This window comes from Silene latifolia, chromosome 9 (assembly GCF_048544455.1).
Source record: "Silene latifolia isolate original U9 population chromosome 9, ASM4854445v1, whole genome shotgun sequence".
Lineage (NCBI taxonomy): Eukaryota > Viridiplantae > Streptophyta > Magnoliopsida > Caryophyllales > Caryophyllaceae > Silene > Silene latifolia.
In genome coordinates, this window is record NC_133534.1 from 14,951,892 (window position 1) to 15,054,866 (window position 102,975).

The window sequence follows — 102,975 nt, forward strand, 5'->3', positions numbered from 1 at the left end:
GTGGCGCCCTTTTTCATTTTCCTATGTTTTATGTGTGACGGTTTTTAGACCTGACAAAACGGGTCAACGGGTCGGGTTCGGGTCGGGCCAATTCGGGTCGGGTCAATTCGGGGTTCTCGTTGAGTTCGGGTTAATTCGGGTCGGGACGGGTCTTTTCGGGTTTCGGGTCTATTTCGGGTTTGTTGTCGGGTCCATTTTGGTCAAGCGGGTCGGGTCATTTTGGGTCGGGTCATTTTCGGGTCAATGAATAATAGAGAAATAGTCATTTCAAGTCTTTTCGGTTCAATTAGAGTTATATTTTGTCGGGTCATTTTCGGGTTTAGTGGTTCTGGATCGGGTCATTTTCGGGTCGGGCCAGTACGGGTCAAGGAAGTTCGGGTCATGTCCGGGTCGGGTCGGGTCAATTCGGGTTTTCGGGTCACATTCGGGTGATGTAGTTCGGGTCACTTCGGGTCTCGGGTCAGCTTTTTCGGGTCGGGTCAATCGGGTCGGGTTGCTTTTGCCAGGTCTAACGGTTTTACACTTAAGACGGTACATTTCTGTAAAAATTACTCTATTTTTGATAGCAATACATGAATAGATTTTTATAGAAAAGGACTGACTCCCTTATCCTAAAATTTTTGATAATGAAAAATTGGCTTACGGGGTTCAGGGGTGTTTGGTAAACAGCAGATTTGTAAATTTTCAGCAAATTTAAGGCTTTTAGCATATTTGATTTATCAATCTACTAATTTGAGTCTTTGATAAATGATATATTGAAACAGTGGATTGTAGCTCAATCTACTATTTTCTAATATGCTACCCCCAACATATTCACATTGCTAGACTGTGAATAATGAATCCGTCAACCATTTACATATAGATACAACAATCTATTCACTCAAACCCGCTAATTACCAAAAACTTCTATTAAATCTGTTAATTGAAATATACTAGTCAAACCTATTAGTCCAATTTGTCATTTATAATCTGCTTGAACAATCTATTTTGCTAATATTAATCTGCAGAGTACCAAACAGGCAAATAAGGCCTCAGTCATTTATTTACCTTTAACTACAAAAGGTAAACAAATAGTTGGGACGAAGAGAGTGACTTTATTTGAAATTTTTGATTGTTTATTATTAGTAGTTTGCTTTAGCTAGATTTTACGGCCTTTAAGTAAAATTTTGGTTTTGCCACTTCTTCTAGTGATTTAAATGATATTATTCTCTATAAGAGGTATGTTTGATCGATACATTATTTATTTAAATTACTTATTTACCTTTATTCTTTGTAAAATATATATTATTTTGAGACTAGTCATATTTTTTTTTTTGCGAGGAAAACCCCCGTAGGGGTTATATCATATCATTAACATCATTGAAAATAGCATCGACAATGTGTTGAGGGGCCTCTTCAGACCAGAACCGCCTCCCCACAATCCACGGATTCGAATGAGCTACCAAGTGAGCCACACAGTTCGATTCTCGTCTAACAAAAGAAAAAGCAACATAAGGAAAAGATATACGAAGTACGTTAGAAGATGCGGATACACCACAGAAAAAAGATGAGGTGGTAAAAGGTGGCAATCGGGTCGTTTAGGTTGAGTTTGGGTCTGGTCGGAACGGGTCGGGTCATGTAGGATTCTGGCCAGGTCATATCGGGTCAAAACTCACACCTACGTTCGGATCGCTTACGAATCGGGTTAGTTGGGTCAATTCTTAGCTCGGGTTTGGGTCGGAATCAAGTCATTGTCGGGTCGGGTGATTTAGATAGAACTGTCGCGTCGAGTCGGATTTGGGTCAGGTTTTGCTTTAGTCATTATCAAACTCATTTCTGGGTCGGGTCATTATCAGGTCGGGTCATTATGATTATTTGTGGTTTGGGTTGGGTTTGCTTGGGTCAGGTTTTGTTTTGTGTACCTCATCAATTTATTACCCGGACGATTTTTCCCGATTATTTTACAAGTTTGAGATGAGTTAAGGTAATTTTTTAGCGAAATATTAGGTTTAGTTAGTTTAAAGACTTTATAAAAATCGTTTATAATGTTGGCTTATTCTAGTTTTTATCGCCTGGACTTGTCGTTTATGTCGGGGTTATAATTCGAATTAATGTTGGGTTATCTTTTAGATTGGGTCACCTTTCGGGTTCTCTCTCGGTTTGGGTCAGTTGTCGGGTTGGATGGTGACGAGCAGTTTTAGGTCGTCCTGAACGGAAAACTCATTCTACTAAAAAAAGATCTTTATTGATTCGCATGAATATGAATAACGAACATATAGTAGGGCCGGGCAAGTTTAGGCCCAGACCAAAAAAATGAATCGGGTAGGATCATTTAGTCTTTATCGAACCAGATTCATTTAGATCTGGTCATTAGTCAACACTTATTGAAGTTTTGGTTTTACCAAAAAAAATTTGTCCAAGATCGGTTAATTTCAAAGTTCGGACCGAATGGACTAAAATATAGGTGTTTTATGACTATTTGTCTTACTTTATAAAGTAATTAGATATTTTATCTTCAAAACAATATCTATAAAATATAATTAAAAGGCTACCCTAAAATGACAAATAAACGCCGTCTAGACAAAGCCACGTAGGATCCAAAAAGTCACCTAGATTAAAATTTAATGTGACGTGGCATATTTACATGTGATGTTGCATATTTTTAATATGATATGGCGAATTAATGTGACATGGATTATCAATTTATTATTACATGACATTAATTTAAATCATTTATCCATAAATTAATTTAATTCACCTATATCAATAATATGAAAGGATATTATCGTTATTCTTAAATTATTTTTGTATATTAAATATATTGTCTTCCAAAATTTATATAACTCTTACAAATTTACATCACATTTCATAATTTATAATTAATATTGACATTTTAATTGAAATTTTTGTAATAAAACAAGTTAATAAATTTCATAATTTATAATTAAAATTGAAATTTTTGTAATAAAATATGTTAAGGAATTAATTAAACCTCTTCATATTACTAAACACTCACCATTATTAACATTTTCCTATATTTCATAATTTGTAATTAATATTGACATTTTAATTGGAATGTTTGTAATAAAACATGTTAATAAATTTCATAATTTATAATTAAAATTGAAATTTTATTTGAAATTTTTGTAATAAAACATGTTATGGAATTAATTAAACCTCTTCATATTACTAAACGCTCACCATTATTAACATTTTCTATTTAATTCATTATTTTTAAATTTTTTTTAATAAAACCTGTTAATAAATTAATTAAACCTCTTCATATTACTGTATATCCACCATTATTAACATTTTCCTATTTAATTTTTTTAATTAAACATGGTAATAAATTGATTAAAACTCTTCATAATACTTAACACACACCAAATTAATTAAAAAAATTTCCTATTTAATTAATTTTTGTAATATAATATGTTAATAATTTTATTAAAACTCCTTATATTGCTCAACACCCATTATTTTCATTAACATTTTGTCCTATTTAATTCATCTCTTGAGGTCTTTGGCACTCAATTATCTAATTTAATAATACCACAAAATAAATTAAAAATTAAATTAAAATATGGGAATTTATGGTTGTGTAATGACTATAAAATCTACAATACCTATAATAGTTTCTATTTACTTTATTGTTTAAAATATGCCCATGTGGATTGTATTTTATGGTTTAATTTATTTATTTGATTATATTGACTATATTGAGTATTATTGTCGAGTATTATTGTTGTCTAATAAAGTATATTTTAATTTGTTATGTTGGTTTTATGAATCGTTTGCTTTATATTTGAATTCATGTTTTCCAGTTGGTTTAATTTAAGTGACTTACATGTGACAATGTTTTGATTCGTTTGTAAAGTTTTTGCCAGGTTGATGTTTTATCTTTTGGTCAACGTATTTTTTATATAACTTTAAAGCACCATGAAACGTATGTGAATGCAGATAAGACAAACTATCACGTGAGTAATCTGAAGAGTAAAGAAAAACAAAAGGCACGAAACTGAGATAAAATTAAGGTAAAAAAACATAAGGTAGAAACTGATAAGTAATGGTCTAATGGATGATTGTTGATCTCAAAATAGAAGTCTTATAATATTTCTTTTAATTTGTTATTTCTTTTGATCAACCTATTTGAATTTGTATCTTTGTATTTGTTGTACGGAAGCGTGAATACCTCGTGTTGGGCCTCTCCTGCATCTGTGTCCACAACCCATAATAGTACGATATTGTCCGTTTTGGGCCAAGCCCTCACAGATTTACTCTTGGGCTCCTTCCCAAAAGGCCTCGTACTATTATATTTTGTAGACACTTATAAAGATGATCTTCCATCTTTATTCTACCGATGTGGGACATGAGTTTGCACCCTAACAATCCTCCCCTAAAACCAACGATCATCATCTTGACTCAGACCTTGACCTACACGGAAAACCCCACACCATACAGCCCCAACTTTTTAGGCACTCGCATCACCAAGTCTTGATAACCTCCCCTTAAACAACACACCATATGTATCTCACAGGGCTTGTGCTACACTTGCGTACCAAACTCCTCTGCATCCAATATACCCTGGACTGGTCCGAATCCACTGCCTCAGCGCGTCACACTGGACCGCCTTTGGACTTATCATGGACCGCTTTTGTTGCCTCCATTAAGCCTCAGCCTACCTCGCCGGGTCGCTGACGATCTTCTCTTGGACGGCCTGCCGTCTCATCACCATGAGACAAGCGTCGCTTTCTCGCGAACATATTAGCTCTCCCTCGAGCTATAGGAGTTCCACGCCTTATAGTGTACGGCCATCTCAAGTCTTGGCCATATGAATCTCTGTGTCTAGCCCAAGTCGAACCTTGGGCTTTGATACCACTTGTTGTGCGGAAGCGTGAATATCCCGTGTTGGGTCTCTGCTGCATCTGTGTCCACAGCCCATAATAGTACGATATTGTCCGCTTTGGGTCAAACCCTCACGGATTTACTCTTGGGCTCCTTCCAAAAAGGCCTCGTACTATTATATTTTGTAGACACTTATAAAGATGATTGTTTAGGTAATTTTACCCAAATCGATTAATTAGGGTCAATGTAGTCTATATTCGTTGGTTGGATGTATGTATGTTCGTACGTTGTTAAGTAAATAGGAAAATAAAGTGCGTAATGTAAATTGACACGTAAGATTTTGGTGATGCGGAAAACCCAATGTGGGAACAACCGCGGGAGGGACGGTACCCTGCCAAGTATTGCACTATATGAATAGGAGGATGATTACAATTGTAACGTTTGTGCTAATCTTGCTGGCTTTAGGCGTCAGGCCTGCAAGATCTCAGATGAACGTGTATTTCAAGATAATATTCCGTGAGATTTATGTCTTGAATATGGTGTTCTATGAATGTGCGGATGAGTGAATGCCGTTCTTGATTTCCTTTCTTTGCTATTTATAGGGTAAGAACCCTAGATGTATTCTACCTCAAATATGGAAAGAGAATATTATTTCCATAAAGACTTCTTTCCAAACCCGGACTCTTTTGCCAATTCTCCCCGATCTCCCTAACTTCTCCCTAACTTCTCCCTAACACTTCTTTCCTTAACACGGGCACCTTCTATGATGGGCTCTTAATCCTTCTCAAGCCCATTCCCCCTCCTCCTGACCGCGGACTCCCTTCCTCCTCACCTCTTCTTTATAATCTTTATTTCACCAAGTGGGCTTTCTTTATTGTGCTATTTTTAGCCCAAACAGTTTGCCCCAAATTTCTTGTGTAGTACGCTTTCAAGTATCGAACAAGGAATTTACGTACCCAAATGCTCAAAAACCCTACGCCGCCTTTTACTTCTTCCCATGCAAGCCGCCTTTCTCCTCTATTCTCGCACCCAACTCCCTCTCTCCTCTTTATAACCCCAACGTCCCTTTTCACTTCTCATTAATCACCTCAAATCAAATCATTTCAAAAACTCACCTCTCTTAAACCCTCAATCTTCCTCCCCTTCACTCTTCGCCGGTCTTCACTGTTCCCCTTCCCGTCTTCATCATCAGGTAACCCGTCTTCTTTCTTTCTTTCTTTTAATCTTCATTCTCTTTCTCCACCATGGGCAAAACTCGACAATCCTCGGCAACCCCAACGCCCTTCGACCGTAATCTTGACCCCATTTTCCCTTCTCGGGGACTTTTCAAACACCCACACGATTGTGACTCTGCCCTAACTCCGGCTGACATTCCTAGGATCAAGAGTCTGCTTGGTCTTGGTGACGGGGTGGAGATCGCATCCGAATCCGGGCAGGACAGAAAGCTGACGCCCTTCGTCCGGGGTGGGTTTGCTTCTATCTGTACCCATTTAAGTATGGCCTTCGTTTTCCTTTCCCTAAACTCGTCCAAGATTTCATTTTTACCAACAATTTCGCCATGGAACAAATCTTTGCTGCCATTTGGAGAGTTCTTCTTTATTCTCTGGCCGCTGGTCAGAGTACTGGCAAATCTGTCACTCTGGGCGATCTAGCCCATATGTATAGCATCAGATCCCTGGGCAGGGGTCAGTTCTCATTCCGGGGCCAAGGAGATGCTCCCTTCAAACACGCGTCAAAGTCCCGTGATGAGAAATGGTTTGAGGACTTCTTCTACGTGAGAAAGGACTCCATCCAGCCTCCTGCTGATTACATTTTCGAGAAGTGGGTTCAGACTTCGAGTAAGTAGCCTCCCTGTCGCCTGAATTATTTCATCTCGCTGCTTACTAGCTTACTTCATCGTCTTCGTGCAGGCCCCTGTGACATTACCCGTATTGGTGCCAAGATCCCTGCCTGCAGCAAGCTGTTCTGCATTCCTGAATCCGAGAGAAAGTTCCCAGACCTGCTTCCTGGTTTTTCACCTGCTTCCTCCTCCAATCCTCCTCAATCAGCCCACAGCATGTCTTCTGGTAAGGTTTCTGTAACCGCTTTCGTTTTGTGTCAGATATCTTCGCTTGATGTTTTGAGCATTCGTCGTCCTCAAAGCGTGTATGCTTGCAGGTTCAAAAGTTGATCCATTGGAACTCATCCTCCAAAGTGCTAAAAGAAAGAGACCTTCTGCCAGCCCTGACGTGGCCTCTGCCTCTAAGAGGAGTGCTCCTGCTGCCTCTTTTCAGACTCCTGCTGTTTCTAGCTCCGCTGCTCGCGTGCCCCTGGAAGTCAGTCCACTGTCCCGTCATCCGCTACTCCTCCTGCTAGTCCTCGCGCTTCATCCAGCGGAGGCATCACCGCTCACTTCCCCGAAGGCTTCGGGAATGTGGACAAGGTGCCATACTGGCCAGAGATTGACCAGTTGCTCTTTCCTCCTGTTAAGGAGACGTTTTCGGAATTCTCCCCAGAGGAGATGGCTGAGAACGACGTGCACAATGCCTTCATGGTAAATATTCTCCATTTTCTACCTGTCTGTCTGTCTGTTTCTTGCTTAAATTCTGCTTCCCAACTCTTTTGCTGACTTACGATTATTTATGCCCCAGACTCTTCAGTCTGCACTCTACAACAGGAAGATGATCAACATAGTGCAGACTACCAGTCATGCTACCAGCGCCAAGAACCAGGAGCTGAAGGAAACTGTCGCAGATCTGGCTCAGCAGCGGGTTGATCTGAAAGAGTGTGTGGTGGAGCTGAAGACTGAGCTTGCTGTCACCAAGAAGAAGTTGAAGGAGGGGGCTAATCAGCTGGCTCGAACCCAGGCGGTGTGCAACACCTTTTATGACTCTCTGAAGCAGTCTGAGGAGAAGATCACTGAGCTGATCTCCCTGGCCACCAATGTTGTTGCATATGCCACCTGGCGGGAAAAGATCAGTGGGATGCGTGCTGCACTCGATGAGGCTCCCACCCAGCAGGCCATAGAGGAAGAGGAGAAGCAGCTGGAGATGCTCTACCCCGCTCAACCTGATCTGAGTATGCTGATGCCCGAGGTTGGTGAGGTGAACTCTCTGCGCTAGCCGAGGGGCGGGGGTGATCTTTGGAATGTCCCAGGATGCTGCTGACGGAGCTCAGGGAGCTATGGCGGCTGAGGATATGCAGGCTGGTGCAGTACCTGAAATGAGTGGTCAGCAAGCAGAGGAGGTGCCAGAGGTGGAGGTCATTAATGTGACCGACAATTAAGTTTTTATGTTTTGATAAACTTTTTGGCAGTCTGGCCCAGAGGTGGCAGACTTTGTAAGTTTTTAAGACTTGTTCTTGTGTTTGCTCCGCCAGGGTGGCGGTTAAACTTGGGGCCGTTTTTTGGCCATATTTTGAATGCCCCTTGTCATATTTTGGCAAGGTTTTTATATATCGTGTGCTTGTTTGTTTATTCTTCCTGTTTTAGGAAGTCTGTGCCGTGTCAGTCTGCTTGACTGATTTAGGCGAGTCTTGTCACCCTGAAAAGGCTGACGTTCTGACTCAGCTAGCTGCCGTGTCAGCCTGATGGCTGATTTAGGCGTATGCCGCAAATATAAGAAGGAGTAGCCGTGTCAACCCAGGGGGCTGATTTAGACCAACCTGGTCAGCCTGAAAAGACTGATCCAGACCAAGCTAGCTGCCGTGTCAGGCAGATGGCTGATTTAGGCGTATGCCGCAGTTTGTGGACTACTTAACCTTGTTCATGACGCAAGGTGTGTTCGTCTGCCAGCAGGTGGCGTCATTGAGGCAAGTTTATCGTCATTCTAGGACCAAATGAAGACGCTGCAGGATTCTGGTAGCGCAGATATCCCTACGTTCCATGTTCGTTTTTGTATGCATGCTGGGGCCCTGATTAAGTGCGATTAGTGCGAGCTACGTCCAAGGGGTGGTATCGGGGTAGTTTGGATAAGCGTATTCATTGTCGGCCAGGGCTCCCTCTCGTATGTTCCACAGTCCGCCTGGTGAGCGTGCTCCTTGTGGAGAAAATAGGTTAGGCATGTTGGAGTGCCATGTGCCTTGTCACCCCGCGTTGGCAGTTGACAGTCCTGCTAGACATCCTTTCAAAGTACACTACTACAGATACAGCCTATAACAACGGGTAAAAACCGTTGTAAAATAAAAAAGCGGACGTTGTTAAAGCGGCCGTTGTACAAGGTATTTACAACGGTTTGCTTATTTAGTGAAACCGTTGTCTAAAGTATTCACCACGGTTAAAAGCCGTTGTTGTTGGGTGTTCTCCGTTGTGGAAAGTGTCTCAAAATTTTGGAGGGAATAATATAACAACGGTTGTCGTATGTATAACCGTTGTTGTAACTTTACCTCCAAAATTATGAAGTATTTTGACAACGGGTTTATGTTACATACCCGTTATTGAAACTGTTAGTAACAACGGTTCTTTGTTTAATACCCGTTGTTGTAATTTTACCTCCAAAATTGTGAATACTTTTAACAACGGTTCTTCGATTAAAACCTGTTGTTGAATATTATGCGCGGGTATTTGTGAATGTCATTCACAACGGTGTTATTTTTATTAACCGTTGTTAAAGGTATTCACAACGGTTTTTTTTTAGTAACCGTTTTTATTACAAACGCCTAATGTTTTGAAAAAATAAATTGGTTTCATGCTATTCAAAAAACTCCGCATATGTCAAAGAAAGACCATATACCAAAGACCAAAGATAAATCACAAATTTGGGTTCATCGAACTCAATAGATTCAATTCAACCACAACAAAGAATTTGCATCATATATATATATACTTACAAGGAGTTGAATTTACATGAACTAATCATTCCCTAACTTCAACAAAAAATTTACTAATAAGTTGATCTAAACTATGAGTATCATGCATTTCTATATTCTAAGACGTAGTTGCCCCACATGTCTCTTACCTCGTCTATATCTATATTTGAGTCCGCTCAACTGCATTCGACGGGTTGATTGCATACTGCGGAAAAAACAAAGAGATGACATTATGGTATATATAGCAGCAAGCAAGACAACATAGCAACATCATGGCATATATAGCGACAAGCAACACAACATTAGCTCTAATTTAAAAAAGTAATAAACACATTATTAAATTACTAACCTTTGGAGGAATAATGATATATCTTCGCCTAATAATCTCCAACATGAACCGACAAGCGTAGTATCCACATTGTATGCTATCCGGCTGGCGAGGGACCTATTATTACATAAAAACAAAAAGAGAGAGAAGGCTTACATCGAATCTTGAACTTTAGGTATTGTATTAGTATTAAACATGATTTTGCACTTAATGTTATTGTATTTGAGCACGTACCCCGGTTATCGTAATAAATTCGGGGCCAACATCGAATCTTTCGTGGGTTGATCCCGCTTTCGTTTGCTCTTTTCTTCTCAAAGGCCCTTTTTTTAAAAAATAAAAAAGGAGGCAGAAACTCATTTTTTTAGGGGCAAAAATGAGCTTTTTTCTATAAATAAAAATTGAAACTTAATGTTATTATAAATAAATCAGTATTATAAACTTACATATTAATCAAGCGCTTAAAAGTCTCGCTTGGTTGGTGATGTATAGAGTCCAACCAGAAAACTTTTTTCTTTGTCGGCATGATGGCTGCTAGCACCCAATGAGTCCTACATCAAGAGACATCATCATTATTAACAAGTACATATATTAGTTATGAAAATGCAATTGTAGGGGGAAACGTAATATTAATTTGTTTATTACCCTTTTTCATTATAAGCGCCAAAAATCAGCTTCTTGGTTGTCGTCAATTGCTGAGCAATATAATCTACCCGTTCTTTGAACGAGAAATCCGGAATAGATAAAGATAAAACATAGGGGCACAGGAATCCGTATTGATCAGATGGAATATTCTTCTCGGGGATCACTCTCAATTGCAATATCCTACATTATTACGGTATTTAAAACACTATCTACCTAGTAGTCAGAATATTAGACTATGAAATTATTTATTAAGAAACTTACTTCATCCAAACAAATATGTGTGCTATATCAATCTGGTCTAGTCCAGCCCATACGGCTAGCAGATCCCATGATATAAGCGCTTGGCGCTCAGCCCCTAGAATATCCTCCTCGAGCGGAATAATTATATCGTTGCTCGGAGGCTATGCGATGGCCAGACCTCCTCATACAGTGTCATCATCGTCCCCGTTCTTACTTTTTCCATGTAATCCTTCCCTTTATATTTTGTGGAGTTTATACTCCTAACTTTCACTACGGAAAGAATGAGTCTTTGATGTGGTGCTACTACCACCACCAGCCTACACATGTAGTATAGATAATTAAAATAATAAAAAATCCAAAGGTAACATATCCTAGTTGGAGTAATAAAAATAAAAGCGTACTTAATTAAATACCTCGTCAACCTGCTCTTTCAATGATGAGGTAGTAGTAGCAGGTAAGACTAGGGACTTAGGCTTATCAGTCTTTTTTGTCCCCTACATACACAAAATTACTATGCTTTTTATAAATACAGACAAAATATAAATAAAGGGGCGAGGTTAATTTTTAAAAAAATGGAGAAGTTAATTAAATACATACCTCATCAAGTTGTTGTGAAGTCGAGGTCGTTGGCATGTCTGTGGACTTAGGCTTATCCGCCAAAGCCGCCTTTTTTGTTCCCTACAAAAAAAAAATAACATATAAATTTAACATATAAAAACATTCAACAATTAAAAATGTAACACATATATATATATATATATAAAGGTATTTCTTCTAACCCCAACTGCTTTCCGCTGCTCAGGCGGAGGCGGCGGAGATACCTTCGCCAAGTAGATGTGAGTATCAGGCCATTGGATGAAACTTCCAAGCGCATCTCCCAGAATGGTAATGTCGTCACGAACTGGGACAGGCAATGGAAATTTTTCATGGCCTGGATTGACTGTAGTTATCTCTACTATTCTATGATTCGGCAAAAGTTTTTCGCCATGAACTACGATTTCGCTGCTGATTTGTTTTCTACGAGACCCGCCAACACGCACGGGTGGCTTTTCGATTCTATTAGGGTCAAGCAAGAATAACGGCCTCTTGTTTACGGCCTGAAGAATATACACATACATACATTATTATTATATCTTTGCAAAAACGCTTCAACATTCAAAAGATTTTGCAACAACTTTCTGTCTCGGGCCGATTTTTGCACAAACTTCAAAGCATTCATATAAATTTAACTAATTAAACACTTCATGCATACCTTACGAAAACAGGAACCGACTTGAAGGGGATGTATCTTTGTTTTCCATCACCGTCTTCTCATCAAGTTGCATCTCCTTTTCGGACCCATTATTTACCTAATAAAATTAACCAATTCAATGGCACCATGTCGAAGTTGGCGGTGAACACACCCCCGATCTTACCCAAAAAAAAAAAAACAAAAGAAAAATAAGGAAGTATTAGGTACCTGATCGGCTTTAGTTGTTACAACTTGGAAGCATTATTAGGTACCGATCTTTCGAATCTCGTTGACCGATACTTCCTTCTCATGTATTGCCAAGGTAGTAGCGGCCTCTTCACCAATCTGTTGTACCTTATTATTACCCCTTTAGAAATGACATCCTCCATCATCTTCACTTCTTCTTCGGAAAGCTTACCTCCAAAGATTCAGCTTTAGTACTACGGATGCCATTAATCAAGTCGCTTGCCAAGAATGTAATGTGTCAGCAATTTTTATCCCAACAATAACATGTGAATTGAACTTAAATGAAAATAATAGAATAAATGTTACCATGTCGGCGTTCTCGGACTTAGTCTTCCTTTTCTTCTTTATCGGGCAGTTTTCCCATAATATTTCGTTACTCCAACCTGTAACGGGACGCCCCTCAAACGACCTGGATGTTCGGGTCGGCCGATCGCTCTAGCAAGAACGTCATTACGACCACCGGGAGTGAATTTCCCTTCTTCTACCTCTTTCAATACGTTATCCTATAATATATTAAATAAACTTCAAATTATATTTGTGACTAAAATAATAAAGTTAGTAATGAACTCGTCTTAATAAAATAATGCTTACTATGTTGGCCAAAACTTCCACATCGTATTTGTCATGCGACGACCGGGATCCTTTAGGCGTGTGCCCATGTTTATAAGTTACATGCCGATCCACCTCTTTCACTCCCTTTGCCACCTACACATTAACATGGTAACATTTATACACGTAAATGTGTATCAATGCAAGTCCAAGTGTGATTAAAAAAATAAAGTCTCACAGGGCAATAATGCATGCTACTTACGAGGTCCTCTTCTATCTTTCTCAGAATCGCCCCGAGAACCATAGAATTTCCCCTTCTTGCATGAAATGTTAGCACGATTTCTTTTGCTAACGGCCTTCAAATAATTATATAAAAGCGCAAGTAGATGAGATAATAAAAACATTATATAAAGGACTCATTAATTAAAAAATGATAGGTAAATCGTTAAAAGGCGAGGATATTTAACCGAAACTTCTCAGTAGTTCTCATCTTTTTGAAAAGATCCCATTCTTCCTGCTTGATGGTGGGACACTTGTTTTCCGGTGGGCTCTTACGCATCTCCCCCGTTGCCTTGTCCACATACAACCAATCCCTAGCAACGCCACACTTCCACTGCCTATGGACCTCGGTTTGCCTTATGCATTAAATACTCATCATGACTTTCATCGGGTATAATAAAGCCTTCCTTTATACGAGCCAAGTATAACTCCGCCAATTTTGGATTCAAACTTTTAACATCCTCTAAATGGATAGGCACAAACTGTCTTGTGCAAGCACCAATCCAATTGGAGAAAAGACCCGCATTTGGACCAAAAGAGGGAAACCCTTCTCACTCCATGTTATTTCGAACTACTGTTTAGCGGCTATAGCCGCAAGGACTTTCTTGCACTTCGTAGCACCCCTCTCACCAGGCTTATTATCACCAGGCTCATTATTCTTTTGACTTCTTTTACGTTTTTCACCCATGATAATCCTAAAAACCAAATATGAATGATATAGTTGGATATGAACAACTTAACAACGTACATGCAGAGTATTATCTAAAACCCTAAACCCTAATAGGAATGAAAACTTAAAACAACAGATTGAGCTTCTAAAATCCTAAACCCCGATAAGAGGAGTAAAGTAGATGATGCGGGATGATAAAGATAACAAAGAAGACGAAAAACAAACAAATGCATGAAAAAAGAAACAAGATGATCGTCTTAAAACCCTAATGACGAAACACAAAATTAAAGTGAACATACCTGTTGATGATGATGATAAAGAGAACGAGCAGGATGATAAGGAAGCAAACGGAATGGGCGTCGGAATCGGGGCGGCGGCGCGCGACGAGAATGTAAAAAGCGAGGAAGAGAGAAGGATTAACACAGGATACCAACGGTTGGAGTAATAATGTTGTGTGTGTTAGTTTGTGTATGGCATGCTGGATGGGTTTCTATATTAGTTTTTTATTAAGACAAACTATTAACAACGGGTGCTCAAAGAAGAACCGTTGTTATATGTTAATAACAACGGGTCAATAAAAGTCAACCGTTGTCAAAAGTTTATTACAACGGGTAACATATACCCGTTGTAATATATTTTCACCAAATTTGCGCCAAAATGAAATACGTCAAAAAAATAATTGACAACGGGTAGAGGTACTACACCCGTTGTTGAAAGTATTAACAACGGGTAATTTAAATATAACCGTTGTTATTGTTGAACCTCTTTTTTTTTAAAAATTATCGTAATTCCATTACGGTCCAAACTCTGTAACAATACATTATTCAACAATTTCAACACCAAAGATCCACATCTAATAATAAGATCAAGAAAATAAGACAACTTACACCAACATGCATGCATATATCGTATGTGTCCGATGAACTATCTCAGGATCGGGACGTTTCTTGGATGTCATAGTTTCTTCGTTAACCCAAATACCTTCACCATGGTCATCACGCATATAGATGCTTTCGGTGTCCTCATGATCAGTGTCAACATCGTCGAAATAAGATACGGTGGTAGACTGATCCATTCCCTCAAAAACGACATCCCGATCATCATCATCATTATCGGATGGACTACTCCTTCTTTTCCTTATAGACAGTACAACAGACCACTTCTTATCCATAGGATCGGTGACATAGAACACTTGTTTAGCTTGGGATGCCATTATGAAAGGATCATCCTTATTATTGCCAACCTTACCCAGATTGACCAACGTAAATCCCATCTTATCCTTTCGGACACAATGGATGTTGTTATCAACCCGGTTACATCGAAACAAAGGCAGTGTGAAATCAATGTAATCTAGTACCAATATTTCTTGAATAACACCATAATAAAGGCATTTTCCCCAAATAGGCTTTTTATCTTTTGAAGTAGCAAAGTGCATTGCCTCAAATTCAGAACTCACACCACTATTTTGCATTGTGCTCACCTCATCTTGCTCGCGGGTGTAAAAAGTATATCCATTAATGGCAAAACTGTTGTAAAAGGTGACCATGGCATTTGGACCTAAACCAAGACGTAGTAACCTAGGAGAGATGTCATCACCGGTTTGATCGATAATCGTAAGACAATATTCCTAAACCACTGGAAACGTCTTCGTATGCTCGTTCGCAATCCACTTCTCGGTCTTGTTTTGGTGATCGTATTTGAGCTCATCTTTGTGTTGTTGAATATAAGGTTGCACCTCATCTTCGTTGTTTAGCACATACATGTGTGCTAAATGCAACATTTCACGTGTCACAATTTTTTCAACCCGGCCCCTAATACCTTTTCCGGTCATCCAGTCACTATGACGATTCTTAGAAACGCCAATCAACTCCTCAGGGAGAGATGAGCGTAACAATATGAAAGAGCTTCGTCTAAAATAGCGCGTTCAGCAATACAACCTTCCGGACGATACCGATTAGATGTATAGTCCTTGTAGACTTTCATCAATCTTTCGAAAGGATACTGGTATCTCAAGTACACGGGCCCAAGGTACAAAATCTCCCTAACCAAGTGAATGGTCAGATGAATCATGATAGTGAAGAAAGAGGGTGGAAAATACATTTCCAATTGACAAAGAGAGGTTACAACGAGGTCCTGCAATGAATCCGCGTCATCGGGATCGATGACTTTCTCGCATATGGACTGGAAGAAGAGACAGAATCTAGTTATAGCATATCTTACCTTTTCAGGTAAAATGGAACGAATAGCCACAGGTAGTAATTGTTGCATCAAAGTGTGACAATCATGTGACTTTAACCCGGTGAGTTTTAGGTCTTGCATCGACACTAGGCTTTTGATGTTCGACGAATAACCATGTGGCACTTTAATTCCATTCAAGCATGCACAGAACTCTTTTCTCTCATTCCGTGAAAGGGTAAAAGCTGCTGGCGGTAAAAATGTACGATTACCTCTCTTCTGTGGTGCCAACTCTAGCCTAATACCCATCATTTTCATATCTTCCCTAGCTGCGGCGTTATCCTTTGTTTTACCAGGAACATTCAGAAGGGTATTGATAATATTATCACAGACATTTTTCTCAATGTGCATGAAATCGAGGCAATGCTCGACCTCCGTGTCAGGCCAATATGGAAGTTTATCAAAAAAAATGGATCTTTTCTTATACCCACGAGTAGACAATTTAGAGCCGCTCTTCTTCCCATAATCTATCTCAATATGCTTTACTTTCTGATAAACTTCATGCCCACTCAAAATTCTAGGAGGTTGACGAAGTTCTTGTCTTCCATTGAATGCTTTCAGCATCTTGCGATAACAATGGTCATGAGACAAGAACCTCCTATTTCCCATATACACGTACTTACGAGAAGACTTCAAGTATTCAGACTCGATATCCTCCCCACACAATGGACAAGCCTCTTTCCCATGAACTGTGTGCCCAGAAAGGTCGCCATAAGCCGGATAGTCAGTTATTGTACACAATAACATCGCTCTCAAATTGAAAGTTTCGTTCTTATATGCATCAAATACTTCTATCCCACTATCCCACAACAATCGCAAATCATCTAGAAGAGGTTCCAAATATACATCTATATCATTTCCAGGTTGTTTAGGGCCGGAAATTAACAACGACAACATCAAATACTTTCTTTTCATGCACACATATGGAGGTAAGTTATAAATAGCCAACACTACTGGCCAAGTACTATGTTGGCTACTCATGTTTCCGTGTGGGTTCATTCCATCATGGACAGCGCTAGACGTAAGTTTCTAGGTTCATTGCCGAACTCGGGATACTTAGCGTCGAACGATTTCCATTGCTTACCATCTGCCGGGTGTCTTAGCTTTCCATCATTTATTCTTCCTGTTTCATGCCAAGTTAACATTTTTGCATCACCGGGATTCGCATAAATCCTTATGACTCTTGGTATCAATGGAAAATACCACAACACCTTAGCCGGATCCCTTCCTTATCCTTATAACGCCACTCCAAACATTTAGGGCAATTGGTTAAGTTTTGATATAATTTCCGATACAATATGCAATCATTTGGACATGCATGTATTTTCTCATATTTCATACCCACTCCTCTTATTAGTTTTTTCGCCTCATATGTCTTAACAGGTAGAACATTACCATCAGGAAGCAACTCCTTTATTAAGGCTAAAAAACTAGTGAAACACGTGTCACTCACCCCATTTGCCCCCTTGATATTATACAACTTCACCCCAGCCGACATTTTTGTGAACTTACAACCAGGATAAAGAGGTGCTTGGACTCACACAACTTCTCATACATGTTGTTAAGGTCATCCCAATTACTAGTGTCATCACCTACATCTTCAAAAGCAATGGACTCATCATCATTCTCTTTATTATCTATAGACCCAACATTCAACTTCTCTACTTCCAACTCTTCCAACTCTTCCAACTCAAAAAACTCGGCAAACTCAGGATCATCATCAGTTAGCCTTTCGTGTACCTCAACATCATCTTCTTCAGAGTTATTCTCTTCCTCTAATGATTCCCCATGAAAAATCCAAAGTGTATAGGATCGACTAAATCTCCACTTTTCTAGGTGTATTTTAACGTCAGGAAAAGCCATATAGCTAATATTACCACATCTTTCACAAGGACATGCAATACTAGAAGAACCTTTCAAATTGTTCAAAACGAATTCATAAAATTCAGCTAAACCATCCTTGTAGGTGCGGTCACTCATATTTGCATCAATCATCCAAGTTCGAGTCATTATTCTACATTCGTAATAATAGGCAACTAATTCAGAAAATACAATAATAGGCAAACAAATAAACGAAATTCGGAAAGCAATTAAGCTAAATTATCAACAAATTAGATAATAACCCAAAAAATCCTATATCTAGTTATAATAAGCGTTGCTAAGAAACATATATATACCTGATTGATAAACACGCGCGATGAGGGAGAGAAGACGTGACAACAGTGACGGAGATGAAGACAGAGAGACGATCAGGGAGGAATGGAGGATGATATATATAGTAGCAAAGATTAGCTTGTGTTTGTGTTTGTAGCGTATAGCGAGAATAAAGCAATATGTTGTTCTTAAGATTTTCATATTATTAATAACAACGGTTATTGAGATTACAACCGTTGTTAAAAAGTATTAAAAACGGGTTCTAATATAACCGTTGTGATTACTTTTCACTAATTTGGCGCCAAACCATTAACAACGGTTAAAATTTAACCGTTGTTATTAGTTTTTTCATTAACAACGGTTGTTTAAGTATGACCCGTTGTTAAAACAAATAACAACGGCTAACAACACATAACCGTTGTAATTAAGTTTGGTAAAATTCGCGGAATAAATTCTACAACGTGTTTTGATGATTTTCGTGAATAAGCGTTGTTAAAGGGCCGTTGTGGTTGCCTGTATTTGTAGTAGTGGTACCATAGATACCAGAATTCAAAGTGATGTACTTAGAGAAGCCTGAAAATAAGAAATCTATCAGAATGATGTGAAGTACCTGTCGCCATCTCATGGGGTACCAGAGTAATTGTGGTCCCAGGACGCTGCCAGACCACACCATCCAATAGTAGTTTAAAGTTTAAAAACAACTAAAGACACCAGAAATAAGAGTGAAACTGGCAGTATGCCTACTACCGGATTTTATTTAATCTTTAAAAATGATTTGGCTTCTCATAGTACATTATTCTGAAAGCTAGAGTCTACTTATTATCAAAAGTAATATCTCTTCAGGTGAAGTATGTTCCATGGGCGTTGTATGATTTGACCGTCCATAGTCATCAGTCTGTACGCACCATGGCCAACAACTCCTTCTACCTGGTATGGTCCTTCCCATTTGTAGGCGAATTTGCCTCCTTTTCGATTCTTGGTGTTGGAACACCTCTCGGAGAACAGGTCTCCTACCTCCAGGAGCCTGATTTTTACGTTCTTGTTATAACTCCTGGCTACTGACTGTTTGTAGGCAGCTAGACGGATTTTTGCGCTTGCTCGCAGCTCGTCAATTGTGTCCAGGCTTTTGGTTATCTCTGCATTGTTCAGTTCCCTCGTCATATTTTCATACATGTGAGTGGGAACTAGAACTTCTGATGGAATGACTGCTTCTGCGCCAAACACCAGGTTGAAGGGTGTTTGACCTGTTGCTATCTTTGGCGTCGTTCTGTCTGACCATAACACTAGTGGCAATTCATTTGCCCACTTTCCTCCTAACTCCTGTAGCCTCCTTCTTAGATTGTCCATAATGATTTTATTGCTGGATTCAGCTTGCCCATTGGACTTTGGAGTCCTAGGTGCTGACTTTTTTAAGGTGATATTCCACCTGGCACAGTATCCTTCGGTATAATTTGAGATGAATTGTGATCCATTGTCACATATGATTTCTGATGGGATACCAAATCTGCAGACGATGTTTCGTTTTATGAATGAGATGACCTGTTTGTCCTTTACTTCCGTGAATGCTTCTGCCTCTATCCACTTGGAGAAGTAATCTGTCATTGCTAGCATCCAGGTACTATGTCCATGCCCCATGCCATGAATGGCCAAGGAGAGATAATAGGGTGCAGAGGCTCTGTTGGCTGATGGATCATAGGCGCCGAGCGTTGGCAGGCGTCACATTTTCGTGCATACTCTGCTGCATCTGCTTTCATCGAAGGCCAATAATATCCCTGTCTGAGTGCTTTATTTGCCAGACTCCTGCCCCCTGCATGGTTTCCACATTCGCCACTGTGGAGGGCATGCAACACAGTCTGTGCTTCTTCCTTGTCCAGGCACCGTAGGTAGGGGCCTGCTAGCGATTTTCTGAATAGTGTATCATCAATGAGTATGAATCTGGAAGCCTTTATTCTAAAAGCTCTCACTTCCTTCTTGTCGTCTGGTTGCTTATTGTGGCGCAGCGAGTCTAGGTAAGGTGTGCGCCAGTCGTCTGTTGGATCGGCTTCCTAGTCAGGCGTCTGCCTGTGTGACCGAGAACTCTCACCTTCCTCTGTAACTGCTTGGATTTCCTTTTCGCTTTGCAGATCTTCCAGTTCACCCCTGTCTATTTCGTCTGCCTTCTGAATAGAAGGTTCTAGCATATGCGCTATTGGTATGCTGGATAGCTCTGTTGGTTTGAATGTTGCCCCCAGGGTTGCTAGGGCGTCTGCCTCCGCGTTCTGATCTCTGGTGACCTGTTTAAGCTTGCAAGTTTCGAATTTTTGTTTCAATTCCTTTGCTACTTTTAGGTATGCAATCATCTTCGAATCTCTGGCTATAAACTCATCGTTCACATGGTTAACTATTAACAGAGAGTCACTGGATATGAGCAGGTGTCTGACTCCTGATTCCAGAGCTAGCTTCATTCCCAGTATCAAGACCTCGTATTCTGTTTCATTGTTGGTTGCCTTGAATTCGCATCTTACAGCTTGTGCTATCAGGTCTCCCTGTGGTGATCGCAGGATTAATCCTACACCTGCCCCCTTTGGTTGGAGGCTCCGTCGATATGCATCTGCCAGACGTCTGTCGGCTTGCTTCCTTCTAAAGTGAGGATTTCCGTGTCCGCCAGATTCTGGATGGCTGGACTGAAGTCTGACACAAAGTCGGCCAGTGCTTGTGATTTGATTGCTGTTCTAGGGTCATACTGGATGTCGTATCCACTGAGGTGTACAGACCATTTAGACATTCTTCCTGATAGTTCAGGCTTCCTCATGATAGCTTTTAGCGGGTAGTTTGTCACAACATGTATGATGTGTGACTCAAAATAGGACGTTAGGTTTGCGAGATGCTACTACCAATGCTAGTACTAACTTTTCAAGGGATGTGTACCTGGTCTCGCGGTAGAGACTTGCTCACGTAGTATATGGCTTTCCGCTCCTTTTCTTGCTCTCGACCAGACAAAGACTCACTTGCTACTTCGTGACGGCTAAGTATAGGAATAATGGTTCTCCGGCTCCGGCTTTGATAATAAAGGTGGCAATTTCTTGAGATAATGCTTGACTCTCGAAGGCTTGCTCGTTCTCAGGGGTCCATTCAAACTTCTGACTTTTCCTTAGTACGTCGTAAAATAGCCTGCATTTGTCTGAAGATCTTGAAATGAACCTGTTCAGGGCTGCTACCTTCCCAGCTAGCCTTTGAACGTCCTTAGGCTTCTCGGGTGATTCCAGCTGTAAGACGGCTTTGATCTGCTCGATGCTGGCTTCTATTCCCCTTTGAGTTACAATATAGCCTAAGAATTTGCCAGAAGATACTCCGAAGGTGCACTTAGATGAGTTTAGCTTCATCTTGTATTCCCTGAGGGTGCTGAATGTTTCTGCTAGATGTCGCATATGATCTTTGGCTTTTTCTGACTTTACGACCATGTCATCAATGTATACCTCCATGGTTCTTCCTATTTGCTCTTTGAACATGCGGTTAACCAGCCTTTGATATGTGGAACCTGCGTTTTTTAGGCCGAATGGCATGACGTTGTAGCAATATATTCCTCTTTCAGACATAAATGTTGTCTTCTCTTGATCTGCAGGATCCATCTTGATCTGATTGTACCCACTCCAGGCATCCAGGAATGTTAGCATCTCGTGTCCAGCTGTTGCATCTACCATTGCATCAATATGAGGCAGTGGGAATGGATCTTTAGGGCATGCTTTGTTGAGATCGGTGAAGTCCACACATACTCTCCACTTCCCATTATTCTTGGGCACCACTACTACATTAGACAACCATTCTGGGTATTTCACTTCTCTTATCTTCTTTGCTGTCAGCAGGCTGTCTACCTCCTGGTCGATTACTTTATTTCTTTCAGCTGCAAATTTTCTCCTTCTCTGTTGGATGGGTTTACACTTTGGGTCCACGCTAAGCTTGTGTGTTATGATGGATGGATCTATTCCTATCATATCGTCGTGTGACCATGCAAAGTAATCCATGTTATCTTGCAAGAATTTGACTAGCTGTTGTCGTAAGCTTCCTGTACATCCTGCTCCAATGAGCACGGTTCTTTCTGGGTGCAGCCTGTCCAGGTTATTCTGATCCAGCTCTTCTGCAGGGGGTTCTACGTATTCGTCCTGGATAGGCTGCTTCTGTAATTGCTATGCGGGGGGGCTGGAAGTGCACTTGAGTGCCTTCATTTGGTGCAACCATGGTCTTCCTAAGATGACATTATAAGTAGAAGGGCCATCTATAACCAGGTACCTGACTTGCTTGTTGACTCCCCCCACATAGGTTGGGATGACTATCTCACCTAGCGAGCTAGCTGTTTCTCCCCTGAAGCCTACTAGCGGAATAGTCTTCTTCTGTAAATCCTTCTCGCTGAATCCCATGTTCTCTATAATTTTCAGCATGATCAAGTTGACCGAGCTTCCTGTATCTACCAAGACCTTTCTAACTGTGCAATTGGCCATTGATAAGGTGATAATTAGTGCATCATGGTGCTCTCTTTCATCGTATGCATCTCCTTCATCAAAGCTGACCGCTGGTAGGTCACTGTGAGAAATTCTGCACAAATTGGCTGGCCTATCTCCTTTGGTCTCTGTAGCGTGTCTCTTGGCTGCTGAATATGTCAATCCGCTTAAGTCTGAGCCGCATGTTATCACGTTTATAATTTTGGTGCATGTGGGTGGGTCTGCCGGCTTGGCGGAACCTACCTTATCTTGCTGCTTGCCCCCGCGTGGTAATAGGTGGCTCAGCTTTCCTTGTTCGTACAAGCGCTTGATCTCTCTTCTTAATGTGTAGCAATCCTCAGTGTTGTGCCCAATATCACGGTGAAATTCACACTTCTTCTTGCTATCCTTTCTCCATGCTTGCTCTCCTACTGGTGGGTTAGGCCACCTGACTCCATCTCCCATCTCCCTTAATGCCTTCAAGATTCCTCCGATGCCTGTGGTGAATCCATATTCTGCCACGGTGGGGAGTAGTTGGTTTTCCTCAATTTTGTTGACTCCGCTCCCATATGGTCTGTATCTCTCGTCCTTCTTGTTGGTGGTTTGCTTTCTTCCTGATTTCTCCACGGCTGAAGTACTAGAAATACTGGGTGTACTCTGTAAGCTGGCTCTGGCTAGGATATCTTCCTCCAGTCTGATCGCGGCAGCTGCTTTTTCCTGTACTGCCTCGAAACTATGGCAGGGATGCATAGTCAGCTGCTTGTATAGGTCAGAGTCGTAGTGAAGGCCTCTTCTGAAGGCTTCTACTGTCGTTGAGACATCACACTCCCGTACTGCTACCTTATCATTGTTAAATATCGTATTGTATTCTCCAATGCTCTCTCCTGCCCCCTGGACGATTCTGTACAAGTCTCCTGCGTGCTTCTGTGGCTTTCTGCTGCTTGCGAACTGTTGAGTAAATGCGTTCACCAATTCAAAGCAAAGGTAGATATCGACTGTTGGCGGTGCTCACAAACCATCGAAGTCTTTGGTCCGTTAAGGTGGACCCGAACCCTTTGCACATGCAAGCCTCCTTGACTTGCCTTATAGTCATTACCGTCATCATTTTTACGCTTGTATTGGTGACATGATCAAAGGGATCTATTTGTCTTGCCGTCGAAGAGAGGCATATTTGGATTTGTGTATCCCTTTGGCATATTTTTGTGATGGATATGGCGTCCACGAATGGTGATTCAAACATAACTATCTAGAGCCGCTTTCTCAAGTGGAGGTGGTAGCCACGGAACCCGCTCAAAGCATCTTCTTTAGCTCCAATCTTCTTTGGTTAGTTATATTGGTGAATCGGGGTGCGCTTTGTCATTTGTCTGCATATCTCCTCCCGACCCGGTTCGGAAGGTTTTGATAAGTTCCTGAGCCGGGGGGTTGTGGTAACGATTGTCCCCTGCTTTGCGTTCACTTCTTTGGTTTGACCCGGATCCGCTACGGTGTACGATCGATTCTTTGCGCAGCTCGCCGACGGGGAGGCCACTGTTTGTATCCCCTACGCAGATTAGCGGTCGCGCGACTATCGGTGTGAGGTATCCTAACCCTCGTGGGGTTATTCTTCCATCCGACAGTATCATAGCTAAATCCAATCTTGTAATTATTTCATTTGGTATCTTTTTTCTGTCGCTCGATGCTCTTGCGTCGGATCTACCAAGGAGATCTCCCTTCCCGTCCTGTTCATTTGGAGTGTTGAATTTCCGCTTTAGGAGATCAATGTGTGCCCAGGGCTCTCTGTCTCTCCTTCTCACCTCTGCATCTGCTCTCCTTTGGTCTTCTCTCATGTTTTCCATAGCTTTCTGAAGATTTTCCACGCCGGCGAGCAAGATCTGTGTGGGACTGGGTGGCGGAGTGACGCCTGAGCTTGATGTTCCTTTGTCTGATCTGGCCTGCGTTGAGACAGCAGGGGTCTTGGGAGGTAAAGTAGCTTTTGTTGTCGGTATTACTCTGGAGGTATGCCCGAGAGCCTGCGTGGCCACTGTTGATGTTGGATTTTGAGTGGATGGTGGTGGTGGCGATGGATGCCTGCTCCCTGACATGGCTTCGAATGCTTGCTTTTCCATTGTATATCTAGGATATCAACGATTGACGACCACAATGCCCCACGGTGGGCGCCAAACTGTTTAGGTAATTTTACCCAAATCGATTAATTAGGGTCAATGTAGTTTATATTCGTTGGTTGGATGTATGTATGTTCGTACGTTGTTAAGTAAATAGGAAAATAAAGTGCGTAATGTAAATTGACACGTAAGATTTTGGTGACGCGGAAAACCCAATGTGGGAACAACCGCGGGAGGGACGGTACCCTGCCAAGTATTGCACTATATGAATAGGAGGATGATTAAAATTGTAACGTTTGTGCTAATCTTGCTGGCGTTAGGCGTCAGGCCTGCAAGATCTCAGATGAACGTGTATTTCAAGATAATATTCCGTGAGATTTATGTCTTGAATATGGTGTTCTATGAATGTGCGGATGAGTGAATGCCGTTCTTGATTTCCTTCCTTTGCTATTTATAGGGTAAGAACCCTAGATGTAGTCTACCTCAAATATGGAAAGAGAATATTATTTCCATAAAGACTTCTTTCCAAACCCGGACTCTTTTGCCAATTCTCCCCGATCTCCCTAACTTCTCCCTAACTTCTCCCTAACACTTCTTTCCTTAACACGGGCACCTTCTATGATGGGCTCTTAATCCTACTCAAGCCCATTCCCCCTCCTCCTGACCGCGGACTCCCTTCCTCCTCACCTCTTCTTTATAATCTTTATTTCACCAAGTGGGCTTTCTTTATTGTGCTATTTTTAGCCCAAACAATGATCTTCCATCTTTATTCTACCGATGTGGGACATGAGTTTGCACCCTAACAGTATTCACGAGTATAATCATCTCTAACATATATTTTTCTTTTTCATTTTATATGAACTATTATCAAGACATGTAATAAAAGGAAGCGAAAGTGAACCTTCGGGTAAATATTAAATAGTATGATTTCTAAATTCTACTTCGTATGTTTGTAAGTTTATGTGTTTTTTTTGTCAAAATAGGAATAGTACATAAAACTTACTCTCATAATTTTCTAAAAAAAAAGAATCTACCATCATAACTAATGGTAAATAAATAAGTACAAATAATTGAATGAAAAATCTTTAAAATTTCAAAATTTACTCTTTGAACCATCATGACAATAATTAATCATTTTAATTATGTCATTTCCTCTTCTAATTTAAGTTTTCTCCAACTCCCACCTTTTGATTGTTTTTCTATAAAATTTACTTTACTTTTTTAAGTGGTTTATGCTTTTTTAACCATTATAAGATGATCGTTGATCTCAAAATGGAGATGTTATAATATTTCTTTAAATTTGTTATTAAGCGTATATTGTTGTGTAATTTTACTATTATGCTTTCCCGATCAACCTATTTGAATTTGTATTTTTGTATTCATGGTATAATCATCTCTAACATATATTTTTCTTTTTCATTTCATGTGAACTATTATCAAGGCATGTACTAAAAGGAAGCGTACTAAAAGGAAGCGAAAGTGAACCTTCAGATAAATATTAAATAGTATGGTTTCTAAATTCTAATCCGTATATTTTTAAGTTTATGTGTTTTTTTTTTTCAAAACCGGAATAGATTATTTTATAGTCTTTAATACTATTTTTATTTTTATATAGGATCGTGGGTATAAGTATAACAAGAGATATCAAATTCTTGAAATAGTAATAAGGAACTTAAAAAAATTTGTGAACCTTTTGGAATTCGAATTTAGGGAATATAATTTTTTAGATTATTGAGAAATTGAAATGAAAATTTAATTTGCAATACATGGAGTAGATATCGACCATACCGTTTGTTTAGGTAATTTTACCCAAATCGATTAATTAGGGTCAATGTAGTCTATATTCGTTGGTTGGATGTATGTATGTTCGTACGTTCGTCAAGTAAACAGGAAAATAAAGTGCGTAATGTAGATTGACACGTAAGATTTTGGTGACGCGGAAAACCCAATGTGGGAACAACCGCGGGAGGGACGGTACCCTGCCAAGTATTGCACTATATGAATAGGAGGATGATTACAATTGTATTGTTGGTGCTGATCTTGCTGGCGTTAGGCGTCCGGCCTGCAAGATCTCAGATGTGTGTGTATTCGAGAATAATGAATCGTGGCTTCAATGTGGATGTGTAAGTACGGTTGTCTTGAGGTTAATATTGAATGTCTTCTTGATTTGCTTCCTTGGCTATTTATAGGGTAAGAACCCTAGATTTGTCCTACCTCGAATATGGAAAGGGAATATTATTTCCATAAGGACTTCTTTCCAAACCTGGACTCTTTTGCCAATTCTCCCCGATCTCCCTAACTTCTCCCTAACTTCTCCCTAACTTCTCCCTGACACTCCTTTCCTTAACGCGGGCATCCTTGATGATGGGCTCCTTGATTTCCCTTAGGCCCGTCTCCCTTTTCCTTCCGCGGGCTCCCTTCCTTCTCACCACTTCTTTCATAATTTTTATATTTATCAAATGGGCCTTCCTTATTATGCTATTTTTAGCCCAAACAGTTTGCCCCAAATTTCTTGTGTAGTACGCTTTCAAGTATCGAACAAGGAATTTACGTAACCAAATGCTCAAAACCCTACGCCGCCTTTTACTCCTTCCCATGCAAGCCGCCTTTCTCCTCTATTCTCGCACCCAACTCCCTCTCTCCTCTTTATAACCCCAACGTCCCTTTTCACTTCTCATTAATCACCTCAAATCAAATCATTTAAAAAAAACTCACCTCTCTTAAACCCTCAATCTTCCTCCCCTTTACTCTTCGCCGGTCTTCACTGTTCCCCTTCCCCGTCTTCATCTTCAGGTAATTCGTCTCCTCTTCTCCTTTTAATCTTCATTTTCTCTTTCCACTATGGGCAAAACTCGTCAATCCTCCACACCTTCAGACCGTAACCTTGACCCTACTTTCCCTTCTCGGGGACTCTTTAAACACCCACATGATTGTGACTCTGCCCTAACTCCGGTCGACATTCCCAAGATCAAGAATCTGCTGGGTCTTGGTGATGGGGTGGATATCGCCATTCCTGAACCGGGACAAAAAGCTGACGCCCTTCGTCCAGGGTGGGTTGGTTTCTACTTGTACCCGTTTAGATACGGCCTCCGTTTCCCTTTCCCTAAACTCATTCAAGATTTTATCTTCACCAATAATTTCGCCATGGCACAAATCTCTGCCGCCATTTGGAGAGTTCTTCTCTATTCTCTGGCCGCTGGTCAGAGTACTGGCAAACCAGTCACTCTGGGCGATCTGGCCCACATGTACAGTATCAGATCCTTGGGCAGGGGTCAGTTCTCATTCCGGGGCCATGGAGATGCTCCCTTCAAACACGCGTCAAAGTCCCGTGATGAGAAATGGTTTGAGGACTTCTTCTATGTGAGGAAGGACTCCATCCAGCCTCCTGCTGATTATATTTTCGAGAAGTGGGTTCAGACTTCGAGTAAGTAGCCTTCCTGTCACCTGATTTGTTTCATCTTGCTGCTTACTAGCTTACTTCATCGTCTTCGTGCAGGCCCCTGTGACCTTACCCGTATTGGTGCCAAGATCCCTGCCTGCAGCAAGCTGTTCTGCATCCCTGAATCTTAGAGAAAGTTTCCAGACCTGCTTCCTGGTTTCTCACCTGTTTCCTCCTCCAATCCTCCTCAATCAGCCCACAGTATGTCATCTGGTAAGGTTTCTGTAACCACTTTCGTTTGCGTGCTGTTGTTGCTGATGTTTTAAGTATTTCTGTCGTCTGAGACCGTGTATGCTTGCAGGTTCAAAGGTTGATCCATTGGAACTCATCCTCCAAAGTGCTAAAAGAAAGAGACCCTCTGCCAGCTCTGACGTGGCCTCTGCCTCCAAGAGGAGTGCTCCTGCTGCCGCTTTTCAGACTCCTCCTGCAGCTTCCAGTTCAGCTGCACCAGAGCCCTTGGAAGTCAGTCCGCTGTCTCGTCATCCGCCTACTCCTCCTGCTAGTCCTCGCGCTTCATCCAGCGGAGGCATTACCGCTCACTTCCCCGAAGGCTTCGGGAATGTGGACAAGGTGCCATACTGGCCAGAGATTGACCAGTTGCTCTTTCCTCCTGTTAAGGAGACGTTTTAGGAATTCTCCCCAGAGTAGATGGCTGAGAACGACGTGCACAATGCCTTCATGGTAAATATTCTCCATTTTCTACCTGTCTGTCTGTCTGTTTCTTGCTTAAATTCTGCCTCCCAACCCTCTTGCTGACTTCTGATTACTTATGCCCCAGACTCTTCAGTCTGCACTCTACAACAGGAAGATGATCAACATAATGCAAACCACCAGTCGTGCTACCAGCGCCAAGAACCAGGAGCTGAAGGAAATCATTGCAGATCCGCAAGCAGCGGGTTGATCGAAAGAGCGTGTGGTGGAGTCAAGACCGAGCTTCATTGTCACCAAGAAGAAGTTGAAGGAGGGGGCGATCAGTGGCTCGAACCCGGGCGGTGTGCAAGACCTTTTCTCGACTCTCTCAAGGCGATCCGAGGAGAAGATCACCGAGCCGATCTCCTGGCCACCAATGTTGTTGCATATGCCACTGGCGGGAAAGATCAGTGGGATGCATCTTTGCACTCGAGGAGGCTCCCACCCAGCAGGCCATAGAGGAAGAGGAGAAGCAGCTGGATATGCTCTACCCCGCTCAACCTGATCTGAGTATGCTGATGCCTGAGGTTGGTGAGGTGATTTCTCCTGCGTTGGCTGAGCAGGCTGTTGAGGATGATGCTGGAGTGTTCCAGGATGCTGCTGATGGAGCTCAGGGTGCTATGTCGGCTGAGGATACTCAGGCTGAAGCAGTACCTGAAATGAGAGGTCAGCAGGCAGAGGAGATGGCAGAGGTGGAGGTCATTAATGTGACCGATTATTAAGTTTTAATGTTTTGATGAACTTTTTTTTTTTTTTTTGGTAGTCTGGCCCAGAGGTGGCAGACTTTGTAAGTTTTAAACTTGTTCTTGTGTTTGCTCCGCCAGGGTGGCGGTTAAACTTGGGGCCGTGTTTTGGCCATATTTTGAATGCCCCTTGTCATAGTTTGGCAAGGTTTTTACATATCGTGTGCTTGTCTATTCTCCCTGTTTTAGGAAGTTTGTGCCGTGTCAGTCTGATTGACTGATTTAGGCGAGTCTTGTCACCCTGAAAAGGCTGACGTTCGACTCACTAGCTGTGTGTCACCGATGGTGATTTAGGCGTATCGCAATGTAAGGAGGAGTGGCCGTGTCAACCGGGGGCCGATTTGACCGGCTGCCGCCGGCCACTGAAAAGATCGATCCAGATCAAGCTATTTGCCGTGTCACCCGGATGGTCGATTTAGGCGTATCGCGATTTGTGGACTACTTAACCTTGTTCATGATGCAAGGTGTGTTCGTCACACAACAGTGGCGTCATTGAGGCAAGTTTATCGTCATTCTAGGACCAAATGAAGACGCTGCGGGATTCAGTAGCGAGATATCCCTACGTTCCATGTTCGTTTTTGCATGCATCTTTGGGGCCCCGATTAAGTGCGATTAGTGCGAGCTACGTCCGGGGGTGGGATCGGGGTATTTGGATAAGCGTATTCATTTGTCGCCCGGGCTCCCTTTCGTATGTTCCACAGTCCTTTGGTGAGGGTGCTCCTTGTGGAGAAAATAGGTTAGGCATGTTGGAGTGCCATGTGCCTTGTCACCCCGCGTTGGCAATTGACAGTCCTTCTAGACATCCTTTCAAAGTACCATAGATACCATAATTTAAAGTGATGTACCTAGAGAAGCCTGAGAATAAGAAAAATCTATCAGAGTGATGTGAAGTACCTGTCGCCATCACATGGGGTACCAGAGCAATTGTGGTCCCAGGACGCTGACAGACCACACCATCCAATAGTAGTTTAAAGTTTTAAAAACAACTAAAGACACCGAAAATAAGAGTGAAAGCGGCGGTATGCCTACTAAGGATTTCTATTTTATCTTTAAAAATGATTTGGCTTCTCATAGTACATTATTCTGAAAGCTAGAGTCTACTTATTATCAAAAATAATATCTCTTCAGGTGAAGTATGTTCCATGGGCGTTGTATGATTTGACCGTCCATGGTCATCAGTCTGAATGCACCATGGCCAACAACTCCTTCTACCTGGTATGGTCCTTCCCATTTGTAGGCGAATTTGCCTGCTTTTCGATTCTTGGTGTTCTGGAACACTTCTCGGAGGACCAGGTCTCCTACCTCCAGGAGCCTGACCTTTACATTCTTGTTGTAACTCCCGGCCACAGATCGCAGAGGCGCCGGAGACGAATTTTTTTTGCGCTTGCTCGCAGCTCGTCAATGTGTCCGTGCTTCGGTCATCTCGCCTTTGTTCGGTTCCTCGTCATATTTTCATACCGTGAGCGGGAACTAGAACTTATGATGGAATGATCGCTTCTGCGCCAAACACCAGTCAAGGGTGTTTGACCTGTTGCTATCTTTGGCGTCGTTCTATCTGACCATAACACTAGTGGCAATTCATCTGCCCACTTTCCTCCTAACTCCTGTAGCCTCCTTCTTAGATTGTCCATAATGATTTTATTGCTGGATTCAGCTTGCCCATTGGACTTTAGAGTCCTAGGTGCTGACTTTTTTAAGGTGATGTTCCACCTGGCACAGTATCCTTCGGTATCATTTGAGATGAATTGTGAGCCTATTGTCACATATGATTTCTGATGGGATACCAAATCTGCAGACGATGTTTCGTTTTATGAATGAGATGACCTGTTTGTCCTTTACTTCCGTGAATGCTTCTGCCTCTATCCACTTGGAGAAGTAATCTGTCATTGCTAGCATCCAGGTTCTGTTTCCTGTAGCCCGTGGTAGGGGGCCTACTATGTCCATGCCCCATGCCATGAATGGCCAGGGATAAATAATAGGGTGCAGAGACTCTGCTGGTTGATGAATCATTGGTGCTGAGCGCTGGCAGGTGTCACATTTTCGTGCGTACTCTGCTGCATCTGCCTTCATTGTAGGCCAATAGTATCCTTGTCTGAGGGCTTTGTTTGCCAGACTCCTGCCCCCTGCATGGTTTCCACATTCGCCACTGTGGAGGGCATGCAACACAGTCTGTGCTCCTTCCTTGTCCAGGCACCGTAGGTAGGGGCCTGCTAGCGATTTTCTGAATAGTGTATCATCAATGAGTATGAATCTGGAAGCCTTTATTCTGAAAGCTCTCACTTCCTTCTTGTCGTCTGGTAGCTTGTTGTGGCGCAGGCAGTCTAGGTAAGATGTGCGCCAGTCGTCTGCTGGGTCGGCTTCGGTCGCGTCGCTGTGTGACCGAGAGCTCTCACCTTCCTCTGTAACTGCTTGGATGTCCTTTTCGCTTTGCGGATCCTCCAGCTCACCCCTGTCTATTTCGTCTGTCTTTTGGATAGAAGGCTCTAGCATATGTGCTATCGGAATGCTGGATAGCTCTGTTGGTTTGAATGTTGCCCCCAGGGTTGCTAGGGCGTCTGCCTCCACGTTCGGATCTCTAGGGATCTGTTTAAGCTTGCAAGTTTCGAATATTTGTTTTAATTCCTTTGCTACATTCAGGTATGCAATTATCTTCGAATCTCTGGCTATAAACTCATGATTCACATGGTTAACTATCAACAGAGAGTCACTGGATATAAGCAGGTGTCTGACTCCTGATTCCAGAGCTAGCTTCATTCCCAGTATCAAGGCCTCGTATTCTGTTTCATTATTAGTTGCTTTGAATTCGCATCTTACAGCTTGTGCTATCAGGTCTCCCTGTGGTGATCGCAGGATTAATCCCACGCCTGCCCCCCTTTGGTTCGAGGCTCCGTCGATATGCATCTGCCAGACGTCTGTCTGCTTGCTTCCTTCTAAAGTGAGGATTTCCGTATCCGCCGATTCTCGGATGGTGGATCAAGTCCGACACAAAGTCGGCCAAGTGCTTATGATTTGATTCTTTGTTCTAGGGTCATACTGGATGTCGTATCCACTGAGGTGTACAGACCATTTAGACATTCTTCCTGATAGTTCGGGCTTCCTCATGATAGCTTTTAGCGGGTAGTTTGTCACAACATGTATGATGTGTGACTCAAAATAGGGACGCAGTTTGCGAGATGCTACTACCAATGCTAGTACTAACTTTTCAAGGGATGTGTACCTGGTCTCTGCCGGCAGCAGAAACTTGCTCACGTAGTATACTGGCTTCTGCTCTTTTTCTTGCTCTCTAACCAGGACAGCACTCACTGCTACTTCTGTGACGCCTAGGTATAGGAATAATGGTTCTCCTGGCTCCGGCTTTGATAACAGTGGCGGGCTGCTGAGATAATACTTCAGCTCTCTAAAGGCTTGCTCGTGCTCAGGGGTCCATTCAAACTTCTAACTTTTCCTTAGTACGTCGTAAAATAGCCTGCACTTGTCTGAAGATCTTGAAATGAACCTATTCAGGGCTGCTACCTTCCCAACTAGCCTTTGAACGTCTTTAGGCTTCTCGGGTGATTCCAGCTGTAAAACGGCTTTGATCTGCTCGATACTGGCTTCTATTCCTCTTTGAGTTACAATATAGCCTAAGAACTTGCCAGAAGATACCCCGAAGGTGCACTTAGATGGGTTCAGCTTCATCTTGTATTCCCTGAGGGTGCTGAATGTTTCTGCTAGATGCCGCATATGATCTTTGGCTTTTTCTGACTTCACTACCATGTCATCAATGTACACCTCCATGGTTCTTCCTATTTTCTCTTTAAACATGCGATTAACCAGCCTTTGATATGTGGAGTCTGCGTTTTTTAGGCCGAATGGCATGACGTTGTAGCAATATATTCCTCTTTCAGACATAAATGTTGTCTTCTCTTGATCTGCAGGATCCATCCTGATCTGATTGTACCCACTCCAGGCATCCAGGAATGTTAGCATCTCATGTCCAGCTGTTGCATCTACCATTGCATCAATATGAGGCAGCGGGAATGGATCTTTAGGGCATGCTTTGTTGAGATCGGTGAAGTCCACACATACTCTCCACTTCCCATTATTCTTGGGCACCACTACCACATTAGACAACCATTCTGGGTATTTCACTTCTCTTATCTTCTTTGCTGTCAGTAGGCTGTCTACTTCCTGGTTGATTACTTTATTTCTCTCTGCTGCAAATTTTCTCCTTCTCTGTTGGATGGGTTTACACTTTGGGTCCAAGCTAAGCTTGTGTGTTATGATGGATGGATCTATTCCTATCATATCATCGTGTGACCATGCAAAGCAATCCATGTTATCTTGCAAGAACTTGACTAGCTGTTGTCGTAAGCTTCCTGTACATCCTGCTCCAATGAGCACGGTTCTTTCTGGCTGCAGCTTATCCAGGTTGATCTGATCCAGCTCTTCTGCTGGAGGTTCGATGTATTCGTCCTGGATAGGCTGCTTCTGTAATTGCTATGCGGGGGGGGTGGCGGTGCACTTGAGTGCCTTCTTATAGCAGCCTCTAGCTTCCTCCTGATCTCCTCTTATCATTTGTACTCCCCATGGGGTGGGGAATTTTATGCACTGGTGGTATGTTGAGGGGACTGCCTTCATTTAGTGCAACCATGGTCTTCCTAAGATGACATTATAAGTAGAAGGGCCATCTATGACCATGTACCTGACTTGCTTGTTGACTCCCCCCACATAGGTTGGGATGACTATCTCACCTAGTGAGCTGGCTGTTTCTCCACTGAAGCCTACTAGCGAAATAGACTTCTTATGCAAATCCTTTTCGCTGAATCCCATGTTCTCTATAGTTTTCAGCATGATCAAGTTGACCGAGCTTCCTGTATCTACCAGGACCTTTCTAACTGTGCAATTGGCCATTGATAGGGTGATAATTAGCGCGCCATGATGCTCTCGCTCATCGTATGCATCTCCTTCATCAAAGCCGACCATTTGGTAGGTCACCGTGAGAAATTTCGCACGAATTGGTGGCCTATCTCCTTTGGTCTCGTAGCGTGTCTTTTGGTCTTTGAATATGTCAATCCGCTTAAGTCCGAGCCGCTTTGTTATCACGTTTATAATTTTGGTGCATGTGGGTGGGTCTCGCCGGCTTGGCGGAACCTACCTTATCTTCGCTTGCCCCCACGTGGTAATAGGTGGCTCGGCTTTCCTTGTTCGTACAGGCGCTTGATCTCTCTTCGTAATGTGTAGCAATCCTCGGTGTTGTGCCCAATATCACGGTGAAATTCGCACTTCTTCTTGCTATACTTTCTCGGGCTTGCTCTCCCATCTTGGTGGGTTGGGCCACCCGACTCCATCTCCCATCTCCTTAATGCCTTCAAGATTCCTCCGATGCCCGTGGTGAATCCATATTCTCGCCGGGGTGGGGAGTAGCCGGTTCTCCTCAATTCTCGTTGACTCCCCTCCCATATGGTCTCGTATCTCTCGTCCTTCTTGCCGGTGGTTTGCTTTCTTCCGACCTCTCCACGGTGAAGTACTAGAAATACTTGGGTGTGCTCTGTAAGTCGGCTCGGCTAGGATATCTTCCTCTAGTCCGACCGCTGGCATTTGCTTTTTTCTGTCTTCGCCTCGAAACTATGGCATGGATGCATAGTCAGCTGCTTGTATAGGTCAGAGTCGTGGTGGAGGCCTCTTCTGAAGGCTTCTACTGCCGTTGAGACATCAAACTCTCGTACTGCTACCTTCTCATTGTTAAATCTCGTATTGTATTCTCCAATGCTCTCTCCTGCCCCCTGGACGATTCTGTACAAGTCTCATGCGTGCTTCTGTGGCTTTCTGCTGCTTGCGAACTGTTGAGTAAATGCGTTCACCAACTCAGCAAATGTAGATATCAACCTGTTGGGCAGTGTAACGCCCCGTAAATTTCGGACCGCTAATATATTTCGAAAATAATTAATTAATCAAGTAAAATTTGACAATAATGTATTTAAAGTAAAAATAATTCAAAGAAATATAATTTTATTATATTCTGAAGAAAAGTATTTATTTTGATAGTTTTGAAATGTTTAAAAATAGTTTAAACCGTGTAAAATCTTTTATTTCGAAATAAGGGCGTATCGGGGGGAAAATGACAATTCGTTTGAACGTTGGGTAAACGAATTTGGAAATGGGTCGTATGAATACTCAATTTTATTGTAATCTCGTGTTTAAAGACTTTGGACTTGACGGAATTTGCGTTTGACTTACGGATTTAATTATTATTGAAACGAGTCAAAACCGACTCGTAAAAATCCCGACTAAAAATCCCGCACTCCCTTTTTCCTCCTTTCTTTCTCCCTTACGCGGACCACACTCCCCTTTTCTTTCTTTTTTCTGGTTTGTTCATATCATCATCATCAACAAAACACCAAAACACCATTTATATAATTTCAAGCTCAAAAGCGACGTAATTTCTTCGTTACTAGTCCGTTTTTCGCATAATTTACCTTTCCGGAATCCCCTCGCCACGATCTACAACTTAGTATGTTCTAATTTCAGTTTTCATTAAGTTATTTTAAGACCAATTTTCGGAAATTCGGTTTTATATGCTTATTATTGTGTTTTAATTGTTTATTTAGGTGAAGGATTGGAAGACGAGTTCGGGGACTCGTATATTGTAGAGGATAGCGGCTAGTGTCGTTAGGGTTTGGGTTTTCAAGGTGTTAATTGCTCTTTTTCTAGCTTAAGGTAACATATTTCGAGTTACTCGACGAATTATCGTCACATGTTTTTGATTTTTGTATGTTTGGTGAATTTTTGTTTGAGAATTAGTTTTCACATGTTTAGAATGGTTGCATGCATGTCAATTGTTAGCTTAAATTATGCCTTTTGTTAGTTTAAATTAACAAAGTTGAATTGGGAACGATTAATTAATGTTCAGACGGTCTTATAATGTATAAAAATGAAAAAAAAAAAAGAGGGGAAATGGTGCGGCAGCGGGCCCGGCAGCAGCCGGCAGGCCCACGGCAGCCACGGCCGGGCTTGGGGTTGGCCCGGGTTGGTCCGTGCTGGTTTCGCGGGTTTTCGTACAATCTTGGTCTTTTCGGGTTAATTAATATTAGAATAGAATAAATAACAAAAGGGTAGTAATTTGAATTGAAGCATGCTAGTAATTAAAAGTTATGTTAATGGTAGAAAAATTATGTTATATTGATAGTTATCACATGTTAGGATAGTTTACAAAATGAATTTTATAGCGATAATTGTAATGTTTTGTTGATTGTGCCGAAAACTGAGCCTTAGTCCCTTTGACTGATGCGATGTCAGTTAACTGAGTGATTGGTCAGCCGCAATTTGACCCGCACTGTCGCAGGTGGGGTTGCGGGTAAAAATTCGGTTGAATGATTTAGATAATCGGCCTTTTTCTTGTTTTAGGCCATTTATTATATCTCTATTTCACATGTGTAGTTAGTTGAATTTAAATAGCTTCTTATTTAGTTAGTTGAATTTAAATAGCTTCTTATTTTGTAGTAATGGCCCTAGATTCCCCTAAAGCCTTTAATATTGTTAAAATTGCTAGAATTGGAAGTTAGTATTGAATTCTTATTGAGGAACTGTTGGGATTGTATCTTTTGTAAATAGACATTTATATAGCTTTCACATGATAGAATGTTAGAATTTATGTTGGTAAGTAGGACTTTTTGCCCTCTTAAGGTTAAGTGGGTGTCTTACTTGACTTATGTGGTGAGTCTTGGGTGGTGTGGGCTAAAATATTCAAGCCGGGACTAGTTTGTGACTAGGTCCTAGGTGAGTATTTCGGCCTTCATCATAGATAGGTCTTTATAGTCTCTGACGAGTATATGTTCACTGCTTGATAGCCTTTGTGTTCCTGACTAGTGGATGTTTATCCAAGTTGGGGCATGACCTCAGGTACTTATTTTGATAGTATGGGGTCAGCTTAAGTACTAGCCGACCCTTCGGTGGTGTCCTTAGGGTACTCACTTCACTTTGTTTTAAAAAAAGTTGTGAGTCTTGGGTGCGGTGGTGTGTATCCGCATGTCTAGGTCTGCGCAGATTTTAGGCTAGGGTTGTGTTGTCTCTTGGCCATGTTTTCTTAATAGTAACCATTTGAGCCAAGATACCGGTTCGATTACCTTCCCTACCTCGTGGTATAGACTTGAGTTACAAAGTGACTATTGACCGTACTAAGAACTTATGCCTGTCTTTGATATATTGCCCTTTCTTGTATGGTGATTCTATGAATCATAGAAGGTGAGATGCAAGCCGGCTATGGTTGATAGAGTTTGGATTACAATTTGTTATATGTTTCACATGTTAGTTTAGTTTGGTCAGTTTAGGGCTCATATGTTAGAATAGTTGGTAATTGAATTATTTATCATCTTGTTTACATGTTTTACTACATGTTACATTAATTTTGACGATTCGTGGCTGGGAGGACTCGAAGTTACTCCCCACTGAATTGTGGCTTTCGTGTTTGTATAAAATGCGATTGACAGGTTGTTGATGCTTTGTTGGGGGTCACAGACGGCTAGTGAGCAAGGAACCTTGGACCTAGTTTTGGCTATTCTATTAGTAACCCTTTTACCCTTTTGGTTTGTATATAATTTGAAGGGACATATGTCTCCCTTTTCTATTTTGGGTTTGTATCACTATATTTCCGCGTCTTAAGTTATGTATGTAAATTAGTTTATCAGTTGTTGCAGGGTATTTGACACTCTTCTTGAGTTGGAATTGGTTGTGAATGGTTTAGTTAGAAATTTTTTTGAAATTGCAGGTTTTTGGACTAGTTGAACCATTTACAAACATATCCTACCAGTTTTTCTGTAGAATTTACGTATATAATTAAGGCTAGATTTAAGGGTGTCACAGTTGGTATCAGAGCCTATTGCTCTCGACGCACGTTTGTGCACCCCACTTAGAAATCACTTAACCTTAAAATAATAAACTTGAGAGAAGGGTAGGATGGGTAGAATTAGGATTTTATGTGGTAGTCTGTTTGTGATTGCTAATTGTTAGGTTTGTTGATTGTTAGTTATTAGTTTTGGTGCCACTAAAGGTTGGTTATGCCAAATGTAGAATGCTTCCACTTTCTTGATATTTCTTTTCGTATTCAGTGTATCTTACCTTAATCTTCCATTTTCGTTGGTCATTCGTCTTTCAAATTCCTCTTATCTCGCCTAAGTAACTACCTTTCAATTCTTTCTCCCGTTTCATCTTAGGTTCGTTTTCTTCTTATAATAAAGTCCATGTGGACACCTTCCTTTTATACCGCAGGATAGTTCCCTTGTTCAAGAGAACCCAGTTTTGAGAGAATGTATCATTGGAGGGCGTGAACGAGTGGAGAAATTGATTGTTTAAGGTTTGAGTTGTATAGGAGAATATAATTTGGGATCCTTTGGTTAGTCTTGTTAGTTGTGCTTGATATGAGAATTTAGTGAATTGAGAAATACCTTGGGATTTATGTCTATAGAGAGCTTGTTTGTTATAGATGATTAAGCATGGGTACTACCTTAGCACATAGGATGGAATGAACCTAAGCTACTCCATTTGAGAGTCTCGATATTTCTTGTGGAGAATTAAAGGTATGATAGTTAGCCCTAATCCTTGTGGGCCTTGAAGAGAATACAATAGGACATTGATGTTGATTAATGGATTGGTATTGTACTTTGGAATTAGTTAGTTTGTTAAACCTTTTAAGTTGACCAAATCTAGTATAGAGTAGCCCTTGTTGACCTTATGAAACATATCTGAATTTGGGAATTTTGGTGGAATGTTGTTCGATATAGTTCGTGAGTTCAAGGATGTGATTCCAATTTATGGTATCGGAAACTAGAAGTATTAAGTGGTGAGATGATGGAGTAAACAAGCCAGGGTACTTGGAGATGACATAGTAAGTGAAGTTCAATGACGAGAATTGTAAAGGAGATACTTTGGGACTTGGATGGTAACAAATGAATTTGTGTGGTGAATTGATTTTGGCTCTTAGAATCAATTGAGTTGAGGAATACTTACCATTGTGGAATCCTTGTTAGTCCTACGATGTAGTAGACATTTAGGGCTTTGTTGAGCACCTTAGTGAAGTAACCTTATCATATCGATCATAAGCTTTGATGAGTGTTTAGTAAGCGGTAACCCTTTCATTGTGCCGCTTCTATTCTCCTTTCCTTCTCTTTAACGATCGTTGAACCTTGTCTTTATGCTAAATTTTACGTATCTTCTTCTTTCCCGAGATATCTTCTTAACTCGAATACCACTTATTTTTGTCAACCGTTATCTTTACGGTCTGACTCCTTAGTTTCCTAACTTGTCAGATGCATGCACCCTTCAGAAATGTTTTACTGTTTCTCTATTCCGTTATCACTCCTTACCTCCTTAGTATAGTTGGTACCCTGTTGACCATGTTTACAGAGTTTGTAAGATGTGATTTGAGGATATAGGTTTGACTAAGTAGCCGAGTTTGGGTTGGGCTTCCATAATCATTTTGGATATGAGGGTTTGATAGTGTATATGTTATCATGTGGGAAATGTTAAATGTGGGATTATTTGTTGGTTTTAGAGGGTGGTATTGATTACTACTTGAAGTATGTTATGAGAGTGAGAGTAAGCTACATTGTTGGGAAGTTTTAGCACTTGTTTTGGTAACTAGAAAGGGGAATGGTATGATGACACCAATTGTTAGGCGAAGGAACCTAATTTCAATTTATGGTTTTAGAAACTCTGAGGTGATAAAGTGTTGTTACAATTATGACCTTGTACCTTGAGAATTTGATGGTAAGTAAGTTTAGGATATCAAATTTGAAAGAATACTCCTTGGGGATGTTGATGACCAGAATGGTTTGGTGATGTGATTTGGCATTCTAGTTGACTCTTGAGAGTTCTTGAGTTTAGAGAGACTTAGTGTTGAGAAGAATTTGTTAATCCTATAGTTTTATAGACCTTGAGGTCGCATTGAGTGCTTGAGATGATGAGACAATGTTGGAGCTGGGTGTAGTTCTGCTTTTGAGAATCCTTTATAAGTAAAAGGATAGAGAAACTTGAGATCCTATTGATTTTTCATAATTTGAGGTTGGTATGTTACTACCTTGTTTTGAAATGAGAACCTTGTGGAATTTTTGAGGAACCTTCTCTTGGAGTTTAGAGCATGGTATTGGGACTCTTGATTGAAGGTTTACTTTTTGAGGAACCCATAGTTGACACTAGTGGGATACAAATACAGCTTTGTTGGAAGTCTTGACCTTAGGCTTGTGAAAGTCGTTTCGGGATGTTTGAGAATTTGGAGCGTTGAGATCACACTTATAGTGAAATATCTTGTTCCAGGGAATATGTTAGGAAGAAGTAACATAAGCGATTGAGGAGACTCTTGGGAGTGATGTTGTTATTGGAGATATGAGTGTCTGGCGTTTCCTTGGTGTCTAATCTCCCTTCTTCCTTGATCATGAGCGTTACCGCTCATATCTCTCTTCCTTACATCATCATACTCCTCTCGTAAGTTTGATGTTGGTAACCTATGAAACTCTATCTTTGACATCCTTGTAATTATGACTTCAATTCTTACCCCATAAAATTCATCATAGCTCTTTTTGATCAGTTAAGCTTGAATCCTTTTAGCAGACCTGCTCCTATGATGTCTAAGTTACTTTTCACTTCGGGGAATTTCTAAATATTTCAAGCTACTAGTTCGATTCATTCTTGAAAGTTTATGTCACTTCTGCAACCTAACCTATTTTTAAGGATTTGAAAATGAAATTTTGATTTATTTCCGTAAGGTATTCCTTTTTCTTACTTTTGTTCCGAGTTACTAAGCCTTAGTTAATCATAATTTAGTAAGATATCGTTCTTACTATAGAATTTTAAACTGAAATTTTGAAAATACTTTTTTGATTTTCAATGGTTTTAACATTAGTGAATGTTGAATCTCGTTGTTGGTGACGTCCCAATAATGGGTTTTCTCATTTATTGGTGTAGAAATATTTTTATATCTTGATATGAATATGGATGTTCTTGTCTGATCAACAAGAGTATCACCGTTTCATTGAGAAGATACCTATATTTTCTTATAACTATAATTTCTCCTTCTAAGTTTCGAGGGCGAAACTTTTTAAAAGGAGGGTGATTGTAACGCCCGTAAATTTGGACCGCTAATATATTTCGAAAATAATTAATTAATCAAGTAAAATTTGACAATAATGTATTTAAAGTAAAAATAATTCAAAGAAATATAATTTTATTATATTCTGAAGAAAAGTATTTATTTTGATAGTTTTGAAATGTTTAAAAATAGTTTAAACCGTGTAAAATCTTTTATTTCGAAATAAGGGCGTATCGGGGGGGAAAATGACAATTCGTTTGAACGTTGGGTAAACGAATTTGGAAATGGGTCGTATGAATACTCAATTTTATTGTAATCTCGTGTTTAAAGACTTTGGACTTGACGGAATTTGCGTTTGACTTACAGATTTAATTATTATTGAAACGAGTCAAAACCGACTCGTAAAAATCTCGACTAAAAATCCCGCACTCCCTTTTTCCTCCTTTATTTCTCCCTTACGCGGACCACACTCCCCTTTTCTTTCTTTTTTCTGGTTTGTTCATATCATCATCATCAACAAAACACCAAAACACCATTTATATAATTTCAAGCTCAAAATCGACGTAATTTCTTCGTTACTAATCCGTTTTTCGCATAATTTACCTTTCCGGAATCCCCTCGCCACGATCTACAACTTAGTATGTTCTAATTTCAGTTTTCATTAAGTTATTTTAAGACCAATTTTCGGAAATTCGGTTTTATATGCTTATTATTGTGTTTTAATTGTTTATTTAGGTGAAGGATTGGAAGACGAGTTCGGGGACTCGTATATTGTAGAGGATAGCGGCTAGTGTCGTTAGGGTTTGGGTTTTCAAGGTGTTAATTGCTCTTTTTCTAGCTTAAGGTAACATATTTCGAGTTACTCGACGAATTATCGTCACATGTTTTTGATTTTTGTATGTTTGGTGAATTTTTGTTTGAGAATTAGTTTTCACATGTTTAGAATGGTTGCATGCATGTCAATTGTTAGCTTAAATTATGCCTTTTGTTAGTTTAAATTAACAAAGTTGAATTGGGAACGATTAATTAATGTTCAGACGGTCTTATAATGTATAAAAATGAAAAAAAAAGAGGGGAAATGGTGCGGCAGCGGGCCCGGCAGCAGCCGGCAGGCCCACGGCAGCCACGGCCGGGCTTGGGGTTGGCCCGGGTTGGTCCGTGCTGGTTTCGCGGGTTTTCGTACAATCTTGGTCTTTTCGGGTTAATTAATATTAGAATAGAATAAATAACAAAAGGGTAGTAATTTGAATTGAAGCATGCTAGTAATTAAAAGTTATGTTAATGGTAGAAAAACTATGTTATATTGATAGTTATCACATGTTAGGATAGTTTACAAAATGAATTTTATAGCGATAATTGTAATGTTTTGTTGATTGTCAAAATCGAGCCTTAGTCCCTTTGATCGATGCGATGTCGATTAAGCGAGTGATTGGTCACCGCAATTTGACCCGCACTGTCGCAGGTCAGGGTTGCGGGTAAAAATTCGGTTGAATGATTTAGATAATCGGCCTTTTTCTTGTTTTAGGCCATTTATTATATCTCTATTTCACATGTGTAGTTAGTTGAATTTAAATAGCTTCTTATTTAGTTAGTTGAATTTAAATAGCTTCTTATTTTTTAGTAATGGCCCTAGATTCCCCTAAATCCTTTAATATTGTTAAAATTGCTAGAATTGGAAGTTAGTATTTCTTAGGCCCAGATTAACCTGGCCTGACCATAACCTGGCCTGACCTTACAAGGCTGATTGAAGTAAACAAAGACCGGACAAATCTAACTATTATTTAGCTGTAGAAGAATATTATGGCAAGCAGGCTACTAAATCCTGGAAGAGAAGCCTGATGGTCAGTATAGAATAGCTTAGCGATTATTAAAGCGGTGGATTAAGAAGATAAACAAGAAATACAGTTGTATGAGTTAAATAACTGTGTCCTATTCTCAAGGAAGATCAAGACTAATCATGGGACTACATCACCCATGAACTTAGACGTACAAAAGGGGAAAAGGCTAAGAATCAGTTGGAGAAGAACCAGTCAACCGAATTAATAGGGAATACGCCCTATTAATCCGACAACAACCCCGACAAAAGAGAAGAACGTTGGGGATCAATACAACGTTCATAATTATGGCTATAAATATTCTGATCTAACATTTGTAAAGGCACACACGATTTATCAATAGAAGATTACTTCTCTACTTATTATTTTACGATCATCCAATTATCAAACTTGTATTCAGTTTATTCAAATAGCTTAAGTATTATTATTTTTTATATAATTATTTCTTTGTAATTCATCTATAAATACTCCAAACATATAGAGCTAGATACCCATCTTATTCTTCAAACAAGCCGGACCCATTCAGGGAAAATCCTGCTAAAACAATTGGCGCCCACCGTGGGGCATCTAGTTCTTCAACCAATAAAATTCTCCTTATCATCTTTCATTTAATATTCACACATAAAAATGGTGGAACTCACCGCAGAACAACAATTAGCGGCTGCCTTGGCCAAGATCAAAGAATTAGAAACAATCCAAGAGAGGGCAGCTCAGTCAAGGTAAATCAATAAGGTGAAAGAATCGAATCTAGCCTGAAGAAGAAATTGGAAAATCAGGCTTCGGGCTCCAAGACCAGATTCGAACCAGGAACCCCATTCTCATCCATTATCAAAAACATAGACTTCTCCAATTTTGGAACCCCGGAGAAGGATACATCATCCGGTACCCCAACCATTCCCAATGAAGAGACAAACAAAATCAAGCAAAGACAATAATGATGGCTATGCTTCAGAAATCCAAAAACTCCACAACAAAATAGAAAATATACCCGGAGTGCGGACTCGTGGTCAAGTAGAAGTTGATGACTTTGCAGATTCACCCTTTGCAGATGAAATTGCAAAGATTGATCTCCCAAGAAATTTCTTTGTTCCGTCCATGAGAACTTATGATGGAACCTCGATTCACAAAATCATGTTGCCATATTCAAACAAAAAATGTTGGTTGCCTCAATACCCAGTGAACTCAGGCAAGTCTGCATGTGCAAAGGCTTTGGTACAACCCGGACCGGAGCAAAGACATTACAATGGTTCATCAATCTCCCAAATGGAGGTATCAAGAATTTTGCGGAATTGATCAATGCCTTCAATCAACAATTCGCAAGTAGCAGAGATATGGCCAAGAGACCCGAAGAACTGTTCAGGGTAAAACAACTTCGAAGAATCTCTCAAAGAATTCTGGCCGATTTGTCAAAGAAAAGGTGGCCATTCCCGGATGCGATGAAGAAACGGTAGAAGCATTCAGACAAGGAGTCTGCTTGTGGTGACATCTATGCAGATCGACCAAGAAAGCATGTCCAACCTTTGCAATCTGTTCAATCCATCGCCTTAGCGCATATCGATTAGAAGAAGACCTCAACTTCGGGACGAACTCATCCGGAGGAAAGCAAGGCTATGGACATACTAACAGGAAAAGCTCCTACCAGAAAGGAGGCAATCCCAGATCAAGACCCTATTCTAGGCCCGAACGATCCAAGTCAATATGGCACAAGAACATAAAGGATTAATCAAACGCCGGAAAACCCGGGAGATACGGTCGGATGGCCAAAGAAATCCGACAACCCCAGGAAAGATCCAACAAGATGGTATGACTTCCATCAGGACATCGGACACACCACAGAAGAATGCATCCACTCAGAAACAGGTGGCATATCTTCTAAAGAAAGGCTACTTGAAAGACATAATCCATGCCAAAGAACAAAGATGAAGGACAAAACAAGAGAGACCCAGGAAGCAGCAGAGACCCTCCTCCTCCTCCTCCCATCTATGAAGTCAAATTCATAAATGGAGGATCGAAATCGTGGACGACACCGGTTCGGCCCGCCAAAAGAATATCCAGGGAGTCCAGACTCCAACCTCCTCCCAGGCCCAAGTCATTGCCTGCTATTACCTTTGATGACTCGGATCCGCAAGGAATATCGGATCTACACCATGACAAACCTGGTAATCACCATGCAAATCGGCACAAAGAAAGGTGTCAAGAATCCCGATAGACGGAGGAAGCTCAATCAACCTGGTGATGCTTGACGTCCTTAAAGCTATGAAGATAGACGAAGGGAAGATCATCAAGAAATCCAGCGTCCTGGTTGGATTCAGTGGAGAAACAAAGAACACCTTGGGAGAAATCAGCTTGCCTACCTACGTGGAAGGCGTGGCTTCATATGAGAGATTTGGAGTAATGGATTGCCTATCCTCGTATAACGTTATCCTGGGCAGACCATGGATCCACAATGTCAAAGCAATCCCATCAACATACCATCAATGCGTGAAAATTCCAACAGAATGGGGGATAACCACCATCAGAGGAGAACAAAGGACGGCTCAGGAATGTTACACTCAGGCTTTGAAACCCTCAAAGTCGTAAGTCCTTGCATAGCAATTAAAGTCACCTGTCGGGGAAGAATATATAGCGCAATCACAGATGGAAACAGGAGAAGTCACATTAGACCCAGAATTCCCCGACGGGAAAGTACTTGTAGGGTCGATGCACCCGACTCAATCGACCAAATCTGGTCAGCTTTCTCAAAACTAAAATGTCTTGTTTTGCTTGGTCACATTTTGATATGACTGGTATAGACGCTGATGTTATTACTCATAAGTTGAACATTGACAAATCCTTTAAGCCTCACAAAGAAAAAGAGAAGAAAATTTCTGCAGAAAGGCATGAAATCATCAACCAAGAAGTTGACAAGCTCTTTGGACATGGGAATGATCGGGAAGTAATGTACCCCGACCGGCTTGCAAACGTGGTAGTCGTCCAAAAGAAAAATGGCAAATGGAGAGTCTGTGTAGATTACACCGACTTAAACAAAGCCTGCCCAAAAGATCCATTTCCTCTACCACACATCGATGCAATGGTAGATGCCACTGCAGGCCACGAAATGTTGACATTCATGGATGCATCCATGGATTCAATCGAGATAAAATGCACCAACAGACCAGGAAAGCACGGCTTTCATCATCGAAAGAGGTATATATTGTTATCTTGCTATGCCCTTTGGATTAAAAATGCGGTGCAACCTACCAAAGGCTAGTCAACATGATGTTCAAAGATCAGATAGGAGACACCATGAAAGTCTACATAGATGACATGGTAGTCAAAAAAAAAGGCGAAGACCACGTCAAAGACCGGAAGTAGCCTTTCAAATACCGGAAAAATTCAATATGAAGCTCAACCCACAAAAATGCCACTTTGAGTCTCGTGAGGCAAATTCTGGGCTACATGGTGACAAAAAGAGGAATAGAAGCCACTACTGAACAGATCAAAGCTATCCGGAGCTAGAACCACCAAAAACAATCAAAGACATACAAAAGTCGACCAGGAAGAATAGCAGCCACGAATGATTCATTTCAAGATCATCGAAAGATGCAAATCATTTTATAACCTGCTAAGGAAGAACAAGGACTTTCAATGGACCCCGATCATTAGATCGCCTTTGAAGACCGAAAATATATCTATCCTCTCCCCCTTGCTAGCAAAACCAAAGTCAAAGATGAACCCCGAAAAGATATTCGATCCCACAAAATCATCGGTGCGATCCTGGTCAAAGAAGCGAGACGGACAAAAAGACATCTATTACGTAAGTAAAAGTCTTTGGATGCGAGAGATCGGTATGGTTTACTTGAAAAATATGTTTTAGCTTTAATTATGAGTTGCACAAAATTGAGACCATATTTTGAAAGTCACCCAATAATAGTCGAACCAATCTCCTATCAAATCAGACTCAGAAACAGAATCGTCCTGGATTTAACGAATGTGCAAATGGTCACCCAAACTAAGCACATACAATATAACATTTGAACCAAGGACAGCAATTAAATCACAAGCATTAGCAGATTTTGTGGCTGATTTTAGTCCGACCCTAGAACCCGACCTAATAAAAGAAGTGAACAAACTGACCAATGACCATACAGACCTAGAATGGACCCTATTCATCGATGGTGCAGCCAACATGAGGGGCACAGGACTGGGGTTAGTACTAAAATCGCCACAGGGGGATAAGATAGCACAAGCTATTAGCTGCGCATTTGAGGCCACCAACAATGAGGCAGAATATGAAGCCCTGATAGCCGGATTAAAGGTATGTATTGACCTTGGTGTGAAAAACCTAAAGGTACGTACTGATTCCCTTCTTATCTCCAACCAAGTAAATGGAATATATACTGCAAAAGACTCCAAAATGATACTTTATCTGGACGTTGTCCGAATTTTAAAAGAAAAATTTAAAAATTTTAATATTGATCAAATTCCCAGGGATTTGAATACCCAGGCCGATGCTCTAGCCGGCCTAGGATCCAACTTTAGTCCCCTTGACTTCGACAAAATACCCATCGTGCATTTATTAGAACCTGCAATAAATAAACAAGATGAGAGTTTCCCAATCTACATTGCTAATTCTTGGACAAAACCCTACTATGACTGGCTACAACAGGGAATCCTTCCCTTAAATAAGCAAGATGCCAGAGCACTAAAAATAAAAGCTGCTTCATTTACTATTATTGACAACGTGCTTTTTAAGAAATCGCAGTCGGGCCGTATCTCGGATGCCTGGAACCACAAGAAGTCGAGCAAATATTATCGTAAATCCATGAAGGATACTGTGGAAATCACAAAGGTGGAAGAAGCCTGGCAAGCAAAGTACTCAGAACAGGTTATTATTGGCCTACCTTGAGAGCCGATTGCCTGGATTTTAGCTCTAAATGCAAAGCTTGTTAGATTCACGGACCATATATCCATCAGCCATCTGAGGAACTACATTCCATATCCGCACCCTGGCCATTTATGAAGTGGGGCATGGATATAGTGGGAAAACTACCTCAAGCACCCGGACAGAAAGTTTTCATGCTAGCAATGACTGATTACTTCTCCAAGTGGATAGAAGCTGAATCATACAAGCAAGTCAAGGAGAAGGATGTCATAGCATTCATCAAACACAACATCATATGTAGATATGGCATCCCCTCTGAAATAGTATGCGACAATGGCACACAATTTGTGGGAAAAAGAAAAGCGACCTTTCGTGCTCAATGGAACATCAACGGTAACATCCACACCAGGATATCCAAAGGCTAACGGTCAGCGTAATCCAAAGTAATAAAGTGGTAATCATTGCATAAAGAAAAAGTGGAAAGAAGAAAAGGCAGATGGGTCAAGAACTCCCCCTGGTCCTTTGGGCCGACAGAACCACACCTAAAACATCCACAGGCCAAACCCCTACTCCTTGGTCTATGGATGTGAAGCAAGTAATCCCAGTGAGGTGGACGTTCCATCGCCCGGATGCGGCCTGAATACAATAACAAGCAATATACCTCTAATAGAGGACAGCCTGGACTTATCAGAAGAGCTAAGAGATGCAGCCAGCATCAGATTAGCGGCATATCAGCAAAGAGTTGCAAAAAGCTATAACAAGACTGTCAAAGCCAGGATATTCAGGGTAGGAGACCTTGTCCTCAGGAAAGTCTTCCAAAACACAAAAGAAAAGAATCTTTGGCAAATTGGCCCCAACCTGGGAAGGTCCCTACCTAATTGACTCAATAGTCGGCCAGGGAGCCTACAGATTACAAACCCTGGAAGGCGAAATGATCCCAAGAGCTTGGAACATTGCACACCTAAAATTATTTCACATATAAAATATATCTCCCGGTTCAGGTATAATTTTCATGTTCACATTTCCTGCCTAGCTTGATTTGAAATTACATGTATGATACTTGCCATTACATGAATAAATGCAATATATGATTACTTCAAAATTACGTGCCCAAGTACTGATCTATGTTCCCATATTTTTACCAAGTAGAATCTTCAATACTTGTTTTTACATACTGCATTTTATTTAAAACAAATCTTAAAGATTGGGCTACCCCCACCAACATTTAACTAATATCCAACTGATATCCAAAATTCAGTTGCAAAACAGGCCTTATAATACTGAGCTCAACTAAACATACAAACATGGAAAATCTATTCCTGGATTGTATAAATGGGTCATAAGCCCTCCAGACAGACAACTATCCCACCCATAACATATTAAGCTGGCCAGATCCAGCACAAAAACTGGCCTGATCCAGTCGAATAACTGGCCAGATCCAGTAGACATTCAACATCACCTTTTCAGAACACAAGAAGAAAATTTAACCAAATATTTATTCGTCCAAAATAAATGGCCTTACCACACACCTAAAAAACACCCATTCCAGGAACATCCCCCCTGGATGGGTCAAAAAATGTTTCTAGATATTCATTCCAGGGACATTCCCCCTGGATAGACCAAAACCAAAAAGAAAAACAAAACTAAGCTACTTTTGAGCCAGTGACCGACTCACAACCATCCGCCATTTCCTGATCATCAGACTTTGCCTTGGAAGGAGGAGAATCCACTTCTTCTTCTTGACCCATATTGGCCAAATCGGGATGCGAGCGTCCAAAGCTATCTCATCCCGGTCCGGATTCCAATTAGCTCGGTCAGATTCTGGATCCCTCATAGCATCAACCCGGCCTTTCCCGAAGAAATCGAGCAAAGATCGACCAACCGTGCCTCCACCAACTCCTTTTCAGCAGCAAGCTCTTCGTTTTTTCTTAACTGATCTTGCATTGCCTGCTTCTCAGCCTCCAACTCTTGTCTGACAACCTTCTCAGCGTTTTTTGCAGCCACCTCACAAACTACAAAGAAACCCGACAACCTCCTTAGTTTGTCCCCAACTGAGATTGAAGTACCACTTCATTACCCCTGGATGTGTGCAGATCACGGTTTAGCCTATCCAACTTTTCCTCCAAATTAGCAACCTTGGCCTGGGCATCATTGAACTGACAGGCGGCAGCCAAACCAACATCCAATCCCTACAACAGAACGAAATCAATCAGCCAAATACAAAACAAAAAAAAAACACATGAACAATTAAAAACATTCCCTTACAACCAACCTCCTTAGCCTGAGAAGCAAGTTCAGCAGCCTTTGTTACGAGAGAAGTCAAAATAGAAACCACCCTGGTAGACCACTCAAGAGTATTAGCAGACAAGAGCTGACCGCCCATCTTTTCAGAAAACTCGTTTATCTGTGCACGGGCAGCATCCATATCATCAATCCTGGCGGGCACCTGCCTTATACTCCTGAGAGGCTGAGCTTGAATAGGCTCTTTCTCTCCCTCTTCCTCTTCCGGGATCACATCTTCCCTCTTCCTTTTTTGAGCACGGACGACCTCGAGCGACACTATCCGGGTAGATCTTGGGAAGGCCGGATATCGGAAACCAGGATATCAAGTGTCTTGTCACTCCCACTAGCCTCCCGGCTCTTGGATCTTCAGCAATCCTAGCCACCCCAGCCTTCAAATCCTTTGCAGAAAAGCTGGCCAGCCTAGCAGAAGACCTAAATACTGAATATATAAAAATACATATATGTGAGTATCAAACAAGAAAACGACAAGAAGATAACAGATAACATAAAAACATATAGAAGACAAACAGGAAAGAGCCGTAGAACTAGGCTTGCCTTTGGGTACTTTGACCCCAGTCAACTTGGTCTTCATATACCGGGGCAACAATTCCCTGCCCAAACAAGCTGGCCAGGTCCTCTCTTCCTCAGGAATAGCGAGGAAAGCATCTATCCTTGCAACAGCCTCTTCGTCTAGAGGATCATGATTCCAATCAGGAGCTACAAACATTACAAGAACAAAATATACAGGTAAGACTTATATACCTCACTCTCATTCAATATAACTACAAATTAAGAGTACAGGAAACCTACCACTCTCCAAGGGAGGATATCTCAGATAATCAAAGCCTGATCCCAGAGTCTCAGTCCGGATAAACAGGAAAGTCTTTGCCCAACTCTTGTCATCTCCAGAGTCCAGGTTAGTAATTAACGGAGACATCTTTGACTTAATTCTCAAATTAAAACGACCAACAACAGGATTTTTAAAATGATATACTGCCTTGATATCATTAAGAGTAATCACAAGATTGTGTTTAGCGCATAAATTTTCTATGGAATGAACAAGTTTCCAAACCATCGGCATAATCTGAAAAGGTGACACTTCCATAGCACGAATGGTGTCAATCATTAAGGGAGTAAAAGGTAACTTACAGCCTGCTTTGAATGCCCATTCGAAAATACAGAACCAGCCAGGTGATACCCAGTTAGCCCTGACTGGACAATATTCAGGAATCCATACCTCAGCCGACTCAGGAATTATTTTCTTCTCCCTTAGTACTTTATCATAATTTGTTTTCAACAAGTTCTCTTCAGGAAAATAAGGATCCAAAGATTGAAGGGCAGTGAAAACATAATCCTGGTACTTAAAAGCCACAGCACGAGCAGGAGGATCAATCTCCATCACCTCTTCCTCCTGAACGTCTATAGGCTCAGGTTCAGCAACAGCTATCTGAGATGCAGCAGTCTTTTGAGATACAGGACGTTTCTTGGCTCCCATATCTCTGAATGTTTGATTTATTGTGATGAAATTAAAAATTGTTAAGAAAATATAAATTAGCAGAACAAGGTTCCTAGGAAATAGAGGAGAATTTCAGAAGAATACTTAGCAAAGAAAGTGGAGGAAATTTGGTGAAAAATAACCTCGCCCAAGATACCGTATTTATAGAAAATCTATAACGGTATGAAAACCCTAGGGATTGCAAAACCCTCAGCATGACATCACCTAGCCGTTATAGTGTTCAACGGTAACTAGGAGTCTAAGAGTCATTGATTAAGTGTAAGTCTCTTTATTATTCAACCCGGTAAAATTGACATCTCCCCGGCCCGATCCAAAGACGGGTAAAATGTCAAGGGGCAATTGTTAGGCCCAGATTAACCTGGCCCGACCATAACCTCGGCCCGACCTTACAAGGTGATTGAAGTAAACAAAGACCGGACAAATCTAACTATTATTTAGCTGTTGAAGAATATTATGGCAAGCAGGCTACTAAATCCTGGAAGAGAAGCCTGATGGTCAGTATAGAATAGCTTGGCAGATTATTAAAGCAGGCTGGATTAAGAAGATAAACAAGAAATACAGTTGTATGAGTCAAATAACCGTGTCCTATTCTCAAGGAAGATCAAGACTAATCATGGGACTACATCACCCATGAACTTAGACGTACAAAAGGGGAAAAGGCTAAGAATCAGTTGGAGAAGAACCAGTCAACCGAATTAATAGGGAATACGCCCTATTAATCCGGCAACAACCCCGACAAAAGAGAAGAACGTTGGGGATCAATACAACGTTCATAATTATGGCTATAAATATTCTGATCTAACATTTGTAAAGGCACACACGATTTATCAATAGAAGATTACTTCTCTACTTATTATTTTACGATCATCCAATTATCAAACTTGTATTCAGTTTATTCAAATAGCTTAAGTATTATTCTTTTTTATATAATTCTTTCTTTGTAATTCATCTATAAATACTCCAAACATATAGAGCTAGATACCCATCTTATTCTTCAAACAAGCCGGACCCATTCAGGGAAAATCCTGCTAAAACAGTATTGAATTCTTATTGAGGAACTGTTGGGATTGTATGCTGTAAATAGACATTTATATAGCTTTCACATGATAGAATGTTAGAATTTATGTTGGTAAGTAGGACTTTTTGCCCTCTTAAGGTTAAGTGGGTGTCTTACTTGACTTATGTGGTGAGTCTTGGGTGGTGTGGGCTAAAATATTCAAGCTGGGACTAGCTGTGACTAGGTCCTAGGTGAGTATTTCGGCCTTCATCATAGATAGGTCTTTATAGTCTTTGACGAGTATATGTTCACTGCTTGATAGCCTTTGTGTTCCTGACTAGTGGATGTTTATCCAAGTTGGGGCATGACCTCAGGTACTTATTTTGATAGTATGGGGTCAGCTTAAGTACTAGCCGACCCTTCGGTGGTGTTCTTAGGGTACTCACTTCACTTTGTTTTAAAAAAGGTTGTGAGTCTTGGGTGCGGTGGTGTGTATCCGCATGTCTAGGTCTGCGCAGATTTTAGGCTAGGGTTGTGTTGTCTCTTGGCCATGTTTTCTTAATAGTAACCGCTGAGCCAAGATACCGGTTCGATTACCTTCCCTACCTCGTGGTATAGACTTGAGTTACAAAGTGATTATTGACCGTACTAAGAACTTATGCCTGTCTTTGATATATTGCCCTTTCTTGTATGGTGATTCTATGAATCATAGAAGGTGAGATGCAAGCCGACTATGGTTGATAGAGTTTGGATTACAATTTGTTATATGTTTCACATGTTAGTTTAGTTTGGTCAGTTTAGGGCTCATATGTTAGAATAGTTGGTAATTGAATTATTTATCATCTTGTTTACATGTTTTACTACATGTTACATTAATTTTGACGATTCGTGGCTGGGAGGACTCGAAGTTACTCCCCACTGAATTGTGGCTTTCGTGTTTGTATAAAATGCGATTGACAGGTTGTTGATGCTTTGTTGGGGGTCACAGACGGCTAGTGAGCAAGGAACCTTGGACCTAGTTTTGGCTATTCTATTAGTAACCCTTTTACCCTTTTGGTTTGTATATAATTTGAAGGGACATATGTCTCCCTTTTCTATTTTGGGTTTGTATCACTATATTTCCGCGTCTTAAGTTATGTATGTAAATTAGTTTATCAGTTATTGCAGGGTATTTGACACTCTTCTTGAGTTGGAATTGGTTGTGAATGGTTTAGTTAGAAAAATTTTTGAAATTGCAGGTTTTTAGACTAGTTGAACCATTTACAAACATATCCTACCAGTTTTTCTGTAGAATTTACGTATATAATTAAGGCTAGATTTAAGGGTGTCACAGGCAGGCTTACAAACCATCGAAGTGCTGGTCCTGTTAAGGTGGACCCGAACCCTTTGCACATGCAAGCCTCCTTGACTTGCCCTATAGCTGTTACCGTCATCATTTTCTGCTTGTATTGGCTGACATGATCAAAGGGATCTGCTGTGCCGTCGAAGAGAGGCATATTTGGATTTGTGAATCCCTTTGGCATAGTTGTGATGGATATGGCATCCACGAACGGTGAGTCGGCATAACTATCTAGAGCTGCTTTCTCAATTGGAGGTGGTAGCCCTGGAACCCTGCTCAGCATCTCTTTTAGCTCCAAGTACTGTTGGTTAGTTATATTGGCTGAATCTGGGGTTCGCCTGTCAGCTGTCTGCACATTTCCTCCTGATCCGGGTTCTTGAAGATTCTGGTAAGCTCCGGCAGCTAGGGGGTTGTGGTAACGATGGTCCTCGGCTGCCAGTTTACCTGCTGGTTTGGCTCGGATCCTGCTACAGGTGTCTGACTGACTACTGCAGGACTGCTGACGGGGAAGCCACCTGTTTGTACCTCTACGCAGCCTGCCGGCTGCCAGCTATCTGGCGTGAGGTATCCTAACCCTCGCGGGGTTATCCTTCCATCTGATGGTGTCGTAGCTAAATCCAACCTCGTAATTATTTCGGCTGGTATCTGCCTGCTGCCTGATGCTCCTTATGTCAGATCCACCAAGGGTGATCTTCCTTCACCTATCTTGTTCGCTGGGGTGTTGGACTGCTGCTTTAGGAGATCAATCTGTGCCCAGAGCTCTCTGTCTCTCCTTCTCACCTCTGCATCTGCTCTCCTTTGGTCTTCTCTCATGTTTTCCATAGCTTTCTGAAGACTTTCCACGCCGGCGAGCAAGATCTGCGTGGGACTCGGTGGCGGAGTGACGCCTGAGCTTGATGTTCCTCTGTCTGATCTGGCCTGCGCTGAGACAGCAGGGGTCTTGGGAGGTAAAGTAGCTTTTGTTGTCGGTATTACTCTGGAGGTATGCCCGGGAGCCTGCGTGGCCACTGTTGATGTTGGATTTTGAGTGGATGGTGGTGGTGGCGATGGATGCCTGCTCCCTGACATGGCTTCGGATGCTTGCTTTTCCACTGTATATCTGGGATATCAACGATTGACGACCACAATGCCCCACGGTGGGCGCCAAACTGTTTAGGTATTTTTTACCAAGTTGATTGATTAGGGTCAATGCGGTCTTACTCGTTGGTTGTTTGTATGATCGTTCGTATGTTGATGCGTAAATAAAGAAATAACGTACGGAATGTAAATTAACACGTGAGTTTTGGTGACGCGGAAAACCCAATGTGGGAACAACCGCGGGAGGGACGGTACCCTGCCAAGTATTGCACTATATGAATAGGAGGATGATTACAATTGTATTGTTCGTGCTGATCTTGCTGGCGTTAGGCGTCCGGCCTGCAAGATCTCAGATGTGTGTGTATTCGAGAATAATGAATCGTGGCTTCAATGTGGATGTGTAAGTACCGTTGTCTTGAGGTTAATATTGAATGTCTTTTTTATTTGCTTCCTTGGCTATTTATAGGGTAAGAACCCTAGATTTGTCCTACCTCGAATATGGAAAGGGAATATTATTTCCATAAGGACTTCTTTCCAAACCTGGACTCTTTTGCCAATTCTCCCCGATCTCCCTAACTTCTCCCTGACACTCCTTTCCTTAACGCGGGCATCCTTGATGATGGGCTCCTTGATTTCCCTTAGGCCCGTCTCCCTTTTACTTCCGCGGGCTCCATTCCTTCTCACCACTTCTTTCATAATTTTTATATTTATCAAATGGGCCTTCCTTATTATGCTATTTTTAGCCCAAACACCGTTGAATCGTATCTAATATTTTTCTATTGATATAATAAAAAAATTTCGGATGTAAATAATATTTGAAGCATGCCCATGATGATAAGACTTCACAGATATTTCTATGGGAGGGTTGATGGAGAGGTCTGGAAATAATTTGGAGATGACTATACTGAGGTATTGAGTTTACAACCTTATAAGGCGTCATTGAAAATAATTCCATAATGAGTCGCCTTTGTCATTGCTCCGTTGTCAAGTTTCTCAAAATTAGTAGCTACCACATTGTCACTTGCAGGATTCGATTTAAAAAAATAAACAAAGTTGTCAAAGAAATAAGGTATTGACTAACTAATTTCTATCTATTTCAAGACTATATATTTTTAAATGGATCAACAACTAATTGCTCGAACAAATATTAACAATACGATAAAAATATCAAAACTAAAACAGATAAACCCGTGAATTTCACGGGTCACAAACCTAGTTATGTACTTAAAATGGTTATTTATGATAAAGATATTTTAATCATCTGGATTATTTGATTTAATGAAATAAAAATTTAATTATAATTTACTTAAAAATAAAAATTTATAAATTTTAGTGTATTTCTTTCTTTTTTTTTTTTTTTGATGACGAGGGGGTTGAGTCCCCCCGGGCCCATGCATTCCCGCACCACCACATGGACCATGTAAGCCACCCCTTCGGGGGCTGCAGTGGCCAAGTGATCATCGCCCCAGCTGGTAGTCGAACCTGGGACCTCTCAACTCCTGCATTTCTGCAAGCTTCAAGGTTTAACCCAGCTACCACTGGACTAACACCACTTGGTTAATTTTAGTGTATTTCGGGCAAAGACTTGACTGGGCTTAAAAATATGGGTTCCGTCCAGTTCAAGACCGAATTTTTTAAGTTCGATCTTCGGCCTGCCTGAATATTTTTTTCGGTCTTCGTTTCGGACCGATGCTCACCCCAAACATATAGGAACGAGGTACTCAAAAAAAAAATAATGATTATTAACTTAAGAGAAAAAGCTCGACCATAAACATTACACAGAATCAGACCACGAAAAATGCATCACTTTTCTTTATTGATGAGGAAAAATGCATAATTTTTCTTAATATGTACTTTGTGGAGACCATATTTTTCATAAGCAATAGCTTTACGGAAAAATAATGTAACATTTCTATACCAATGTCACCTCTCTTTAACCATTGATTAAGCAATGTTGCACAAGACATCTTCAATAAAACATCCCAACGAACTATAAGACGATCCTCCTTCTTGTAATGCTTTTTTACCTTCATCACTCTTCTTCTTAATTCTCGCCCTCATCTTCTCATCCATACTCATCAAATTCTTAACACCATTTTCAATTTCCGAGGCCGTAACTAAGAAATTTCCCTTTCTAGTCATAACATTCATTTTATAATCAATCTTTATCTCTAATGCCAATTCCAACTCTTTTACTAGCTCGAACGCGTTCAACTGTTGTTCAGCATACATCGGCCATGTAGCCATGGGTACTCCGAACCACAAACTCTCTAATGTCGAGTTCCATCCACAATGAGACACAAATCCACCTATAGCAGGGTGGGCTAATATCGCGACTTGTGGTGCCCACCCTATGATTTGACCTCTATCATTCGTCCGATCAATGAATCCCTCGGGAAGGGCGTCTAAGAACGGACCATGGTCGCTTGGCGACTCCAAAGTTCCCACCGGAGGTCGAGGCTTTCGAAGAGACCATAGAAAGCGATGTCCTGAACGCTCTAAACCGATGGCTATCTCCTTAACTTGTTCCTCATCAAAGATTCCCATACTTCCGAAGCAGAGGAACACAACGGAAGACTCGGGTTGACGATCAAGCCACTCTATCACTGAATCAACATTGGTCTTGCTTTCTAACTCAACAAGGGGACCCACAGGATAAACTGGTGGAATCTTATTGTTTTCACTATTCAGCAAAGCCGGGACAGCAAATGATTCTAGCTCAACGTATGTATTTACCAAAATACCCTTCACTTTTCGAAACCTCCTCGCTTGTTCAAAATGTATCTCACTAAAGGGGCTCTTAAATTGCATAAACGAGGGAATAACCTTGCTAGTGACCGGGTTCTTGAACCCAGGCACGACAGCCGTAAACCCCGGGTCACTAAACTCGGTCGCAACATCAACCCCATGGTCATCAACCAATGACTGAGCATACAGTTCGAGGTTCAGTAAGTTAGCCCCTGAAGTAAAGAAAACATAGGAAGGCACACCTAACTCATTAGCAACATCCACCATGGTAGTGTACAACATGTCGAATACGAACCCAATCGGTTTGGGAAACCCGTCCCTAATCCGATCCTCGACCGCCTGCTTCACAATTGGTTTGTAAAGCTCCATAACAGTAGCGAAGGAGTTGATAGTTGGTTCAGGCAGGTTGGGCAGGGGTGGAAAGGTGACTGTTTTGACCGGATTTTACGCAGCCTGGAATCCGGCCAGGCATTCTAGGGTATTCCGGCCAGGGTAGATTATGGTGAGGTTAACTAGTATCATCCTATTATGATGGTATTGTGGTTGTACCTTTGCAGGGTTGATTATAAAGTAAAAAGAGATAAATTAAAAGTAAAGAATAATAAAAAGAGACATGACACAATGATTTATACGGGCACCAAGCCAGGAGAGTATTTCACTATGTATTTTGCGTAATCTAAGAACAATGATGTAATTGCTAAATAATTTTAGTATTTGCTTAAGGTAGAGTAGATGATAATGGGATGAGATATGTCTTTGTTGCTTCGTATTTATAGTAAAATAGGTAGAAGGAGTAGTTGCTTGTAAGTAGGAAGTAGCTCCACTTTTCTAGGGTTGTTTCCTTGATTGTAGTTGACTTGTTCTTCTCTTGACCGTTCCTTGCTAATTGTTGCTGCCTCCTTCTTAGTTTTGCTAGGGTTTAAGATGTTTACTTCATATAGTAAAAGATGTGGACTTAGTCTTCCACCAAAATAGGAACAACTTGAAGACTAGTCTTTTTGACATGTGCTCAATTGCTTAGCATCCAATGCTTGGTAAATATCTTCTCCATATTGTATGTTGGTCGTCCACTTTATCCCCGCATACGTTTTCGGCTCAGAGCCAATGCCTGTCAAAGCTAAACCGCTTTGTACGCATGCCCGACTATATCTCTGTACCTCGACAATGCCTATTGTCTTTCTTTGTACCTTGACAATGCCTGTTGTATCTTGTCGACTTATAATAACGCCCGACCCGAGTTGTACCGATCGTATTTTCGATTATGATGCCCCGTCCGCCCTTTGATATGGTCTTCTAGCCTGTCTCCTTGCCTGGACCGCTATGTTGAACTTGCTCGAACGGTATTGCTAAGGTGAATTCTAGCCCGACGGTAGTGTAAAATATCGGCTCAACAATTGCCCCTTATCTCCTTATTTATTTGTGGTTCAAGCCAATAATGAGGAGATAACTTCATTCCAATCATAGACAAAGCTTGATCATGCAGTTGTACATATTCCTGACTTAATGTTTCTTCACTGTGCTGGGTCAGGCCATATATGAAAAAATATCCGCTTTCTTACGTGTCTAAGGATTCTTTCTAACCTGCATACAGTTGGTAGGGCTTGTTTTTGCCCCACTTATATGATAGATAAAATTAGAGTAAAGTGCAGATCGACAATGTTAGTAACTTGATCAAGTGTATTTACCAAGTGTGTATGAATTAATATCCCTGCAATATTTTTTGTACTAGCATTTAGATAGTCGTAAACAAAATTAGATTAGTCATGCGCTTTGTGTCCTGCACGTGAATGATAGCTCCTGATAGGTGGAAAATATAAAAAACAGGAGAGTGAAATATGAAATATAGGAAAGATTAAACCTGGTGGCAATAATCAAGCAATCGCTGACATATTTTTTTGTAAGTATAAGACAACCTTTGAACAATATGTTATGTAGGATGCCCCAATCTTCGATGAAGATAGATTATGTTATAACTTTTCAGGACACCTTTTAAGTGAAGGCATTAGTTCTGGAACATTCCCGGGATCGTAAGTCGATGGAGGTTGATGTCCTTCATGAGAAAAGAAGAATTATGGCGCTCGGTCGGGCGAGAAAAATTTTCGATGGTGATAGTATTTGATCTTGTTTTGTTTGTTTTTCGATAGTTGTACTTTTGAAAGGATATTTTCCTGTCTGGAGGGCTTATGATCCTCACTGTTGACCGAGGGCTTTGATTATGCCTGCCTGGAGGGTTTTGTACGAGTTGTCATGATCTTTCACCTTCGTCCCCGTATAAAAGGATTTTTGCCGGGCCGAGGGCTTATTATCCTTAGCCTCGACCGAGGGTTTTGATTATGCCTGCCTGGAGGGCTCGTGAATATAACTTTTTGTCCGGATCTCGGCCATTTTGGATGTGTACTTGGATCTCGCCGATTATTCGCCTGGATCGGGCGACTTTTTTGCATCGGATTTGGCCAGATTCTTTGTGTCGCGATCCGCCGATTATTCGCCTGGATCGGGCGACTTTTTTTTGCACCGGATCTAGCGATTCTTTGTGTATCGGATCTCGCCGATTATTCGCCTGGATCGGGCAGCTTTTTTGCATCGGATCTAGCCGATTCTTTTGTATCTTCGGATCTCGCCGATTATTATTCGCCTGGATCGGGCGCTTTTTTTTTGCACCGGATCCGCCGCGATTCTTTGTGTCATGGGTGGGGTTATTGCCATGCCTGGGAGGGCTTATATCCCTGCCTGCCTGGAGGGCTTATGACCCATTTATGACATACAATCCGGAAAAGTTTTCCCAGGTTTGTATATTAAATTGAGCTCAATATTATGTGTATCGGATCCGCCGATTATTCGCCTGGATCGGGCCAGCTTTTTTGCAATCGAAAGTTGGATATCGATTGATATCGGTGGGGTGGCCCCAATCTTTAAAATTTGTTTTAAGTAAAGTACAAGTATGTAAAAACAAATATTGAAGATTCTACTCGGTGAAAGGGAAATACGAGAATATTGACAAGTACTTGGGCACATAATGGAAGAAATCATATAAGGCATTTATTCATATAATGGCAAATATCATGCATTTAGTTTCATATCGTGTCGACAGAAATGGTAAGATGAAGATTATACCGGACTAGGAGATATATTTTATATGTGAAATAGTTTTAAGTGTGCAATGTTCCAAGCTCTTGGGATCATTTCGCCGTCCAGGGTTTGTAGTCTATAAGCTCCCTGGCCGACTATTGAGTCAATCGTAAGGACCTCCCAGGTTGGGGCCAATTTGCCAAAGATTCTTCTCTTTTGTGTTTTGAAAAACTTTTTCGAGAACAAGGTCTCCTACCCCGAATACTCTAGCTTTGACAGTCTTGTTGTAGCTTTTTGCAACTCTTTGCCGATATCTTTCGCCATTCTAATCTTTGGTCGCATCTCTTAGCTCTTCCGTCAAGTCCAGGTTGTCCTCCATTAGAGGTATATTGCTCGTTATTGTATTCAGCCGTATCCGGTGATGGGATGTCGACCTCTGTTGGGATTATCGCTTCACATCCATAGACCAAGGAGTAGGGGTTTGGCCTCGTGGATGTTTTAGGCGTGGTTCGGTCACTCAAAGGACCAAGGGAAGTTCTTCACCCATCTTCCTTTCTTTCTTTCTAGCTTCTTCTTTAGGCAACCGATTATTACTTTGTTGCTAGATTCTCGCCTAGCATTTTGTTTTTGGATAGCCCGACATCCCGCCGATAGGGAAAAAAGGAGACAAGTAATCGTGTTAGATTATTGGAGCATGTTTGTGTCAAGCTTCACATTTTGTGTTGTAGTCCAGACAATTGGCCCTCAGTGTTAGCCAATAATAGTTAGCCTAGAGCACTTTGATGGCCAGGCTTCTTCCTCTTTGTGGTTGACACAACATCCATCATGTCTGTCCTGGAGATCTTGGTTAGTTTTGTGTGGTTCAAGACATCTCAAGTATGGTTCAGCCCTGAGCCTTGCTATGAGAGTTTTGTATCGAGCAACATATTGACAATTTTGAATAAAAAGCTTACAACATGTGCTATTATGTCCCCTTGTGGCGATTTTAGTACTAAACCTAATCATGTCCCCTGCATGTTGGTTGCCCCATATGTAAACATGGTTCATCCTCGACCAGGAGGTCTAGGTGTCTAATTGGTTTAAAGTTTGATTCTAGGTTAGGACCGAAATCACCACAAATTTGCTAGGGCATGGGATTTGATTATTATCATGGGTTAAAGGTGATATCATATGTGCTTATGAGACTACTTGGTCATCTTCGCCCGACAAAGTGCGGGCTTCCTCACGACGGGTTTAATGGGGATGTTAGTTCGACTATAATAGGGCGACATTCATAGTAGGGACGAAGTTTAGTACATGAAATAATTATATCTAAAACATATTTGTCAAGAAAGTCATACCTCATGTCCGCATCTAGTAGACTTTTACTTTCGAAATAGGTGGTGTGTTGCCGATCATTATCTTTCCCGACCAGGACTCTATCGACGGTTGTTTCAAATCACAAGAATGTGTAAATCGATAGTGGTTGCCTTTTGCCTGGCCAGGCCAAAAAAGAGGAGTAGAAAGATAGTTTATGATGTCATCTCATGAATAGGAGTCCACACGAATAATTGTGTTTTCCTTTCAGGGAGGTTATAGAAAGCTTTGTATGTTTCCGAGGGCCTCGATAAGAATTTGTCCAGGGCTGTAACTTTTCCCGCCAAAGCGAGAGCTTTTTGATGCCCCCGATCGACTTTGGTGATTGGAGCTCCGGTTTGTTTTAATCTGCTCGTGACGGGCTTCTATGCCTCTTTTGGTTTCCTTGTAACTTATAAACTTATCACATGGCACACAATGTTTTGTATTTGATAGAAATTATATCATATCTTCCAAAATAGTCACAAGTAGTTTCTCAATGATTCACATAAATTATTCAATTACAACCATGTTGACTAGCCGGTCGGGATAGATTGTGTCTTTAATTGTCCAGGCATTATCAACCATTGAAGGTAACAATTCTATTGGTTCAAAGTTTTTAGTTTTATGCTACACAAGTTTGAAACATAATAAGGAAAAGTTAATGAGTAATAATGTGAGAATTCATTAAGGTAGTGTGATGATAGATCTAAGCATATCGGGATCGATCGGGTCAAAGCCAGGCCAATTTATCTTTCCAAAACAACAAAGCCAGGGTGATTTTCTCTTCAAAAACAAGTCAAAGGCCGGGGGTGATTTTCTCGTCCAAAACAATCAGTCGGGCTAATTTTTCCTTCCAAAAACAAAGGTGTCAGTGATTTTCTCTCCAAAAAAACAAATCAGTGGTGATTTCAAAAACATGTCAGTCGGGCTTGACTAACACTAGTGTATCGGGACCGACTAAGAATATTATATGTAAGATGATTATTATTATTTATTTATTTTTTTTTACAAAAAATATTTGATCCATAGTTGTTTTTGTATTTGTCTTTGCGATGACATATATATTTAAATTTTATTGAAAGGATAAGGACTTATCGTGCGGGAATACTTGAACACCCTTACTAGGCCAGGATGAAAATCTTATCCTGACCAGGCTTTGTGCAGTTTGGAAATATTGGTAGGGGCATTCTAGCCAGGCTAGCAGATGACGACCAGTGCATCGCCCAAGAGAGGGAATGAATGAGGCATATCATGATAGATTAATAGCCTTGCATAATAATTCCTGGTAGAAATTTCTCCCTGGCGTGAAATTCTTATAAGACCGGACATCCGCACCGACATCGTTTGTTGGTCGACTTTTAAGCCTGTTTTTGGTCGGGGCTAAGTTGTCCAACCGGACTTGTATTTTGATGTTCAAGGCTTTAAATTTTCTAAGAACATAAAATTATTAGAATTAACAAAATCTAAAATTTAAATGTAGAAGTAAGATCAAAGTACCAAAATTTTAAGATATATTGTTTAGAGTTTGCGAAACTTGTATTGGATATGAGAAAGACTTATCTTTGAATTTCTTTAGAAAGAAATTTTCACTTGAACTCCGCATTCTCCTAAGCAATGTTATACTTGTTGTTATTGGAAGGGCTTCTAGCTTGTCTTGACAATATTTCTCTTGGATTCAACGTTTGTAGTGTAGAGATGGAAATTTTTGTATCGATCTTTCTTAAAGCTCTCAAAACTTGTTGTGGAGAAGAAAAGATATTGCGAATAATTTGTAGGAATGATAAACTAGATGCCCCACGGTGGGCGCCAATTGTTTTGACCGGATTTTACGCACTGAATCCCAGGCATTCTAGGGTATTCCGGCCAGGGTAGATTATGGTGAGGTTAACTAGTATCATCCTATTATGATGGTATTGTGGTTGTACCTTTGCAGGGTTGATTATAAAGTAAAAAGAGATAAATTAAAAGTAAAGAATAATAAAAAGAGACATGACACAATGATTTATACGGGCACCAAGCCAGGAGAGTATTTCACTATGTATTTTGCGTAATCTAAGAACAATGATGTAATTGCTAAATAATTTTAGTATTTGCTTAAGGTAGAGTAGATGATAATGGGATGAGATATGTCTTTGTTGCTTCGTATTTATAGTAAAATAGGTAGAAGGAGTAGTTGCTTGTAAGTAGGAAGTAGCTCCACTTTTCTAGGGTTGTTTCCTTGATTGTAGTTGACTTGTTCTTCTCTTGACCGTTCCTTGCTAATTGTTGCTGCCTCCTTCTTAGTTTTGCTAGGGTTTAAGATGTTTACTTCATATAGTAAAAGATGTGGACTTAGTCTTCCACCAAAATAGGAACAACTTGAAGACTAGTCTTTTTGACATGTGCTCAATTGCTTAGCATCCAATGCTTGGTAAATATCTTCTCCATATTGTATGTTGGTCGTCCACTTTATCCCCGCATACGTTTCTCGGCTCGTACCAATGCCCGTCAGCTAAACCGCTTTGTACGCATGCTCGACTATATCTGCTGTACTCGACAATGCCTATTGTATCTTTCTTTGTACCTTGACAATGCCTCGTTGTCTTGTCTCGACTTATAATAACGCCCGACCCGAGTTGTACCGATCGCATTTTCAGTATGATGCCCCGTCCTTTGATATGGTCTTCTAGCCTGTCTCCTTGCCTGGACCGCTATGTTGAACTTGCCTGAACGGTATTGCTAAGGCTGAATTCTAGCCTGACGGTAGTGTAAAATATCAGGCTCAACAGTGACAAAGGTCAAACGAGTCGGGTACGGATTGTCACGTAACTGGGACTCAACATAGGCGGTAACTTTGCCTGAAGTATTGTTAGAGAGTTTGACAATATAGATGGAAATGGATATGATTTGGTTTCTTCGGAGGATCAGTTTTGCGAGTTGGACGGTTGATAGTATGTGACCCATACCTGTTATTGGAACGAACACTAACTCCGCGGTCTTGCTCATGATTTTGAATTTAATGAGGTTATTACGGTAGCTGATTATATTAAAAATGATACGAAGTTTGTTGGACGTATGACTGCAAGATATAAATAGCGAGAAGGCGTTAATGTATTGGGAATCGATCGGTCGATCAATAAGCAATTAGTGACTGGTGAGGCAGATGGACGTAGACGTTGTAGTGCAAGTCCATGCTGATATTTGTAGACAAATGAGGATGACGAGAACTATTGTATAAAGCACTCAGTAGTGCTAGAAGAGTTGGATTTTTCAACTTTTATAGGGAGTACAATTTATGTACGGAAATTTGTTGGTTTTTTGCGTGATATATGATTGTTCACAAATTTTCATTAACAGATAGTGTCCCTCCTACAAATAAAAGTGGGTAATATAAGTGGGTGGAAAATGTTTACCTCACTTTAATTTTGTGAGGGTCACTATCCGTCTATAATAGACGGACTGATGATTGTTTAAGGATTTATAATGAGAGAAATTTGAGCTCTATGGTATATGTTACGAAGATTGGATCGAAGGGAATATAATTTATATCATCATCATAAAAACAGAAATCATTAAGACTAATGAGAATACCAATGCTTTATTATATACTCCCTCCCTCCCGGTTATGACAGTAGTGTGTGATTTGATAAAACAATGAAAAATAAATGAATGTAACGGGGTGAGTAATCATATTACTTGGCACAGGTTGAACAGCCCTAAAGCCGGGACTAAGGAGATATCATCGTCTCTGGAGCATCCATAGTTAAAGTATCCTCGGCCACCTCAGGGACCGTAAAACTAAAGTCGGCTACTGAAACACCTTCTATGTCGGGATTTTCTTTCAAATATTTGTCAACGTCTAAAGATGAACTAAGTTTGGTCCCGATTGGTGTCACATAATGGGCTTCCAATTCAGACAAGTCGCTGGTAAACACCAGCTTTCTCTTGAACCCGGGTGGTGTCTGTGGGATGTTTGGCTTGTCAATCACCCACGTCCGGCTGCCGTCTTTCTCAATATCAGCAACATCTTCGCAACAGATGTTAGGCTTTTTACTGCATATAAATGGCTCATCCAGCAATTTACTTCTCGTCTTCTCGTATTCTTCCTCATTATCTATCAATCTCCATTTATAGCATTCTACGCATTGCGCTGCATAAAGGGTAACGGAATTTGTACCTTTCTGCGGTTTCAACAAACAATAAGTGAGTATTTTAATCAAAGGCAAATAATTAATAGGGACCGAAGGAGTATGTTATTCCCAATTGACTTGGGTGGTCAAGACCTGTCGACTTCCAACAAGACGAATATATCCGTCTTAATATTAAAAGGAATCGCTGATATAGCAGTTGTGAACCAAACTAAGATATTATACCAAGGCAACATCAAAGCATTCTATACAGTTTTACATGCATATACTCCGTATAAGACTTAACTTACCTTACGTTAACTTGCCCGAAAGACGGACAAGTTCACTAGAAAATAGAAATCATGATGATTATTAAGGGAAAACGAGTTAGCTCAAGTGGTAAGAGCTCTCTTATCCTAACCGTGAGATTGGGGGTTCGATTTTTACCCACGATACGAGGAGGAGAAGTAAAACAAGGAAAAAGGGACAACTTACCAAAAAACTGAAGCAAGATTCATTCGCAGGAGGCTCCGTTGGAGTTGCTGGAGACGCCTGAGACATTCTACCCGCGTCAGTAGATCAAGAGAGAGACAGATTACTGATAGAATTTAGTATAAAGGACGAATCCAAATTTGGCTGTATTATTATAAATTTATAATAATGTTGAGTTTATTAGATATATATACATATGGTCGTGACGTTTTCGAACTGTAGAGAAACTCAAACCCTACGCTTTTTTTAAGGAAACCTAATACTGGTAAGTCTAGATTTTATTCTTACAATATCTATATTGGATTAGGAAAAAAGGATTGCGCTTATATGTATTTTTTTCTGAGCTCTTAAGGTTTTTATTGTAAGGATCATCTGTCCCACTTTTCTGTCCCATTGTGTCTTACTCCACCCACCTTTTAACACATCACTTGTTGCAAAATAAAATAAAATATTGCAATAATTATATTATTTTGTTGATGTGTTAGAAGGCGATTGGAGTGACACACACATTGGGACACCAAATGAGACACAGGATCCCCACTCAGGTTTCTAGGTTATATTTTAACTAGTATCGGTGCCCGGCTTCGCCCGGGATCCCTCTACTTACTATTAATTTTTTTTTCATTAAATAAAATTACTTAAAGTTACATAACCAATAAATTTATCATTAATATATTTTTCTATGACTTATCTAAAATTACGATGAAATAAATTTTGAGACAAATTCACTACTCCCGCTATTAATATTTTACTATTGTTAAAGACACAATAGTAATAACATTTCACTATTTGCCCGTAATCATTGTTACTTTCACTACTACTCCCGCCATAATTATTGTTATTGTCGCCACTACCGCATTAATATTGACTATTCCAGTTGTAATTATTGTTACTTTCACTATTGCCGCATTAATATTTATTATTTCACTACTCCCGTTGTTATTTGTACCAGTTTCACTAATTTCGCCGATAATATTGCTACTTTTATTATATCCAATGTTACTACAATTCTTTTCTTTACCAACGAAATTACTTTTATTACTTTAGCATGCAATTTTAAGTGGATTATATATTTATATAAATATAATACATATATAAATTAAATCAAATCGAAAGAATTATGCAATATTATATTTCATGGAATCTAACTTGAATTATTTATAACCTACTTATATTATATTTTTGTATGTTAAATAATTAACATCTCTATTACTATACATCTAATAAACTATAAAGTTTAATAAAATTGTATAGATATTAAATTTAATATATAATTTTATGATGATAATAACTATTACCATAAGTGTGCATGTTTATACTAATAAATTATTTTATTTTAAGGAAATTGACCATCTTCTAGTCTTCTATAAATATTTAGGAAAATTACCAAACATCTTCTTACTTTTAGTCTCCTTGAAATTGACAATCCTAATTAATTATTTTATTTTAAGGAAATTGACCATGTTTTAGTCTCTTACAAATGTTTAGGAAAATTATCAAGTTTCTATATAATTTAATTTTAACCAAAAATATATAATATTTGCATTGAGATCCCTTAATCGGGTCCATCACACGGTGCTAGTATTTTAAAACTATATAGTATAATTAATTTGTATAACTTTATTTAATTACATTGAAGTCCCTTGGTTTCTGGATTTAATATATAGTATTGATTTTTCGACGTCAAAATTTAAACTTAACTAAATTAATAAGTATAGTTTTTGAGTAATTTTTATACTCCATAACTTGGGATAAGACTTGTACGGGTTTCAATAACTTTAGGCCTTCGTCGGAGAAAAGACGAACTCGAATATTTTTATTTTTGGAATATTTTATGTATTTTTTAATATTCTATGGTATATTCCTAACATTTAGATCACTTTGTCCGCAGTACGTACCTAGCTCAATGCCCTATCTCTAGCTCAATGCTCTATCTCATTTTCCTTTTGAAAAAAAAAAAACAACTTAAAACAAACAAATAAAAAAGAAAATCTTATTCAATACCCCTAAATATAAGGTAGTTTTTTATAAAAACATCCGAACTTATGGATTAACAATCTCGCTCCCCTTAGTTCAAGGGACGTTTCTAAAAACATTTTCAATAAAAGATCTCAACCCATTAAAAGAAGATAATCCTTGTAATGCTTTCTTGCCTTCATCACTCATCTTCTTAACTCTTTCCTTCATTTTCTTATCCATATTCATCAAATTCTTAACCCCATTTTCTATTTCCATTGCAGTAACTAAGAAATTTCCCTTATTACCCTCCCAATTACTTCTATAATCCATTCTAATCTCGACTGCCAATTCTAACTCCTTCAATAACACAAACGCGTTCAACTGTTGCTCTGCATACATTGGCCATGTAGCCATTGGGACCCCAAACCATAAACTCTCTAATATCGAGTTCCATCCACAATGTGTCACAAATCCACCTATAGCAGGGTGGGACAAAATCACGACTTGTGGGGCCGGTCCTATGATTTTTCCTCTATGACACGTTCTATCAACAAATCCCTCTAAAAAAGCTTTTAAAATATTATTGTTGTCGCTAGGAGGCATATTTCGGAGCGACCAAAGAAATCGATATCCCGATCGGTCTAAACCCTTGGCTATCTCTATAACTTGTTCGTCATCAAAGCTTCCCATACTTCCGAAGCAGAGGAACACCACTGAAGACTTTGGTTGACCATCAAGCCACGCTATTAACGATTCTTCCTCCACATTGTCTGACCCACCACGACGCTCGTTGTCTAGCTCCAAAATTGGACCTACAGGATAAACCGGTGGAATATTTTTGTGCTTGTTATCTAACAATTCTTGGATAGCAAATGATTCTAGCTCGACGTATGTATTTACCAAAATACCCTTCATTTCTCGAAACTTCCTCGTGAAATTGAGAACCAAATCAAACCAGGGTTGCTTTTGTAATAATGTGGATGGAATAACCTTGCTAGGGACAGGGTTCTTGAACCCGGGCACGTGGCCCATAAAACCCGAATCACTGAACACTGACGCCACGTCGACCTTATGGTCATCGATCAACGACTGAGCATAGAATTGGAAGTTCAAAAGGTTAGCCCCGGAAGTAACGTAAACATAACAAGGCACATCTAACTCATTCGCAACATTGAGCATGGTACTGCAAAACATGTGGACGATAAACCCGACAGGTTTACGCAACCCGGCTTTGACTCTGTCCTCAATCGCCTGCTTGATACGAGGCTTGTTTAGCTCGAGAACGGTAGCGAAAGGGTGTGACGTAGACGGGGGAGGTAGGTTTCGGATTGGTGGATGGATAACGAAGGTCAAGCGAGTCGGGTACGGGTTGTCGACTAATTGTGACTCCACATAGGCGTTGATTTCTGCATAGCTACTAGAGAGGGTGATGATATGGATGGATATGGAGATGAGTTCTGTTTTTTTGAGAATGAGTTTGGCTAGTTGGACGATGGATAGTATGTGACTCATGCTTGGTGTTGAAACCAATACTAGCTCTCCTTGATTGCTCATGGTTTATCTAAAAAAAATTAAAGTTTATGTTGATAATTGAAATTTAACTATTAATTCTATAGCTTAATATAATTTATAATCATCCTAAGATTTGAAATTTGAGATATTTTAGTTAATTACTTTTTATTTAACTACTTATAAATTTTAAATTGACAATCAATTAATATTCTCATTTTTTATATTTTGATTTGAAAAAATAATTTGAATTTTAAAACTGATCAAAATAGTTGAGTAACTATTACAGATCCGCGCATGCAATGCGCGGTATATAGAGTTTTTATTTTTATTAGTGTCTTATTTATACATTTTAAATTTGCACCCCATTGCTATTTAATATTTCACCCTATTGTATTTTGATATATAACAGAAAAATTGAAATGGAAAACTAATCAAAGTGAATTAGTTTAATTGTGAAATTTATTTTTTAGTGAAATTCGTTTTTTGTCATGAAGGTAATAGTAAGTATGTGTCAAGTTATTCTTTATAGTAATAATTATTGCATTAGTGAACAATTTAGCAACTTATACTTTATAATTTAATACCAACTTTATTTTATTTTAATTAAAAAATCATAACTATAAATTTAATTAAAAGATTAGAGTTTGATTATAAGAATCCTCTATTTACTAAAAGAATAGGTAAACTCACAAATTTTCCCTCCAAAAAGCATCTTTTTAAATAAGGAAGTTATTGATAATTTAATTGTATGTACTAAATAAGGAAATTAATAATTGTAATTTATTTCATTATATAATTCTTTTCATTAAAATTAATCTTTTTATCAAATTATATAATTTCCATTAAACAGTAAACCATAATATTTTAATTAAAATATAAATAATATAAACATAATATTTTAATTAAAATATAAATAATATAAAACTATAAAATATTAAATCTTTTATTTATGCTATTATTTGAGAATGACTTGACTCATATTATGTATAAATAAAGCTATAAATCATTTTGATTACTTTCATGACAACAAAAATTGAGATAATTTATAAATTGGAATCATTAGTTTTGTGGTATAAAAAAATACATTTCAGCACATTACTCAATTCTCTTGAATTAGTTTTTAGTTTTAATTTTTTTTTTTCTCAAAACAAAATACAATAACGAAAAAAATTAACAATTATGTTAATGAGATACCAGTATTATTTTACTCAATTTTCTTGAATAATTTTACAATTTGAATTTTTTTATCATATCAACATATAATGATGTGACATATGAAATTAATGAGAAAAATGAACAATTATGTTAATTTAGCATGATTAAGTAATACAAAAATAAAACTCTATAAATACCGTGCATTCATTGCGCGAGATATAAACTACTATATTCATTAAAAAGATAAAAATGTAATGAAACAAAGTTTTACTACTTATTAATTACCTTCTATAACTAGATGCCATTTGGAGTGAAAAGTGAAACTAAGGGGGTGTTTGGTTCAACTCATAAAGGTATGAGGTATGGGTTTGGAATGAGCCAAACCCATACCAAGTGTTTGTTTGGCAAAAATAGGGATTTCATACCCATACCTCAAACCCATGAGGTATGGGTTTCTCATACCCAAGGGAGGAGGTGGGTATGAGATTGATACCCATGGGTATCAAGTAATAAAACCAAAAAACATGAAAAAAATTTAAATGGAACATTTTAAATGAAATTTTTTTTTACATTTATTTGATTAACCCTTCATTTTCATGATTTTTTAGTATCAAAAATAATTATTTTTAATGTTGTATTTTAGATTTTTTTAACTTTGATGAAGTTCGATCTCATTCCACCCGAAATTGAAACAAACACATGGTATGAGGAATCAAGTTCTAAACCCATACCACCGGGTATGATTCCTGATTCCAAACCCATACCCACGCGCGAACCAAACACCCCCTAAGAGAGTTTTATTCTCTTATTAGTAAAGGGGGGGAGGGGGGGGGGGGGATTTAGTAGTAAGGGGGTTGTCATGAATTATGTATTCTAATCAAAATTGCATTTGTTTTTTTATTCACACATTTTGAGATACTTAATTCTCTCTATAATATTACTCAAAATATATAAATAAATAAATATAATGAAATGTATACTAATATGAAACCTCTGTTTATAAGGAATGTAGTGATATACTTTTTATATTTTTTGAACAATTTATTTTTGTATAAATCAAAGCAAAAGATTCAACTCGGGAAAAAAACGATGGGGTAAATGGTTGCAGTAGGTCTCATGAGAGACCGTCTCCCACTAATTTAGTGGGAGGCATAATAAGGAAAAAAGAAATAGAAATTCAGTGGGTCGCTCACCCCATCATGTGAGAGGTCTCTTAATGACGCTATTGAGAGACCGTCTCTCTTGAATTTTGTAAAAGGAACAAAATGGTTTCCTGCAATTAATTTATTAGAATAATCAAATTCTCAAAGAAAAGGAAATAAATCAGAATATGGAAATAACATCATTATTTTATTTTATCTTGTAAATAATCCTGTTATATTTGTTTCCTTATTTGTAGGATCACTTTCCTTTTATCTAGGATTGACTTACTTTAAAGTATTAGATGAAGCATGTATTTGAATATAATGACTTATGTATGAATCATAGCTAGATTTGATTCTTTTTGACGGTAGGTAGATTATACATCTGATGTATTACCATCAATTCAATAGTTTTTGAGCATTTTAATAAAAAATTTGAGTTTTGTTTTAAAAATACAGAGTTTTACTATAAAGTTTTTGAGTTTATTCACTTAAACATTAAACTCTACAAAATTACAATAGAACTCACAAACATTACATATAAATTTAGTAAAATTTGAGTTTTGAAGGAAAAAAAATTAAAATCTTACTTATAAATTTTAATAAGCTCAAAAAAAAATATATGCTCAAAAACAATTAAAGTTTGAGGTAATAAGCTCAAAAAATATACATATATGCTCAAAAACAAAAACAAAAAGTTGGAGGTAGTACATCCGATGTATGTTCCTTTTTCTCATGAGCTTGACGCTCTAGAGCAATAGTAAAGGCATAAAGTCCCGTTCTTTTGTACTTAAGGCTTTATTTGATAAAATTAGTTGAAAAGGTAGCTGAAATCTGAAAAGATAACTAGAAACTGAAAAGCTAACTGAAATTTGAAAAGGTAGCTGATAAAGTAACTGAAAATTAGGAGTTGACAAGATAACTGATTGTAAAAAAAAACGTTTAGCAAACTAGCTGAAAAGGTAAATGATTTTTGATAAAATGACGTAAAAGGATATGATAATTATTTAATATTATAGATTGAAGGAGTAAAACATGGAAAATAACTTATTTCAGGTACCTGAAATCCCAAATGTTACTTTAGGTAGCATTTCATTTCGGGTAGTTTATTTGGACAAACAAGCTACTTGCCAAACACTTGCAAGAAAATCAGGTAGCTGAAATTTTGGTCAAATAAGCTACTTAGGTCAAATAAGCTACCTAAAGTGTCATGCTAAACAAGGCCTTAATTTCAGCTCGTTTTACTTCAATTCAACTCTATTCATTAATTCAGTTCGGGTGTATTCAGCTCATCTCATCTCTTCATAAATTAACTCCTACTTCAGTTCACTTCAGCTCCATTAAGTTCAGTTCGCTCCAGTTGAATTCAGCTCAGCTAAAAAAATAGGGCCTAAATTCCTAAAAAAAAAAAAAAAATAGGGCCTAAAAGTAATAATGGTTTTTTATTTTTGGAGTGGTCAATAAGAATTTTATTTAAGAAATTCATTCAAGAGTGTTGTTTGGTTGATTAAAAAACTTAACTTTTCTAGGAACTTATTCTTCATGGGAATTAAGTTCCCCGTATCTGCCAATTTGGCTGAATTTTGCAAAATTGTTTTGGGTGTATATGTTGGAATTAAATTTCATAGGAATTTTCATTGATCAAAGGGGGAGTACGTAAGCCACTTCATACATTATGTTAGTATTGTAAGTTCCTGTGAATTCTAATTCCTATATTTTTCAAAAATAATGGGTTGTACAAGCACGTATAGAAAATTGGAAAATTGAAACCAATAAACATAGTTTGAAAAGTGTGACACCATTTAAACAATTTCTATTTTTCATTAAAGAACTTTATATAAAGTTCATTTAATTTACTGTAAGCAAATGTCCTTATATATATTGGGATTAGTGGAATATGACATAGCATAAGAAGAATTTTTTACTCCTATTTACAAAATTATCCCATATTAACTTGTATTTTATATCTAAATTCAATTTTTAGAAAAGAAAACTGAATTTTTGATTTTCTTACCAATAGATTTAGCTTGCCTTTGATATTATATTTCATTTCTCATTTGCTTTTCACTTTTTTTGTTCTATCTCTCGGCGTATTTTAAGGTGTGCAAGCACACAGGGACAATTCTAAAGAATGATTTATTTCAGTTGATCTCAAATCATTTTGAGATTAATGATTTGGTAGACATGTGTCCGGGGACAATTCTAGGCCGGCTTTCAAACTAATCTTACAATAAATTATCGTAAAACCAATAAACCATCCATTACAAACTTGTCACTAGAGATGGCAAATTGGTCAACCGGATCAAGTTCAAGTCGGGTCAACTTTGGTCAAGCCAGTTTCAGGTTTGTACGAAGTCGAGTAATGTCGGGTCAGACCATTTTGAATTTGGATCGTTTTCCGGTCTATTGTTATCAAGTCAATGAAAATGAGCATTTTACAACAATAAATATTCGGGTCAGGTCAAACTCGCTCGGGTCCATTCATATTTCAAGTGATGTCCAAATCTCACAATTTAGTTGTCCGATCGAATATAGACCGAATTATTCAAGTCAGGTCATTCAAACCGGGTCAGTTTTCGCAATTCTACTTGTCATTAAATAGAACCTAAAATTAACGCGGTATATGTTCCGTATATTAAAGTTAGTTGCCAGTTTGTTTGTCACTATTAAAAGCTCTTTACTTTTCGTTGCCATTCCATTTAAGCCATCACCGTAAACCCCGTCCCCACTGCGCGTCAAACAAACGTTTCTTTTCTTTTCTTTTCTTTTTCTCCTTATTCCCTTTCTCTCCTTTTCATCATCATCCTCATTCTCCTTTCATTTCCCTTCTTCAATCATCCAATTTCTTCAATCAACACAAAACACTCAAAAATCCAATCATCAATCAATAATTTCAAAATTACATGCAAAAAATCTCACAATCATAACATTTACTTTCACTAATTTTCATATCGCAACGTGTCAATTTTGAAAATTACGTGACCACCCTTGATTTTCCGTGACTATTATTTAATGTTACCGTTGGTCTTCTCAACTACACCCCGTCATTACTTCACCCACCTCCTTACATTTTTCGTATCGATATCGTATTACCTTTAATTAATGAATCGATCTTTCCCCTCAAAACAAAAACACAAACAAAAACAAACCCATGTCTATTTTTGCAATATATCTACTGTTTTTAACTTTTACCCTACTAGAAGACCAACCAAAAGCGGTCAACGGTGCGTGCGATGGCGCGTGCGGGGGAGTAACGGTGAATTACCCATTCGGGTTCGGGTCGGGGTGTAAGTTTCAAATAAACTGTACCAAAGATGGAAAAATGGAGTTTAAAGGGTATAGTATACGCAACATAACATGGGATGCTATATGGATTAGTCTCCCAACAAAATGTAATCGTTCAGTTGAACAATTACGTTCCTTATTCGGCGAAAATTACGCTTTAACGTCTCAAAACGGACTAGTATTACAAAACTGTAGTACTAAAACGACGTCGTCGAATGGAGCTGGGTGCGTAGTTTCACCGAAATCAGTGGAAACGATGTTTGGGGTAGAGAATTGTGTGAGTAATAGTAGTGATGTCAATGTAAATTGTTTTCCTTCTACTGGAAATGATAGTAAAGTTTTGCGGTACGAGGATATTGGGAATCTTGGGTGTAAATACGTGTTATCGTCGATGATTGTTCTCGGTGGCGGCGGTGGTGGTGGTGGTAATGGGAGTGATGATGGTGGTGTTGGTTCGGATGTTTCGATCGAGTTTCAGGCGGTTCAGGTCAGGTGGTGGATTACCGGAACGTGTCGTTGTGATCCTAATGCGGTTTGTGGTACAGTCGGGTCGGACGGGTTTGGGTGCATGTGTAATGCTGGGTTTGTTGGTGATGGTTTTTTGGATGGTCATGGTTGCCGTAATGGTTAGTTAAATTTATTTGTTTTTATTCAATTTCGTCAATTTTTTTTCCCGCATTTTGAGGTGTGCGTTTACCCATAAACGGTTCTAAAGGATGACTCATGTTAGCCGACCCCATATCATTTTAGGATTAAGGCTCTGATGTTGTTGTTGTATTCAATTTTGTCAAATGATATTTCAATGTTTGTCTATATTATCTCCTTTTAGGTAATTTTGATCATTATTGCATCCATAGTACATATATAGTAGTTGTCGCGTTTGTGTTAACTCGGTTAGAGTTTGTCACCTCCTAAAACGGGTGGTTGACCTGGTATACTTGGTTTGCAAATTATAATGTATGCTTGAGGGTTTATCTAGTGTGCACTGAATTTAGCGAGTTGTTAGTTAATTAGAGGTAGTAGAAGTAGAAATGGAAAAAAGTTGAAGAAATTAGGTAGGAAACAATGGATGATCATGGTGATATAAAAATGAGGGAAGGAGATTTCTAGGAAATTGATGGGTGACATCAGATACATGTGGTGTGTTATTGATTAATTGATTGAATTAGAAGCTGTCCTTGACATTACTGATGAAAAATACTTGTTTTTTGAAAAGTCAAAAGAGGTTCATGTGCAATTGTGCAATATATTTGACTATAGATTCAATATAGGTTGCTGTGAGCTGAGGATAATTAGGTGATAATGAGTAATCCCTAATCCAAGGGTAATTGTGATTAATTTATTCCGATGTCATTAGGTGACAGAAAAGAGAAGCCGAAATGGATAAGAGATGTGAGTAAACCATTGACTAGTTAAACAAGTAAGATTCAATTAGTTAAGCTATCGTGGTCTATGTTTGAACGTTGAATCAAGGAATATCTGTTCTTAATGCAGCCGAAGATTCACTACTTGTACCATTTTTTCTCGTGGATTATAACGAAATTAAACTAAATGACTCGTTAAACTAGTTATTTTTTTTTTCAATAATTATGTAGTTTTGTAGTTAGACGTGGCAAAACTGACTTTGGAATTTGACTTGCAACCGAATTGATCAGACCCCATCTGATCGAACCTGAATGTTTATTGCCGCATACTGGAAATTATCTATGAATAACCTGATAACAGGCTTGAAAATAACCCAACCTGAATTCTTACAAACCTGAAATGACCCGACCTGGATAATCCTGACCCTCATCAGCGACTTAAGGAAAGGTAGCTTACTCTATCCCGCGGTTTGCAGGAGCCTTTGAGGCAATGAGGGAATGTTGTTCATGTAGATGTCACTGATAAACTTTTGCTGGTACTAGGGGTGTTAACGAGCCGAGCCGAGCCCGAGCTTGGCCTTGCTCGGCTTGTGCTCAAGAACCAAAACCCGAGCTTGAGCCGATCTCGAGCTTACCCGAGTTTGAAAAAAATGTGCTCGTTATAAAGCTTGCGAGCTTTAACGCGAGCTCGAGCCCAAATCGAGCCTATATAAATCTGTTGATTTTTTAATTTTTTTTTCTTTCCATATTTTCAATAACAAGGCTCGAGTTTATATGTAAAAATATTTGGCAAATCGGCGAGACATTTGATATGTGTGATACAAAAATATAATGATGATAAAATATTTTTATAAAATATGAGCAATATCTTATATAAGTTCGAGCCGCTCGCGAGCTTTTCGAGTCGAGTCAGCCTTTGTTCGGCTTGACTCGTTAAGCTCTCGAGCTGAGCCCGAGCCGAGCTTTGACCGATCTTTGACCGAACCGATCTCGAGTAGCTCGCGAGTTGTCTCGTCTCATTAACACCCCTAGCTGGTACTGAGCAAATGACTATTCTAATGGATTCTAATTTTCGGAGATGAGTCAAACATGGCGTGACAAAGCTTAGAAATTTCTTTGCTTCAGCCATGCTTTTGTTGACTAGATGTGCTTCAGTTAGGATGATTGTGTCTAAATTGAACCTTTCAATGCGCAATTATTGACTGAATGGAAGGATAAGTTTTTAATGTGCGTGTCATAATGCAAGGATAAGTTTTTGGTCCTGTGGTAGGGAAGACCGGAAGAGTAAACAACAAAAGGAAACCTACCCAGTAGAAGTAGACAAGCAGTAGGAATTTGGAAGTCACTCTTTTAAGTCAGGGACACTCACAGACAGCAACCACTTGTTAATTGACTGCAGAATTTTATTTTTCATTAACTACAAAGACTAAAAACATCATGAATCTTGGTATTATATTGCATAGTACAAAGAATCATTGTCGTTGCTCTCGCGTATATGTGACTCTAGGCTAGTGTCTTTTTCGAGGGAGAAAAATCATGTTCAGGAAAGCAATCACGCTCTTTTACTCGATGTACTTTTGTTTTGCCTTTCTATCGAACAATAATGATATTTTCACCCTTCAATGTTGTTCAAGTTTCAGATAACTCGCTATTACTCTGTATTCATCATGTGAATTTTATCTTTGAAAAAGTGCATGTATATCAGCTTGTTTTCTGATCATTTTTTACTCGGGCTTTTGAACAGCTACAGATGCTGATCTTGAAACCGCTCATGGTGTTACCGGAAAATTTAAAATTGCTGTTCTCATTGGAGGTAGTCTATCTTCACTATCGGTAAACGTTAACCTGCAATACCATGCTGTTATATGTCTTGAGTTACAATTTTCTAAACTTTCTACATGAAGTATTTTCTTCTGTATATTTGGTGGTTGCCTGGTTGGCATTGTTTTATGGTATTAATCGCCAGAAATGCAGAAAGTGTCCGAAGGTTTGGCGAATGGGGTTATTGTTCTCATGTTAGCCTCTTGTATATGATCATATCCAAACTTTGTTCATTTTGAAGAAATATTCCTCTTTTTTTTTTTTTTTTTTTTTTTTTCTTTACAACGGTAGCATACTATATTTCTATAGTAACTTACTTAGCAGTAAGCCAGTAATACCGATACTGATACTGGAAGTAGTTAGTTAGCGAATTATTCTAAATAAAATGACTTGCTTACATGTTTTACTTTCGAAATATGTTAGGGATTCTTGCTGGCGCTGCTTCAACCTTAATACTAGCCACAATTTGCTACTTCTGTAGACGTCGATCAACTTATATGAAGAGTCAGGTGAGCGCAAGGCGGCTTCTTTTCGAAGCTGCCGGAAACTCTACAGTTCGACTGTACGCTTACAGAGAAATAGAGAGAGCCACCGGCAACTTTTGTGAAAAACAACTCTTAGGAACTGGTGCATATGGCGCTGTTTATGCCGGAAGACTTCACCACAATGAGGATGTTGCAATTAAAAAGATAAAGCATCGAGATACTGATAGCATTGAACAAGTGATGAATGAAATTAAGCTCTTGTCTACCGTTAGTCATCCGAACCTAGTCAGGCTTCTTGGTTGCTGCATCGAGAATGGTGAGCAGATTCTGGTGTATGAGTTCATGCCAAATGGAACTCTTTCCCAACATCTTCAGCGAGAGAGGGGCAAAGGCCTTCCTTGGACCATTCGACTTGCTATTGCATCAGAAACTGCCCAAGCCATATCCTATCTTCACTCTGCCATGAACCCTCCAATTTTCCACAGGGACATAAAATCAAGCAATATACTCTTGGATTTTGATTACAGGTCAAAGGTAGCCGATTTCGGTCTTTCCCGACTTGGGTTGGAAGAAATGTCGCATATCTCAACAGCTCCTCAAGGGACTCCTGGATACGTTGATCCTCAGTATCATCAGAATTTCCATCTTTCTGACAAAAGTGATGTTTACAGTTTTGGGGTGGTCCTAGTCGAAATTATAACTGCTATGAGAGTGGTGGATTTCACTCGGCCCCACCTAGAGGTGAATTTGGCCGCTCTGGCTGTTGATAGGATCGGTAAAGGGCGAATAGATGAAATAATCGACCCATTTATTGAGCTGCACCGGGACGCCTGGACTCTTGCATCGGTCCACAAGGTAGCGGAACTTGCTTTTAGGTGCCTGGCTTATCACAGAGACATGAGGCCCTCAATGATGGAAGTTGCCCATGAACTAGAGCAAATTAGGCAAAGCGGGTGGGTTTCTATAGAAGAAAACATATGCATGGGATCTTCAGTAGCATCTTCTTATTCATCGCCTTTTAATGGCAGTGAGAGATCGTTTAGCGGGATTTCAACCAAGAAGGCAGTTGGAAGTCAGAGACTTATTCTGCCACAAAAGCCAAGTGATCATCTATCTTCACTTGAAGAAGTGCAAGATGGTTCGCCAGTGTCGGTGCATGATGCGTGGTTTAGTGAACAGAGCTCACCGTCTACAAACAGTTTATTGGGTAATATAATAACCCGGTAAGCACAGGAATTACTTCATTTTTTAGGCTTATACCATTCTGTCATAGTATATGTGCACATAAAAGTAGAACATTTTTGCTGCTTATTGTGGTTTTCTTTGGACGACTTCAAATCCAGCACATAAGGTGGTGGAACATATGAATTATGTAAAGCTGGAAGCTGAATCTACTTTTTTTTTTTTTTTTTTGCGACTTTTATTTGGTCAATAAGGACTCATACAACAGTTCAGAGAGGAGTGTTTATACCCGAGACCTAGTGTAGAAGTAATTCCCACTACTGAACATTGCATAAAATGAGATGACATTCGAACGCTTCATTTTCACTGTTATCTATATACGGCATTTTTTACTCAAACATCAGGTTGGACCCTTTATTTGAAGCTAACATGGACTTTCAGTAAAAGAATGATTTCTGGCTCTCAGATTCGCACATATGTTCGATTCTTCTAACCTAATCTGAGTAACATGGTTGCAAGCTCGCAACTGGATCTCTTACAAACGTATGGTGCGTCCAAGGCTCCGTTCTGACATTTAAATTGGTATCTCAACTAGCCAGTTTTCATTTAAAACAGATCGCTTTTGGTAAACCTTTCATCTCATATACCTTTCTCGGCCTTTTGGCTAAGATCAAGTGTCATAACTCATAAAGCAGAAGTGAATTTTCAGCAGAAAGATTGATGTTCAGATGTCAAGAAGAGTCTCCTCAAATCAGTCATTTTAATCAAATACTCATAATTTTACTTGTATAAAAAAATGTTGGTGATCAGAACAAACTGATTTACATAATTTTATAGATAGATGTAGAAATACAGTATCAGGAGCGTTTAGGCTCAGGTCCTAGAATGCCATTAACAATAGAAGTAGCTACTACGACACCGAACACTTCAGCAGCAGCCACAATTCCAGCTTGAGTTAACCTACCAACAATCCCACCTCCCTCTGCAGCTGCTTCAATCTCCTTCTCAGCCTCGACAACCCGCTTTTCAGCTGTTTCGAGACCCTTCTCAGCTGACTCAATCCCTTCTTCGATAATTTCCTCAGCCTTCTCGAGTTTCTTTCTCAGGCCGAATAGCGGGATGTTCTTAGCATTGGCAGTAAATGGTAATGTTATTGCTGTCAGCGACGTGGTGGCCGTGAAGACGAGGAAATCTCTTCTGCTAGCTGATATACGAAGTGGGACGGAGTGTCGGGGAGCGGTGGAGCGGGAATTGTGTATTGGTTGGTGGGTTTTAGGGAGGGAGAGTATGAGGGAGGAGGTTGTGGATGCCATGGGGATGTGAATGATGTAGTGATAGATGGTGAATGTAGCTTGAGTTTAATGGCTCATATGGAGTTAATATATGTGGTGTGTGATGTGCCTCAGTATTGCCCAAATCACTGGATGTAACTTGGCCCCGGAATGCAAAAACAGTAAAGCATATACACAAGTCTTTTACACTTAAAAGAAAGCAAATGGGCCCGGATTTGAACGTGTCTTTTAGCGTCTTAGTCTAGACTCCAAATCCATGATATTTAGCGACTAAAGGGTTGTTTGGTTCGCAAGGGTTAGGGATGTCAGTAAAACGGGTAAAAGCGGATATCGTTTTGCATCCATCATAGTTGAAGCGAGTATGAATAGAGCTTTCGCGGGTGGTGGGGTGGATCCAGGTACAAAAATTCCATCCCCCATGGATGGTGGGCGGGTGGTGGAGTGGGTCCAGATACAAAAACTTTTATAGAAAATCGTAAACTAGAAATATAAAAATGAAAATTTAAAATTTCATAATGATTAAACTACTTTTTATTCAGAAAAAAGTATTGAAAAAACAGTCCGTTTTTCTTAAGACCATTGCTTTTGGTATGAAATAAGACGGGTAACATGTCATCATTTTACAATAAAATGTTGTTATTTTTTTATAACATGTTACCATTATTGTTCACATCATTTTCAGGGTAAAAAATGACACCTCTAGCCATAACATTTTGCGAATTAATTGGTTACATTTTCTTAAAAAATGGCAACATTTTATCCGTCTGATAAATAAGACCAAAAATGTCCGTCTGAAACAAGAATTTGTGTTGAAAAAATTATGAAATAGATGGTTGATGGGTAAATAGGCGGGTACGAGTGGGGTCTAGATTTCCACCCGTCAGGGCGGGTACGGGAATGGAAACTTGTAACACCACCAACACCACCACCACCACCCTCGGTGGTGGTGCGGGTACGGGTATGAGAATTGCTTTGCGTGTACGGGGAAGCCTATATCCACCCCCACCCTATCCCAATGACATCCCTAACAAGAGTGGAATGGAATGAATTGGAGTTTGATACCTGGGAGGTATGAATTTTGATATTCATACCATTGCATAGTTGTTGGGTTGGATAATTTTTTATACTTAGGGCGGGGAATCGAGGTGGAAACTTGGATAGAGTGTGGGGAATGAAATTTTAGGGGGATTGGAATTGAGTTAGAATGCATCAAGTATACAATAGGCACTTTTGTGCAGTGGTTATACGATAGGGTTTCCAATTTTGAAGGGTGAGGGGAAAGAACAACTAAGGTTGTGTGGTGGTAGTAAGGCGGACTCATCGTCGTAGGGCGTGTCGAAGATTGAATCGTCGGTGTGGGTGGGTGGGTGGGGGAGAGGGGGGGTGGGGAATGTCAGTTGTGCCAATAAAACCGTTTTGTTAGTAATTGGTGTTAGTGTTAGTGATGTGGAGGGAGAATGAGAGGCGGGTTTTGATTGTAGGTTATTATCCGTATAATACCCTTTAATTGTAGGATTATAACGCAAAATTTATATGTAGATTATAGTCATGAAACGAAATTAACAATGAAAACGATAAAAATTATAGAAATAACCTTCGGTCCTAGTGCAAAAGGCAATGAGAGATCAAGTTAGATCCCCTCCTAATCGTTGCACCCAAGAAGTCCGAGTAATGCCCTTGTGCTAGAGATAATCCCCTAATTGCCTTGCAATATCGAGGGGATTGATGTGTGAGTTTGTGTTGGATGAGAGATCCGGAATTCGGGAGGCACAATTCCCAAAAACCTAATTATTTTAGCAAATGAACAACTAGGTTAGACAAGGAGGAGAAGCTCTCCTTTTGTCTTTGGATGGCTCGGCCAAAACCGTGGAGAGGGAGCCTCATGGGCTTTTTAATTTCCTCTTCACTTAAGCTCGTGGTCCGGTCCATAGCTCGCTAAGTGTATACGACGCGGTTTCATTATAAACTGTTATCGGTTATCGGAAATTAAGTCATCAACTAATAATACGGGTTAGTTGAATTATTAATACATGTCCGACAAAACAGTATTGTATAATTATATTCAATATACATTTAATTAAATATAAAACGCTTATATTTAATTTTACGAATTAACTGGTTAATTCGCCTTTAGCCCATGATATTTAATCCGTATTAAATATAACATCTCAACATCACATTTTGACTAATTTATTAGTCAAATAACTCAGACTAACTGGTTAGTCAAATTTGGCATCTACATGACTGTATTTTCATACCGTCACATCACTCAAGACGTATCCTATAGGTGTGACTTTTAGGGACCAGTTGATCACCGCCATCTATATGACAATAACGTCAAACTTATCTAGCAAGCCAACCGTTATTGATAAACGTGGATCAACTGATAATAATACAAAGTATACCCTTTAATCCTTTTAGAGGTTTATAAGTCCTTCGCACTAATCGTTAAGGACACCAACCCCAACAAGCTCCCACTTGTCCGTACAAGTGTATGTGCAATGACGTTATCCGCACTAACTGGAGGACACAAGCTCCAACAAACTCCCACTTGTCCGTACAAGTGTATGTGCGATAACCGATTCTCATATTCATTTAAAATTTCTCCCACTCAATGTAAAATAATTTGCAGATCTGGATCCACAAAGGTCGTATTTTACAATCGATCTGTATCAAGAGTGGTTTCCCCGACTAGAGAGTAACTTAACTGATAAAACGAATCCGTATTCGAGCATGGACATGCATTTCGATTCTGACTCCTCGAGTGACCCCGAGAAATATCGAGCACGATAAAGGCTGAATATTTCCTTCAACTCGACTCCTTCCGATCTAAGCACAACATGAAATGACCAAGAAAAAATCTACTTGGCCCCCTGTTACGGATGACCGTGAGAAAGAAACCAAAGTCACCCAAAATCTGCCGTAGTCTAAAGAGACAGTCGATAGTCAAAAGAATCGACTCTTAGGATCACCATGGAAGTCCTATCCACGACCGGGCAGCGAATGTTATAAAACATTTAGGACTCCACGTCGATGTCACAATGGTGTCCTACGAAATATCCGTATAAATCGCCTCTGTGATTGGTCAGTCAACCGGTTGACTTATGGCTCGTTGAACCCACCATCAACCAACGTCACAGAATAATTGCCAGAGTTATCAGCTCATGTGGGCAATTAAGGACTAAAAACTATAATGTTTGTTCAGTTCACTTTGTGGTGTTCAAAATTGTCGTACAATTCCACATGAAAAACAAAATATATATATAATATCAAAACGATGATGTCGTATAGAGTACAAAAGAGAATGAATCTAATCCATAAAAGAGTACTACAACTCAGGAACACGTTTGATTCCCATGGAATTAACGTGCCCTTCATGCTTATCTTGTCGTAATGCTTTAGTGAGAGGATCTGCTATGTTATCATCAGTAGCAATCTTTTCTATCACTACTTCCTTTTGCTCCACGTAATCCCGGATTAGATGAGCTTTCCGTTGTACATGTCTAGATTTGTTGCTAGACTTTGGCTCCTTAGCTTGGAAGATGGCACCACTATTGTCGCAATAGATGGTGATCGGGTCATTCGAACTAGGCACTACTGATAGTCCATGTAAGAATTGACGCATCCACATCGCTTCCTTTGTTGCTTCAGACGCGGCATAGTACTCGGACTCAGTCGTAGAATCTGCTGTAACAGTTTGTTTCGAACTCTTCCAGCTGACTGCAGCACCATTAAGAGTAAAAACGAATCCAGACTGAGATTTCGAGTCATCTCGATCCGTTTGGAAGCTAGCATCTGCGTAACCGGTTGCGCATAGCTTTTGATCGCCTCCATAAGTCAATGCCCAATCTTTAGTCCTCCGGAGGTACTTAAGAATGTTCTTGACAGCCAACCAATGTGGTTCACTTGGTTGCTGTTGGAATCGACTTGTCATACTCAATGCATATGCCACGTCCGGACGTGTGCATATCATGGCATACATGATTGATCCTATAGCCGAGGCATATGGAATCCTTGTCATGCGCTCTTTCTCTTCCGGTGTCTCTGGTGCCTGAGACTTGCTCAAATACACCCCTGGAGCCATCGGGAGGAACCCCTTCTTGGAGTTAGTCATGCTGAATCTCTCTAGGACTTTGTCTATGTAAGACTCCTGACTGAGAGATAACATCCGTCGTGATCTATCTCGATAGATACGGATGCCTAGAATCCTTTGTGCCTCTCCCAGATCTTTCATCTGGAAATGGTTTTTCAACCATACTTTCACCGAAGTTAAGAGAGGTATGTCATTCCCAATCAGGAGTATGTCATCGACATACAATATTAGGAAGACAATCTTGCTCCCACTCGACTTGATATAAAGACATGGTTCCTCGACCGATCGAGTAAATCCATTTTCTTTAATCACTTGGTCGAAGCGATGATTCCAACTCCTTGATGCTTGCTTAAGTCCATAAATGGAACGCTTAAGCTTGCACACTTTCTTAGGATGTACTGGATCGATAAAACCTTCGGGTTGTACCATGTACAACTTTTCCTCCAAAAAGCTGTTTAAGAAGGCGGTTTTCACATCCATTTGCCAAATTTCATAGTCATGAAAAGCGGCAATTTCTAAGATAATCCGAATGGAACGCAACATGACTACGGGTGCAAAAATCTCATCGTAGTGCAAACCTGGCACTTGGGTGAAACCTTTAGCAACTAGTCGTGCTTTGTAGATATCTTGTTGACCTTTCACAGAATGCTTTATCTTGTAAAGCCATTTGCATTGAAGGGGACGAACCTTAGCAGGTAAGTCAACAAGATCCCACACGTTGTTCTCATACATGGAGTCCATCTCGGATTGCATGGCCTCAAGCCATAGCTTTGAGTCGAATCGGTCATGGCACCTTTATAGGTTGCGGGTTCACTACTCGTTAAGAGTAGAACGTCATCTATGTCATGTTCCTCGACCATACCGATGTATCTGTCCGGAGGAATAGAGACTCTTCCCGACCTCCTAGGTTCCTCAGGAATGTTAACCGCAGCCGGGATTGAAGGAATAGGTTCCTCCAATAGTTGCTCGGTATTTGGTTCTGGAACCTCCGACAGGTCGAAGGTTCTATCACTCTTTGCATTCTCGAGAAATTCCTTCTCTAAGAATGTCGCACTAGCCGCAACAAAAACACGTTGTTCGGTTGGCGAATAAAAGTAATGACCACGTGATCCTTTAGGATAACCTATAAAGTATGTCTTGACCGATCGCGGGCCGAGCTTATCTTCGTGTCTCCACTTGACATAAGCCTCGCAGCCCCAAACCCGTATAAAGGACAAGTTGGGGACCGTTCCCTTCCATAGTTCATATGGAGTCTTGTCAACAGATTTAGACGGACTTTGCCTTAAGTATTAGAGCGGCCGACAAAAGAGCATAACCCCATAATGAATCAGGTAAAACCGTGTGACTCATCATGGATCGAACCATATCAAGTAAAGTTCGATTTCTCCGTTCGGACACACCATTCAATTGAGGTGTTCCAGGTGGAGTTAACGTAGGGCAATCCCCACGAGTCTTTGAGGTGATGATCAAACTCGTGAGAAAGATACTCGCCACCACGATCCGAACGCAGTGTTTTTATCTTTCTACCCAATAGGTTCAGTACCCTATTTTGGTATTCCTTGAATTTCTCAAAGGATTCACTTTTGTGCTTCATTAAGTAGACATAGCCATATCTACTCAAATCGTCCGTGAAAGTGATGAAATACCTATAGCCTTCTCGTGCGGTGATTGACATAGGACCACATACATCCGTGTGTATGAGCCCTAATAGGTCAGCAGCGCGCATTCCAACACCTTTGAAGGAAATCCGAGTCATCTTACCGATGAGACATGATTAACACGTGCCAAATGATTGAAAATCAAAGGCCGAGATAGCTCCATGTTTGATGAGCCGTTTTACGCGTTTCTCATTAATGTGTCCCATACGCAGCGATTGCCATAGATACGTTTGATCTTTGTCACCAACCTTTAACTTTTTATTCATTACGTGTAATATTTCCGTGGTCTGATCTAAAACATAAATTCCGTTCATGGAGACCGCCTTTCAGTAAATCATATCGTGTAATGAGAAAATGCAAGTATTATTTTCTATTACAAATGAAAAACCAAGTTTGTCAAGTGCAGAAACTGAAATAATGTTTTTTGAAAGACTAGGAACATAATAGCAATCATATAATCATAACTCAAATCCGCTAGGAAGCTGGATCACATATGTCCCCTTTGAGATGGCAGCTACTCTTGCTCCATTCCCAACACGCAGGTCCACCTCACCCTTTACGAGGGGTTCGATGTTTCGGAGCCCCTGCACATGATTACACAGATGAGAACCACAACCAGTATCTAGTACCCAAGTTCCGTAACTTGCATGGTTAATCTCAATCATATGAATAAAAGTAGAAGAAGAAGACATACCAACAGGTTTAACACGACCTGCTTTTAAGTACTCATGATAAACAGGACATGTGCGTCTCCAATGCCCAGTCATGTGGCAGTGATGGCATTCCATGTTATCTTTCTTGCTCTTTGTCGCGCCTGATGAGTTACTCGACTCACCAGGACCACTCTTACCTGAGCCTGACTTCTTGAACTTCGCCTTACCTACTGCTAGGTTTGCCTGAGCTTTGCCCTTACCCTTTCCTTTATTTGACACAACGAGAACATCCTGTTTCATGCTCCCACTGAACTTCATGTCCTTCTCGGTCTGTACGAGGAGGGAGTGCAGTTCATGGGGAGTCTTCTTCAGATCATTCATATAGTAATTCGCTCTAAATTGCGAATAACCATCGTGGAGTGAGTGAAGAATGCGGTCGATAACAATGTTCTCGCTGATGTTACATTTAAAGGTCTCCAGTTTCTCGACATTCTCAATCATGCTGAGAATGTGTGGGCTAACCGGTTGGCCCTTCTGGAGTCTCGCATCAAAGAAGCGAGTGGTATGCTCATAGGTCACGATTCTCGGTGCTTTCGAGAATTCCTTGGTGAGCGTGGTGAAAATCTTGTTTGCACCATGGGCTATGAAGCGTTTCTGCAAATTGGGTTCCATTGCAAAACTGAGTACGTTTTTAATCGCATCCGCTTCCATGCAGAAATCGTTAAACTTGGCGATTTCAGCAGCTCTAGCCGTGGGACCTGGGTTTGCCGGGATGGGCTCCAAGAGATATTTGAGCTTCCGTCGCGGCGGCAGATTCCGTAATGCCGCCTCCCGTCCGCGAAGTTGGATCCATCATTCTTGATCGAGTAGACCGATTCATCCGATTCATGAAGATCCGAAGCCAGGACTCACGGTCCAATGTGGCACTTGGCATTGGGTTATCACTTGAACCAGCCATTTGATGTTTAGCAGTTTAAAATCGTGATCTACACTGAAAAAGAAAGAAAAACAAAACGAAATAAGCAACTCATCGAGGTGATTTAAGTCTATTTTAAAATTCATTTTAAACATGTAGACTCTCGCACTTGCATAATTGATCTCCCTCAAGAATGATACAAGTGATCCCAAGACTCAATTTCTGTAAATTGATAAGCCAACTGTTTAGCTAATTCTTCCGGAAGAACTCTTGGTCGATAGATTTCCGTAAATCCTATCTATAGTCCACCATAGTCACAGGATCGTACGAGTGACCATAGTGTTGAGATAAAATAGGTCAATCGGTTCCAACTTACCCGACGTAGAAGGGGTCATAGTATGCCTACCGACGAAGAAGGGACTCATTGGAGTTTGACCTATAAAGACCGTTCTCAATTTTGGTTTATACGAGGAAGATCCCATCAACTTAATTATAATTCATTTTAAGTGAACGAATAACTAGCGTCTGCGTGAATGAATTAATTTAGGTGATGGCTTAAAATCGAGTGACATGAGAATGTCAATGAAAACTAACTCGTGACCTCTATATGTGTCAGTTTTCATGCAATAATTAGGTGGTTTGGTTTTTAGGCGGAAAATGATGCATACTATCGTTACAATAAAATAAATAAATGAATGCAATACGTAAATAAAAATTCCTAGTGTGGCCTATCCTAGTAAAAAGAACAAATATACAACTTTGGAATCCACCGTTGGACCCGAAAGCTTGTCTTGGTGTTCCATCTTTATCCATGTAGCGGGAGTGAGCTCCGGTCTCCATCTTTAGTCTTCTCAAAAATTACAATTAAAATTTACAAATATAAACCTATTTACATTCTAAATAAAAACTGTAATTAAAAGAAATAAAATGGAGATACGAGATCTCAAAATACAACCAAGACCGTGTTCCATCATTACGGTAACACGTTCTACTAAGGCCACACTAAGTTACAACCGTTTGCAAAATATAATAAATACGTAATAAAAGCCATTCAAAACATTCAAAATTAACGATAAATAAAATGCATCAACTAAATTAAATTTATTCGTGACATAATTCCGTAATTATGTTAAATTTTTATCCAAACCACCAAAGATAATTAAAATTACATGACAAAACCGCTTTAGTCAAGTTAATTTTAATCCGAGATAATCCGTTACAATAAATCATGTTAAAGTAACTTTATTTTACGTGGGTGAACCGTTTCACTAATCAAGCGAGAGCATAAAAAAAAACGTTTTATGCATTAAAGGGCCGAAGAAAAAAAACAAAAAAATTTTTTTTTTTTTTTTTCTTCTGTACTGCTGTACGTGAACAGTACCAGGGGCCAAAAAAAAATTTTTTTTTTTTTTTTTTTTTTTTTTAATTGGGCAAAATGCCGAGAGCCTCTAAAGGCAAAAAAAAAATTTTTTACACGGCTCAATACGTGAGCAAAACAAGATCAAAACAAAACGGTTTGATAAAAACACAATTGCAATTTACTCTAATCCGGATTAAAATAAAAATACAATTGACATGTTCTTCACATCTTGTTGTAATTATCGATTAAAACAACAAATCGCTAAGAACAACACGAAAACAAGAGATCGAACGATCTAATAAAATTGTGTGGCACGCAAATCAATGCAAAAACGAAAAAAAACAGGCCGTGATACATGAGGCACGGTTTTCCAGAATTTTCGAGATAAAAAAAACTTTGCCACACGAAATTTGATGCAATCATTTTGACGGATCTTATTTATATCGCAATGAATATCGATTACAATGCAATATGCAAAGATTAAAATGAAAAACAAGACAAATCACAACCGTGTAAACTAGACACGGATCCCTTCACAAAAAAAAACGCAGCAACATAAAAAATTGCCGAGACAAAAAAAATGTGCCGAGTAAAAAAAAATTGCAGCCGAGACAATTTTTTTGAACAAAATCATCGATTCAAAAATCGTTTGATGAAAATCACATAAAAAAATTTGCGTGGCCTCGCTCTGATACCACTTGTAGGTTATTATCCGTATAATACCCTTTAATTGTAGGATTATAACGCAAAATTTATATGTAGATTATAGTCATGAAACGAAATTAACAATGAAAACGATAAAAATTATAGAAATAACCTTCGGTCCTAGTGCAAAAGGCAATGAGAGATCAAGTTAGATCCCCTCCTAATCGTTGCACCCAAGAAGTCCGAGTAATGCCCTTGTGCTAGAGATAATCCCCTAATTGCCTTGCAATATCGAGGGGATTGATGTGTGAGTTTGTGTTGGATGAGAGATCCGGAATTCGGGAGGCACAATTCCCAAAAACCTAATTATTTTAGCAAATGAACAACTAGGTTAGACAAGGAGGAGAAGCTCTCCTTTTGTCTTTGGATGGCTCGGCCAAAACCGTGGAGAGGGAGCCTCATGGGCTTTTTAATTTCCTCTTCACTTAAGCTCGTGGTCCGGTCCATAGCTCGCTAAGTGTATACGACGCGGTTTCATTATAAACTGTTATCGGTTATCGGAAATTAAGTCATCAACTAATAATACGGGTTAGTTGAATTATTAATACATGTCCGACAAAACAGTATTGTATAATTATATTCAATATACATTTAATTAAATATAAAACGCTTATATTTAATTTTACGAATTAACTGGTTAATTCGCCTTTAGCCCATGATATTTAATCCGTATTAAATATAACATCTCAACATCACATTTTGACTAATTTATTAGTCAAATAACTCAACTTAACTGGTTAGTCAAATTTGGCATCTACATGACTGTATTTTCATACCGTCACATCACTCAAGACGTATCCTATAGGTGTGACTTTTAGGGACCAGTTGATCACCGCCATCTGTATGACAATAACGTCAAACTTATCTAGCAAGCCAACCGTTATTGATAAACGTGGATCAACTGATAATAATACAAAGTATACCCTTTGATCCTTTTAGAGGTTTATAAGTCCTTGCACTAACTGTTAAGGACACCAACCCCAACATTGATATCTTAGGGAATAGGGGGAATGGATTTGGCGGGTATGAGGGGTAAATTCATTATCAGAAATGGTAAAGAAAATGGAAAAAAAAACGATAAAATCACTTCAATTACGATTAGAGGTGTAAAGGTGTGCATAATTCGGTCTAGACCAAAAAATTAGACCGAATCGATCCAGAATTAAAAATTTCGGTCCGGTCTCAAATCCCAACTTTTCAAGGATTCCTAATTTCCTGTCCATTCCGATCCATATCCCCTTTTTTCCGGTCCTAGCCTGATTGGACACGAAATATCAAAATTTATGTTTGAAATTTTCTTTTTAGGTAGCTTACATAAAATTCTTATAAATGTTGTTTAAATGATCGTTTTTATACGATAATAATAAATTTTTATTCATTTTTATAATTATAAATTATTAAGTCCTTTATAAAGTTAATGTAAATAGACAAGTAAAAAAAATACTGGTCCAACCGGTCCGGTTCTGTCCGGTCGAAGGACCGGAATTTTTCGGTCCGGTACCGCTCCAAAATTTTGTATTCCGGCCCATTACTTTTTCCCATTCCGGTTCTGCTCAAATTCGATCCAAGAGCGGTTAAAATTCAGTTGGTTTAACACTGACCTATAAGGCCCTGTTCTTTTGGACTTAATTTCGATTCTAATCGATTCGATTCGATTGATTCACTCCATTCGATTCGATTCGATTCGATTTTTCAATTGATTGGGATTCGATTGATTGAGATCGATTCGATTCGATTCGATTCGATTCATTTCAACATTACTATTATTATTCTTATTGATATTCTTATTATCATTTTTATATTAATGTATTTACTATTATTATTATTATTATTATTATTATTATTATTATTATTATTATTATTATTATTATTATTATTATTATTATTATGATTTTTATATTTATTATATTACTATTATATTTATTAATAATTAATTCGTATTGTTTATATTATTATTTTTATATTTAATACATTTATTATTATTATTATTATTATTATTATTATTATTATTATTATATTTATTATTATTAATATTATTCAAAACATATTTATTATTATTATTATTATTATTATTATTATTATTATTATTATATGTAATATTATTATATTAAAAGTTATTATTTGATATTTATTATTTTATTAATATACTCATTAAATTTATATTATATTTAATATTATTATGTTAATAAGTTATTATATTAGACCGATTAATATGATTATTATTATATTATTTATTTTTTAGTTATTATTATTAATATATTATATTATTATTAATAATGTTATCATTTATATTACTAATATATTATTATTATTACTTTATTTATTATTATATTAATATTTTATTTTTTATATATCTTATTAGATTATTATTATTAGATTATATTAATATATTACTATTATTAATGAATAATATTATAATAATATTTAATAATTGATGGGGCATATTCTGCACCGCTGACCAAGTCAACACATTGAGCAAGGTCAAGGATATCCACAGCAAAGTCAACGACTTATACAGTCTAGCCGATGCAACCCATCTACTGTCACTGGTCTCGGCACAGCGCAACCACCAAAGGGACACATATCCGCGTACTCATATCCAAGACCCTCGGCCGGCCTGCCATGGGTCCATCGGCCGAGGGTAGAACGGTCTTTCCACCTGCTAGCCACTTGGCCACTACGTGACAAAAGGTGAAAGTCTATAAATACTCCTCAACCTTCATTGAGGAAAGGATCCATAAATTAACCTAAGAATCACTATTCATCTGGTAATATCTCCCTTATCTCTCTACAATACATCCTTAGCCAAGTAACAACAACTTATCCCTCTAAGTTTACTGACTTGAGCGTCGGAGTGAGTACGCTTGGCACAAAGCCAAGCTCTCAGTTCGTTCATTGTTGCAGGAGAGGCCGAGGGGAACGATAAAGACAAGAGGGATTCAACTCAAGACATCATTCTACAAGCCACGGGTGGTAACAATACTTGCTCTGGAATTACACCCGGAACAATTGGCGCCGTCTGTGGGGAAACGACACTAGAAGCTAGTCACATTCATTCCCAAACAAAAAAAATACACACAAAAAACCCACCCCAAAAGCCAAGAAGATGTCGAAACAACAAGAGGTATTCGTGACTGACGAAACCGAATTCTACCAAGATGATACCGTCCACAAATCTGGAGTTGTGCAACCCTCCGCCGGTCAAGTGATTCAACCGGAGTACGGGATGCCAATAATACCAGACACCCCGTTGCCTGCCGACCAGGTCACCATCATGGGACATGTGGTTGACGCAGCAAAACTGAAGATGCTCCTGGACCTAATTGGGAGTACGCCGGCTCACATTGTCACGCCGACAAGAGCGGCGGAAACCGTCCAGGAGACCAGGGCCCAAAATGTGACCCCAAGAAACTTGAACGGAGCATTGGGAGAAGCTGACCCTGTCAAGACACCGGAGGAGCCCAAAGTGGTCGTGGTAGACCAAAGTCCTTCTCGCACTCGTGAGAAGACAGCGTCGCCGCGGCACAAACGAGGCACACCCCGGAGGAGCGAAAGAAGCCCAACTCGCCAGAGTTGGAGAAGAAGTCTGACTCACCAGAGTCGGAGGAGAAGTCCTTCTCGCTACGAGGAGAGAAGCCGGACTAGGAATGCGAGGAGCCGATCGCCGCGTGTCGTTCGACATGTGGTCGACGGCCCCTCAAAGACCTACGTCCTAGAAGTCCAGGTGCCGACTAAGCTGAAGTTACCACCTATAGCATACAAAGGAGAAGGCGACCCAACCGACCACGTCGAGGCTTACGAGTCTCACATGTCAGTATGGGAGCAACCCGATGAGGTTTGGTGCTGAATCTTCCCAACGACACTGCATGGGATGGCACGAGTTGGTACAAGGGGCTACCCGACGGTCGGTATCTTTATTACGCCGACCTAAAGGACACGTTCCTAGCCCAGTATTCCTGCAACAAGAGGAGGGCCGTGGAGACATCGGACCTCCTGACTATCAGACAGGAGGGAGGCGAGTCTCTCCGAAGTTATGTGAAGAGGTTCGACGCCAGGGTTCAGCAAATTCGTGAGCCGAGCAATGAACCGGGCGACCTTCGCGCTGATGAAAGGCCTCCCAAGGGGAGACCTAAAAAACGAGCTCATCAAAAGCGGCGGCCTGACCTTGGACGCCGCCAGGAAATTGGCTGATCAAGCCATTAAAGTGGAGGACTACCACAAAACCTGGGTAGGCCCCAGCAAGGCCGAGCACTCAGAGAGGAAGAGCCACCGGGAGGACAACCCGGATGAAGAACGCCGTGGCAATAATAGGTCACGGTCTGGCCAGTCTGCCAGGAAACAGAACTCGGCGGGCGCCAGGGGGAGTTCGGCACCGTACTACCGGAAGCAGTACAATAATCACACCCCTCTGGTCGTATCTGCCGCCGAGGTCTTCGCCCTGAGCAAAAACGAAGGTCAAAAGTGGGAAAGGCCCCCTAGGGCGAGGAGTGACGGTGACACGAGCCAGTACTGTGAGTACCACGGCCACACCGGCCACTTAACAAACGACTGCCGGCATTTGAAAAATGTCATTGAAGATCTAATCCGAACGGGAAGTCTCGGCAAATACGTAGCCGGAGGCCAAAAAACAGATGCCGACAGGTCAAATAAGAAATCCGTTTTTGAGCGGGTAGGAGTAGTCAATGTCGTCATCAGGGACAACGAGAGCGGTGGGTCCGCTCATAGGCACAAACGGCACCTGAATGAACTATATCAGGCCATCAACTTTGTGCCCAACACAGCAACCCTTGCTTCCAACATCCCCGATATGACCATTGGGAAGAAAGACTACGAGGGAGTCATCGCTCCTCACAGCGACCCACTTGTGGTCCACCTGGACGTAGCCAACCACTTGGTGAACAGATGCCTGATTGACACGGGCGCCTACACAAACATTATGTACAGAGAATGTTTCCTCGGCCTCCTGCCCGAAGGTTGAAGACTTGAGCCCCTACACCAAACCGTTGTACGGTTTTTCGGGGCCTACTGGTATCCCGGGATCAATCAAGCTGCCAGTAATGTTCGGCGAGGGAAGTGCGGCCAAGAATGTTATGTCCGAGTTCGTGGTTATTGACGGCTCGTCTGCCTACAACGTCCTCATAGGCCGGGTCACTTTGAGCGAAGCCGACGCTGTGATGTCCATCCGGGCCCTGACGTTAATGTATGTCTCGGACCGGGGGGAAGCGCATAAGCTCGTCTCGAAGAACGAGGAGGATCCTGGCGTATGGGAGGTTTACACTAACGGCCCTTCCACGACGAATAGCTCGAAGGCCGGCATCGTTATTATCAGCCCAAACGGAGACGTGTTTGAGCACGCCTTGAAGCTTACCTCATTGGCCCCAAACAGTGAATCCAAGTACGAGGCGGTGATAATCGGAGTTGAGCTAGCTAAAGCCGCCGGGGCAGAGCATGTCATGGTAAAAACAGATTCACTCTTAGTAACCAACCAGATCAGAGGAGAGTACGAGGCTCGGGACTACGGGACGATAAAGTATCTAGAGAGGGTGAGAGCTGGCGCTTCAAAATTAAAATCCTTCCAGATACAGTACACCCCCAGATCCGGAAACGACCGGACCATCGGCATGGTCGAAGGAGCAGAGACCGAGGAGGTAGAGATTGATCCGGGCCGCACCGTAACTGTCGGTGTCAACCTGGAACCAAAATTCAGAGCCGACCTCCCGGACCGCCGAGGAAGAATAAAGATGTTTTCGCCTACTCGGCCGGCCGAGATGCCAGGCGTGAGCCGGGAGGTGATTATTCACAAGCTGAACGTACTCTCCACCGCTCGCCCAGTCAAGCAGAGAATGAGGAACTCCTCAGCCGAGAAGGATGAGGCCATCAAAGCCGAAGTAGATAAATTACTATCGGCGGGCTTCATCATGCCTTGTAATTATCCTGAGTGGTTAGCCAATGTTGTAATGGTGAAGAAGTCATCGGGGGCATGAAGAATGTGTGTAGACTTTACCAACCTTAATAAAGCATGCCCCAAAAATTGTTATCCCTTGCCTCGAATAGATAGTTTAATTGACGCCACGGCAGGCTACACCATGCTGAGCCTGCTGGACGCCTTCTCGGGGTATCACCAGGTATTCATGGCCGAGGAAGACATGCCTAAATGCGCATTTATCACTGCTAACGGCACATACATGTACAAAATGATGCCGTTTGGTTTGAAGAACGCCGGAGCAACGTACACAAGGCTGGTGGACAAAGTGTTCCAAAATCAAAAAGGACGAAACATTGAGGCTTACGTCGACGATGCTATTGTAAAAAACAAGTCTGACAGCGAGCACTTGGCCGATTTACACGAGACATTTTGTTCACTAAGGAAATACAAGATGAAGCTCAACCCAATGAAATGCAACTTCGGTGTCCGGGCAGGTAAATTCCTAAGTGTACTTGTGTGCGCGAGGCATAGATGCCAATCCCGACAAAGTCCGAGCAATCCTAGACTGCCGGAACCAAGGAATCGAAAAGAGGTTATGATCTTCGACGGGAGAATGGCGGCTCTCGCCCGTTTCATCTCTCGGTCAACCGACAAAAGCACCCCATTCTTCAAAGTGTTGAAGGGGAATAAAGACTTTTGCTGGGGGGGAGGAACAGAGCACGCCTTTCAAGCAATCGAAAGCTCATCTTCGACTCTCCCAACTCGTCCGGCAGTCTGGGGGAGACGCTATACCTATATATAGCAGTTACCTCGGCCACGGTCAGTGCTGTGATCATCAGGGAAGAGGACAAACAGCAACACCCAATCTACTTTGTCAGCCATACGCTGTTGCCCGCCGAGAGAAATTACCCACTAATTGAAAAAGCTGCTTTCGCCGTCGTCGTTGCCGCGAGGAAGTTAAAACCCTACTTCGACGCACACCCCGTGACGGTCCTAACCGATCAGCGATTGGAGAAAGCTTTGGAAAAATTCGAACAATCCGGTAGGCTCATCAAATGGGCAGTGGAACTCTCTGGCTTCGGCATTCAGTACAAACCAAGGCCTTCGATAAAGGGGAAAGCACTTGCAGATTTCCTGGCCGAATGCACATATCAAGAAGAGCCAAACCCAGGTGTATGGGAGGTTTACACCGAATGCTCCTCCACGACGAACAGCTCAGGAGCCGGCATCCTTATCATCAGCCCAAACGGGGACGAGTTTGAGTATGCCTTGAAATTCACCTTCTCGGCCTCGAACAACGCTTCCGAATACGAGGCAGTGATAACCGGAGTCGAGTTAGCTAGGGTCGGGAGAGAACACATTGTGTTGAAGACAGACTCACTGTTGGTTACTAACCAAGTCAGAGGGGAGTTTGAGGCTCGGGACGACGGAATGGTAAGGTACCTAGAAAGGGTAAAAGCCGACATAGCGAAATTGAAATCTTTCCAAATCCAATGCGTTCCCAGATCTGAGAACAACCGGGCCGACGCTCTCTCGAAACTTGCCAGCTCAACCATCAAGAATGTCAGCCGAACCGTGTCTTTGGTAGATATCGGAATGCAAAGAGCATCACTGAGACCGTCGGCATGGTGGGCAACATAGAGACCGAGACAACGTGGATGACTCCGATAATGAAATACAAACTTACAAGTGAGTTGCCGGAGGACCGCAATCTCTCGGCCAAGATAAAAAGGATCGCCGCCAGGTACTTGGTGTTCGAAGGGGAACTGTACAGAAGGTCCGTAATAAGACCACTCTTGAAGTGTGTCGGTCCAGCCGACGCAGAGCTGATACTGACAGAGATTCACGAAGGCATCTGTGGACGCCACATGGGGGCAAGAACACTAGACCACAAAGCTCTCCGAGCCGGCTACTTCTGGCCCACCATGCTTCAAGATTCCAGAACAAAGACCAAGAAGTGCACGAACTGTCAGATGCATTCCCCGGTGATACACGCTCCCTCCCGGGACCTACAACCGGTGCTTAGTCCCCTTCCTTTCGCACAGTGGGGGATGGACATGCTAGGGCCGTTCCCAACGGCCTCCGGAGGAAGGAAGTTCTTGATCGTCGCCGTTGATTACTTCACCAAATGGGTTGAAGTCGTAGTCTGTACGGCGAAGACCACACGGCCGTCGAAAGGTAACTGGGAAAATGTTATAACTCGTTTTGATTACCCCAAGTTATGGTATTTGACCACGGCCGAGAATTTTGGAGTGACTCGATAATGAACTGGTTAGAAGAGCTTGACATCAAGTTTGCATACTCCTCCGTCTGTCACCCACAGAGCAACGGGCAAAGTGAGGCAACCACCAAAACAATCCTCAACGGTTTGAAGAAGACAGTTGAAGACCTTAAGGGAAGGTGGGCCGATGAACTACCGGTGTCCGTGGTCCCTTCGGACCACGAGAAAGAAGCAACGGGGTACACCCCCTTCCACTTAGTCTACGGTTCCGGCGATCCCGCCAATTGAAGCGACGGTGCCAACATTCGTAACGGCTACCTTTAACCCGATTGAAAACGAGGAAGGCACGAGAGCCTCCCTAGACTGGTCGAAGAAAGCCGAGATACGGCACGCCTCAACTTGGCAAAGATACCAAAACCGGATGAAAAGAGCCTACAACCGAAGAGTCCACAAAAGGGATTTAAAAATAGGAGATCTAGTCCTAAGAAAGTCGGCCGCCACCAACAAAGGAAATATTCATGGTAAATTAACGGCCAATTGGGAGGGACCCTACAAAGTAGTTGAAGAGATGAGGCCGGTACATACCGGGCCGATTGACATGGGGGCGTGCCCTTGATGAGCCACCGGAACACCGACAACCTAAGAAAGTACTTTGTATAAGCGACGGAGGTGTCCAAAACCATTGTCGGCACCCCGGCGCGTGTTTATATCTAGTGAAGAAACATCCAAGTTTTCTGTCAGTGTTTATCCCCTCCGTGGTTGAGACGCAAGAATAAACGTATACTCAGTGCAGTTGAGACGCAAATCTAGCGATCAATATGCCTACACAGTTACGAACGCTGTCGAGCCGCAACCCCGATTACCTCGGCCAAAGCCGAGTGCGACGGGGATAGGCCGGTCGATACGCTAGAAGAAACATATACTCAGTGCAGTTGAGACGCAAATCTAGCGATCAATATGCCTACGATTCAGCTATTTAACGTCGAACCGCAACCCGATTACCTCGGCCAAAGCCGAGAGCGACGGGATGCGTCGGTCGATACGCTAGAATAAACGTATACTCAGTGCAGTTGAGACGCAAATCTAGCGATCAATATGCCTACACGATTCTTAACGCGTCGAACCGCAACCCGATTACCTCGGCCAAAGCCGAGAGCGACGGGATACGTCGGTCGATACGCTAGAAGAAACGTATGCGGTTGAGACGCAAATCTAGCGATCAATATGCCTACACGATTCTGACGCATTTGTCGAGCCGCAACCCGATTACCTCGGCCAAAGCCGAGAGCGACGGGAACACGTCGGTCGACACGCTAAAGACGTTAAACACAGTTGGGATATGCATTCAAACTGCCTCGGTCATACCGAAGGTAAAAACGAAGGCACTCAATTAATAACGCAAGAAGACAAGTGAGGGATTGTGATCAAAGCCCCGGCCAAGCCGAAGGCCAATAAGACGAACTTTATTGAAAACAATTACAAAGAGAGTACAGACGACGGCCGTTCCCATAGGGATAAGCCTAAACACAACCTACCAAGAGTTTTACTGACAAAACAAGGGAAAGAAAAGCAAAAGATTACAAAACATATCATTTGAAGCGCCAAAAATGGCAGGGAGGAAAGGCTCAATAGTTGGCCCCCGAACAGCTAAAACTATCCGAGATGCCGGGTGAGTCTGGTGACGACCGCCCGTCTCCCTATGCCTGTTGCTTCCCTCCATCAGTAGCAGTAGTATCTTCGGTGGCCGGCTCAGAAGAGGGCTCGACGTTTTGAAGTGCCTTTAGCCTCTCAGTCTCCTTCATCTTTGCATCATAGGCCGCCTTGGCCTCAGCTATCTGAGCCGCCTTGCCGCCGCCTCGCCTTCTCTCGCAGCCGCCGCTTCCGCAAAGATCGCCATCTCATCCAGAAGTTGGTCAAATTTATCCCACGGGAAGGAGCCGTCGGGGATGAGCTTCTTGATTGCCTCCCTGGTCGCCTCCTCGGCCTGGTCCCGGAATTGGGCGCATATTTTAGGGAGGAGATCATCTTGAAACATTTCAATATCCTTCTCCTTTTGAGCAAGGGAGGCCTGCGTGTCCCTGAGCGCCTCCGCCTGGTTATGGAACAGATCCTTCCACTCTTCCCTCTTGGCAACCACGGCGTCATAAGCGCCCTTATACCTGTCCCGCTCCTCCATCATCTTGGCAGTGGCGGCATCAGCGTCCTCAACTTTGGCCCTCTCGGCCTCCAGCAGCTTCTCAGCTTCCTCCACACGCTTCTTGGCAGCAAAGAGGTCCAGCTTAGCCTTCCCGGCTTCCCCCTTTGCAGCGGAGAGATCAAGCTTAAGCTTTGCGATCAGCGGCGCAGCTTGGGCCACGGCCTTTTCCTGCTCCAGGATGTGGGAGCCGGCTAGACGGGTCCACTTCGCCAGCCTCTTATATAGTCTCTCACCCTCCGCCACGAGCTCGGTGGAAGGAATCTTCTGAACTGAGGAGTCAACGGTGACATTTCTATCACCCGTCTTCTCAGGCTGCTTCTCGAGCTGCCGATCAGTGAGAACGGCAGCTGCTGACGGCGGATCTACAAAAAATTTACACAAAGCATCCACGTCAACATGCATCGACACATCAGAGAGTCGGTTATCGGGAATGTCCAACGAACCAGCTAAATCTGAACCGCAAGTTAGATCCGTACCAGTCCGGACCCTCTTAGGCGGAGGGACGGTTGGGGCAGTCTTCTCCCCGGCAACGGTGGAAGCAGACGGTGGCACTTTTCTCTTCTTCAGAGGAGAAGGGTCCTTAGCAACGGTCACCACCCCCTCAGTGATATCGATGACCTCCAAATGATCCTTCCGGACCACCGGAGTCGAAGAGGGGTTGGCACCGACGCCGCCGCCAATTTGACGCCGCCTTCTTTGTTCTCTTCGCACGC

The 102,975-nt window shown here is 40.5% G+C and overlaps 5 protein-coding genes and 3 long non-coding RNA genes across 8 annotated transcripts; 3 read left to right on the forward strand and 5 right to left on the reverse strand.

Moving 5' to 3' along the window:
- Positions 1-10,386: 10,386 nt before the first annotated feature.
- LOC141602446 (uncharacterized) lies at positions 10,387-10,926 on the reverse strand. Its single transcript, XR_012524448.1, has 3 exons — positions 10,841-10,926; positions 10,580-10,759; positions 10,387-10,485 (listed from the first exon to the last, which is right to left on the reverse strand). It is a non-coding gene; the product is annotated as an uncharacterized LOC141602446 (long non-coding RNA).
- A 25,074-nt stretch (positions 10,927-36,000) lies between these two features.
- On the forward strand, positions 36,001-38,448 carry LOC141602447 (uncharacterized). Its single transcript, XR_012524449.1, has 3 exons — positions 36,001-36,104; positions 36,202-36,310; positions 38,080-38,448. It is a non-coding gene; the product is annotated as an uncharacterized LOC141602447 (long non-coding RNA).
- A 3,723-nt stretch (positions 38,449-42,171) lies between these two features.
- On the forward strand, positions 42,172-54,250 carry LOC141602448 (uncharacterized). Its single transcript, XR_012524450.1, has 3 exons — positions 42,172-42,310; positions 42,408-42,516; positions 54,128-54,250. It is a non-coding gene; the product is annotated as an uncharacterized LOC141602448 (long non-coding RNA).
- Positions 54,251-57,484: 3,234 nt separating this feature from the next.
- LOC141602449 (putative UDP-glucose flavonoid 3-O-glucosyltransferase 3) lies at positions 57,485-59,065 on the reverse strand. Its single transcript, XM_074422728.1, has one exon. The coding sequence runs from the start codon at positions 58,698-58,700 to the stop codon at positions 57,528-57,530; it is 1,173 nt and encodes a 390-aa protein (XP_074278829.1). The 5' UTR covers positions 58,701-59,065; the 3' UTR covers positions 57,485-57,527.
- A 7,265-nt stretch (positions 59,066-66,330) lies between these two features.
- LOC141602450 (methyl-CpG-binding domain-containing protein 4-like) lies at positions 66,331-67,480 on the reverse strand. The gene is made up of 2 exons (XM_074422729.1): positions 67,340-67,480; positions 66,331-66,898 (listed from the first exon to the last, which is right to left on the reverse strand). Exons 1-2 carry the CDS (start codon positions 67,403-67,405, stop codon positions 66,446-66,448), a joined length of 519 nt encoding a protein of 172 aa, XP_074278830.1. The 5' UTR covers positions 67,406-67,480; the 3' UTR covers positions 66,331-66,445.
- Positions 67,481-69,409: 1,929 nt separating this feature from the next.
- Positions 69,410-70,860, reverse strand: LOC141602452 (anthocyanidin 3-O-glucosyltransferase 6-like). Its single transcript, XM_074422730.1, has one exon. It carries the CDS (start codon positions 70,847-70,849, stop codon positions 69,410-69,412), a length of 1,440 nt encoding a protein of 479 aa, XP_074278831.1. The 5' UTR covers positions 70,850-70,860.
- A 4,869-nt stretch (positions 70,861-75,729) lies between these two features.
- On the forward strand, positions 75,730-81,466 carry LOC141599191 (wall-associated receptor kinase-like 14). Its single transcript, XM_074419131.1, has 3 exons — positions 75,730-77,015; positions 79,498-79,566; positions 79,998-81,466. Exons 1-3 carry the CDS (start codon positions 76,256-76,258, stop codon positions 81,284-81,286), a joined length of 2,118 nt encoding a protein of 705 aa, XP_074275232.1. The 5' UTR covers positions 75,730-76,255; the 3' UTR covers positions 81,287-81,466.
- Positions 81,467-82,098: 632 nt separating this feature from the next.
- On the reverse strand, positions 82,099-82,554 carry LOC141600621 (uncharacterized). Its single transcript, XM_074420866.1, has one exon. The coding sequence runs from the start codon at positions 82,552-82,554 to the stop codon at positions 82,099-82,101; it is 456 nt and encodes a 151-aa protein (XP_074276967.1).
- Between the last annotated feature and the right edge of the window lie 20,421 nt (positions 82,555-102,975).

Bases quoted from the DNA above. Each gene is read 5' to 3' on its own strand.
- LOC141602450 (XM_074422729.1), bottom strand. From the start codon at position 67,405: ATGTCTCAGGCGTCTCCAGCAACTCCAACGGAGCCTCCTGCGAATGAA. The intron at 66,899-67,339 runs GTAAGTTGTCCC...TTGAAACCGCAG, and splicing joins AATCTTGCTTCAGTTTTTTG to AAAGGTACAAATTCCGTTAC.
- LOC141600621 (XM_074420866.1), bottom strand. From the start codon at position 82,554: ATGGCATCCACAACCTCCTCCCTCATACTCTCCCTCCCTAAAACCCAC.
- LOC141602452 (XM_074422730.1), bottom strand. From the start codon at position 70,849: ATGAGCAATCAAGGAGAGCTAGTATTGGTTTCAACACCAAGCATGAGT.
- LOC141599191 (XM_074419131.1), top strand. From the start codon at position 76,256: ATGTCTATTTTTGCAATATATCTACTGTTTTTAACTTTTACCCTACTA. The intron at 77,016-79,497 runs GTTAGTTAAATT...GCTTTTGAACAG, and splicing joins TGGTCATGGTTGCCGTAATG to CTACAGATGCTGATCTTGAA. The intron at 79,567-79,997 runs GTAGTCTATCTT...GAAATATGTTAG, and splicing joins AATTGCTGTTCTCATTGGAG to GGATTCTTGCTGGCGCTGCT.
- LOC141602449 (XM_074422728.1), bottom strand. From the start codon at position 58,700: ATGGAGCTTTACAAACCAATTGTGAAGCAGGCGGTCGAGGATCGGATT.